At 41.6% G+C, this 144179-nt stretch overlaps 5 protein-coding genes and 1 long non-coding RNA gene across 10 annotated transcripts; 3 read left to right on the forward strand and 3 right to left on the reverse strand.

Moving 5' to 3' along the window:
• Positions 1-9830: 9830 nt before the first annotated feature.
• Positions 9831-54213, forward strand: LOC131140099 (single-stranded DNA-binding protein 3). 5 transcript variants are annotated; one of them, XM_058090222.2, is made up of 18 exons: positions 9831-10224; positions 18504-18576; positions 22172-22233; positions 27582-27666; positions 41109-41198; positions 45697-45780; positions 46629-46688; positions 46758-46824; positions 47433-47497; positions 47578-47639; positions 47726-47771; positions 48258-48293; positions 48381-48432; positions 48616-48686; positions 50174-50252; positions 50344-50372; positions 50470-50571; positions 53155-54213. In XM_058090222.2, exons 1-18 carry the CDS (start codon positions 10169-10171, stop codon positions 53323-53325), a joined length of 1290 nt encoding a protein of 429 aa, XP_057946205.2. In that variant the 5' UTR covers positions 9831-10168; the 3' UTR covers positions 53326-54213. The 5 variants fall into 5 exon arrangements, with proteins under 5 accessions (XP_057946205.2, XP_057946206.2, XP_057946204.2 ...); XM_058090221.2 differs by having other exon boundaries at positions 9832-10224; positions 48381-48435; XM_058090224.2 differs by having other exon boundaries at positions 9836-10224; positions 48381-48435; positions 52865-53306.
• Positions 54214-58272: 4059 nt separating this feature from the next.
• On the reverse strand, positions 58273-64198 carry LOC131140145 (ankyrin repeat domain-containing protein 34B). Its single transcript, XM_078796333.1, has 5 exons — positions 64084-64198; positions 62833-63060; positions 62580-62762; positions 61662-61875; positions 58273-58714 (listed from the first exon to the last, which is right to left on the reverse strand). The coding sequence occupies exons 2-5, from the start codon at positions 63031-63033 to the stop codon at positions 58299-58301; spliced, it is 1014 nt and encodes a 337-aa protein (XP_078652459.1). The 5' UTR covers positions 63034-63060; positions 64084-64198; the 3' UTR covers positions 58273-58298.
• Positions 64120-73745, forward strand: LOC131140141 (RNA polymerase II elongation factor ELL-like). Its single transcript, XM_058090294.2, has 12 exons — positions 64120-64459; positions 66107-66151; positions 66239-66360; positions 67261-67421; positions 68288-68586; positions 69919-70043; positions 70119-70581; positions 70653-70740; positions 70826-70892; positions 72622-72793; positions 73004-73048; positions 73122-73745. The coding sequence occupies exons 1-12, from the start codon at positions 64316-64318 to the stop codon at positions 73245-73247; spliced, it is 1857 nt and encodes a 618-aa protein (XP_057946277.2). The 5' UTR covers positions 64120-64315; the 3' UTR covers positions 73248-73745.
• Positions 73746-74052: 307 nt separating this feature from the next.
• Positions 74053-81665, forward strand: d2hgdh (D-2-hydroxyglutarate dehydrogenase). The gene is made up of 11 exons (XM_058090296.2): positions 74053-74221; positions 74451-74761; positions 74823-74880; positions 74953-75092; positions 75484-75677; positions 75771-75939; positions 76012-76155; positions 76574-76716; positions 76842-77007; positions 77321-80251; positions 80866-81665. Exons 2-10 carry the CDS (start codon positions 74452-74454, stop codon positions 77581-77583), a joined length of 1587 nt encoding a protein of 528 aa, XP_057946279.2. The 5' UTR covers positions 74053-74221; position 74451; the 3' UTR covers positions 77584-80251; positions 80866-81665.
• On the reverse strand, positions 78277-82283 carry acvr1l (activin A receptor, type 1 like). The gene is made up of 10 exons (XM_058090298.2): positions 82114-82283; positions 81705-81800; positions 81305-81556; positions 81019-81230; positions 80850-80949; positions 80053-80199; positions 79710-79985; positions 79271-79468; positions 79070-79200; positions 78277-78990 (listed from the first exon to the last, which is right to left on the reverse strand). The coding sequence occupies exons 2-10, from the start codon at positions 81778-81780 to the stop codon at positions 78859-78861; spliced, it is 1524 nt and encodes a 507-aa protein (XP_057946281.2). The 5' UTR covers positions 81781-81800; positions 82114-82283; the 3' UTR covers positions 78277-78858.
• A 2323-nt stretch (positions 82284-84606) lies between these two features.
• On the reverse strand, positions 84607-99329 carry LOC144901715 (uncharacterized). Its single transcript, XR_013629788.1, has 3 exons — positions 99233-99329; positions 98681-98771; positions 84607-85289 (listed from the first exon to the last, which is right to left on the reverse strand). It is a non-coding gene; the product is annotated as an uncharacterized LOC144901715 (long non-coding RNA).
• Between the last annotated feature and the right edge of the window lie 44850 nt (positions 99330-144179).

Genomic DNA, 144179 nt, shown 5'->3' on the forward strand with positions numbered 1-144179 from the left:
ACATATCGGCCTACCTATACCTGAGTGTGTTTACCGTGGATTTTGACCTTTTGAGAACTATTTTGAGTCTTTCAGTTCATTCTATTGTACCAGGTGGTTATTAATAATAACTGGTGGGAGGAGAGATTGCGTTCATTTCATGACACGTTTACGTTGGGTAGCTGTGTGTGCCTGTGCATGAGCAAGCATGCGCTGGACTTTGACTGAATGGATTATTTTGAGTATTTGTATTTAGTATTTCTATTGTGTACGGTGGTGATTGTTAATAACTGGCGGGAGGAGAGATTCCATTCATTGACATGTAAGTGTGCACATATTCCTCTTCCTTAGTGCGTGTACTGTGGATATACTTTTGGGAACTATTTTGAGTCGTTCAATTCATTTTTATTGTGTCAGGTAGTTGTTATAAATAACTGGTGGGGGGAGAGATTGCATTCATTACATGACTGGTTTATGTTGTGCACCTGAGTGTTCCTGTGCATGGATTTTGACTCAATTGATTATTTTGAGTTGTTTCTGTGTATATCTATTGTAGAGTGTGGTTATCATTAATAATCGGCAGGAGGAGAGATTCCATTCATTGACATGTAAGTGTGCACATATTCCTCTTCCTTAGTGTGTGTACTGTGGATTTTGACTTTTGGGAACTATTTTGAGTCATTCAAATTCATTTTTATTGTGCCAGGTAGATGTTATGAATAACTGGTGGGGGGAGAGATTGCATTCATTACATGACTGGTTTATGTTGTGCACCTGGGTGTTCCTGTGCATGGATTTTGACTCAATTGATTATTTTGAGTTGTTTCTGTGTAGTTCTATTGTAGAATGTGGTTATCGTTAATAATCGGCAGGAGGAGAGATTGCGTTCATTATTCAACATGTAAGCACGCACATGCTCCTATAACTTAATGCATGTACTGTGGATTTCAACTTTTGGGGATTATGTCGAGTCTTTAAATTTATTTCGATGGTGCATGGTGGTTATGGTTAATAACTGGCAGGAGGAGAGATTGCATTATATGCATTATACGACAGGTTGATGCTGCTGATGTGCTTTTAAATAAACAAGCATACCACAGACTTTGACTTTGTGGATTATTTGGAGTTATTTTATTAATAACTGGAGGGAGGAGCAATCCTTGTAACTACATGCACTGCTCAATAAATTTGTCCAAATAGTTGATTTATATCAGTGATTTCATTTGAAAAGTGAAACTTTCAAACTATATATACAGTATATTCATTACACGCAAACATATATTAAAAAAATATTTAAAAAGTACTTATGACCAATAAGAAATGATTTTAGAAATGTTGGCAAAAGTATGAGCATGTACAGCACTCAGTACTTGGTTGGAGCTCCTTCTACCTGAATTACTGCAGCAATACAGCATTGTTTGGAGTCCATCAGTCTGAGGCACTCCTCTGATGTTTTGACAGCCTTCAGCTCTTCTTGGAATTTCCCCGTGTGGGACTAATAAAGGCATATCTTATCTTATCATACCCTCTACATTGTTGGGTCTGGCATGTGGCATTTTCCTCTTGGCTGTACCGCATGGCTAACCCATTCTATGGGGTTGAGGTCAGATGAGTTTGTTGGCCAGTAAAGGGCAGGGATGCCATGGTCCTTAAACCAGGTTGTGGTAGTTTAGGCATTGGGTACAGGTGCCAAGTTCTTTTGGAAAAGGAAATCTGCATAAAGTTGGTCAGCAGCGAAAGCATGAAGTGTTCTAAAACTTCCTGGTAAAAGGCTGCACTGTACTTGCAGTTGTACCTGAAAACACACAATGGACCAAAGCATACCCGACTGTGGAAAGTGATGTCATGGTTTGGGGTGCCATGTCATCTGCTGGTATCCCCGTACTTAATTGGCCAGCAAACTCGCCTGACCTGAACCCAATAGAAACTGTGTTGTATTGTCAAGAAGAAAATGACCCAACCAGACCCAACAGTGCAGAAGAGCTGAAGGCCACGATCAGAGCAGCCTGGGTTCTCATAACGCCCGACTGATCGACTCCATGCCACACGGTATTGCTGCAGTAATTCAGGGAGGAGCTCCGACCTCGTACTGTACATGTTCAATCTTTTCAGTTGGTCATAAGTAGGGATGTCCGATTGTGGCTTTGTTGCTGAAAACTGATATTGTCCAACTCTTAATTTCCGATATCAACCGATATGTGTAACTCATTTTTTAATATCGGTGTTCATGATGGGGATGAAAATCCCATATCACATTTTTGTGCCGATATCGGACATCCCTAGTCATAAGTAATATTCCAATATTCTAGGGTTGAATTTGGGATAGTTCTAATCATCACTATGAAACAAAATAAACATTTGAAATACATCTGTGTTCTTTCAGGAACTGGTCCTGAAATAAATCAACTTTTTGGTCATATTATATGACCATGAATAATCGTCCCATAAACAATACCATCATTTCTATCCATTCCCGAGGGCTGTACTTCTCCCATTGGCCACTAATGTGACAAAATACTTCAACAAGATAGCTGACGGAGCCCCGCAGTTTTCTTTAACTCACTTATTCTGCCTTGGTGAGTGCCATTCTACCTATGAAGCTTTCTATCGCAGAAAGGACACGCACCAGCAAATACAAATAGAAGATGTAGACATTGAAAGGGTGAACGAAAATGCATTTCTGGGGATCACAATAGATGAAAATATGAGCTGGAAACCTCATATTACAAATATACAACATAAGGTGGCCAGAAATATTTCAGTATTGAACAAAGCAAAATTTGTTCTCAATCAGAAATCACTCCACACTTTTTATTGCTCTCTGGTTCTACCATATCTTACTTATTGTGTGGAAATATGGGATAATAACTATAAAAGCAATCTTCACTCGCTAAATGTACCGCAAAAAAGGTCAGTAAGGATAATTCATAATGCCACCTACAGAGAACATACTAACTCCTTATTTCTAAAATCACAAATACTTCAACTTGCTGATATAGTTCATCTTCAAACAGCTAAAATAATGCATAAGGCTAAAAACAACCAATTAGCTAAAAATGTCATCCAATACTTCTCTACAAGAGAGGAGAAATATGATCTCAGGGAAGAAGTACATTTGAAACACTTCTATGCTAGGACTACGTTATGCTAGCCATAGCATTTCAGTATGTGGAATCAAACTATGGAATGGATTGAGTAAGGACCTCAAACAATGCACAACGATGAGCCAATTCAAGAAACAATACAAGCAGTTGATGTTTGCTAAATACAAGGATGAAGAGTCTTGAACCAGTCATGATGTGCTATATATATCACTATATTATGTACTAATACTATGTACTATGTACTATGGTACTCATTATGTCATTGTATGGTCATAGCTGTACGAGGTACATTATTAAAAAAAAAACCTTAAACTGTATTATGGAAAGCAGGAAGTGAACAAATGTAACAGTTACTGATTGTAAAAGTACCAGATGGAGGGGTAGGATTTAATAAGCTTTGCTTCTTCCTACTCCTTTTGGACATGTGGAACTGTGAACTGATTATGTGATGCATTCAATTGTAATCTGATGCATGTTCAAATGAAATAAAACCATTAGCATTAGCATTAGCATTAGCATTAGCATTACCATTACCATTACCATTACCATTACCATTACCATTACCATTACCATTACCATTACCATCACCATCGTTCGCACAGGAGTTTGTTTGCTTTAGTGTCGCACGAAGGTGAGTCCCAAGCTGGAGAAAGACAGTGACATGACAGTCGTAGCATTTTATCTTCTATTAGTCACCATGTGACATCGTGACCTCGAAATTGTGAACGTACGGCACATTCAAGAAGCTGAATTTTCTGAAACAATCACTTGAAATTTTGATTGGGTGGTCTTTTTTTTCCCGATGGTGTTTTTACCACAGACGGGAGCGCTGTGATTGCCGAGTGCTACAGACGCTCGCTCTTCGAAGCCAATGAGCTCTAATAGAGAAATTCCAACAAGACTACTGATTGGCAGGCAAAAGGAAGCCATTCAATTAGAAAAGAGTATGTGAATGGAAGCCTTGTGGAGTGATGAAAAATACAGGTTTGCCGTGATTGAGCTACAACCTGTTTGGAGATCGACAGTGTGTGTGCACGTGCACTCTCCCCAAACCCCGCCCGTGCGATAGCGGCTTCGTTAGGGTAATTACAGCTTTGCCATGTAAATAAGGCACTCGTAGAGGGGAGCGACACACCCACCCACTTTTCCAGCCCCAATTAACCTAACTCCCCTCGGAATTTACATAAGTTACCATCCACACACACACACCATTTTCCCAAGCATTTCAGTATTTCTTTGCATGCTTGAGAGTAGTCAGTGTACAACTTGTACAGCAGTATATTGACACAGCCATTATTGACTAAACAGCCAGCAACACAAGCAAATAGGAAGATAATGCTGCCTGCAGTCACGTATGGTGGTAGCGTCGTGGTCTGCTGCTGCACGAGTGTCACTGGAACCAGGGAGCTGTGGTTCACTGAGATAGAAACATGAATTCCTACGTGACCTGTGGCATTCTGGAGCAGAGCATCGCTTGGGGAACTGGTTATTAGGCACAATGCTGTCAATGTGGATATACTTTGGAGCAGTCGTTCTGAAAAGGTCTCACCGTGGGACCCACATTCTCCAGTCATTAAGTCCATCCATCCCTATGCTACTTGGGGCAAGAGGTGGAGACTGGTGGCCAGCCAATCACAGGGCACATATAGTCAAACAACCATTCACACTCACATTCATACCTATGGACAATTTGGAGTCGCCATTTAACCTTTCATTTTTAATTTCTATTTATTTTCAATATTTATCTAACTCATATATGTACACAAAAAACATTGTATTTTATTATTATTGACACTATTCTTTAAGTAATTTAAATTTATGTTATTATTTTTTACATTTATGTAAGTAATTTTATGAATCATTAATAATTCAATTTTTATTTTTCAAGGGAGTAGGCTCCAGCATAAGGACAGAAAATAGATGGATGGATTTATTGATAATTTTGTTTACACTTTTATTCAATCATTTTTATTTGTAAATTATTTATGATTATGTACAGTATTATTTAAGTCATCTTTATTTTTTATTGTTTTTTAGGCTTTTAATTCATTTTTGGTTTTATTTATTTAAAATTCATTTATTCATTTTTATGTAATCAATGTTAGTTTGATTTCTTTTATTATTATTTACACTTATTGAAGTCATGTTTATTTATTTGTATTGTTTCTAACACTTTTATTGATTTTATTTTTAGCCTTTTAAGTCTTGATTTGTTTACTTATTCCTTCATCTATTTAATGATGTATTTTAAAAATGTATTTGTATATATGTTTTGAATTGCCTGTCATCTGAGAGTAGTTCATGAAGGCATGTAGAGTAGAGTAGTATAGCAGTATATTGTCCACACGCAAGGCACTTTAACTCAGTGAACCACGGCTCCACAGTGCCGGCAGCACTCATAGACCATGACACTACCACCACTACGTTTGACTGTAGGCACAGTACCTTGCTACTCGCTCATGTAGACAATAATGAGCGTACGTTACATTTGTGTTGGTGTTAGCCATTGATGAAATCGAACAAAATGCAGCGGCTTGTCCACGCGGGTGTCTGAAGCAAAAGCAAAAGCACCACTCTCCTTCCCATCTGTGTGGACACCAGAGAAAGATGAGAAAGTGATGGTGCAGGTATCTCTTTAAGCTCCTGACCACAAACTCTATCACTGTCTCCCTTTCCCTAGCAGCACTATTGATCCGAGAACCCAGTGATCCTCAGGAACACGGCCTTCTTTCCTTCTGCGCACCAGCAGTATCACTTTGCTTCCTCTGCTTTATCAAACATGTAGCAGCTGATAAGCATGTTGGCCTTCTGTCGCCATCAGTCCTCAGCGCTCGTCATCTGTCCATCCAGACTTTAGGCTCAGCCGCGCACTTTGCCCCGAATTGCAGAATCACAATGATACACAATTTGTGGAAATGAATCCTGATTTGAAGTCATGCTGGACATCGGCACAGCACAGTGAACCACGAGTACCGTGATGATAAACATATTGGTAAAGTAATTACAGCTCAAATTGAACATTATTAATGCACAGGAGTACCTAATGTTGTCCTTGCACGTATTAAAATGAGTGTGATTCATTCAAAATATTACAAACTAAAATGTAAATAAATTATTCAAATGTAACTTCATACTACTACTAATAATAGTAATAATAATATTAATAAATTGTTTTTATACTTACTACTACTGCTGCTACTACTACTACTACTAGTAATAATAATAAAAATAATAAATACATATATCTGTGGTAGTAGTACTAGTGTTATTATTGTAATAAATTGCCTGTATTTTTATGTACCGTTACAAACAATACAAGTAAAAATAATGTATTTTAATTATGGATGATAATTATCGACCCGATATCAGCATAAAACTGCAATATCGGCTGATATCGGTGTCACATTTTTTCCTGATCATTCATTCATTCATTCATTCATTTTCTACCGCTTTTTCCTCACGAGGGTCGCTGGGGCGTGTTCATTCCACCACAGGAGATATGTCATGTTACATATATACATGTGTTACACATATTGGTATCGGCTGATATCGGCAATTGAGAGTTGGACAATATTGACATATATCAGTTCATATCAGATTTCGGCAAAAAAGCCAATATCATCGGACATGCCTAATTTGAATGCAAGTTGCATCTTCTTTGAAGAGTAGCACCATGCTAGCCTCAAAACAGCTGCCAACTTTAGAGCCTGAGAGCAAAGATTGTTCAACATCATGGTTTAGGTGCAGGATACAAAAGCTAGGTCAGATGGCAGATGGCAGAGAATTCTTGCCAACAGTGTTCAAGAATCGCCAAGGCTGGAGACTTCCTACATAAAAAATAAAAATAAAAATAAAAATGAAAATGAAAATGAAAATGAAAATGAAAATGAAAATGAAAATGAAAATGAAAATGAAAATAAAAATAAAAATAAAAATAAAAATAAAAATAAAAATAAAAATAAAAATAAAAATAAAAATGGTGGTGGGTGGCACGGCGAGCAAGTGGTTAGCGTGCAGACCTCACAGCTGGGAGACCAGGGTTCAATTCCACCCTCGGCCATCTCTGTGTGGAGTTTGCATGTTCTCCCCGTGCATGTGTGGGTTTTCTCCGGGTACTCCGGTTTCCTCCCACATTCCAAAAACATGCTAGGTTAACTGGCCACTCCAAATTGTCCATAGGTATGAATGTGAGTGTGAATGGTTGTTTGTCTACATGTGCCCTGTGATTGGCTGGCCACCAGTCCAGGGTGTACTCTGCCAAAGACAGCTGGGATAGGCTCCAGCACCCCGCGTGACTCTCGTGAGGAAAAAGCGGTAGAAAATGAATGAATAATAATAATAATAATAATAAAAATAATAAAAAAATAATAATAATGGTTATCATCATCATGTTGAAATGCTAAATGTCTTCAAAGCTTTTTCAAGGTTTTCAAAGTTGCAGTCTGAATACTGTATGTCAAATACTGTATGACACATACAGGATGATGATTACGATGATTTTAGAACAACATTTAGCTCTGAGCATGGAGTGACGCCACCCCAATTCACCCCCGCTCCCTCATCCCGATTCCTCCTCTGCTTCCTCCTCCTTCCCTGCCTGTCCCTCCGGTACCATCTCTCCATCTCCTTCCTCCTCTTTCACATCATCCTACTCTCCTCTGACCCACTTTCTTTTCCGCACTCACTTGTGCACTCACATGTTTCCCACTGTTCTTCTTCTCCTCTTTCATTTCTTGTCTTTTGCATGCCAGTCTTACTTTCCCGCATCCCTCACTCAACTGTTCCCCATCCTCCTCCTCCATCCCTCCTTCCAGTCCTCGGTGCGCTCTCCCCTCCCTCAGCCACAGCAGAGCCACTCAGGACAGACATTCATCAGCGGGTTGGGATGATAGATGCTGCTCCGCACAGCTTCAGCAGCCAGTTAGCCTGAGATGATGCCTCATGCATACAGATATCACCTGGCTCACAACACAACACACAATCATGGTGGCCAAACGTCACACGTGCAGTTGTGGTGTGCTTAAAATGAAGTACAGTTTGGGACCAGGTCCAAAAACTCAAACCAGAAACTTTAAATGAGCTTGCATACCCGATTTGACCATCTGCTCTAGTCAAAGAAGATCCCAGACCGTGGATGGTAGAGTAAAGGCTTCTGTGCACAAAAAGATGCCATTGGCAGAACAGCGCCCCCAGCTGGTTGTAACGAGGCACATTGGGCTAACCATAACATGAAAAACCTTGCACCGAAGGCTCAAATTATGGTATATTCCGAAATTTTTGAGCGTGGAATTATCGTATGTCTGACGAACAAACATTTTGAATGGGGGGGGGGGTATTATAATATTAGTTTTTTTTCCACCCACATTTTGGTCAGTAGGCTAGTTTTTTCGGAATGGACTATATCATTTGCAATCTGTGGCGGGGGGGGGGGGGGGGGGGTGTCTCAAATTCAGTCTCAAAACAAATTCCTCAAACAAAGGTGAGGAAAGAACTCCTGAATTGCCGTATTAGGCTATTTTCCATTTTATATATAATAATATATGAATTGACGGACAGGACTCTACCATTTGTACGGTGGAGGGGAATGCTAGCTAACAAATACGTAATTAACCTCTAATCTTGTTCAGTTTTTATTACTGATTCTAATCCTAAATGCTGATTTTAAACCCTATGTGTTTTTATTATCTTTCTCCTCTCTTATTGCCCCCGACTTGTCAGAAGACGCTTGTCGTCACACATGAACGAAAATAAAGCTTGTACAAAAACGCTTGCACACACGCACGTACGCACAGCCATGCATGCAAGCACACACATAGTCAGCTGTGCCCTTCCCACAGCTAGTAGCACGAAAACAGAACACACTGCCTGTCCCTTGCATTGCACACACACATGCACACACACACACACACACACACACACAAACAGACAGCGTCCATCTATACACACTCTTAAAGGGACAGGACGCATACTTCCACCACCAACAGCGACAGCATACCTGGACATTAAAACTCCATGAAGTGAGTGAATGTATCCTACCCAAACATAAGCACAGTATCATCACTTCCTGTGTCTTATTTTGAGTCTTTCTGATTATTTTGACTGTTAATGACTTGCGAGAGATGAAATCATACATATGTAAGCATGAACTCAAATGTATACCACGTGTTGTGAATTTTGGATTACTTTGACTCTTCCTATCATATTTTGATGACAAAATTGCAATGGCATTACTCTGCAACATTGCGTGTGTGCATGACCTTTCCTCCCACATTCCAAAAACATGCTAGGTTAAATGGCCACTCCAAATTGTCCATAGGTATGAATGTGAGTGTGAATGGTTGTTTGTCTATATGTGCCCTGTGATTGGCTGGCCACCAGTCCAGGGTGTACCCCGCCCCTTGTCTGAAGTCAGCTGGGATAGGCTCCAGCATACCCTGCGACCCTTGTGAGGATAAGTGGTATAGAAAATGGATGGATGGATGTCATCATGACCAATAAATAAAAGGCAAAATCACTGAATGCTCTTGAAAATGTTCAGGATTCATACTAAAGTTCATTTTAACCAGACCAAACTCTAACTTTACAAAAAATTAATTCCGTGCCCCGAAACAATGACTCATAAGCCGACCAGGCCTGAACTTGACGCCCATTCGAACTTGAAGTAAAGTTGTCAGAGGCAAAAAAAGACGCTGTGCCTTTAAGAAGCCCCCACCTTTGCTTAACAGGGGGATGAGAGCTGAATCCTGGAACAGCGATTGAAAAAAAAAGCTCCACCAGCGGACGGTTTCAAGTTCCCCCCTCTGGTGAAACCCTGCCTGATTTGTGGGCAATGTTGGGATGTAAAAAAAAAAGGAAATCGGAGCAAAGAGAGAGAGAGAGAGGAGAGAGGGGGAGAGAGAGAGGGAGAGAGAGAGAGAGAGAGAGAGAGAGAGAGAGAGAGAGAGAGAGAGAAAACGAGACAGAGGAGGGAGAGAAAGAGATCGAGAGAGGGAGACAACACTAACTGGGTAGCTATGGAGATACCTGCTAGCTTTCTTTGACAGGTGCCGAGTGGGATAAAATAAAGTCGCCGAGCAGCTTCCACGATGTACGGCAAGGGTAAAGGAGCTGTGGTCCCCTCAGACAGCCAAGCGAGAGAGAAGTAAGTGCACTGTTTGCACACTTCCATGATGGGGAGTGCTAAGGCTAGTTGGCTAAACTTGCTAGCTGATGAACTTCTGCGCAAACTGCTGCCTAGCAAGTAAATTCGCTTTGTTTGGTAATTGCTCCTGCAGCTTTCTTCCATTGTTGGCTACAGTTAGCTAACCCGGAGCGGAGCTGCAAGAGCCGGGTAAAGTTGTGCAGCAAGTGTGGCTAGCATGTGGGGCTCCCCATGGCTAAGAACTTGCAAGTGTGGTCGTAATAGTAGTGGGGAATAATGAATTGTATGAAAATAGTACATATATATGTTTATGTTTGCTAGATTTTACTTCACACTGCTCCATGCGGCTCATCAAACCACATCGTAGCCGCGTGTGGGTGCTCCATTTGCGGATGCAGCCCCTTGCACTAGTGCGCCTCTTAACTTTTACATTTCCTCCACTCCAGCAAGGCACTACTGTGCAAAAGTACCAAATCGGTGTTGCCGAACAGAGCAGGGACAATTTAGCGAGGCATTTAACGGGGTGATTGTGTGCTGGTTAGGGCTAAAGCCGCAGCAGCCTCGGGTTTCTTTGTTTGCAGACGATTGTTCACTACAGTGTTGAACGGGACTCACTACCAGGGCACAATATGAGGTCACAGCATTGACATGCATTGGTTTAAAAGTTCAACTCAAAGTGCATGTTGGTGTTTCAGTGCATTATGTTGTGTTAAACTCCTCCGACACACCACAGGGCAGGTAAAAAGCCTTCCCTTTTGTCCTGCAGCTGCTCATCCCGGCATCTCCTTCATCTCCCACTTTCCCCATCCTTTTGCTGCTCCTTGTGTTGAATTATTGAGACGGAGCCGAGCATCTGCTCTCTCAGCTTTGCCTCCCACTTGAGCCAGATACAGCAAGGCGGACTCATCCATGTTTAAAGAGGGGCTGCTATTGTCAAGATAAAGAAGAAGGCGCTTTCTCGTAACATGTTTAGGTGTGGCGGTCATGGGCACCGGGGGGGAAAGATTTCTCACTTTTATATGTGCATGCCCCCCCCCCACGCCGTCACTACATGTTCCATTTTTTCCCCCCACAAAGCACAAGAGGGATCGGCGCTGGGGGTCAGGAGGTTAGCGCACATGGTGTGATGGAGGGAGAAGATTGTGCTTTTAGTCGGACGATCCGGGTCGAGCTGAGGCTGAAATTTTGAAAGTGGGAGGGAAAACAAGGTTGGATGTTCTATCTACTTGATTTTTCTGTTTACTTGAGACCAGTTCTAAGCTAAATCCAGATTAAAAACAGTCCTTCTGATTGTTGGTTCATACAAACATTTGAAAATACGTCACAAAAGTACTTAAACCTGCAGAAAACATAGGATACCATATCTTTAATCTCTGCATATACACCCAACCAAAATGCTAATAGTGTAACATTTGTGCTACATTGCGACTCAGTCCGGAGCCTTTCTCACAGAATAACTGCAGCAGACCCACATTACCCTGGCTGTGTCTTTTAAACAGAACACAGTGAAGGGAAAGCAGGCAACAGTGTGGGTTTTCACACAGCAACAACACCAGTTTATAACAGAGAAGCGGGGAAACAGTTAGGAAAATTGCATCTTTTCCCGTGCTGTGTGAAAGGGGCAAAGTCTACATAGAATATTCAAAAGTTAGATTTTTCTGGAAGGACAGTTCAGTTGTGTTTGCAGATCTGTGTCAAAGTGGATCTTTTTCAAATACACAAACCCTGTCCCGGCATTGTGGTGCATAACAGCTCTGATGGGGAAATTGCCGGATGGACTCGTCTGTCTGTGCCTTTTGTACAGAACAGTGTCATGGAGGGGAAAAATGCCACACAAATGCTGGGTTTTACAAGCACTGTTACATTAATGAGGTGTATTACAAAGCAAGGATGAGCAGTGCAGTTATTTTTTGCAAGTCTGTGTGAAAGGGGCACAGCAATCCACACTGTGTCGGAATAGTAAATAGTCAATAGGATCACTGGTTGAAAACAATGTAATGCATAAGGTACACCGAAATATTCCGATATTATGTTGGCTTCCCGGCAACGCTCACTTCTGATCATGTGACAGCAAAGGGGCGACAAAGTCATCACTTTGAGAAAGTAGTGGTTTGTCTGTTTATACAGAAACGACACTGGCAATGTTGCCAGATTTTTCCACTTATTTACCCTTTCAGGGCTCTTTCCACCTGAAAATGTTCCCATGTGAACAAAAGAAAAAACCCTGTAACCCCTTTCCCACAGCACATTACCTACCTGCTCACCACGGTGCTCGATGCTATTGCTACAATACACTCCACAGTCTTCACTTTGCTGCCGTGCTCTGTTTTGTTGCTGTCCTCAGTCTCCGCTTGGATAAAATGAGTTGATACCTTTGTTATCCTTCATTTTTGGTGTTTGTTAGCAGTGAATATAACTTGAATAACTTAAATCTTCCTCTAATACCACCCACAAATGGTTCCTAACTAACCCCCCCCCACCCGCCAACCCTCCATACTATTCTTATCGCTTTACCCCCTTGTCCTCAAGCTTGAATAATGCACCAAAACACATAGGCACCACACATAAAAGTTTCATCGAAGGACTCCTGAGAGGGACGACGGACCTCCAGACGCCAAACCAAGTGCTCCACGTGAACATAAATGAAGCGGCACCCTTTACTTTTGAAATCCATACAAGAGTGTTGTCTTGGCACCAGCATGGGATCCCCATAGGTGCTCATGTGTGGTTTTTGGTGCAGAAAAAGGCACTGGTAAGCACTTTATGGTCCTATGTGTGTGTGTGTGTCTGTGGGACTGATGACCTGCAAGTGACAGTGTCTTACACTCTACACCAGCGGTCACTGAGAGCTTTGTGACCTACAAATTGCTGGGAGCTCCTAAGAAAGTGGTCAGATTCCTGCGGCCGTGTGGTCAAGTGTGTGTGTGTGTGTGTGTGTGTGTGTGTGTGGAAAGAGGCTGTCAGCACAACAGCAGTCTTGGACCTTGAAGTTTGTCCACCCTTGTCCACTGCTGCAGAAGGGTCTGCGTTCAGGGTCAAATTGTGACAATCAAGACATTTATGTAGAAGAAATGTTTTCATTCAATGTACTGTTCATACAAGTGTAAAGAGAAGTTAACCCCTGTAGAATAACATAATAAATATCTGCTGTACTGAGTAAGTTGGGGTTGGGGATATCCTCACCCTCGTCCTCCTGGAGCCTTGGCTGAATAAAGTCAGTGTCCAGGTTTCATCACTATTAGAGCTGTCAATCATTTATGCTTTATTTATGACATTATGGCATTTACCGTATTTTCCGGACTATAAGTCGCACTTTTTTTCATAGGTTGGCTGTTCCTGTGATTTATTTTTCAGAGCAACTTATGCATGAAAAACTGTTTATGTTGTTTATGTTACATAAACAGCGGACAGCTTTTCTGTTCATGTTTATTTTTTGTGTATCTGAATAACCATTGTGTTAGCATATCTTACACCTATTCAGCCTGTTCTTTTCTTTTATTAATGTTAGAACTTGCCTTCCAAGAGGAGAGTAATGTCTGTTTTGGTCAAGTAGTTTTAAATAAATTACCCGCAAAAAATGCAGATTATACTCCAGTGCGACTTATGTATGTTTTTTTCTACCTAATCATGCATTTTTGGCCTTGAGCGACTTATACTCCGGAGCGGCTTATAGTCCAGAAAATATGGTAAATTGTGCACCACTTTCTTTACCGAGCACATCTCCACTCAAACAGTGTGGCCATCGGATTTATGCTATTTTTATTATGTGAAGGCTGAAAGCCTGAATTCAACAGTATCAACGTTGAAGTAAATATTCTTTGACCCTTTGGTGAGCTACTGAAAATGAGCCGATATACTATAGTATCGCTTTCATAAGCCTGGACACACGATGTGTTTATGTTCATTAAACAACCACACACAGACGTGTGACAAAAAGAAGCTCCCAACTAACCAATTTGTTTACCTAAAACAAAATGTCACTTTGGTAAAAAGTTACATTTGGAGTCCGAAGATCAGAAGGTGGGCAATAACATTAGGAAAAGGAAACTAGGAAACTAGGAAAAGTCCAGTGGCATTATGTTTGCGAAGGGAGTGATTGGTATAGTCTGTGTAAAGCTGGTTTTCCAGACCACTTTTGATTCTCCCGGCAATACCGGACAAAATGCGTCCGTTGTCTCCTCAATGTGGGTGTTGACAAGTCTACGTGACACAGTACACATGTAGGCCACGCCCATCCGCCTTTGTGATCGGCTTTGAACGACATTTATCGGCAAATGTTGTTTGGCAAAAACTCACAACTTGAACAGTTGTCTCATGAAAGTTAGCCTATTTTGTGGCACCTTCCGACTCAAAATAGGCTAAATATTTTGGGCTGCAACTAATGATTATTTTTTTTGGTGATTTAATATGAAGCTTGTTGTTTCGATTCATTGAGTGGCCAAGGGGCCATTTGCAGCCCGCACTCTTTTTTTTTTTAATGTATTTTTATTGGCCCTTGGAATGTTGTAGAACACTTGGGGAAATGGGAAAGATAAAGCACAATATAAAAGCAAATGGATGACTTTGGAAATTAAAAAAATATTTGCTTTTGAGAGGCTGAAATTTGAGAATATTTACAGTTTTTAAATCAAAAAGCAATTACTGAAGTTCCAAAATAATTGTCTATTAATTAACACCAAGTAAGTAACCAGTAGTACCAAACCCTGCATGTCCTCATTGTCGTTGACTGTGTTCTTCATTGGCCCATGATGGACGTTACTTGCAAGCCGAACTGGCATGCTTTAGCTGGTCAACTTTTAGACGGCATTCTTGCGACGCATCTGGAAGAACCTGTCGGTTCTTTCCTTTCTTGCATCAAAAATTCAGTCCTCACCCTGTAAGGAGCAATGTGCCAAAATAGCCTCCGGCCTGTAGTCTAGCATAAATTAAGATACAGTAAGTGCTGTAGGTTAGATCACATGACTCATTCATGATTGTTGTTGAAAGTGCGGCTAGCTATGGCGATGATGCTCTATTCTTGTGTCACGAGTCGCCTGCCTGCCAGCGAGCCGAAGGCATAAGAAGACGTTTATTGTGTGGTCGCTGTCGTCATCACCTCAATGTCCATGCAGTATGAACTTGTGCCACTTTTATAGCCCGCACTTTCTGTTGCTCTTTTTAAATAAACATTTCGCCATCAAATACCCACACGATTCTCTGAAATGCGGTGCTTAAATTATATCCTCAATGCGTCGGCGCTGATAGTTGATAGACTTGACTGACATCATGTTAACTATTTGTGGCAGGTGTCCAAACTGGTCTGTTCTGCAAACACTGCATACCGAAATAGCTCCTGTTGTTTTAGACCAGCTTGAAACCCCCACGACTTCTGAAGACTGGAGCTGGAGCTTGTCGCGCAATTGTGGAGACACTAGAGCTCTGCATTGGACGACATTTCTTTCATCATTCATCAACTAATTGTTATTTGTGTACATTATTTTCACTTAGATGGGAGAATCTCTCTCAGTATGTTCAGTAATCCACGGCAAGAGTGGTTGTACGGCGTGTAGCTCAACTTCCCACAGCTGACATGTTCTTGTTCTGCCAAGTAGTAGCAGTAGGCACTATTGAGGGACTTTTTGGGGGTGTCGCGCCCCAAGGAACCCCCAAAACTTGTAAGATTTACTGAGTTTCAGACTATGGTAAAGCCCTCAAAAATACAATTTAATCTACAGAATAATTATAACAATGCTGTAAATGCTCAGTTTAATTACCTAAAGAAGCAGTAAATAGAGAGATGCTCTTTCCAAAAGTCTTCTTTTGCTGCTTCACTCCATCACTTTTTTCCAAATATATTCATTTAAAAGATTATATTGGTGTTTCGCAGTTGACTATGGACTACTTGTAGACAAAAGTATGCATTTGTAAGCATAGTGTACATGTTTTTGACCATTAATAAGCATTTTCAAGCATAAAAATGGCAAAATGAAGTAAAATACAAACAAGGCATTCAGAACACAAACTGCACTTCACCACTATAACAGCTTCCAATAAAATCTGTTTGTTAATTAAATGCAAAAAATCCTTACATTTATTAATGCTATGCATCAATTTTGTGCAGTATTTCAGAAAGGGATGAAGCTTGGCTAACTGTTCTAATGGGATTACAGCCTCTACACACATTACTACAAAACCCTCAACAAAATGTCATATTTGTGCTTGTGGTTAAAGAAGACTGATGCAATTCCAATTGCCTCTGAATGTAAGATATTTGTTATGATGCCCTTATTTTGTTTTGATCATTAGACAGGATGTGGCAAACATCACTCTTATTTTGAAGTTCAGTGTGTTGAGAGTGTCTGATGGTAAGGACAAACTGGGTGCAAGAATAAACGTGCCTATTGTCCTCGTTTCATTCGAACTTGCATGACGCCAGCGGGCATTTTAAAATGCTTATTTGTATTAACACACACAGCCGCACCAGCATGCTCTGCTAAACTCAGCTGATTCAGCTAGTTTCCATTCACACTTGTTTTTAGGCCATTTTTCAGTTTGCCCTTTGAACATGTGTAGTCCGGGAGGGGGAGATTGCACCATGATTGAGCGGTTTGCCAGGGAAATATGTTCCTTCTCCTCACCATGACAGAGTTTAAGAGTAGATTCGCATTTATTAGCCAATTCCGTCAGCGATTATGTTAAGGTGGAAATCATGGGAGGTATGTGTCAGTATGGTTAGAGAGAAAGAAGCGACCAGCTATCTGAAAATTGGGAATTTGTAAGCATTTTTTCAGAAAAAACAACCCTAAGTTGCTTCTCATAAGCAGACCTGGCAGTGTTGGTGTGTCTACTATATTGGGTCGTTGGGACTATAAGGGTGTTATTTCTGTCTGTCTCTCTGATAAAAAACAAAACAAACAAAAAAACATATTTCAAATGTAAACATGTTTACATCGAACTACGGATGTATCAATTTATAAATATGGAATTCTACTTTGCAGAAATTCACTTATCAACCTCTGGTCTGGAACCAGTTAACTGTTATAAACGAAGGACGCCTTTGTATATAAAAACATATTTTTCAAACTTTAATAATGATGTAGAGTGCATTATAAAGTGGAAAGGACATGGCCATTTATTAGTACAAGTGTATACTAGTATAATGTGTAAATGTATTGCACAGTACAGTAGCCACTGAACCAATGTTGTAATAGTGCCGGGGAACAAACTGCTCAGTCAGCTTGTAGCGCTGTTTTAAACAAGTGTGTTACTACTACTCCAGGATACTTCAAAAGCTGCTACTGCCATTTTGTGGAATTGGTAAAACACTACATCAGGAGGTTACCTACAGCCGAGGTCTTAATGCCCATATTTTGTGATCTGGGCTAATTCCAAACCCTGACGGTTATTTGTTATTGTCGACCAAGCACTCGGTGACTATAGGAGATTCTGCAGTAAAAGGAATTGAGACGTTAATTCTGGATTTCATCATACGAAAATACTCGTAAAAATGGGAATACGAAGAGCTTCTGGAAATAAAGACAGACAGATTATCTCAAAACCCCGTTTCATTGATCAGCTGATGATGACAACGGTCTGCTGTCCCTCTCATTAGGGCCGGATCGGTCCCGTCAGGAGCTGCTGCAGTCGCACGGGGCCACAGTCATGTCCACACCGCCGGTCGATTGATGGTCCATTAACGGCCTATTAAACATGACTAAGTCAGGGAGTTGGGGAGCACAATGTTGGGTCAATAGGGGTTTCCCCACTCCTCTCCACCATTGGTGTCTGTTTATAACCCCACTAGGCTGTTTTGTATTGGCCGTGATTTAATTGGAATGTTTTTTTGCTACTTTTAACGTCATTGAATGTAGTTATTGACTAGATTCTTGTGCTCTCTGTAAGCAGTCGCTGATTGTTATAGGAGATGAGAGCCAGAGTCTGATGACGTTTAATGTCTTTTAATGTTTTTGAATAGCTGTTTGACAAAGCCGCTCACTCAGGCGTTTGTAGAAAAGGATAGCGTAAAGCGTTCCCCCTTTAAAGTTCACCCATTAAAGCATCGCAAGTCGCACTTTGATCGTTTCAGACACATCAAGCTATTTCATTGTGGAACTTCAAAAAAAAATAATATTTTGGCATTTTATTCATACGGCATTGCTCAGGCGAACGACTCAGCTTTACACCTCTACAACAATGTCTTTGCTTGTAAAATGCAGAACGGGGGAAAGGGAAAGGTCACGAAAAGTTTGCAAGCTAAATTGGGTCTTTTAACCTTTTTTTATACTTCCTGTGCCTTCCAGGTTGGCGTTGTATGTGTACGAGTATCTGCTACACGTGGGAGCACAGAAGTCGGCACAGACCTTCCTGTCTGAGGTAAGAATTGGTACTTTAGATGGGCAACTTTTGCCTGTGATTATTAAAACTTTACCTTTGGCCATATGGACAAGAATCTTGGAATCAAACCTGTTTAAACTAAACTAGTGATTCCCATTCATTTTTGTCATGGCTGCCCTATAGGACAGACATTTTTTATGCCCCCAATGATTTGAAATACTATTGAGAACCTGCTACTGTATGAGTTTTTGCAGCAGCATCATTCACGCATGAATAAAGACACTAACACCCCTGCCCACCTTGAAAAAAATGTAAGTATAGTAGTATATAGTATGAATGCAGTGGTATATGGTACACTATAGTGTCCTTTGCCTCTTGCGACCCTAACCTTTCACTCTTAATTCTTCATTTTACCAAGACATTGCAGGTTCTCCACAGGACTGCAATCTATTTGTGGAGGGGTGCATTGCGTTATGCGGGGGTGTTCTTCTGTCGCTTTCTTTTGTCTTGTTTTTTTTAACATTTCACGAACAAGACAGATCGCCGACTCCAAATTGTCCACAGGTATGAATGTGAGTGTGAATGGTTGTTTGTCTATATGTGCCCTGTGATTGGCTGGCCACCAGTCCAGGGTGTACCCCGCCTCTCGCTCAAAGATGGCTGGGGTAGGCTCCAGCATCCTCGCGACCCTCGTGAGGAAAAGCGGTAGAAATTGAATGAATGAATGAATGAAATTGTCCATAGGTATGAATGTAAGTGTGAATGGTTGTTTGTCTATATGTGCCCTGTGATTGGCTGGCGACCCACCACTCACCCAAAGACAGCTGGGATTGACTCCAGCATACCCGCGACCCTAGTGAGGAGAAGCTGCATGGTTGGATAGTCACCGTAAACCTATGCACCACCTTTCCACCACCTCTTGGAGAAAGTTGGATGAATTCTAAAATCACTTGTGTAGCCCCTTGGATCTTCCTTGTGATTTTCTGTTAATAATTGATCACAATGCCCAAATCGATGTCTTGTAGTCAGTAGTTCCCTCTCCTTCTCACACTACATTTGCCTTCTTTTTTTGTATTGTATGCCCCCTTCCTGCTCTCTCAGCATTCTCCTTTTGCAGCTTGCAAGAAAATATAGACTTATCTTTTTTCTGCAATAATGAGTTTCTTCTCTGGAGTTCAACATCTTGTGGGTCCCTTGCAAATAGAGGAACTAATGAAGCTAGGGGTGATGCCTGCTGTTGCTTGGCGTCACGTGTGACAAAGCGAGACCAAATAATGCCACGGCTGCTTAATGGATGGGGGTAGTGATGCGTACCTATACGTACGTGTTCTGCATCCTGATGCAGTCGTCCCTCGCAATATCGCGGTTCGATTATCACTCCCTCATTGTATCGTGTTTTTTCTAAAATTAAATAATGATCACTGTTTTAGGGTAGACTATGGTCTATTATTAGTTAACAGTTAGTTATTAGTTAACCGTGCACTTGATGCAGAAAGAAAGAAAGGTTCCCCTCCCATTCCATGTGGAAGTGGTAAATTTGTAGCATCATACTTTGTCCATTTTCCCCTTTCGTTAGAAACCCTTTCTTCAGTTTCGAAGAAGTAAATTGGAGGCAAACTTGTCAGCGCACTTGTTTGCTAGCTAATGGCAATCTAGAGTCCCTGTAGCATAAGTGGTGACTATAGTGGTGTTATTTCTGCATGGCTCTAATAATCTTAAAAATCTTTAGAAAGTCATAATCAGGTTTTCCATGTTCCAATATTGCAGAATTTCATTTATCACGGTCGGGTCTGGAACCAATGGACGATGGTACTTGACTAAGGAGTAAAGAAGTCGTACGGGAGGGTGGCATTTCCTGCCAATGCACACCACTTTCAGTCAAGAAATGCGTGACAGCTGACACAATTCATCATAGGAATAAAATGTAAAGACTCCAAATAATCCAAAAGTCAAACACACGGCGCTCTCGCTCACCGGCAACAATAAAGGTGCCCTTTGATTAATGTGATCACTCTTCTTGCAAGTCATGACAGCTGCCACATTACACAGTAGAAATAATCAGTTTGACGCAAAATAATCCACCAAGCCAGGGAAATTGCTGTTGTACAACCTTCATGAAGCCATGTCCAGCCTGGTGCAAGTGGACTAACTTTTGATAAAAATCCCATAAAAATTCCCCAAATCTTGACATAAGTCTTCCGAGGAGTGTGGAAGCCTGATAAATTTGGTGTCCCAATACTTTTGCTCACACTGTGCATCATATCAAACACAGAACTCATTCTAAAAGACCTATCAGGTCTTTTGTAGTCCTCTCAGATATTAGTTGTCCTCATGCTGATTACATGAGCGGGAGGTGTGGTGTACATTTTTCATGAGCCAAATCCTATAAAGTTACGCGGCCATTCCGCTTTCTTGTAAGCTGCGACATGCCACCTTTGACGCGGGGAAACACCCCATGCAGCAACAAATGCCTGCGTAACTTAAGGGAGAGTCGTTTGATTGGAGTGGAAGAAGAGCCAAAAAAAAACACAAGCGGGTCACTTTGGTTGGGTTAGGTATGGAAATTTTAACAAATTTATTGTCACTGAAAATGATTCAGATAGTATAGAGTGTATCCCGCCTCTTGCCTGAAAACAGCTGGGATAGGCTCCAGCACCGCCGCAACCCTCGTAAGGGTAAGCAGTAGAAAATGAATTAATGAATATAGTACCAGGTTGTGGCACCCTTACTTTAGGGGTGCCAACTGCGGTATGCATGGGGCTTGACAAAGAATCGTTAAAAAGGTTAAACTTTCTCAAGTCAAATCACAAATCTGGTCTCTTTGTCTTCAAGGTTTCACTGAAGTTAGTTCAGTGAAACCTTTTGAAAACTACTGGCTCCTTGCAATTCAGAAATGCCAAAAACGTATGCAAAGTCTCGGCTATACAGGTACAGCTTTGCAATGTTTGAAGTCACAAAATCCAAAACATCAAAATGATCAGACGTCTGAAACGTTCCTCGAAGATCAGAACCAAACTGAATTAGCTTGAGTAGTCGTCATGAGCTTCAACGTTCCAAATCATCCTGTGACGAACGAACATAACTACCCTGATGGAAACATGGGTAAAGATATGTTAGCAATTACAATTGTAATAGATTTTAGCAGTGTTTCCATGTCACGTTAGTAACTTTCATGAAATTCAAAACGTAAAAAAAAAACTTACCTCCAAGAACCGATCCAAACTGACCTGAATTATCTGGGTGGTGACACTTTGTTCCTGCTATGTCACGGTAGTAGCTATCACATAGCTTCAACGTTCCAAACCAACCTGTGAAGAGTGGCCTGAACTGCCCAGGTGAAAACGCAGGTAAAGATGTCTGAAAACCACTGATGCTCCAATAGATATTGTCCTCAGATTTCCGTAAAACCGTGTTTGGCATATGTCAATGAATGCTTTTCAAAGCCGATCACAAAAAATAATTTGTGTGCTGTCAGGATACAACTCGTGTGATTGGTCTGTGTCGGCCAATATCACTCATGGATGATCGTCAGCATAAAACCCTGATCATAGCATCCCAAATGAAAACCTATTGGAGCCTCTTTTCCTGAGACTGGCCTCCAGGTTGTGACTTCTCTTTGTTCTTCTGTTCAAAGATCCGATGGGAGAAGAACATCACATTAGGGGAGCCCCCTGGATTTCTCCATTCGTGGTGGTGGTGAGTGTCACTCTTTTATTGCTATCAGTGTAGCAGTTTCATCACATATTATTTCTTCTACTACAACTGACAAGGCACCACCCTCAACACGGTCTCCATTTCCAAACAGGGGGGCGACCCCATCCTTTTGATGGTCCCCAGCATACAGTTGAACCCGTTGGACTAAAACGGCTGGTGTCTTGTCGTGATTTATGATTTTATGATGACACCGTTGGTGTGGGGCTGGCCACAGTCTCAGCCTTGGGGGTGACCAGACTCACAGAGGGCGTGACCCTCCCCTCCCCTCCTCCAGCTTTCTATCTTTCACCCCCCGTTCCTGAAACAATAGATCCAGATGGTTAGAGAATTGATGCCCTCCCCAACTACCCCCACACACACACACTTTTTTTGGGTCCCCTCCCCCTCTTTACCCCCCGGTCACCCTTTGTGTGCCCCCCACCCTCCCACTTTTCCTCCTTTGTTCGGGCAGCAGAAGGATTCTTAGCAGATTATCCCGTCGCATTCCATCCTCCTTTTGTGCCACCCCTTCGTCCGCCATTTCTGCCCCCTCGCTGCTGTCATTTCTGCCCCTGGCTAAGGGTTGACCTTAAAAGTAGAGTGGGGGGGGGGGGTCAGCAGTTTAAACACTTCAAATCAGCCAAGTTGCTTATTTTAATAACCTAGGACATGGTTCTCATTCACTCTATATAGGAGCAATGTAAGCATGTTGCTGTCAAGCGAGGTGTCCTTTTACCATTTTCAAACTTGCATAAACAACATTAGCATCGCACTGACTGTTCTAAATGAACGCCGGCTACTTACACATACCATTGGAGGTGATACTAAACCCCTCACCTTCCACCAGGCTCGACTTAATTCGAATCCAGACACACCCACGACTGTACGACGAGACCATCGAGGCTTGGATTAAGCCCAGAGCAGAAGTCTGAACCAGACCTCAGGGCGAATAAATTATCTCGCTCAATTAAAAGTCAAGCCGTTTTACACGCGCACATATATTAGCTCGGACTGTTGAGTCAATGTAATCACTGATTAACGCCAAATTCCCTTTATTGATGCTGTTTAATGCACGTTTAGTTTTCATGACCTTTTGTCCAAACTGGAACAAAGTGATTTTAGGCGCTTGTAAAGTTGTATAGTAGAAGTATTTCTATTTGTAAGGCGGGGGTTTCCAAATATTTTCAGCCCCTCAGCACCAAAATGTACTAAAATACAATGAAGAAAATAAGTATTTGAACACCCTGCTATTTTGCTATTTCTCCCACTTAGAAATCATGGAGGGGTCTGAAATTTTCATCGTAGGTGCATGTCCACTGTGAGAGAGATAAACTAAAAAGAAAAATCCAGAAATCACAATGCATGATTTTTTAACAATTTATTTGTGTGATACAGCTGCAAATAAGTATTTGAACACCTGAGAAAATGAATGTTAATATTTGGTACAGTAGCCTTTGTTTGCTATTACAGAGGTCAAACGTTTCCTGTAGTTTTTCACCAGGTTTGCACACACTGCAGGAGGGATCTTGGCCCACTCCTCCACACAGATCTTCTCTAGATCAGTCAGGTTTCTGGGCTGTCGCTGAGAAACACGGAGTTTGAGCTCCCTCCAAAGATTTTCGATTGGGTTCAGGTCTGGAGACTGGCTGGGCCATGCTAGAACCTTGATATGCTTCTTACGGAGCCACTCCTTGGTTTTCCTGGCTGTGTGCTTCGGGTCGTTGTCGTGTTGGAAGACCCAGCCACGACCCATCTTCAATGCTCTGACAGAGGGAAGGAGATTGTTCCCCAAAATCTCACAATACACGGCCCCAGTCATCCTCTCTTTAATGCAGTGCACTCGTCCTGTCCCATGTGCAGAAAAACACCCCCAAAGCATGATGCTACCACCCCCATGCTTCACAGTAGGGATGGTGTTCTTCGGATTGTACTCTTCATTCTTCTTCCTCCAAACACGCTTATTGGAATTATGACCAAAAAGTTCTATTTTGGTCTCATCTGACCATAAAACTTTCTCCCATGACTCCTCTGTATCATCCAAATGGTCATATGCAAACTTAAGACGGGCCTTGACATGTGCTGGTTTAAGCAGGGGAACCTTTCGTGCCATGCATGATTTCACATCATGACGTCTTAGTGTATTACCTACAGTAACCTTGGAAACGGTGGTCCCAGCTCTTTTCAGGTCATTGACCAAGTCCTGTCGTGTAGTTCTGGGCTGATTCCTCACCTTTCTTAGAATCATTGAGACCCCACGAGGTGATATCTTGCATGGGGCTCCACTCCGATTGAGATTGACCGTCATGTTTAGCTTCTTCCATTTTCTAATGATAGCTCCAACAGTGGACCTTTTTTCACCAAGCTGCTTGGTAATTGCTCCGTAGCCCTTTCCAGCCTTGTGGAGGTGTACAATTTTGTCTCTGGTGTCTTTGGACAGCTCTTTGGTCTTCGCCATGTTACAAGTTAAAGTCTTACTGATCGTATGGGGTGGACAGGTGTCTTTATGCAGCTAACGACCTCAAACAGGTGCATCTGATTCAGGATGATACATGGAGTGCAGGTGGACTTCTAATGGGCAGACTAACAGGTCTTTCAGGGTCAGAATTCTAGATGATACACAGGTGTTCAAATACTTATTTGCAGCTGTATCACACAAATAAATTGTTAAAAAATCATGCATTGTGATTTCTGGATTTTTCTTTTTAGTTTATCTCTCTCACAGTGGACATGCACCTACGATGAAAATTTCAGACCCCTCCATGATTTCTAAGTGGGAGAAATAGCAAAATAGCAGGGTGTTCAAATACTTATTTTCTTCACTGTACATCACATAATTGTTATTTCAGTCATTTGAAAATTCAACCAAGAATGTCCTCCAACATTGGCACAAAAATGGCATAAAGATGTTATATCAGTTCATATTGGTATCGGCACAGGAGTGATAATGTACTTCACACTGCAACAAATTCAAATATTGCATTTTCAAGCATAAACATTGCTAAATTAACAAAAGTACAAATATAAGGTATTCAGAAAAGGCATTCAAAGTTTTCTCCTTTGGTCATTAGGTGTCAGTAATGTCATATTGAGACACTACTGTAAAGTACTGTAAAGGAAATTAAAGTAAAAAAAGAACAACAACATGGAACTCTCCCAATGCTAGTGTGAAATATTATGTCTACTGTTGTTGGGTAATAGGAGTCTAAAGGTGACTATAGGGGTGTTATTTCATGTCTAGAGGGTTCCAATAATGTTTTAAAACTGTATTTATAAGGTTTTAAATAGGTTTTCTATGCTATAACTACAAAAATATTATATTTCTAAATAACGATTTCTTTATTGCAGTAATTCAATCCGGGTCAGGTCTGGAACTTATTAACCACTATAAACGAGGGATTACTCTATCTGAGTCAATTGTAGTCTACAGTACAGCAAGTGTATTAGTACAGAAGGTAGTCCTAGTCGACATTTTAAAGTGCAATCAGAGGTAGATAAAGCTTCCAGGCACTGCCCACACATGAATACTTCAAATTTAGCTCCTACCATTTCGTGGAGTTAGTAAAAACGACACCAGGAAGTTGCCTACAGGCACTACATTTCATGTAGGAGGCTCTGTGGCTACCATAATAGAGGCGCTAAGTGGAGCAGTTAGGATATGCTAGCGCTAAAGAAGACAGAAGACGTCTGTATATTGTCATATACCGTATTTTCTGGACTATATAAGTCGCTCCGGAGTATAAGTCGCACAAGGCCAAAAATGAATAATTAGGTAGAAAAAACATACATAAGTCGCACTGGAGTATAAGTTGCATTTTTTATTATTTATAATTTTTTATTATTTATGATTTTAAAAAAGTGTGACTTATAGTCCGGAAAATATGGTATAAGTATATGACAATATCTTCCAATCTACTAATTTAATTTTAACATTAACTATATTGCTCCTCACAAGGCTACGCTCTGCAGTCTGTGTGTATGCTCGCGGCCCCGCCTTCACCCACCAACACTAAGAGACTGTATGACTGACAAAAGGACTCACGGCTTTCATGACGATGTTCTATGGGGTGAACTCCCTTTCTGCCTGTTTGGGAACGGGAGACGAGGAAAATAGACTTTTTGCCGGCCTTTATTGAGCGATTAATTAATTCATGTATTATCGTCACAACCCTAGTGCCCACAAGACGAGAAATCTTGTCCCATTTTAATCTCGTGTGATCTTGTGACAGCCCTATCTCTGACCTATGTTGAAGCCCGAACCTAATATGGCAACAACAACAAAAACACAGAATGAAAGACAGTTACTAGAAATGATCAACTATGCATTATGTATTATTGTATTACAACTACAAAGCAAATATTTAAAAGTGTCCAGACTCCGCATGTAGCTTTAAATGGTTTTTAGTACAGTTTGTAGTGTAACTTTTCACCTCAGGGGGTGATTCTGCTGAGTCATAAGAATGAACTTCGGGCTCGCCAAGCACTATCAGCAATATGAAAACCAAGGACGTGTTTTTTAATAGCTAGTAAGAGGATGGGCAGCATAATAATTTGAAAAGGTTACAACCCCGGTTAACTGGGAGGGGGGAATCGGATGTCATGGTCATTCCTCTCTTGCACACATAAAATGGAAATAAATACAATTATGTTGTCTTTGAGTTTGCATTTGAGCAAAGCATTGGTATGCATGCCGCTACGGCGCTCGTGCCCTCTGACCTCATCTCGGAGGGGGGCTAAGCTGGATAATTAGTTGACTTTTTCTGATCAAAACATCCATAAGTTCACACGGTTTGGGACTGGCAAATTAGCATGACGCGGCGGCTGCCTCATCGGGTCTGTGTTTAACCGTGTGCCGCTGTTCCACCCACTTTCTAGCCCCGAATCGATACGTACAGACTGATGCAATTAGGACCTCTTAGACACTTGGCGGATAGTGTTGCCGGTCATGTTGGCGATTTCCCCCACTTCCACAGCCCAAATAGACTGCGATCGAAGTTTATATTGACGGGGTTTACAAGTACCCATCTCTGTCCATTTCCAATCACCGGACTGCCTTGTTGCTCTATCACAAGGACTTGATACGTTTACAAGGTGTACTACATTGTCAGTGAGGTGTATTTACAGTGACTGAGAGGCTGATTGAGGGTAGAGGGGGAGGGGGTGTGACACCGGCATTGTGTCCTGCCGCATGCCGTTGCTCAAGTGTATAAGAGGCAGTTTTAAGAGCACTACGCTGATAGTGAGAGTGTGTGAATGGGTTATGAATAGCTGTTACACATTGGCTTGTGTTGCTCCATTTGCTAACCCTTGCGACCTTTTCTCTACCCCCCCACCTCCCACCCCCTCCATTTCAGCGTATTCTGGGACTTGTACTGTGCAGCTCCAGACCGAAGGGAGACGTGTGAGCACTCCAGTGAGGCCAAGGCCTTCCATGACTATGTAAGTGGCCTCACTCAATCGGGTATTTGAACTCTTTCTAGGCCGTACCTCCACTGTGTGGATTACCACTGATGACACGTTTCACTCCCAACACTTATGTCAAGGGTGAAAAATGAAAGGATGCAAGGGTCACTTGGATATTTTGTAAAGCAACACATGTAGATATGCTAAGATGTTGTTTTATTTATATATATATATATATATATATATATATAAATATATACATATATATATATATATATATACGTATATATATAAATATATACATATATATATATATATATACTATATATATATACGTATATATATATATATATATATATATATATACATATATATATATACGTATATATATATATATATACACGTATATATGTGTATATATATATACGTATATATATATGTATATATATATATACGTATATATGTGTATATATATATACGTATATACGTATATGTGTGTATATATATATATACGTATATATGTGTATATATATATACGTATATGTGTGTATATATATATATACGTATATATGTGTATATATATATACGTATATACGTATATGTGTGTATATATATATACGTATATGTGTATATATATATATACGTATATATGTATATATATACGTATATATGTATGTGTATATATATACGTATATATGTATATACTATATACACGTATATACATATATATGTATATATGTATATATACGTGTATATATATATATATATATATATACGTGTATATATATATGTGTGTATATATATAAAGAAAAACACGTTGAAAGCTGAAATGCAGATTTTCTAGATATATATATGTGTATATAATATTAATATATAATATATATTTCTATATTATATAATATAAATATAATAATAATTTATATAATATATTTATATAAATATATACATATATAATATAATCTATATTATATAAGATATAGAAATATATATATATTATATACATATATATTTCTACAAAATGTGCATTTCAGCTTTCAACATGTTTTTTTCTTTAACACTTCAACTTAATGCTACTAAAATGATTTTCTCACAATATTTTATTGTTTATTGTTGTAAAATATATTTTTTTAACTTTTCAGTTACTTATATTGACTTTATTCTTTATTACTCTAATTACAGCAGTTTTGTCCATTTGTGTTGTTGTCAAGGAAGGACATTAAGTGTTGTCCTTCAGACACACAGCTGTAGATATTTGCTGGAGAAGAGACAGCACTGTGTTGAAAACAGTCCCATAAAATAGAACATAATGTGAGAAGTTTGAGTTGAAAAATTCCTGCAATTTGGGTCAGCACTTGCCATTGAGGGGTGATGGTGGGTCCCGCAGCCAAACCAGTTGAGTACCTTTGCTGCTAGTAGAACATCAGTAGTAAACTTACATTGAAGCCACCGGTAAAAACTAGCAGTGGTCAGGACGGACCTGCAGGAGAACCCTCAGAAGGAGGAGGGTGGTGTTCAAAACGTGTCCCTTGTTATGAAATGGGATGGGCATGTAAGTGGACCTGGAAGAAGCTACTGTATCTCGTCTCGTGTGTAAATGTCATGTGTTATGATTGATACGCTGCATCTTTCCCCTTAGGAGGCCATGCCCTCTGGTCAAGACCGTGTGTGTTTGTGTGTGCGTGCATGCTGTATAGTGTGGGGAGATAATGGAATAGAGTTCTAATCCGGTAATCCCAGCACTGGGTTGAGGCTAAGCCAGGGATTTTGTGTCTGTGTGTGTGCGTGCGTATTTATGGACGGGGGGCATCTTTGGCAAGCAGCCTATGGAAGAAGGGTGGAGGGGCTCACACCCCCAGTGCCAGTTAACCCCCGTGTGCGTGCGTGACAGTGCGATAGTCGTGCTGCACGGTCGCTCGCTGTCTGCTTCCCAGCAGTGATGAAGCGAAGGAGACAAGCCCGGTTTAATTTTGGCTCCGGCCCCCCTGAGGCCTCTCTCTCCGAGCACAGGTCCTCTCTGCTGGTTTCAAGAGATGCTTGACAGAGAAGACATAGCGAGAAAAGGGAATTTTTGTGTGTGTGTGTCTTATCTTTACAAGAGTTTGTCAGTCTTTTGAAGGCTGCTTGATTGCGGGGGCCGCCGTTTATGAGGCATTATCCCGGCGTTCTCCGCTGGGTGCCGGGACCCTGCAAAGGTTTTACGGTGGCAGTCGGCTTTGTGTGACATGCAGGATGAAGGGCTTTGAGGCTCTTTATCTTCACTATCTTCAACAGTAGTTTATTGATGCTAGTTGTTTCTCCTCAAATGTCTGAGCAGAGGAAATAGTCATTACAGTTCAGGGGCACATTTGTTAAACAAAAGCAGCCGCAAACTTGCATTGGCCCCGGTGGAGGTTTCTTTATTCTTTACAACGCATCTAATCCTTTGGAATCCTGACTTGCAGTGAGGTCCTTTTAGTCTTTGTTCGTTTGCATTAAAAAGGGCTCAGCGTACTATAAATATGAATACATGTATTCATTTAGTTAAGCTAACTTCTTAAATTCATTGTTGCTCTTCTATAAGCATTTTATTGTGGTTAGATCAATCTAAAGCTCACCCTGCCTGGTTTGGATCTGGGTCATTTGTAGGTGACCCTGTGAGCAAAGTGGTGTGAAGCGTCTTGCTCAAGGGCACAATGGCAGTGGCTAGGATGGAGGAAGCGGGATTCGAAACATGCAACCCACCAATTCTGTTCTCCCTTCACAGCGTGCCTTGTCTCATTAAATCCATTCATGAATGTTAATCTAACACAATTGATGAATAGTTGGAGTCATAGTCGCTGTGTGTACATGCAATAATCCCTCACTTATAGCGGTTAATTGGTTAAGTGAATTTCCACAAAGTAGGGACCTGTTTGCGACCTTTTAAATACGTTTTTTAAACAAGATTAACGCCCTCTAGACATGAAATAACACCCCATAGTCACCTTTATACTCATTACCCAATATAGTAGACATAATAAGAGAAAATAAGGCTGTACGATTACAGAGTGGTTAGTGTGTTGGCCACACAGCCAGGAGATGGGAAGACCTGGGTTCGACTCTCCGCTTGGCATGCACAGGGAAAACATGCAAACCCCACACTGAGATGCCCAAGCAGAGATTTGAACCCAAGTTTTCCACAACTGACCAACAGGCTAACCACACAGCTGTACCACCACCTAGCTCTATATCATTTATAAAATAAATAAAAACTAACTGTATGTTATTTTTGAATAAAGCAATGGCCCATAGTTCTAAAATTGACATCAATTTTTAAAGTTTTTTTTTTTTACATTGAACCTGAAAATCTCCCTTGGCCTGGTTCGTCCTCCACCGAAGGACTGGTACTGGTGGGGTGGGGGGCCTACTGCTGTATAGTACTAATTACTGTGGTGCCTGTTGTCTCAGCAGTCTAACATTACTGACACGTAGTGAGCAGTGTAGAATACTACCTATCAATACAACGCTTTTGTATTCGTCTTCTGAATGCGTCTTGAAAATGCTTCATCTAGCCAAAAATTAAATAAAATATGCACATTGTATTGCATTATGCAATATATTCTTCTTCTCGTGTTTTTCTCTTCATACGCCGCTGACGCCTTGCACGGTGGTTTGAGTTGTATGCCACTTTAGAGGCAAAATAATGTGCTACAGTGGAGGTCTGTGTGGATGGTGAACGGCTAACATCGTAACATCGTTTACGCAGCAAACTAGTTGAGACTGAATCAAACAGCGCCTCTGCGCTAGTGCGTTTTTTGCTTCCAGAGACAGTTAATCAGCATTAAATTCATCGCAATTGCCAGATTTTTCAATGATGAATTCATTGATTATGATGTCCATACCTCATGAAATTAATTTATGCATTGTATTAAAAAGTGTAGTTGCAAACTGTCTGTCTGTAGCTGCTCAAAGTGCTTTTGTTTTCTCAGATAGCAGTTTGTTCATTTAACAGTTTGCTGAGAACCAAATTCAGTTCTTAGCAGCTTGATGCTTGCAGCCAGTTCTTTCCCTTACACAATCCCACTCCTCACCTCCATTGTTTCTATACACTCGCTCGTTATTTACATTTATCATCACTTTCGCCACTTTCACACTCCAGCCTTTTTTTTTTTTTACACCTGCCTGTTTACATTGTGACATCTGAAGATCTGCATCGATTTATTATATTTTGCTTCTACACTTCTCTCTTCCCTCACCTCCTTTACCTTATCACTCCCTCTCTCTCCTTGTCCCCTTTGCCTCTTCCTCCTTTCCTATCTCCCTCCTTCGCGCTCTCGCCAATTCCACTACCTCTCTTTCTGGGAGAAGATTGATTGGCTAATCTCTCTGTTTACCCACAATGCTGTGTAGAGGAGGGCAGTGTGGACAACACCAAAATTGTCTGAAAATGGAGCTGAGTGGGCAAATGTCACAATGGGGAGTAAAGATAAAGGCCATACGGGAAGTCCTCTGTTTACCAACAAGTTCTGTTCCGACAACTCTGCTTTTTTAATGTAAGTTGCAGTTTATGCCTAAATTAGCACCTAATTTACTTCTACTGTCCACCATATTAAGCCATTTTAAGCATCATGCAAAAAATGGCTAAACGAACGAAAACCTGTACAAATGTAAGGGATTCAACAACTTTTGTGATGGGTAGTAGTAGTAGTAGTAGTAGTAGTAGTAGTAGTAGTAGTAGTAGTAGTAGTAGTATTGGTCCCTTGTTTATTGCGGTTAGTTGGTTCCAGACCCGACTGTGATAACTGAATTTCCAGAAGCAGAATTCTATATTAATAAATTGAATATTTTCATAGAAAACACTTTCTTCATTATTAGAGCCCTGTAGATAGACACTGCAGTAGTCTCCTTTACACTCATATTCTTTGATTACATCATATTGTGCGGGCTACGGGATCAATCCGAGGACATAAGACGCCCGCCTCATGGTAACTAGTTGGCCTCTTCAATTAGCTTATTCTAAACTTAAGAAAGTATATCACTCTGAGTGCGGAAGAAGGACAAAGAAGCCAAAAACTTCCATACCGAATGAGGTGAGAACTTATTTCCCACCCACTTGATCTCAGCCATGGCATTTTGGCTGAGTAGCCAGTCCCCCATGCAGGGTGAAAGGTAATGTAATCTAACATCATGTCTCATAACATTACTGATGCCTAATGACTGGAATATTACAGATAACTTGTCTTTCAATATTTTTTGACTAATAATAGGTAAGTGGTTCCCAAACATTTGACCTGAAGCCATATACCCCCCATACACCTGCACACTTAAAAAAACATCCACATTTTTATCTGAATTAACTTGAAATATTGAGCATAATTAATTGTATAGTGTATGTGTATTTTGCATGGTCACATTTTGATTTTGATGTTTCAGGTGAGCACTGATAAATCGATGAGTAACCATCCTACATCTTTCATTCTGGTTTGATGTTGGCATCCGTCCGTATGAATTTGAGCTAGTACCCTTTTATTGCCCACTTACAATGGCTATTGTTTATCTGCATATTAATTTAATACCAAGGGGAAGGTTTAATGATCGTGATAATGTAGTATCCCAAGTACAAAAATAACCAACGATCCAACCAACGATAACGCTGCATTTTCCGCACTCACAGTGACAGGTTTTTACTTCATCTGCTATAGACCAAGAAAACCCAATCTGTCGAGGCAGACAGCCACCCAAAGTCTATGTTCTTTTTAATGGTGTGAGCTTAAAGCCCCCAGATAACCTTAAAAGTCATATGGTGTTGAATTGAATTGATTAAATACAGGTGAGTGAAATGTGTTGATCGATGAATGAGCTGTTCAAAGTCATTTTACCCGGCGCTGCCTCCAGGTCCAGGGGAGGTTATCCGTTTTGGTGTGTGTTGCGCGTGCGTGGGGGGCCAGGTTTTGATCATCGTGCCTCAGGCAAACAACTGCAGACGTGCGACATAAAGTGCGCAACCTTTTGAAGTCGACCGTAAACATTTTTTTTCAGCTTTCAAATTAGCATTTCCGCCCTGGCTCATGGCGCCGCAAGGCCGTCCTTATATGACGAAATGTTTTTTTTTCATACTACTTCGACAGATGTGGCTCTCCTGCAAAGATGCCACGTTGACTTTGACCATCTCCACCTAGGGTGTTGGTAAAGATGAGGCTAATGGTGCCACAGGGCTGCTAACGGCATCTACTCAAGGAAGGCTCCATTTTCCTCTCATGTGCAGGACCTACTGGATGGATCAATAGTGCTCAACACATTATTGACCTCCGCCTGATTCCTTTCACACAGAAAAAAACAGAGACATAAACACAAGACGAAGAGAGGAGGTATATGTGTGTGTGTGTGTGTGTGTGTGTGTGTGTGCGCGCCTGCCTGGAGAGGCTACTAATCTACATTCTGGTTCACACTGATATGTACCTCATCACCGTCTCCTTGACCTCCTGTCCTTAGCACACAGAGAGAAAGGGAGGGAGGGACCGAGGTAGGGGGAGGTGATGGAGGGAGTGTGTGTGGAGAAGGGAGGCAAAAGAGCTGACTGTGGTGATCCAGCTAATTTATCAACCCAGTCAAAACACAGCGATTGCGCTCAGGAGCAACAGGATACGGACGCTTCACTCACGCTGTTACGTCGGACTCGCAAACATGGAAAAAAGCAGAGTCCACACACACACACACACACGGGATAACAGCACTAATACACGCCGCAGACACAACATCCACTCAACTCACACTCCAGAGACCCGGCACAGAGGCCAAAGACAAAGACGAGGAATAAAAAGAACGGTGAAGCTAAAATAAAAATCAGCCACTGTGGAGGAGGTGGAATGCAGGAGCAGACGAGGGGTGCTGCATACCTTTTCTTCACTTTGCCGGCTAACTTTTTCTTTGCTTTTGCGTCCTCCAGACAGTCGTATTCATAGAAGAACGTATTGGGGCATCAGTGTTGCTGGTTAAGACACCAGATCAGGGGTTCTGAAATGTTCTCATTTTCCTGTGGCCATTAAGTTGTGACCCACCTTTATTACAGTCATGTTACAATTTATTTTGTATCATTTTGTGTACTTTCTTTCAATCCCTTGTATTTGTATTTGATTTCTTGACATTACGAAGAACTCGATCATACTCCAAACAGACAGGAAGAAGGTTGGGAGGCACAGTGGAGCATTTGTTCCATAGAACAACGGCATGAATGGAGTGAGCCTTTTTTCAGTCACAGTCTCTTTGTCTCGATGGGTGGAGGCGGGGCAGCGAGCATGCACACGAGTGTAGTGCAGACGAGTGTAGTCACATAGTAGAAACTCTATACATCATACTAGTAGATTGCAATATATAGTCATATTTTGTATATTTGTTTGTACTTTTCTTAAAGTTAAACTCCACTTTTGGCTTCCCATAATGCCTTGCGGCACTTGCTTTGTAAAACTTTGCTGTGATTATGTGTTTAGTTAACATAGTTGTTTATTATTCCCTATATTAGTAGTAGTAGTAGTTGCTGTAATTTTCTTGCCTGTTACAGTACATGTCATTTTTGCGTTGCCGTGATTGCAAGTCGTGTTTTGTCTCGTGTGACAAGCTCACTGTGATTTCAGTGTCGGCTATGACTTGCCCAATTGAACAGCCGCGTCCTTTTAAGCAAGCTAAAGTGCCTTTGACCATCCCTTGTGGACCTCAAGTTTGTGTATATGGAAATAAGAAAACAGCAGAAATGTAAACAGCCGTAATTTTATGAGCACAAAGTCAAAAATAGTAAGACTAAAAAGTCATTCTGACTTGAAAAAATGTGCATTTTTATGAGAATAAACTTGTAATATTATGAGAAAAATGTCATTTCAGTTGCAAAATGGTGTTTTTTTAAAGTCATATTCATTCATTCATTCATTCTTTTTCTACCACTTATCCTCACGAGGATCACAGAGCCTATCCCAGCTGTCTTTGGCTGACAGTTTGGGTACACCCCGGACTGGTCGGCAGCCAATCACAGGGCACATATAGACAAACAACCATTCACACTCACATTCATACCGATGGACAATTTGGAGTCGCCAATTAACCTAGCATGTTTTTGGAATGTGGGAGGAAACCGGAGTACCTGGAGAAAACCCACGCATGCACGGGGAGAACATGCAAACTCCACACATAGATGGCCGAGGGTGGAATCGAACTTGAGTCTCCTAGCTGTGAGGCCTGTGTGCTAACCACTAGTCCGCCGTGAAGCCCATTCATATCATATTTACAAAATTTCAAAGGGGCCTGTGCATCCTTTATTTTTTAGTATGGGGGCCACAAAATATGGCCCCAAGTTGGAGACCTCGGGCTAGAACTCATGAAGTTGGATAGTAGCAATACAATTGTAGAGGGGTACTATCATCATATGCTGCAACTTATTTTGTATCGTTAGTAATGATGTGGAGTATGGAGGACCAAAACTGCCAAAATAATAAATAAATAAATAAAAGTGGAAATAAAAACAGAAATGAAAAAAAATGACAAAATTAAATACAAAAAAATAAATATAAATGGAAATAAAAACAAAAATATATATTTTTTTAATTTTTGAATCTTGTTTTTTATTTTTGTATTTATTTTTGCTTTTATTTATTTATTTATTTATTTATGTATATATATCTTTATTTTTGTTTTTATTTCCATTTATATTTATTTTTTGTATTTAATTTTTTGATTTTTTTTCATTTTTGTTTTTATTTTCACATTTATTTATTTATTTATTTATTATTTTGGCAGTTTTGGTCCTCAGAAATGCAGAAGGAAAAACTATTCAAATGAGGGGGCGGTCCTAAGTGTGTCTTCAAAAATGAAAAAAAAACAAAAAATTAAATACAAAAAAATAAATATAAATGGAAATAAAAACAAAAATAAAAATATAAATTCCTGAATAAATAAATAAATAAATAAAAGCAAAAATAAATACAAAAATAAAAAACAAGATTCAAAAATAAAAAATATATATTTTTGTTTTTATTTCCATTTATATTTATTTTTTTGTATTTAATTTTTTGATTTTTTTTTTCATTTTTGTTTTTATTTCCATTTTTATTTATTTATTTATTATTTTGGCAGTTTTGGTCCTCCATAGTGGAGTACATCAGAAAGCAGAAAGGAAAATGTAGCCATCTCTGACCACATAGTTATTTATCAATAAGTATATTGCACAACATATCAGCAACAAAAATGTTGGAACAGCAGTAAGGGGCAAAGTGTGCCAACAGACATTTTGAAGTACATGCAGAGTTTGAATGAAGCTACCGGATGCTGACCACTACTTATACTTGTAGCTACAGCCATTTTGTGCGGTTAGTAAAAAAATAAAATAAAATAATACAGCAGGAGGTTGCCTACAGCCATTACAGGTGTGAATGTGAATGTTTTTTGCCCTAATTAGATACCCAGGCAGTAATTAGCTTTATAGGAGACTGTGGTTAGTTAAATAGAGGCGTTAATTGGATCATTTACAGTAGTTGTTGCATAAATATCCCCGAGCATTTTCAAAACGTCTCCCTCTGTTTTTGTTTAACTTTTGGTGGGCTCTAGTGACATAATTGACTCTTACGCTTCCTGCCTCATCATTATTTAGCGTTTTAAGCCGCTCTGCTACAAATATGTATGTTCATTATGTCAGTGAATTAGAGCGGCAGTGGTGCTTGTGATGTATGGCACATGCTCTTTTTGGCAGCTATTGTTTATCATCATAAACAAGACCCCCCACCCCTTCCCCTTATTTCCAGCTTTACTTTCTCCGCTGATTGAAGATGGCAGGCTTGTCTTTTGTTTTTGTGTGTGTGTGTGTGTGTGTAACTCTACTTGTGTGCTTTGTGTTGCAGTGAAAAGGTAGATATAGGCGACACTGTGGGCGTCGCTACAAAAGCACAGTGGGCCAGTTTGGTTTTAATAAAGACCCGGCTGCATACTAAATCTACCTTTTGCACGGAGAAAAGGAACAAGAACTAATAGATGTTGTTAATAGTCTTTATCAATAATGCGCCACGGTGATTGATGATGAACAAATCCCATTTTTTTCCCCCCTTCGTTCACAGCCTCTCTCCAACCTTGCATGTTTATCTTCAAACTCTACTCTCCTTTTCCTGCATCTTCTTGTTCTTTCTCTCTCCTGGAGCGGGGGAAGCCAGGGGGACAGAGTGCAGATAGGACCTGTCTCCATGGCAACAGCTTCTGCAAGCTTCTGACGCCCTACTCGTAAGATGTGGAAGGGGGAGGTGGGGGGGATGGCGGCAGCGTTGAAGGCATGAGGGGAGGAAAAGGTTGCGATAGGGACGAATTGTACTAAGGTTGCGGGGCACAGGGAAGAGAATATACGTGTGTGTGTGTGTGTATTAGTATTAGTGTGGAAAGATGGTGGAAAAGGATGGAGAAGAAAAGATGAGGGGGAAGGAGAGAGACAGCCGACCCTGCTCCCTCCCCAAGGACTCGGTGGCCTGCTCATGTTCACTAGCAGAATTAACATAAAGATGGGGGGAGGTGTGTTTGTGCATGTGATTTTTTTCCCCTCCTTTTGTTATTTGTGTGCGCTGATTTCACGTAGAAGTGCAAGGAAGTAATTGGTAGTATATCCAAGCGTGCGTGTGTCACTGCGATGTAGTGTGCTCGTTAGGTGTGTGTGTGTGCGCGCTCGCGCACTGGTGGACCGATGCATGGTGAAGGGTGCGTGTGTTAGTGAGCACCGTTCCCTCCCCTGGGTCTTAAACCCCCCCCATCCTCCCCATTCTCCTCCGTCTGCCTCACTACTGAAAGGCTGTACTTTATAAGCTTGTGATGCAACTCTTTGTGTGTGTGTTTGTTCCGGCGTGCTTATGTAAGCACTTTGAACATGCGTCTCCGTCTATGTGTGTTGACGAGAATACAGTTATATCATATGTAACTCCCGGGCTGAATCATTTGGCTAGTCACCTCCCCCAAGATTCCAGTTCCAGTTTTCTTTGCATATTGTTTGGCTTGACAAAGGAGCGGGACAACAGTGTTAGCTAGTGCTCATTTGGTTTAGCACCGAGGTTGTGCACGAAGAACTGGCATTTATTGTTTTTTTCTTCCTTACAGAACCCTGTGATATTGCCGCACCCTTGTGCGCTTTCACACAGCGACTGAATGGGGAGAAGTGAGTGTTGAGTGTGTCCCTGACCCGGCTTTTTTATGGCTCCGATACGACCTCTGGATACTGGCAGGATTCTCTGTCCTTGACATTTATACAGTTATCCAATCTGGAAAACCGTTGGATATACCCGGCTTGAACAGGCTGTGGTGCTCATTATTTTTAGTAGGAAATGTTACTGAATAGGGGCTGCACAGTGGGGAAGTGTTTAGTGCGCAGGCCACACAGCTCGACGATGCGAGTTCGATTCCACCTTCGGCCATCTGTGTGGAGTTTGCATGTTCTCCCCTTGCATGCGTGGGTTTTCTCAAGAGACTCCGGTTTCCTCCCACATTCCAAAAACATGCTAGGTTAATTTGCCACTCCAAATTGTCCATAGGTATGAATGTGAGTGTGAATGGTTGTTTGTCTATATGTGCCCTGTGATTGGCTGGCCACCAGTCCAGGGTGTACCCCGCCTCTTGCCCGAAGACAGCTGGGATCGACCAGAGTGAGGATAAGCGGTAGAAAATGAATGAATGCATGAATGCTGGTCCCCTTTCACACTGCCTGTAAAAACTGGCATTTTCCTGGCTTTTTCATCTTATGGATCATTGTCGTAATAAAGGCAGGATGCCTGCTGCTTTGTTGTGGTCTGTATAAAAGGCACAGGATCATAAATGCCAGATCTTCTGATGCAACTCTGATGCGGCATCTTTGTCACTCAATGAAGTCCGCCGTGGCACGCAGTCATCAATTTGGCTCCTTCTCATCTCTCCCATTGGAATATTTATATTATTATTATAATATTAATATAGTTAGTATTAATATAGTTTGTGCACATGCACACATACACTTGCAAGTGTGAAAATTGTAAATAGTTGGTATAATTGTGAAAACTATTTTTTTTGTTGTTTATGTTGTGTCACGGTGTTTAGCCATTTTGGCTAAATATATATTCATTCATTTTCTACCGCTTTTCCTCACGAGGGTCGCGGGGGTGCAGGAGCCTATCCCAGCTGTCTTCGGGCGTAAGGCGAGGTACACCCTGGACTGGTCGCCAGCCAATCACAGGGCACATATAGACAAACAACCATTCACACTCACATTCATACCTATGGACAATTTGGAGTATCCAATTAACCTAGCATGTTTTTGGAATGTGGGAGGAAATCGGAGTACGGGGAGAACATGCAAACTCCACACAGAGATGCCCGAGGGTGGAATTGAACCCTGGTCTCCTAGCTGTGAGGTCTGCACGCTAACCCCTAGACCACCGTGCCGCCCGCTAAATATATATATATGGCTAAATATGTGTCAGTGTGAAAGTTATGCTTGAAATGCACTGTATCTTTTCACCAAAAGCCTTTTCTTTACATTTTTTTGTGTTATGTTCTACTGACGATTACTAAAGAATGGAAAAAAATACAAACCATTTTTCTTCTGATGCAAGATCTTTTTTTTTGTTTATGTATCCCAAGACCACAATATTATGTGTGCCTTGAAAAAAAAATTGAATTGTCATTTTTAGACTGCCTTGAATAGCTACCTACCTGACGCTCATATGGTTGTCGTCTGGTGGTGGCAAGGTTATGAACAGGACACAATTAAAGGCCGCATGTAATAGAATTATCGCATGTGTGCTATCAGTTTGCGTTGGATGGTGACCAGCTGCAGCTGTAACTGCTGCAAATGGATCACCCGCACGTTGTCACATGTGATCATATTACATGTAATGTGTAATTGTTGTGATTTGTTTAAATCCCACTTGGCAAATAGCTGCCTGCTTCAATGAGCCAAAATAAACGAAGGCATAATGAATCGGCTCAAATTGAATTAGTTTTGACTCGGAAGCAACTGTTGCATAGCCACATACTGTATATGAACGCTATCCTGTAACAGTTTATACCGCAATAAAAAGGTTTTCTTGTTGTCATTATGTACTTGAGGATGCTGCCACGTATCGTTAAACAATATTTCCTTGAGGTTTATTGTGCTGTGCTTTGTTAACTGACAGTAAGTATCACTGAAGTGGCGCCGCTTTTTTCATAGCATGCATCAACGGGGTTCTCGTTATGGCATAGAAGTGCAGTGATTTCTCCTTGAACACTTTGTCCTAATTTAGTCTTGGTCAGCAGGAAAAAAATGAATCCCTTATATTCTACCATCTTCATGTAACGGTTTAAAGGCCATAATAGAAGACACTTTCCTGAATTAACCATTAAACTTAATATGTTGAGGGGGAGCAGCAGGACAGGGGAGGGTGCTGAGCCATCAGGTGTAGACATTGCCCCCTTCAGGATCTTGGCTGTCATTGCATTATATGGACATTATTGTGCTGAGCGTCACATTGAATGAGTTTCACTTTGTGTTCCAGAGTGCAGCAGCAGCACCCAGCCCGGTGATGGGCAACATGCCCCCCAACGATGCCATGCCAGGCGGGCCCATGCCTCCAGGCTTCTTCCAGGTATGACCCCCCTCCCGTCCACCCCACACAGCTTTGCACCAATCAATTGTTCCTTCCATCGCATGGCCACCTTACCGCTATTTCTAGCCTGTCACTCCTAAAGGTCATTATTAACAGTTAGTAGCCATGTTGGGGGAAAAAGATAATAGTGTTAAAACGTAATGAGGAAAATATCTATAATGATGAGGTAAAATACTCAATACTTTTCTAGACCATTTTGTCAAGACTGTTGTTTGCATTTGTAAGTCCATCATTCACTCATGAGTGTACTGTTGTTCTTTTAAAATGACTTCTAAAAACTAATTTGACTATATTTGACTATATTTCAACTTTTGTCTTGAAACATAGGCTTCTTTTCTCTTTTTTAAGTTATTAATTTAACCTAGCTTTTCCCCCTCACAATACAACTTTTAGAAAATGTTACTGGTAATAGTAGTACAACAACTTGATTGTTCTAACACAAAGTTTTGTACTTTTTTTCTGCTAGTATGACCATTTTCTGGTCACTTTCTTACAACTTTATTCATGTAACATCATAATGCTACCATGTGACTTCTCATTTTACCACTACTGCACAATACTGCTAAGTAGTACTACAAAAGTTGTTTTAATTTGAAAAAAGTTTTAAGAAGTTAACTGATTTGAGTTTTTTCTCAGATTACAAATAAAAAAAAAAGTTTTACAAATAATTGTAATAGAGCTTCATTATTACAACACAACTGTTTAACAATGTTGCAGCTGTAAAATAACTTATTTTGAATATTATGACTTTGTTTTACTCTTATTGAAAATATACCACTCTTTTTGTTATATTGCATGGAAGAGAGTATTTGATGGTGTAGCATACGCCCCACAACTTTCGAAAGAGTTCGAAAGATTGTCGACTGCATTATCAGTGAAAAACGAATCTGTCTCACAATGGTCTAAACCAGGGGTCGGGAACCTTTTTGGCTAAGAGAGCCATGAAGGCCAGATATTTTAAAATGTGTATCTGTGAGAGCCATATACATTTTTTTAAACATTGAATGCAATAAAATGTGTGCATTTTTATGTAAGACCAACAGTTTTAGATAATGGGCTCTAATTACGTAGACCAGGCACACTACCCCACGCCAATGGGGTGTGGCCAGCACACTTTCGTGAGCAGCGCAGTGTCCAACAATAAATCAAATACTTGTTGCCATTAATACAACTTCTGCTGCTGCATAGTTTTGCAACATACTCAGTATATTTCATTCTTTTGGCCATCTTCGTCAGAAGGCTTGGTTCTGCAGCTTTAGCTATTTGACTAAAGGAGGAAAGTTTATATTTACATGTTGACATCTCAATGACCGAGGTAGACTACAGCATTACCCAGTAATAATCAAGTTTTGGTGTTTGACCTGGAAAATATCAGGAAAGATGGATATGGTTGGCCGTATTGCAGTAGAAAATAGATGGACGAATTAAAATGCATAAGAAAGTTGTTGATTTTGAATATTATTTTTAACAGTCATTTCTGTGATGTTTACTTTAAAATGTTAGCAAAAATACATTTTTATTGTGGTAAGAAATGCTTGAGAGCCAGATACAGTCATCAAAAGAGCCCTACCTGGCTCCCGAGCCATAGGTTCCCTACCTCTGGTCTAAACCTAGCTGATGTTCCCTGTTAGCGGGTGAACAATCCAACGCTTGACGAGTGCACGCCCTGCCTCTCCCCACTGGGACAAAGAGACTGAAAGACTGACAGGCGGGCTCTCTATGCCGTTCATTCCACTATAGAACCAACATACCCAGGTGTTGAGAGACATGCACATAGTGAACACTCTTGTCAACCAGCTTGTTTGATAGCGAGAGAGAGAAGGAAAACAAACACGCATGCACATGTTAATATATAGAAGCCATAAAAATAATCACATTTCTTAAATATATTGTGCTGTTAATTGATTTATTGATTATCATGGCAGACCTACTTTCAGTTATGCAAGTCAGGCTTTTTAAAAATTAGTGATGGACCACAAATTTGTAATCAGGACATTATGGCGTCTCGTAATCTTCCTCTTATTTTCCCCTCTATTTTTACTATTCTCATAAAACGACTTTTTTTCTTCTAATATACTAACTATTCTCGTAACAGTGTTCTTACCTTGTAATGTCACTAAAATGTAGAATTTTCTTCTTATAATAATTTAATATTATTCTGGTATTGTCATGAATTCTCTTTTTTTCTCCATTTTTTTTATCATAAATTCTAATATTACAGCTCAGAACAGTGCAATTGTGTATTTTCTCACTTTAATTAAATTTCTTCTAAAGGAGTGACTTTTAAAGAATATATTTTTTAAATGTTCTTTTGTGTTGGACTGTTATTATCAGGTCTTGTAATAACAGTTGTTAGTTATCGTCATAGTGACTTTTAGATAAACGTGTAATAATTCAGTTGTATGTTCAATGATTTCCATCTTCTCACTCTGTGGCTTCCATTCTTGATATTTCCACCCACCGGGGGCTTGTGAAGCTCCCACCATTCATTCATTCATTCATATATCCGTGGTCCGCTGTTGAGTCCATTGGTGATTCAGCCTAATGTAGTCATCCTCTCCATCCTACATCTCTGCCTCCGCCGCCCTGTTCTCCCGACTCTGGCACGCACACACCAACCACACGACCTGGGACACAGAGCTGCACACCGGTACATGTACACTCGGTGTGTGCGGTGTGATGGACAGCGTTGGCATTTGGCCGCGGCACGATAAGGTGGTGGAGGAGAGTAGGAGAGAGGAAGCGGGCGGCATTCAAGAGAGTTTGAAGGGTGGAAGGATGAGAAAGCTCACCTGCTCCTGGGCTGTGGTCACTGAGCATTGTTTTCATGCTGTAAGCAAGGCAATCTGTTGGCTGGCAGGCAGGAGGTGAGGGGGTCCTAATGAGAGTGAATAAGCATAAGCAATGGTGGAGGGAGCCTGTGTGCTATTTATAACGTTGGTGGAGGAGTGAGGGTTTGTGTTTGTGCATATGTAGTGGTGAAGGGACTTATTGTGACAGGGAGCTGTGGTTTGTTTGCTGCAAACACGCTTCGTTGGCACTGTAGGAATGCTAACCGTCCGTCATGCAACAGTTTGAGAGCATGCAAAAGACTCATTCGCGTGACAACTGTAGAGTCCGAAATGCCCACGTCTACACAGGTTATTTATGTACCTCCTGTCATCGAGGGGAAGTGCACTGAATTTTTGTTCTGCATGTCTATGCGTTGCTGGCATGGATACACCAACAAATGTGCATTATTTGTCATAAATAAATAAAGGAAGTGAAATTTAATGATTTGTTTGGTAGATTATTCATCACTTCAGAGTAGTTGGGAATCCCTGTTTTATAATTATCAGACAAATGCTCACTGACTTACAGTATGAACAATTACTTTTGCTCGATGCCGGACATGTTCAACCAATCTTGCTCAAATGTTACACGCATGCGGTTGTCAGTCACCTGAAGGTGTGTACCAAATTTTGTGCTGATTTGGCACACACCCTTGAAGTTACATTGGGTCTCTGTGTGAGAAACCTCAGGTAAATTCCACTAGTGGGGTTTAATAACGACGTGGCAGAGGTGTGGACTTGAGCCACATGACTTGGACTCGAGTCAGACCCGAGTCACATTTTTTGATAACTTTTGCATTGGCTTGACAATATCATCAAAGACTTGCGACTCGACTTGGACTTTGACATCAGTTCCTTGGGGCATGACTCTGTCTTTAGTCTGGATGACTTTGGGTGAATGTTTTGGGTAAAATGTGTTGCCAAAATGTATTTGACTAATGCAAGGGTGTCCAAACTGCGGCCCGGGGGCCATTTACGGCTTAAGTCTCATTTTTAATGAGCCCTCAACACATGGAGAAATAGAGCAAAAAGGGGAAAAAAATGGAATGTGGACACTAATAACACACACACACATGTACACACACCAAAGTGCAATATAGACTCACGTGTGTTTGTGCATATGCTTTACATATTTGATAGTTATCAGTGTGTGCCGAGATGACCATGGGGTCAATAATGGCAAGTTCTGATTGGTCGGTTCTGTTTTTCTTGAATTATCAGGACGGTTAAAGAAAAGTGTTTTATTGTGACTTATATAAGGGGTCATTCACCTCTTAAGTATCCAACTCCCAGCTACTGTACTTGCCCCAGTGCATGTTCTATTGCAGTGAACCTTTGGCAACACTGCCCCCTTGTGATGCACAGCGGAACTACGTGTTTCCCATGACAGGCACCTAACCACACATTTTGACATCAGTTTAACTTGTTTTAATGACCTTTTTAAACATGATTTGTTAAGAATAACATTATTCAAACTGCACGTTCAGCTCCTTTTCTCCTCAAACTGAAGACGTCTCCCACTAACTCCTCCCCTTCATGGTTTTTAATCGGGGTTCCACCAGGTGTTACCCCCACCCCCCGTACCCCACAACCTCACCCTACATGGGCCCCTCCCGTCTCTCTGATATCACTCTTCTTTCTTAAAGGGACCGCCCGGCTCTCAGCAGTCCCCCCACGCACAGCCCCCCCCACACAACCCAAGCAACCCCATGATGGGACCCCACGGTCAGGTAAGATGCAAAGCACTTTCTCACCCAGCTTTCATTCCTTCTAAAGCCCACTCACCCCCCCCAAAAACACACACCCGCTCTTCCTCTCCCCCAGCTTTCTCCCATTCTTTCTTCCTCGTTTGCCCCTGCAGGCCCGCTCATTTGATTCGGGCTAGTAGATGCTCCGCTCTGGAAGCATCCAGAGGCGGCAGGCCATGCCTCCTCTTCAAGGCCCAGAATCGGGTGTCCCTGTGTGGGATGAATTATTCACTCCTTGCCCCTCCCCCGGAGCTGCTAGTGGGGGTTGCACACTTATCTGCTTCACCGCTCTTAGCGCACACACACACACACACACACACAGACACATCTCCCTTCTGCCTGCATTTTCTATCAGCTTATGAATAAAACAAGGGGCGGCCATGGTGGACCTCCGCACACACATGTACTCACATCCGTACTTCAGCTATAAATGGGGCACAGTCTGGGTTAGCGAGGTTGCTAACTAGACAAGATCCAGTTTGTCGAGTTTTCCTAAAGAGTTTGGTGCAGCGAGCACAACACCAGCGCTCCTCATTCTTGTGGTTTCCATGGCTTCCCTGGAAGGTTTTGTATCGTTGGCCCGAGGTGCGTCTAACCACGGCAGCGAGACCACAGGCCGCGTCGGCTTACACCACAGCGAGAGCGGGGCGATGTCTTGAGTGCTGTCTTTACACGCTGTCGTGCTGCGCCTCGTTACAAAGAGACGCTTGCGGTGCGTTCCTTGTTTCAAGGCATGTCATCCTCATCCACCCACATCCTCATTGGTGTGTCCTCAGTGGAACTTTAACCAAATATCTCCACATTTAAAGTCTCTTTCTCCTCTTTTGCAGCCTTTCATGTCACCACGGTACCCGGGTGGACCGCGCCCCGCTCTCCGAATGCCAAATCAGGTACACAGTATGCCCCGCCAGCTAGATTTTCTATTGTCGCCTGTTCTTCATGTTCTGTTGTGTGTTCAGCCTCCAGGTGGAATCCCGGGATCTCAGCCTCTCCTGCCAAACAGTTTGGACCCGACACGGCCGCAAGGTACAATGCTTGGTATCCAGAACTGTGGCGGCATCGCATCAGTCAGATAATTTTTTTCAATGCGCAGACCCCGGGACAACATTCTACTTGGATCAGGTTCAGATTGAGCATGTTTGATACAGTACAACATGGGCCAAATTTTGGATCACTTCAATCAATTTTGCCCATGTAACAAATGCCAGCTTGTGTGGCTGCGCCAAAGTAAACCTCACTCGCTGACGCTCCCAAGAGCCATGCTGGACGGGGAGTCCACAGCTCAGACTTTAAGTTTTAGTTTTTCTTTGTTATTCATAATATTACTCATAATGATATAGAAATTAATTATTGCATTTTTTTGTTGTTATTTTTAATTCTAATGACAAAGTGAACCCTTTTTCCCCCTTAAGTTATTTTAACACGAGTCAGCTAATTCCACTGTTGTTTTGGTTGTGAATGTGGCCCTGCGTGAGGTCTGCTGTGATTATTAGCTGGAGATTACCGCCAGAGGGTTTGAACTAATGGTATTGGGAAGGCGTATAGGGTGGAAGCGTATTTCTGCTGCAAGTCCCTGTTGGACTTTAGGAGATGAGCCATCTGTGGAATTAACTCTGCGTGTCTGTTCGTTTCAGGACATCCTAACATGGGCGGTCCAATGAGGATGAACCCTCCTCGAGGAATGGCCATGGGCCCACAGGTACCGCTCTGGCAAATACACACTCAGACCTCCATTTATCATCCAATATCTCAATTTGGCATTTATTTTTTGTCCTGCAGAATTACGGGGGCATGAGGCCTCCCCCCAACTCCATGGGCGGCCCCATGCCAGGAATGAACATGTACATGAAAACACTTATTCTACTGGTCTACTCCATTGTTGTGATGGCGACTGTCGTCTTATATTTGTTCCTTTGTTTCCCTTCAGGGGTCCAGGAGGAAGAGGGCCATGGCCGGGGCCTAATGCTAACTCAGTGAGTGTTTTTATTTTCTTTTTTAATACAAGCACAACATTATTGCAACACTGACTCAAATATAAGATGACCCTGAATATAAGGCAGTTGAAAAAACATCTTTTAAAGACAATATTATGAATGTGAGTGAAATCACAATTTTGGGAGTGAAAACAATACATAAAGATTATATTTCATAGTTTAGCTCAACTTTCCAGAGGGTCTCTGCATCTTTCCAGGTCACTGGTGGTTTTTATGTGTATGTGTGAGTGGCAGGTAGAAAAGCTCTGACCCACTTGGAGGCAAGTTGGGCGCAACTTGTTGGTTTGCGTGAATAAATCTCTCGACCTTGACTATAAGACGACTTCACCAAATTGTACTCCATTCAGTGCTGTATTATGATGTCATACTTAAGCTTATTTTTGAGGTTTTTAACTATCCCTCACATCCAGATGGTCTCCTTCTTTTCTTTCTTCTTATTCTGACTTGTGATGCTTCCCTCTGCAGATAGCATACTCCTCCTCATCTCCAGGAAACTATGTGGTAAGTCAGTGATAAAGATCTTCAAGGTAATAATCATGAAATTTGTTTGAAATTCATGGTCACACGTTCTCCTCCTCCTCCTCTCAGGGTCCACCAGGCGGCGGAGGTCCACCCGGAACTCCCATCATGCCCAGCCCAGGTGGTGCGTCACCTAACTTTGACCCCCACCCCACGGCACTAACACTCCTGCATCTTGTCCTCCTCACTGACCACGCATGCTCCCCCCTTTGCTGTTTTTTTGTCATCCAATTTGCGTCCGTCACTCTCAAATGACCGACGTCCATTTACAGTCCGTTAACTGACCTGTTTCATCCTCACTCAGACTCCACTAACTCCAGTGAAAACATTTACACCATGATGAATCCTATTGGACCCGGAGGCAACAGACCCAATGTAAGTTACATCTTGGGACTATTAGGCTGCGCTCATGCTTTGCTTAGCATTCTCTTTTGTCACGGCACCAAAGGCTGTGCAGTAAAGAACGTATAAATAAAGTAAGCGCTTCATTAGGCACTTTTTGTGACCTATGACATAATGCAAATATTCCAAGCCAAAATGCCCTCTGCATACATCCTATCTGCTGGAATATACTTGTAAGGAGCGTTGTCTGCAGCATTTCCTTTTACATATTTATACAGGCGGACTGGTGCGGCGTCTGCAGTCTCACAGACTCTGCATCAGTCCGTTGTGGCAAAAAGGGAGCTGAGGCGAATGACAAAGCTTTCAATTATCCGCTCGATCTACGTTCCTACCCTCACTTATTGTGATAAACTTGGGTAGTGACCGAAAGGACAAGATTGCGGCTACAAGCGGGCCGAAATGAGTTTTGAGCTAAGGTGAGTAGCACTGACATTCGGAAGGAACTTGGAGTAGAGCCACTGCTCTTCTGCATTGAAAGGAGACAGATGAGTTGGCTCGGGCATGTAGTTAGATGGTCTCTTGTACGCCTCCATGGGGGGGTGTTCAGGTCACAGCGGTGGGAAACCTTGGGAAAGATCTAGGACACGTTGGAGGGACTCCTGATCCACTGGGCAGCTGCGCTGTTTGTCATTTCTCTCTGCTTTTTGCTATCATTTTGAGGCTGCTCTGTCTTTGGTACGTGTAGCGTTCACGTTTGAGTTCAAGTGTGGTGGGTTTCACTTCGCATGTTTGGTGCCCAGCAGGGTTCAGATGATGGTGTTTACACAAATGAACCGGACTGGCAGACCACACGCACTAGAGTTCCTTGTGTGTGTGTAACTTCAGAAGCTTTTTGGAAATAGTTCAACTTTATGCTACTAAAATGTCATTATTCTTGTAAAATTATGCCGTTTTCTCGTTTTTTTTCTCTTAATAATTTGACTCTATATTTATTTATTTAGTTATTTAAGTTATTTAAATTACTGCTGATTTTTTTTTATTTTGCTGCATTTTTTTGTTTTTTTTTTCTTGTTAAATGCAATTTTTAGAATGTCCCACGGGCCAATAAAAACAGCTGTGTGGACACCTCACTCTGAAAGAAGCTCTATCCATTCTTCATGGAGACTGAGCCACCAATGTTTGGCTGCTTTGCCAGCGGCACTATTTGGCCGAGACAGTGTGTGAAAACCAAGACATATTTGTGGCAACAACATTCGTCCAAAACCAAAACAGAATGTATGAAAACCAAGGATCTGCTGTACATATTCAAGTGAGCAGATTCATTTGAAATATGTGCATTAGCTCATTAAATGTCAAAAAAGCTTCCCAGTCAAGTCCTTACTTCATTACTGCACAGCCTTTGGTCCCATGACAAAAATACATGCATGAAGTATATATTTTTGAAGCCCAGACGAGAGTACCGAATGACACATATGACATAAAAACAAACACAACACTGAACTTCTCATTGGTTTCCCCAGTTCCCAATGGGACCAGGGCCTGATGGACCGATGGGTGCCATGGGAGCCATGGAGCCGCACCACATGAACGGATCGCTTGGTACGTGGCCATCACTCATTAAGCAGTACCCAATTAGCCAAGCAGAAACATTCTTAATGTTGCCTTGACTGAGTGTTATTTGCATCCACAGGGTCTGGAGACATGGATGGCTTGCCAAAGGTGAGCTCTCTCACCAAGTCTGGACGGAAACATCTGGAGATGCTTAAAAGGAGCAACGTTCATCACTTTTTTTTTCTCTTCCTCTCTTTCCATTCAGAGTTCTCCTAACAACATGGGGGGCATGAGCAACCCTCCCGGAACGCCGCGAGACGACGGCGAAATGGGCGGCAACTTCTTGAACCCATTCCAAAGCGAAAGTGTAAGTAGAGCGAGTGAATGACGCCTCATGAGTCCTAATGGTTCACCTTGACGCCCCAACTTACCAGTGGAGGAATGCAAGCAGAGAAGGACGCCCTAATTTATGTATATATACGTATATATACAGTATATTTTTTCATGAGACTTTAGGATAAACAGTGGAACCTCTAATATCCAACAAAATCCATTCGGGGACCTCCCATTTTGGTACAGCTGTAAAAACGGGTCCAACTCTGACCATTTTATAAACTTTATTACAGGCAATAACCTCTTTCATAGAAAAATCCCAAAAATTCCACCATCATTCTTAAGTGTTGTGCAAGTGTATAAAGAAGTTAACCACAGCTTAATCTGTAAAAATCTGTAAAAAGACACTTCATTGTTCATTTTAATGACAAATCTGTTTTTTGCTGCATGTTGGACACCCCTGCCTTAAGGGTTATTTAACTTAAGAGGTTCCACTGTCGTTGACATTTTTGGCCCATTTTTAACGTAGCTTGAAACCCTTGCTAGATGACGCAGTGTTTCGTGCGACCATAATATATCAAGTGTTGTCTAAACAGCCTTGCTTGGAAGCTAAAATTGGCTGAAAGACAGCATTTGAAATGTCTTCTGCTTGCATTGTGGCCACTTACTAATCACAGACAATTCATTCTGTCCCCCGTGTGATGCTGACCATGTGTCAAACACACAGCACCTCAGCACAAATGTTTTATTATTCTTATTATTAATGAATGCTAATCAACTGGATGTTCCAAGCCAAAGAGAACTGTGGTCTGTGAAGGTCCACCATAGGGGGAGGGGGCTGCTGTTCAGTGAGCTGCTTTTGAAATACAGAATTGGGCCTGGAATGTCCAACCCTACTCTACAAGCAGGAATATATCAATTCAACTCATTTTTTGTCATGCTCTAATTATGACCTCCTATGAGTATCTCCCAGTCTTGATCATGAGTGATTCTTTAACAATTGTGAAAAGTGAATTTCCATATCCGTAACGTTATATTTTTATAGTTGGAGCATCGGAAACCTGTTTACTTCTAGGATGACCAGGCTGCATGGATGTTGACAGGTTAATATGTGACAGTTAAATATAACAGAGAGTATAATAGTCCAGGTCCAAGATGCAATGCCATTAGGAGTGTACCATGTATCTGGTGTACCATTAGTAGAGCCTGCTGGACATTAAATAACACCCCTATAGTCACCTTTACACTCTGATTACACAATATAGAAGGACTAATCACAGAAAAGAAGCCATTTCAGACGTAAATAAGACTCGTGCTTGTGTGTGTTTCAGTAAATGTCTTCCAGACATGTGAACAGGAAGTGACATTGGGGATTCAGAGTTGAGTTTTAGCTGGACTACGGCCACAACAGGAGCCCATGATATGATAACGATGATGATTACATATTGTTATTATTGTTGGTGCAGTCTGGTGTGTGTTACTAGTGACACCTGATGGCCAGAGTAGACTACAGTTCATCAACATCTCGTATTGCCTTAAACTGTGTTTGTATTTGAGTTATTTTACAATAATGTTTAAGTTAGGCCAAGAATATGTAACACTTGTTTATATAACAGGTCGTAGTGATGAACGATGAAAAAAAAAAAGCTGCAGTTAGGATATCCAAATTGAGCCTCGGCATCTTTAAAAAATATAATGTTATATGACAAAACTAAACAAAAACAAAAAGATGGGGGGAAGTCTCTCTTGGTACCGGCCCTTTTTGACTGATTCTCAAGGTTTTTGGGCTGTGTAGACATGGTAGAAATATTAGATTTTCATCTTTCATCCAAAAAAAAAGTTTGTCTCTACCTTTTTCCGTTCCTTAGTAACCAGCAGTAGGACATAGGTAAGTTTAATGAAAATAACAGCTCCCAACTAAAAAAGGGAGGAAAATTAGCTTTTTGTGAAAAGATGCATGTCAAGCATACTTTTCAGTTTGATACAAATTTAGCCATAAATATTTATCCAAAATGTCAAAACAACAATACCACAACATAAACGAGTGGTTGGTTTACATGAAAATGACCACTAATTTACAAATATAACACTGTGAACTATTTACAATTGCAAACAGTTGCAACTGGACCGTGTGTGTTTGCCCCCCCCCCGACTTAGAATATGGTGCAAAAGGGGCTTTTGCATGCTAGGGGACCTTTTTAATAGTGGACCGGGGCCACCTCTACAGTATATTTGCTGTGCTGGGTCAGTCAGAGCGCCTCATGGTGTTTAATGTTGCACATCCACTCATCTGTGCCCCCTCCCCCTTTCCCTCTCTCTCTTTTCAGTATTCTCCCAACATGACGATGAGTGTGTGATTTCATTTTTTCCTTTTTTGTATTTTTGTTGATCTTCCCCTCCTATTTCTTTCCCCCTTTTTAATTTGGATTTTTTCCGCAATCCTTACCTCGCCTCGGATCGCGCCTCCTCCTCCTCTTCCTCACACACACAAACACACACACACAACCTCTGCTCCCATCTGGGGGCGGGGTGGTGTGTCCACCACCTTCCTGCCGCCATCCCCGACTCTCCACCTCCTCCACCTCCTCTCTTTGGGTGAACTGTGTGGTCCACGCAGCCCTCCGGAGCAGCCCTGGAGCATGCTGGGACTCTAATCAAGACGGGCCCTCCGGGAGCGTGCAAGATGGCCACCGGCCCGAGCAGGAAGTTGTCACAGAGCAGCAGGAAGAGCCTCTTCTCGAATTCGGGCCCGAGCCTCCCCGGCTTCCTGTCTGCTTCGAGACAATGAGGACAAACTGGAGGGTGGGGAAGGAGACTGACTGAGGACACAATGTTGGCTCTTTTCAGCAGCTGTCTGGAAACGTCATCAGACTTTTTTCAAGTTGTTTTTAAAAGTGATGTTTCCAACAGATTGGATGCAGGGTCTGCCGACAGGACCTCTCCGACCCTTGACATTATTCTCTCTGTGTGTACATTTTGAACAGAGGTGTTGTGATGATCCGTGAATTTTTTTTCCTATTTTGTGTATGTATTGTATCATTGCTATTTTTATTATTATTGTATTATTGTTAATTATATTGCTATGGTCATTTTTAAAGATTAGGATCAAATTTTTCCTTTATTTTTATTTTAGGGGCACATTACAGCATAACATCACTGGCTGGCGAAAAACATGTATCTCCATATTGGGTTTTTTTCCCTTCTTTTTATTCCAACAAATTCTCATTTTTTTAATAAACATATAAAAATCTACCAAAAATGTAGATGAACATACAAGTGTCTGGAACACTTAATTTATTTGATCATTTTGCGTAACGTCACTTAGTAATTTTTTTTTGTGATAAACATAAAAATCCACCAAAAATGGGCAAATATACAATTGTCAGGACGTTTTTTTTTGCTAATTTATTTTGATTCCATACTTTTTTGGGGGCGATGGATAAAAACACATTAAAAATTTGGATAAGTATATACGTATAACTGTCCAGAAGTTTTTTTTGCGTAATGTCACTTGCTAATAAAAACATGTATGTCAAATTCGTATTTTTTTTTTAAGTACTACTTTTAATTACATTTTTGGATAACGATAAAAATCCAGTACACTCGAAATTTATATATATCAATTTTACGGAAGATCCCCCGGAATAAAAATACATAACACATATTACCTATAAATATACAGTAGTCAAAGTTTAAAAAAAAAATTGTAATTGCATAATGTCAATTAATCACATTATGCAAAAAGGTAATTTAACCCTAAACACATTTTTTTCTTGTTAAAAAGAACGTGGATTTACATGTGTTTCCTAGTCAGCCACAATTGAGTACACACAAATCCAAACTTTAATGATGTGACCTCACTGCCCCCTGTTGGTAAGACTACAATATAGCATCAGTTGGCCTACTGCTTTGTTTTTGTTTGTTTTTTTTAACTCAACAACACAAATCCAAACCTGGTTTTTTTCATGTTAAAGAAAGAAATGCACAGCTCTATTTATTTAAGGACTTTTCTTTTTGTTGGTTACTTTGACCTGAGAGTCATGGTTACATTTTCAAAGTGTTATTCTCGTAGTAGCAACTGTGTAAATATGCAGATCCAGTCAGCACTGTGTCCTCATCTGTGTGATGTCAACCACAGCCTCCCTACAAAGGTACTGACCCCAACCCTCGTGCCCCCCCCCCCCCCCCCCCCCCGTCCCACATGCTGCTCACTCCGAGTTTGGTCTGTCTGTGTTTGCATTTGGACATTTTTCTTTGGAGTTAGTCCCCAACAGGATGGTCGCCCTGTGCGTCTATCCACTTCTCTGTGTTTATATCCGGTCCTGGGAGGGCAGCCTCGTGGTAGCAGCTCTCTCGGCTCGGGGCCCCCCTTGTTGATGTTTGCTAACCTGGGGGCGGCGGCAGTCACAGTCAGCATCCCCTTTCTGATTCTCTCCCATCTATGTTTTTCTTTAAATTAGTTTTGTAAATACTGTACAATGAGTTTTGATATCATTCACATGTTTTGATATTTCAAATGACAGTCGGAACAGAAACTTGGAATGGGGGGGCGGGAGACAAGGTGTGTTTGTCCCACTTTGTCTTGGAGGGGCACTTTTTCATGGACGCACTCAAATTCCCTTAGAAGACTCTTAAAGGGCGCACTCACACCGGAGCTTGTCAGCCGTGCCGGACTTGGGCGGCACTCACACTGCGTTGCATTACGGCGTTGAAGTGGACCATCACTTCATGACACAACACACGACTTTCCTGACTTGGTGGCTTATTTTCAGCCATGTTCCTTTAGAACGATAATATAGTTCTTCTCATTATATCACCCTAACATCTACAGTGTGTGTGAGCGACATGTCAACTTTGATTTAGTGGATTATTTTGAGTCATTCTGATTGGTTGTAAGGTGCACGCTGGCTGGTTATCATGAGAAAATGGCAACAGGAGCGATGATATAATTATATAATTATATATCATACAGTAGTTATATCATTCAATGACATGTTTACGTTGCGCATGAGCGATCTAACCATTTTATTTCACTTTGTGGATTATTTTGAGTCATTATGTTAAGGTGGTGGGTTGTCATGAGTAAATGGCAGCAGGAGCGACTATAACATTTGATATATATATACACGTATATTTATCATATATATCATATAGATATTATGTCTATAATGTGCACGATCTAGCCATTAACATTGATTTTGTGGATTATTTCGAGTTTTTCTGAGTATTTCTGAGATGCAAGGTGTCCGGTTATCATGAGTAACTATATAATAATAGTAATTATTACTAGTAATTATATATCATACAGTAGTTATAATTCTAAGATATGTTTACGTTGCGCATGAGTGATCGAACCATCTATTTCATTTTTGTGGATTATTTTGAATCATGTTAAGGTGGCGGGTTATCGTGAGTAACTGGCGGCAGGAGCGACTATAACATTATATATATATATATATATATATATATATAGATATTATAATTATATGACATGTCTATAATGTGCACGAATGATTGAACCATCAGCATTGATTTTGTAGGTTATTTTGAGTCATTCTGATTCTTTTTAAGGTGCAAGGTGTCCGGTTATCATTAATAACTGGCGATGTAGTTATATATCATACAGCAGTTATAATTCATGTTTAGCATGAGGGATTGAACCATCTATTTTGATTCTGTGGGTTATTTTGACTCATTATGTTAAGGTGGCGGGTTATCGTGAGTAACTGGCGTCAGGAGCGACCATGTAATTCTATATCTTATAGTTGTGATAATTATATGAAACATCTACGTTGCGCACGAGTGACTGAACCATCTGCTTTGATTTGGTAGATTTTGAGTCTTTCTGTTGACGTCCGTGATGCTGGTTGGTTATCATGTCTACCTGCCGCAGGGAGAATAGCATGAAATGACTCATCTACATTTTTGTGACGTACATACAGTACCAGTCAAAAGTTTGGAGACACCTACTCAATAAATAACGTGATCAAGCGTCTCCAAACGTCTGATCTGGTGATGTATGAGTTGCGCAGCATGAGTGTTGCCTAACGTGAGTGCGCCAGTCATTGAAACCGTGCGTGTCCAACAACTATTGAATTCATTGCAAGTCCCGGGTTAAACGGGAAATGTATTTTAACTGTGAAGGAGGCCATTTTTGTTGACACATATCCCTTCTTCTTTACTATGAAGGATTTCTTTTCAAATCTATTTCCAAGTGCAGGAACAGGGTTTATATATATATACATACATACATATATATATATATATATGTGTGTGTGTGTGTATATATATATATATATATATATGAGGGGAAAAAACGCTGTACAAAAACTGCAGTCCAACTTCACACTCTTTATTTTCTTACTGTTGCGTAAGAAGAAGAGTCGTGGTGACACCATTGAGGATCATTTCTGTATTTCTATTGTGCTGGTTGTAAAATACTGTAACATTGAAAAACAAAGAGGGGGTGAAATGTTCAGTTCCTTTATTTGGTTGGATTTGAATTTTTCCTCTGATGACAAAGCAGTATTGAACATGAGGCATTGTGTCCACAGGGGGTAGGGGGGGTTGCTTTGTATCATGTTAGGGTAGGTCCCCCCCATCCTTAAATGTCTTGTGTAGTTAAAAAATCTTCTATGTATGTTTCTTTATATTGATTTAAAAAAAATGTTATCGGGGGGGGGGGCTGCATTGAGAGTTAATAAATGTATTTTTTTTCAGGGTTTTTTTTCATCAAGTTGTCGTTTTTTTGCCTGTGCCGTCCCCCCTCCCCCTCTCCCCGTTGTAGATACATATTAAAACAAATAAAATGACTTCACTCCTTTTGCCATGAACACATTTGGAACACTGTTTTTTTCCTCTTTTTTTTTACTTTATTTATGGAAGCTTGAGTTTGCGATAATTAACTCATTTTTTTTAATATTTATGTAATCAATGTATTATTTTTAATACTACTACAGTATTTCTGTTTTTTTATTTAATTTGAATTCAAAATAAATAATAAAGACATTTTAAGATTGTATTTGTAGTATGTCATTGCTGCGAAGGAACAAGAAAAAATACATATTTAAAAGTTTTATTATGTATACAAATAAATAAAATATGTACACCTTTGAGATTTTTGCTGAAAGAAAAAAAATTCAGTTGTCTGATTTGTTTGGTGTTGCGAAAACCAATATGCCGATATTGCCCAACTCTCAATTTCCGATACCGATATGTGTAACATGACATCTCCTGTAGTGGAATGAACGCAAATGTGTTTTCATGATCGGGAAAAAATCTGATACCGATATTGCATTTTTATGCTGATATCGGGCCGATAATTATCGGACATCCCTCAAAAAAAAGTACAGAAATAAAGGAAAAGACAATTTTAAACAATTATTTGTTAATTTTATTGTAAATATAATTAGTTTTAAATTGTTTGTCTACAATGCAATTGTGTAAATATATACACTGATAATAAAGACACAATCATTAAGAATAAATATATATATTTTTAAATAAATAGAAATATTTAAAATAAATTATTAAATGAATATTTTTTCAACATGTATTTAGTATTTACTGTAATGAAAAAGGACTTTTCGACAATTGGTAAAAAAAAAGGTAAAAATTGTACTAAATAATTAACTCTTCAAGAAGTGCAATATGTAGTATATGTATAGACATGTATGAATTTATCGCATCAATAAAGTATACAACATAAAAAAAACCAAAAACAAAAATATGCACCTTGTCAAAAATAGTCCTAAATTCTCCTCAAATGTGTTCAAGCTGCACGGAGTGACGGCGTGGTACGTTCCTGCTCTTCCAAGAAACAAGAGGCGCCATGATGATGGGGAGCGGCGGGAGCGAGGGTGTCCTTCCTGATGTCCTGCATGAAGACGACCAGGGCGGACTTTTGGAGACTTGGAGGGGAGTGCTTGATTTGTTCACCAAGGGCGGGAGGTGAAGCAGAGACTCAGAGGGTAGAGTGTTCCTGCGGCTTTGGGAGTGATGTACCTCCTCTCCGCCTCTCTCCTTGTGCAGGTTCCTCCACTTCAGGCCTTCCTCGTAAGCTTTGGTGAAACGGTCCAGATTGGGAATGTTCAGCCACGGCTCGGAGAACATTCCCTGCCTGGGTGGAGGGCACAGGAGGTCACAGGAGGGCGGCTTGATGATGCGTCCCAGCCGGCCTGGAAGAAGCCAATGAAATGGTAAGACTGATAATCCCACACACAGGACTCAAAAGGTGGTCAGTTTGAATTAGGGCTAAGTTAGCTAGTTCCATCAGTGCATACGTTATATTTTATACAAGTATGTATTACATTTTTATATTAATATGCAAAAATAAACTCAATCTGTCTTGCAACAAGCACATGTGACAAGAACAGGGACAAGAATCTGAGCTTTTTTGTTGTTTCTGCGTCTGCTAGCACAGCACATACAGGAACCGCTAACCATCCCTCCAACCCTAGCCCTCTGACCTTCTAACCCTAAACCCCTAGCCCCCTAACCTTCTAACCCTAAACCCCTAGCCCCCTAACCTTCTAACCCTAAACCCCTAGCCCTCTGACCTTCTAACCCTAAACCCCTAGCCCCCTAACCTTCTAACCCTAAACCCCTAGCCCTCTGACCTTCTAACCCTAAACCCCTAGCCCCCTAACCTTCTAACCCTAACTCTCTAACCCAGTGATTTTCAACAAGTGTGCCGTGAGAAATGGTCAGGTGTGCCGTGAGGAATTATTCAATATTACTTTTTTAATTAACATGTAGTAATCATTTTCTGCAAATATTATGTCATTGTCGCGTGTCATTGGTGTAAAGACTGGCAGAGCAATGTAATATTCGTCCGTGTGGCAACACGTAGCTGATTGCCTCGTTCCTCTTACTTGGACTTAGTGATGCACGTGAGAGGTAGTGGTGACATTTTGTAACATTGTTGGTTAAATTAGTATGCGGATCAAAAGGATCTGCTGTGGCGAGTCCGTAATCAGGAAAAAGCTGAAAGAAGCAAATAATGTTGGTTATTGGTGTGCCGCAAAATTTTTCCAACGTACCAAACGTGCCGTGGCTCAAAAAAGGTTGAAAATCACTGCTCTAACCCTAAACCCCTAACCCCCTAACCCCCTAACCCCCTAACCCCCTAACCTTCTAACCCTAACCCTCTAACCTTCTAACCCTAAACCCCTAACCCCCTAACGGTCTAACCTTCTAACCCTAAACCCCTAACCCCCTAACGGTCTAACCTTCTAACCCTAAACCCCTAAACCCCTAACCCCCTAACGGTCTAACCTTCTAACCCTAAACCCCTAAACCCCTAACCCCCTAACGGTCTAACCTTCTAACCCTAAACCCCTAACCCCCTAACGGTCTAACCTTCTAACCCTAAACCCCTAACCCCCTAACGGTCTAACCTTCTAACCCTAAACCCCTAACCCTCTAACCTTCTGACCATAACCCCGTAAACCTCTAACTCTCTATCCCTAACCCCTAACCTTTTAACCCTCTAACACTCTAACCCTCTAATCCCCTCACCCCATAATGCTCTAACCCTCTAACCCTAACCCCCTAACACTCTAACCTTCTAACCCTAAACCCCAAACCCTCTAACTCTCTAATCCTAACCCCGCAACCCTTTTACTCTCGAACCCTGTGAACCTCTAACTCTCTAACCCTAACCCCCTAACCCTCAAATTCTCTAATCCTTATCCTCTAACCCTCTAACTCTCTAACCATAACCCCTTAACCCTCTAACCCTAACCCCCTAAAACTAACCCTCTAACCCAAACTGTAATCCTAACCCTCTAACCCTTTAACTCTAACTACCTAACCCTCTAACCCAAACTGTAACCCTAACCCTAACCCTCTAACCCAAACTGTAATCCTAACCCTCTAACCCTAACCCTCTAACCCAAACTGTAATCCTAACCCTCTAACCCTAACCCTCTAACCCAAACTGTAACCCTAAACCTCTAACCCCAACTGTAATCCTAACCCTCTAACCCTAACCCTCTACCCCAAACTAAAACCCTAACCCTTTAACCCTAACCCTCTAACCCCAACTGTAATCCTAAGCCTATCCTTCTCTAACACTAACACTATCCCTCTAACCCAAACTGAAACCCTAACCCTTTAACCCTAACCCTCTAACCCCAACTGTAATTCTAACCCTTTAACCCTAACCCTCTAACCCAAACTGTAACCCTAACCCTCTAACCCAAACTGTAACCCTAACCCTCTAACCCCAACTAAGCCAAAGTATAAACAACATTACACAAATGAAACAAATGTGCTTTGCTATCTTGTTGAATAAAATATACTCTAGTTTCAGCGCTTGTAAACGGTGTGCAAAAAAAATCTATGATTAAAAAAACCCATAAACTGGACAACAGTGTTCCTGTTCCTGTTCCTGTTCCTGTTCCTGTCAGAATTGATTGGACTTAAGTAGAAGTGCCTCATAGGCCAATTGAGAACGCCACGACCACCAGATGGCTGAGCTAAGGACCAACTCCTTGCATACAAGGCACACCATGACGCCACCATTCAGGCTAACCTTGTCTCACGGATGTTTACCAACACAACAAATCCTCACAATAAACACACTTTTCATCCACCTCACATCTTCAGTGATGTTTTACTGCTTACATTTTTATCTGATGTGACTTAAATATGATTATTATGAAATGATTCAATATGGAATATGACCATAATACTGTATGATAGAGCAGCAGCTATTTGCATCAGCACAGGACTGATTTCAAAGCAGCAGGCATCCACCCTTCTCTGTCTGGACTTGCCTCCGTGTCACACTGCAGGCTACAATAGCCGACTGGAGTCTGCAGAAGCACTGCAGACTCCACTGCAAGTGTGATCAATTCCATGATTGTATCGCTGATATTGCACTGACTAGCCACATTGCAATAAAGTTCAATTTCCTGGTTCTATGGTCATCATCACATTTCCTTGCTTTCTGTGGTGGCATCACACCACAAAATTCACATTTGCTGACATCTCTTGTGATGACCATTTGTTGGCTTCTTTTCCATAAAAATCTGTGTTGAACCCACAGCTTTTCACCCCTTTTGGGGTTCCTTTCCAAGCGTCGTTGGTCCTATAGCAAAAAAACCTGTTCTCACTCACCTGTTCCTTTAAAGCTGAAGATGTTCTCACTCTCAGAGGAGTTGGGAGAGCCCGTCTTGAGGACAATGTCAGACGGGGACATGCAGGACACAGAAGAAGATGTGTCAAGGGGTGAGAGGATGTCCGGGTAGCTCGGACACTCAGCCCCACTGCTTACTTCTGTGGCGATGATGATGATTTCACGTCCTTTGGCCCTGCAGGCATCCATTAATACCTAAAACACAATACTTGGAGCTATCAGATATTGGTCAAAAACAGCCATGAGGTCCCCTATGAGGTCCCCTACAGCTTGTCCTTAGAGCCAGTCAATGAGAACCAAACATGAGAAAAATCTCCCTCACTTCCTGGTTCCTGTCATGTGTGATTTTTCCATTCACTTGATCCCTGCTGAGTTCTTATTAAATGTACTTCTACCACCTTTTGGCAGTTTTTATGAGTTATGTTAAAAGTGCTCTAAAATGTTAACGCATTAGTGTAGAGTTGCATCATCACCTTTTTGCCTCTCATGCAAAAAAAAACGTATAAATATGTTGTTGGGCTCGAGCATTCGGGATAATAGAAATTTATAAACACATGTTAGTATTAAATGAGTTAAAAAGAGAATTATATATAATATATATATATATATATAATGATATAAAATCAACATCAAGCTACTGTAAGTGGAGGACCAGTAAAAGCAAGAAGGCTTGTTGTCAAAGATATCAACAATCTGGATACATATTAAACATCATATCACCATGACAACAAGGAACATGGAGGATACAAGCCACAAAGAAAGAACCATACAGTTAGAAGGATGACATTCAGTTACATTTGTCCAAACAAACAGGCTTTGCTACACATCTTAACTATCCCCATACTGTTTTTTTATCTCCTTTCTTCCTTTTTGTCCTGGAGTTACATCTTCTGACAGACCTTCAGCGTGGGCTCATCTTGTGTGTTGACGGCATAGACAAGGGCCGAAGCTCCCGAATGGTCCACCATGCTGGGATCAGCCCCTGCAGACAGCAGAAGGGACGCCACCTGAGCTCTGGCTCTCTCCATGCAGGCGTACATCAACGCGGTCCGCCCCTCCTGGTCCCTTGCATTTGGATCAGCCTTCAGCGCGAACAAAAACTGCCATTTTAATGCCTAAAGTATTGAAATGTAACGGTAAAAGTTGACAGACCCTGTTCTGGAGCAGGTAGGTGATGATCTTCATGGCCTCAGGTCCAGGAGGTTCTCCTCGTAGGCCTTTACAAGTGGCCAGCAGGGCCGTCTCCTCCCTGGAGTCGCGTCCGTCCACTTGTGCCCCACCTTCCACAAGCAGGCGCACCAGGCGCAGCTTTCCGGAGGCCGCGGCACTAATAAGGGAGCTGGTGTCGGACATGGGGTCCACCCTGATCAATTCTCCTTCCTACAAAGAAACAATGAACATACATGATTGGTTCCTGGTGGCTGTTTGAATGGAGCATCTCCTGGATGGACCAGTAGCTTTTATCGACCTCTTTCTGGAAGAGTTCTGGAAGAGTTCTGGCTGCTCTGTCCTTTCCTCACTGGCGGGTTAAAGGAGAGGTTCAAAGTTTTTTTTCCCACCCCCAAATGTCACCTGTTGCTAGGCGAGCGCTACAAAGACTCAGAGAGACTTTGGTGAGTCAGATTTGGCACCTCTGCTGGCTTCAAACGCACATGAAAACACATTATATCCAACTAGACTCCAACTATATATATCCAAATATACTTTCTTCACAATGACAGCATATTTCCTCAAATTATGGTCTCAGTTCTCATTGATGCCATGCTCCGAATAATTTATGACTAAATTCATTTCATGCAAGAACAAAAACAACCAAGTAGAAATCATATACAGTATAATGGGAATCGAGGCCATGGTTTAAAATAGAATAATTTATATTGTAGCATTATTTTTATTTAAAACTAAAAAACCCAACAGGATTAAATAATGTACACAATTTGATATTTGAATATAGTTATGAAATTTGAAGTTGAGTGAACGCCCCAACCACTGTGAGGAAATACAACATTTTGATTATGGTGCCTTCAAGACAATTTGCACAAATAAAGGTCTCACTGTTGTAGACACTCCACCCTAATAGATGCCTGAGACTCTCTGCAGTTGAGTAACAGACTGGTTGGGCATTCGAAACCATGTTGACAGTATTTTCGCTTGAACAGTATAAAATATTCTATGTTTTCTATACATGCATTCTTAAAATTATTAATTAAAACGGAAATAAGCACAGGTATACAGGACTTTGAAAAAGTATATGTTCAAATACATTAGTCTAAGTTTAAGACTTTTTTTAAATCTCTAACTTTCATTAAAAACCGACATAAAGCCCGAGGCAATTTTTACGTTATTGTGAAGAAATTCCTAAATGTGTTAAGCAGGAAGGCAAACAGGAAGTGGGGTACTTACGTCACCACTTACGTCACAGATTATTTACGCCTCTGGCCAATCGCGCACACGTAAGCGCGATGACGTAAGGCGTTGTACTCGGAGAAGAGCGCGCGGCGGAGGAATCAGCACAACTAGACCAGAGAAAAAGGCGAACAAGTCCAGCGTTTTTTTCTTCCTCCGCCAATGTCCGTTTGTTTACCTTTTGGAAGCGGTTCTCTAGTAAGGAGGCTGGCGGCACCCTCGCTGCCCCATGCTGGCTCTCGAGGAGAACCGCAGCTACGGGCTGTCCGGCGGCTGCCCGCTGCCGAGGAGCCGTGGCGCCAACGTTTCGGTGTTTCACGTCAAACTAACTGACAGTGCGGCTAGAGCCATTAGCACCTTTCACCACGACAAGGTAAGCTAGTTTTTAGCTTTTAGCTTAGCCTACTGATAATATCTACTCCACACCGAATCTCTGTTTTTAAGTCCGCCAAAGACTGACATACAATTCCACGTTACATAATTGAATGCGGAAAAATAAGCATATGTTAACAGTTGAAAGCGGCCAGGAAAGAGTGATGATGATGATGATGATGATGATGATGGTGGTGGTGGTGTGATCAATTGTTCACTTTGTAGAGATTAAACACTCAATTGATAAAATGTATGCAGCTCCAAAGTGCTCTTCCGGCACGGTTGATCAACTTTAAATGAAAAATAGTGTGGATGTAGGAAGTGTTGGAGTGGCGCACTTCCTCTATGAAGCACTTCCCAGTTGTTTAGAAATAGGTCATTTCACAGACAGCCAACATGGAAACCACACATCTCCTCCTTGTTGGACTTTCCAGTGATGTAGCTTGTTACCGTGGTAATGGCAGGTCAGCATAGATGAGAGTAACAAGGGAAACCACCTGTTTGCACGCCTGCAATGCTTAAGGCAGTTTAAGTGTATCTTCCTAATATAACTGTGGCTGTGTCCAATTTAAGGGTCTGCACCCAACAAGGCCAGTAGCCTACCTGGACGAATGCCAGACATTCTGATGTTCCTCCTCCATCAGCGACCATCCTTGTGAATAGTCAACATGTGTCAAACTCAGGCCTGGGCACCAATTTAGTCAGACTGTGATATCATAGAAGTTATTAGTTTTTAAAATGTAAGCTTTATAGGAGAGATTCTGCATGTGTTACAACAGCATGTCTTCCTAATAAAAGAGTGGGTACTAGACTGGCCTGCCTGCAAGAATGGGACAGAATTCCACCTACAAAGCTTCAACAATTAGTGTCTTAAGTTCCCAAATAATTTCTTTCTAATTTTGACAGCCAATGATGTCATGCAGCCCACAAATGCGGACTAGTAGGCTACAGACCCTGCAGATTTAGCCACCCCAATATAAATAACATTATAGTTACCATTGTGGCTGTAGAGAAACACTTCTCAATATTCTCATTACATTATTAAATGACCATTATTGTTATTGTAAAGGCAGATGTGATGATGGCACAATTCATTCATTTCCTAGCGCTTCACAAGGGTCACAAGGGTGCTGGAACCTATCCCAACTGTCTTCGGGCGAGAGGCCGGGTGCACCCCAAACTGGTCGCCAGCCAAACACAGGGCACATATAGACAAACAACCATTCACACTCACATTCATGATGGCACAATGATGTATTAAATTGTTTATACATACTTAATGAAGCGACTGGTTGGAGGCTTGCGTCATTTTGCGAGTGCTTTCCCTGGGCAGCCTCGTCATTAGATGTATTAAATTGAAAACACACCCGATGTACACAGCAGTCATTTCCAGGCAGGCACATGTGGGATGACTATCAAGTTCTGCTGTCAAGACTGGGGGAAGAAGAAAAGGGAAAAAAACAATCCACTTGTATGTGAATGATTCATAGTTTGACATCCATTCAAAAGAACACACATTTGGAACATGGTGGGTGGTGTTTTGAGGACCGTGGGTCCCAAAAAAAATGTAGTTAGTGCAATAAGAAATGTACAGAATCCTTTATGTTTTTAATCAGCCAGTCTTTAAATGATTTCCTTTCCTTTTTAGGCTTCATCTGCCCCACCCACCATCTCTTTCAATGGAAACCAAGGGGTGAGAATCACTTTCAACATACCTTCATATTAAAAGCATTCTTTCTTTTTTTGGCATAAATCAAACTCTCCGTTTCTCCAACTGTAGAAAATCACAATTCCTTGCTGCAAGAATGGAGGTGAGGCGAGGAGCTTCATGTTTGGGGTGACCAACGTTGCCCAGGACAATCCCCACGGGAGCTTTGACTGCATCCAGCAACTCAGCATGAGGTACGAGTAAATACACGCACACAAAAAACTTTAGAAAGTGTTAGAAAGAAAGAAACTTGTGCATGTCTGGAACTCGGCTGCAATTTGGACTTTGATGAAAAATACACACGGCCCACATCACCTATTCACATCCTATTCCGTGGGTCTATCCGGCCGTTGCTGGATATTGTAGCTGGGACAGAGTCTGGAATTGACAGCATGTATCGGAGTGCCAATATCTGAGATTTTCGATGCAGCTGATATAATCTGATACAGGCGTATTTCGCTGTATCGCGGTTCGAACATCACTCGATATTGATGAACTGTAATCTACAATGGCCACTAGGAGTCACTAGTAACACACACCAAACAACAGGCACAATAACAACATAATAATAACAATAATAGTCATCATCATCATCGTCGTAACACAGACTATTGTATTGACTATTTGTTGAAACACACACACGCAGCTTATGTATGTCTTAAATGGTTTATTGTATGTCTAATCTATTATGTCACGTTAGTGTAGGTAATTATAGTAAATCATGGTAAAAATGTTATTTACCGTGGAAAGTCATGCACAGGTTTTCTATGCTCTGACTACGGAAATGTTTTGTTTATTAATAAGGAATTCTACTTTGCAGAAATTCACTTATGGCGGTTTATCGTCATTATATCAGCCCGATATCAATATCAGACCGCAGACTGGGACAACCCTAGTTTTAAGCTGCCACGAGTCCATTTTGTTGATACGCAGATCAGTCTTTCCACCAAGGTGGACGTCTGGGCTCCTTTTCCCTTTCCGGTTAATGCTGTGTTTTTCTTTTCTCGCCATATTCTGATGAGAATGCATGTATGGTAGTTTCAGTATTTGTAAATGTCTTCACACTGTTAAAGCATCACCCTCTCCTCCTTCAGTGGTATGCAGGAGCTGTCATGTCTCGGCGTGATTCAGAAAAAGATGACGGTCAAGGCGACAGATGACTCGTACGACAAAGCCCTGCAGAGCATGGCGCAGGCCGAGGAGGAGACCCGCAGCCGGGGAGCCATCGTCATCAAGCACGGCGGGCGCTTCCAGGGTACGACGCTGGTTGTTTTTCCTCCTTTTGTAATGCCCTAACCTGGGCTGGGTTTAAATTAAAGCCTCCATACTATATCATTTTTCACTCATTTTAAATAGGTCTCAGAGGTTCCCCAATAGTGTATCGAAGTGTGTTGGCCAAAATCTAGCCTTGTTGCTGGAAAAATGTGCTTTTAGTAAGGCCTATTGGGAACACAGCATTTTGTGCCCCATAAGGCACTCAAATCAAAAACTAAAATCTTCGAAAACGACCATTTGAGCACCTCTTCTCTCATAATCGCAGCAAACAGATGAGAGAGATAGATTATTCTCATATTTGGTGCTCATAAACAGGCTCTAGGGAGACGTATTACTGTTGGATCATCATTAAAAAAATCTATTTTGCTCAATAGGGGACCTATATTTGATATAATATGCTGGCAAGCTAATAAAAAACTCTGGTGCCACACCCCTTTGCTGTAAAGTTTGTGGGTTGATCACACACGTACGCCAATGCTTGTGTCGATTCAGCGGAAGTCAATGTAACAGCGCAGTCATTTCCAAAATTAGATTTCACTTCTTCCGCTCACAGAGTGTGTCACAACACAAGTGTGGCTTTCTGAGGAAAAGGAAATTGGGTCATTAAAAAAATTTGTAACACTTCAAGACGATAAAATAAGATGCCCAGCTCTTTCCTGCCTGTGGTGTCTTGGTTTGAGTGGGAGTCGCACAACAAACACACATGCATATGCAGTGGCTTTCTAATGAGTTTGATTTGAATGAGAGCTAAACATTTGAGTGTATGAGGTCACCTTTGATAATACAAGTACCGACACATTGCCCGATTGCATTTGTATGCCGATTCATTTTGCTGCCGCCCTGCAGGCAAGAAGGTGACGGTGCGCGCCCCTGCCCCAGCCCTGGCCAGCCTGACTAAACCTCGGCGCTCCACCAAGTCTCTTTTCAGCGGCATCAAGGCAGCAGGCGTCTCCACAGGGAAGACAAAGGACGCCGGAGTACCCAATGGGAGGACCACCAGTGAGGTGCAGCAGCGACCAATTAGAGAGCGGGTGACACACTTGCTGGCCCTGAGGCCGTACAAAAGGCCCGAGCTGATGCTGAGACTGCAGAAAGATGGACTTACCGCCAGAGATAAAGGAATGCTGGACTCTCTGCTGAAGGAGGTTTGGCCTTTTTCTATTTACCTCTGTCATGCAAGGTGGTGGTTATCATCACTGGTGGGTGGAACAATTAAATTGATTATGTGGCACAGCTTCGCTGCATTATTTACAGATCCTTTGGTTATTTCTATGGTGCAAAGTGGTGGTTATTATGAATAACCCGCTGGAGGAGAGACTACATTAATTATCCAACACATCTACAATGTGTGCTTGCTCTTGTGGCTTTTTGAGTTTTTTGTAGTTCTTCTGGTTATTTATTATTTTTCATTATGCATGATGGTTATTATCATTAGTGGAGCCATTATATGACACATCTGTGTAAGCCTGTCACAATAATTGATAAATCAAATGATTTATGATGCCGCCTTGATAAATTGACATTTGCATACATCTATGCCTGCTTGTTTTCCCTGTCTCTGTGGATCATATAGGCTGGATGACGAGGGTTCACTCTGCATGCGTCTGTGCTCAGTGGTTCTACGTATAGTAGAATAAACGGCCAGAGTGAACTCTCCTGTCAGCCTCCTTGTCCCACAGTACTTGGAGGTGGCAGACAAAGTGCTAGCAGTTACCAACAAACGCTAATATAAATGAAGGCACAAAAGCCATGGTTTTTAAGCCAGATGCCACAGTGGCAGGGCCTTAGTTCCGACAGTCAACACTTACTGAGGATGGTGCACGCTCACAGACTGTATCGCTTGGAGAAGGGATGCAACCTTTCAATACGGTTGATAATCCAACATTTCAGGAAATTTCTGTACTGTATTATTCTGCCATATAATTTATGAAAAAGTTGTCTCAAAAAATGTTGTCAATGATATCGATTATTGAGAGGTTTGTTATTGTGACAGGCCTACAGCTAGGTTGTGTGAATATGCATTTGCATCAACAAACACACCGAGATGCTTATTTTAAACTCTTCTGGTTATTTTGATTGTGCAAGATGGTCGTTATCATTAATAACTGACAGGGGAGCGACTGCATTAATTATAACACATCTACATTGTGTAGATGTTCAGGCAACAGGAATGATCGCATTAATTATACAACATGTGTACGTTACTTGCTTGTTCTTGTATAAGAGCAAGAGTACTGTGAACTTTAAGTTTGTGGATTATTTTGTTTATTTTTGTAATGCATTGTGGTTATCATTAATAACTGTCTGGAGGATTTATGGCATTGATTATACATCCTGATGATATTGTGCTAATAATGCATGAGCGAGCGTAACATGGAATTAAACTTTGTAATAAATGAGCAAATATGCTTCCTTTCTTGATGCAGTGCTTCTCTGTAAGCACTATTTCCTCAGCGCATGTCTCTGTGTGCCTGCAGGTGGGTCATGTCAACAGCAGAGACAACACTTTAGTGCTAAAGGACGCTTTGTATAAGGAGCTGCAGAAAGACTGGCCTGGTTACACATCAGGAGACCAGCAGCTTCTGAAGCGCATCCTCGTCAGGTAAGATCAGCTAAAGCCTGGACTTGAAAGTGCTAGTCACGCTTTTGTTACTTGTGGCATTCTTTCGGCATATAGGAGGCTCTTCCAGCCGCAACAGAACCTCCTCAGCATCCCCGAGACCCAGGTCAGCCCTCTGCGGGACACACCCAACTCTTCGCCGGCACATCGTCCCAAACATTCCCTGGCAGAGGAGTACACATACACTGACCCTCTGGCCAATAAGAAGACAAGGATCTCCCACTTGTCCCGCAAAACCGCAAGCGGCATTTCCGCATCGGGATCATCACCCCAAGCAGCTAACAGGGACGTCGTATTGGCGCCACGGGATGACTCCCAGAAGCACTCGCTTGACCCCCGCAAACTTTTGGACTCCTTGTCAGCAGCCTGTCCTCGGGATACAGATAACGCCGTCAGATTAAGGCAAACTTCCTGCAAGCAGGAGACGCCCCAGCCTCTAGCAGAATCTGAGCAGCGTCTTAAAGTACCTCAAGTGGACAAGAAGTCCATTAAAAGGAAAAAGAACAAACACAGAGAGCAGGTGAGCACAAGAATAAAGCAGACAAATGCTATTCTTGTTGTTTCTACGGCATTCTCATTCTGCTTTAATAGATTGAAGAAAGGAGGAGAGGCAGCAAAGAGAGGAAAAGAGGTGACAGTCCAAGGGATGAAACCAATCAAGCTGGTGTGGACTGTGCAGGTGAGAACACAACACCTCTGATGACGTATTTACTGTACAGTGTGGTGTTTCATTAAGCTGGTAACTATCTTGACTTCGTCCACAGAGCCTGCTGAAGTGATGTTGGACTTGGAAGAGCCTCAAGCAGCTGACGATAGCAGTGATTATTTAACGTAAGCATTCTGAAGCCGTGTTATTTTGCCACGCCATCACTCACGAGTCTCATTGATAGCAAAAGGGAATAACTCTGTCAAGGTTGCTGAACCCCATATGACTGAGGCATCAAGATGCGTTATGAAAGAATCGGAGGAAAGTCTTCTAGGTTTAGTCTTAAAGGCATAGTTCAGATTTTTTTGACATAAAGTTGTATGACACCTGAGTTCTGGTCGCATTTCAGTGATGATGGGAATGTCTTCGGGCGAGAGACGGGGTACACCCTGGACTGGTGGTCAGCCAATCACAGGGCACATATAGACAAACAACCATTCACACTCACATTCATACCTATGGACAATTTGGAGTGGCCAATTAACCTAGCATGTTTTTGGAATGTGGGAGGAAACCGGAGTACCCGGAGAAAACCCACGCATGCACGGGGAGAACATGCAAACTCCACACAGAGATGGCCGAGGGTGGAATCGAACTCGGGTCTCCTAGCTGTGTGGCCTGCGCGCCGACCACCGCTTTTCAAAACAATATGCTTCAAAAGAGTAAGACAAAAACGCCACATCTAAAAAAATAAAATAAAAAAGGCCTCTCAGTGGCTCTGCACTATTGCCATCACTGCACGCTAGCGCTTATACATTGTTATATATTATATAGTTGCACATTGTTTACATGCTCTGATGAAGGCCGCTGCGATGCAAAAGAGTGAAAGTGACTACTATGCCAACTGATATCGTCATATCTGAAAAAATTGTGCAGTCTTTGTTTTTCCTGTTACGGACATGAGACAACTTTGGTTTCTTGCCGTATACGGGATGTTAATAATATGGCTGGGATGAAACAGCTTCATGGTGCACACTTCAGCGAGAAGGATTACGTTCCTACACGCCCCAAGACATGTTTTGACAAGATCTGTTATTCGCGGCAGCACGCTGTGATACCAACTGAGAGAAAATAGCGCCAAACGATTTAGAAGGGGTATTTTTTCAAATGTATTACTCTTTTGAATGCACATTGTTTTGAGAAGCCAAATTCTTGACTTAAGTGGCCCCACCAACTAACCAGAACTACTTTCCTCATCAACGAAATGCGACCAGAACTCTGCTCACGGGACAAAGTGGGTAAATTACTGTTGATGCACTACACTGCTGATGGGGATGTCATACAACTTCATGTCAAAAGAATCTGAACCAACCCTTTAATGTGAAGAGGCTCTCCTCCAGGGCACACACAAACACACTACTCACAGTAATCACCTCTGTTACGGCATTCTTACTTAAAGTTTCCCGCGGGGATTGCTGGAGCCTATCCCAGCTGTCTTTGGGCGAAAGGCAGGGTACACCCTGGACTGCTCGCCAGCCAATCACAGGGCACATATAGACAAACAACCATTCACACTCACATTCATACCTATGGACAATTTGGAGTATCCAATTAACCTAGCATGTTTTTGGAATGTGGGAGGAAACCGGAGTACCCGGAGAAAACCCACGCATGCACGGGGAGAACATGTAAACTCCACACAGAGATGGCCGAGGGTGGAATTGAACCCTGGTCTCCTAGATGTGAGGTCTGCGCACTAACCACTAGACCGCCAGCCTTGACTTTCCAATTCTAAATATAATGTTGACAATAATCAGCAATAATTTGTAGAACAAATGATCTAGCCAAATATCCTGTCATATCAAAGTTGTATAAAATGAAGTGATCACTGCTAATGTGATTGTTCTTTTATAGGAAGTACACAGATATTAGCAGCTACACTCAGCGGCAGCTTTACAAGGAGGAGTTCAACAAGGAGTACAGCGAGTACCGAGACCTGCACGCCCGCATTGACAGTGTCACCAGACAGTTTATGGAGCTGGACACGCAGCTCAAACAGCTCCACCACGATTCCCATAAATACAAGGTGAGATAGGAACTTAAAACCACTTTTTCCATTACTAATCGGCCGCTGACGCTTTTCCTTGGCTACAGGCTGTCACCATATGGATGAAAATTCTCACATTTGATAAATGTACAGATGCTACCATTAGCTCCACAGCTTCCACTTTGCTGCAGCTCACTCTCTTGGGTAAAATATGTCTCTTTATGTGGCTAATCTGTGTGTCTCTTGCAGACTGTTCATAATCAGATACTCCACGATTATAGCAACATAAAAAAGGTAACCCCTACTTTTCAATAACGGCAGGTGATATTTACCCACTTAAAATGTGTTTGTGTTTGTATGCTGCCAGTCCAATCCCAACTACAGCCAGGAGAGGATCCGTTGTCAGTATCTCCACAACAAACTGGCGCACATCAAGAAGCTCATATCCAAGTTCGACCAGCAACAGCTTCAGCAGCATTCTGCCCCCAACTGAAGAGAAAAGAGGGGGTCAAATGTTACTTTCCACACGTTGAAGCAAGGGGCATGGATACAGTCTGAGCTCTGAGCGGTAGGACTCGCCGCAGAATAGGCTGGTAGTCGCATGGGACGTGGAGAGGGTCAGCCAGAGGAATGGTTGCTGATGCCGAGGTGATCCGGATCGCCAGTGTAACAAAGGCTCTTAAACCAAGACAAGGCACATGACGATGCTTTGGAATGTTTTAGTGTCCCGTGTGCCATGTCCATGTTCACACTCAAGATGACAAATGTACATATCTACAATGATGAGATTTGTCTTATTTGTGAAACTAATGTGTAAGGTCAGTGTTCCGTCTCACACCCTCAGCCTTCATTTTATGTAAAGGTACCAGTGTTGTCTCGATGTCTAAAACTGTATTCAGGGATTTTTTTTTTGTCCAAAGGATTAAGGTGGAAACAGATTGTTGCATGCAGCATATTTTACAGAATGCATGCTTAAATGAATTGTCAAGAGTTTGAAAAAAAGTATTTTGTGTAGGATTTTTAATTTTTTTGCTCATTTTGGTCACTTCAGTTGTAATACATTCTATAGGCAAAAGCTAAATCAGAAAATATGTGAATAAATTCCGATTTGAATGTGCATCAAATCTAATTTCAGCTTATGTTTGTGTTGCTATAAAAGTTTTGTTGCGCAATTATCTACTTGCGCCGCGTTTATAGGCATTACGATACTTCACTTGTTGCAAACAGCTGCCATTGGACCGACCGAAACGACAAGCCCGCCTCTTGTGGGTTGTTGTGGTGGTGTGCGTAAGCGTTGATTGGTCTGTCATCTTCTGCTCTTTCGTACGCGGAACTGTCCCTGCTGCTATGCTAGCTAAACACATCATTACACAAACACATTACTTAACTTAAAAAACAAAACACGGTGCTCTGTAGCGTGGCTACCGTCGCTAATATTTGAAGGTGTGCCATAACGCGTCTTTTGAGGTACGCATGTAAAGATTTAGTAGCTAATTTCTGCAGTATCCTGTGCTGAGGTCACTAGCTAGGCGCATTAGCTTGGTGGAAGTTGTCAGAAGCCATTTGTTAACGTTAGATATCACTGCGAGCTAATGCTATTTTTTGAATAAATTTTGAGTGGAGCTATAGATAGAAGAAGTGGACGTAATTACCAAGACGTTGCTAACTACTTACTGCAATCTACAATCCTGGCTAGGATGTTGCTGAGGACACTGAGGCTGAGGACCTCTCTAAAACCCTTGAGCAAACACAACATCATGCGCCCATCCACATCCTATTATGGCCCATTGCCCACCAGCCTGTGTCAAAGTGTAGACTGCTGTCGGAGGCTCCACGACGGGACTGATATGGCCAACAGGTCCTGCGACGAAGCACCAAAGAGGTTACCCTTCGCCAGGGTGACGCAAGAAGATGTGGACTATTTCAGGAGGCTACTACCTGGCAGGACCATCACCGACCCGGACCTTTTGGAAGCGTGCAATGTAGACTGGCTCAAGTCTGTGAAAGGTGACGGGACAAGCCAAAAATAGAAGAAGATAATGTATTGATGTTTGTGTCTCTTCTGCAGGTTCCAGTGAAGTGCTGCTGAGGCCTCAGTCAACACAGGAAGTCGCTCATATCCTCAGGTACGCACCCCAAACAGTGTCATTGACGTACACTTGATCACATGCTAACAGTTGTCTCCTTCCCAAATGTAGCTACTGTAATCATCGTAACCTGGCGGTGAACACGCAAGGTGGCAACACCGGGCTGGTGGGCGGCAGCGTACCTGTTTACGACGAGATCGTTCTGTCCACCGCCTTCATGAACAATATCCTGAGCTTTGACAGTGTTTCTGGTCAGTATCTACACTAACTAGTCGCCTCCGCTTGAATAGACGCCGTGCCTCTATTATTTGCCAAAGGAATGCATCGTTAACCCCGTCCAGAAAATAAACTGTGGCTGTAATTACCTTTTGATATGACTGACAGCACGCTACCTATAATTAAACATTTTGGTAGCAGAAAAAATATTCAAAATATAATTTAATGTTAGAATAACAAATGACTACAAATAAACTCCATGCTTATAGATGCCTGTACTCTCTGCAGTTGAGTAAATCTATCTGAAGAAATGCAGTAAAATAGTGGTCTTGTGGTGTCAATCAAACAAGCATTATTATCTTTGTAGGTTCTCCAGGTGTACCTAATGATGTGGTCTATGATAACATAATTTTCTGCACCTTCCAGGGGTCCTGACTTGCCAGGCGGGTTGTGTTCTCGAGAACCTGTCTCTCTACCTGGAGGAGCGAGACCACATCATGCCTCTAGACCTGGGGGCCAAAGGTAGCTGCCATATCGGAGGTAACGTGGCGACCAACGCTGGCGGGCTGCGGCTGCTGCGGTACGGCTCCTTGCACGGGAATGTTCTGGGTTTGGAAGCGGTGAGGAAGTGAAGGAGCCTGTCTTTCTTCGTTTAGCAGGTGTTTGTTTTGTATGAGAATCAGAGCCGATGCTTTGTGGGTGTCGTGGTCCAGGTGTTGGCAGACGGGCAGGTCCTGGACTGTTTGGCCACTTTGAGGAAGGACAATACAGGATACGACCTCAAACAGCTCTTCATAGGCTCTGAAGGAACCCTAGGGGTCATTACAGCCGTCTCTGTCCTTTGTCCTCGCAAACCCAAATCTGTCAATGTGGTTTTTCTGGGTGAGACTTCTCACATTTATCATCAGAGTTGTAAAAAAACAACAACTTGTGTCTTCTCGTGCGTGTGATCAGGTTGTGAAACATTTGAGGATCTCCTGAAGACATTTCAGCTGTGCAGAGGCATGCTGGGTGAAATCCTGTCTGCGTTTGAGTTTTTGGACAGCGAATGTATGAGGCTGCTCAATACACACCTCAAACTGGACAACCCCATCTCTGGTACACACACACACATAAAATAATTGATATACAATTACATTATTTAACTGCGTTTAATACTATACAGGGTGGACCACAAGTATCCATACATTGGACACCCCAGGGGTATTGCAAACAAACAAAAAAAATCCTATTAATGGAAACTTATGGCCTACTCCTGTAAAACTGCTCACATTTAACATGTTTTAGCTATTGAATTATTGAAAACTGCTAATATGATCCAGAGTACTGAATTTGTTTCGGCAAGCAATGTGCTGGAATGAAACATTTTCAGAGACAAAGGTGAGGTTTTAATATTTATTGTTTTCATTTTGCCCAATTATTTAGTGAACTCTCTGCAATTGAGTTAGCAAGTGCAAAGCAGTCCCCTTTTGTAAGGGAATGTAATAGTTACAATCCTTCCTCCCTTTGCTTGCAGATTGCCCGTTCTACATTGTCATAGAAACGTCTGGATCTGACACAAGGCACGACGAGGAGAAGCTCCACAATTTTTTGGAGGAGGCCATGACCTCATCGCTGGTCACTGATGGGACGGTGGCGACAGAGGAATCCAAATCAAAGGTTAAGTGACTACAAATGGAGATGAATGTAATGTGCTTGTCCAACCACCAGGGGGCAGCATTCTACCAAGATAGTAAAAGCTGCAACCTTACAACTTGCAAATAATGTTTGGGTTTTTTTTGAAGGCTTTATGGTCGATGCGTGAACGCGTAACAGAGGCTCTGACTCACGACGGCTTCACCTACAAGTATGACGTCTCGCTTCCCGTGGAGAAGATCTACCAGCTAGTGACTGCCATGAGGGAGCACCTAGGGGGCCGGGCGAAGAGTGTGGTAGGATACGGACACGTAGGTGAGGCCAAAAGAATCATTACCTAAAGATAAACTGGATAACTACTGTGTCCAGCTAATTCCTGCTATATGTGGGGGTTACCATGTGAGAGTCTCAGCTAAAAACTTCAGTAATAGATGCACCCATACCAATGCCTATTTTTCACACTCTAAGCAAATAAACATGTTACAAATGCTGAATTGTGAATACTGCACTGTACAGTATTCCATCATCCAATCAAAGTGAATGAGAGGGCAATAAGTGTAACGCCATCTATTGGAGAAGTCAGTGAACTGCAGTTTCAACAACCCTGAATGACTTGCTCTCCTTGCAGGAGATGGCAACCTCCACTTGAACATCACTTCTCCTGCCAGAGACCCCGTCCTCTTGGCCGCCATTGAGCCTTTCATCTACGAGTGGACATCCGGCTGCCAGGGTAGCATCAGTGCCGAGCATGGGCTTGGCTTGAAGAAGAGGAACTACATCTACTATAGTAAACCCAGCCAGGCGGTCGCCATGATGGCCAGAATCAAGAGCATGCTGGACCCCAAAGGAATTCTCAACCCCTACAAGACTTTACCGGACCACCTGCGATAGCCTTCAAGGCTAATGAAGGTAATATGAAGATATGAGTTTTATATACCAATCAGTCCATGGTGCACCCCGCCTCTCGCCCAAATACAGCTGGGATAGGCGCCAGCACATTCATGACCCTTGTGAGGATAAGCGGCACAGAAATGGATAAGACTTTTATATACTACGACTTGTTTTTGTCCAGATGTGACACATGGCAAGGGGGTGCGTGGAAACATTCAATTTCCAAGATGAGTAAATTCTCTGTTATTTCATATTAAGTCAGACAATAAAATGGAATGTGTGGGTGACAAAAAGGCTGTGGAGGTTGGGAAATACTGGGCTGAATGAACAGCTGAAGTAATAATGACTGATAATTTAATTAAAACTGAATTACAGTACGTTTTTTGTTGGTCATGCTGTGTAATAAAATGGTAGTTTCAGCAATATTTTGCGTTATTTTTAATGCTATAATAGCTATTTTGATAACCATATTCAATTCCACAAATTGTTTATAACAAAAGCTTTAAAAAAAGGATCAGGATGGGGTCAGCAAGACAAAAAAAATTGGGATCGGAAGCCAAAAAATGTGGATGGGGACATCCTTAACACTGTAGTACTGTAGTAAGTACCTGCATTAATATACAAGTATGGTCAAACACTGCAGTACTGTAGTAAGTACCTGTATTAATATACAAGTATGGTCAAATCAGTGGACAGAAGTGCAGCAAATGTTTTATTACATATAAAAAGACAAAAATGAGCATTTGTGAGCAAATTCACCTGTAACCGCACACCTAGGCAACTTCAAGGCATAAATAAAATGTTTCCTACTGTAGATGGAGTGTTTTGTTTGTCCTTATTCAGGTGCTTTGTGCAGTGAGGCAAGATGGGCGGCGAGGGGAGTATGCAGAGGCCCAGCTCGCTAGACAGTAAACCTCCATATCTTACAAATAAAAAGTCACTAGTGTAAACAAATATTTCTTGACCTCCCCTGTCCCTTCACAGACTGTGACTATCTGCAGATGTATTCCTATTTTGCAGCTCTAGCGCTATGACGATGGAGCCATGACCACAGCAAATGGATGTTTGCCTCCGTAGAGATGTGATAAGCTAAGTACACAGAGTCAAGTCTGTTGGCTAACCCCTGATTGTCTCTAGCCAGAGTAGAACATTAGAAGTGTTCCTGGTCCTGCTGATGGAGCTACACGTGTCTCCCCACCCCCGTCTTGTAAAGGCCCGGTACGGACCAAACCAGTGGAAGGCAACCAAGGGAGAAGGGAAGAAAGGATGCTCCTCTCAAGAGTCCTTCACCTTGTCCAGGGAGCTGTGGATCTTATCCAGGGTCTTCTTGATGCGCAGCGCTGTCAACCTGGCTGACGGGTTCTGGTACCAACACTCCTTCATCAGCTTCACCAAAGACGAGAGCGTCTGAGAGGAGAAGAAAAAAAAAGCTAAGACCTAACAGGAATGCAGTGATCCACAAGGGGCGAGCGAGCCAACGACATACCGGGTCAGAGAACCAACGATTGGGTATGAAAGGCCTCTGCTGTTCCACACAGACCACCTTCCTCATCTCCTCAAAACTCGGGTCGTTTGGCACCAGATCATAGAAGGGAGGCTTGTAGTCTTCTATGATACCTGCACAGACAAATTGAGGGAATTTATCGGGGCCAACAGATTAAGAAGGTCCCGGAAACTTAAGACTTACCGTTGCTGTAGGTGCGCCTCGCTATCTCCCACAGCACCAGCCCGAAGGCCCAGATGTCCACCCTCTTGAAGGCGTCGAAGCAGTCCGTCTGTATGCTCTCGTCCAGGACCTCGGGCGCCATGTAGCGCTTGGTGCCCACTTTGGGGTTGTTGCCCACGTCTAGCAAGTTGTCTGCCTGGGAGTGGGTCACCGCCAGCCCTGAAAACACACCAGCACTGAATCACAGCCCAGTTTCTACCACGCAGTGCAGTCTGGTAAGCATTGTTTGGTGTTTCCTTTGTGGAAAGTTAGAGGCACTAATGACCATTAGTATAGCGGCTGGGCTATTGATTGGTTGACAGACTTGTAGTGTCATTAAAAGAGAGAAAAAAAGATTTGACTTAAAACCGTGTCAGCACACAGCACTATGTTGTCCTCTGTTGCAAAAGTATCCTCTTACCAAGGTCGGCAATGCAGCAGCGCAGCTCCTTTGTGACCAAGATGTTCTTGCTCTTCAAGTCCCGGTGTGCGATGGCCGGCTTGCCCTCTGTGCCAAAGATCTCTGTGTGCAGGTGCACCAGCCCGCTGGCGATGGATGCCGCCATGGCCAGGCCCTCCGGCGGCTCCACAGCGACCCGCTGCAAATAGTCGTACAGGGAGCCATTTTCGTGGTAGTGGGTGATGAGCCACAGCTGGGTGCTGGAGTTGCGTGAGGTCATGTCGGATGCCATGAAGCCTGCAAGGAGTCACATCAAGGTCATCAATACCTGGAGTGATGATTTGAAGAGGTGCCGTAGACTCACCCAGGATGTTCTCATGTCTGAGGAGCACAGTGTTGTAGATCTCGGTCTCTCGGAACCAGGACTTTTCATCTCTCGAGGAGAAGATTTTGACAGCCACGTTCTCGCCTTGCCACTGGCCTCGCCACACCTCACCATACCGCCCCTTGCCTTAGTGGGATGCACAGAAGAAGGCGGCGCCACAGGAAGACCGTCAACACAGGTATTATTTTAAGAAAAATACTGCACAAGCCAAAATGTAAATACCATTTAATAACATGGGAATGTGTACAAACTTTTGGTGGTACTGTATGTACTGTACTCAGGAGGCAATGCAATTCCTAACACATCGTTTTACTCTCCTGTTTACAAACATAATGGTAATAATAATACAGGTTTAAAATTTTAATTACTGTCATTTAGTGACCAGTGTAGAATGTGACAAATGTCTTTGAATGCGTCTTCCGAATGCCTTATTCGTATTTCACTTATTTAGCCATTTGTATGCTTAAGCTCGGCAATATACATACAATTTATTTAAATATGCACATTTTACTAATATGCTGCATTAAATCATGAAACAGCATGATTTGGTAAGTAATATATAGAAACCATTGGAGTGACGCCATGATTAATAAATTAATGTGGCACATTAAGGGGACCAAGAAAATAACCAAAATGACATTACTTTGGTTTCTGACTGTTACAGTAAACAAACCACTAAATAATGATACATTGTTTATTTAAAAAAATCTTATATTCAGTGTAATAGCAACCAGACTCTCTTCATTTTGCTTTTGATACAATGCCGCCCAACTTACCAACACACTCCACCAGACTGATCTGCCTAGCAACCGTCCTTTGGACCAAGAATGGAAGACCCGAACCACTCCCTGATGTGCACGAGTGATCCAGCAAGTCCTAGAAGGAGCAGACTAACCCATTTAGTCCCCTCAATGCAAGTTCAAAGAGATGTCCTGTTCCTCTTACCGCTAAAGTGCTGTCCCCCACGTTGGAGGTGATGAGGCCCTCCACGGCTCCCTGCTCCGTGTCAAACTCCTGCAGCCTCTGCAAACGACCATGGTGGAGCCTCCTGCAGGCCAGCGCCAATGCCACAGACAGCAGGACCAGAACCACAATTGGACCCACCACAAAGAGCGCCAGCATCCCGACACCGTACCCGACCGGCTCTTCCTGTGGGGCTACGCCGTGGATAATTCGCAGTGAAGAAAAAGTCAAACAAGTGATCTTGGATGAACTATTTTTGTTCCTGCACCTGAAGGCAGAAGCGCCATCACAGAGCTCCTGGTAGTGTTGAGGTTGCACATGTCATGGGAGCAGCAGGAAATGGCCTGGTGGGAGGATGGCTGAGTGGAGCAGTGCAAGCGTGTTTTCTTGGGGCCCTCCAGGCAGCCACGCTCAAACACCACGCCGCTGGAGCCCACCCGCACTGAGGAGAAGCAGCGCGTGCCCTGGCACTGGTCCTGGAGGCATTTTGGACTGTCACACAGGCACACTAGCTGCCCATCTGAGGAGAGGGAACATAAGATGCTCACTGGGCTCTGCAGCGGTGTGTGCTTCAAAGCACGGCAACGTTTGATGCTTTGGTATATTTGCATCATGGACACACAACAAAAGGATATTAAACATGTGAGAATACAATAGAGCTCCAGTACCTGAACCCTCAGCAGATGTTTGGAAGGCCCACTTGAAAAGCAGCAGCAACAGGACGTGGAGAGTCCTCCAAGCCATGTCTCAGTGCTGGTGGAAGACTGGAAGAGAAGCACATCATATGCAGTTATCTTCCCAATTAGCTGAGCCTGGCGCCAGCAAGCATATGTACTCAATATGCCTGTTAAACTTTAAAGCACCCCAAACGCTACCAGGTCAGATGTTATTTGGTTTGTGTAGCCGGGGGACATTACCTAAAAGGTTTATTGGCCAAATACCACAGTCTCGGAGGCGCCAGTCAACAGCAGAAAGATGCTGTTAGCCTAAACTAGCATGCTAATCTAGCTACAGTACCAAACAAAGCCCAGGCACAAGACTCGCCAAAGTAAAGGACACGAAAGGCTTTCAACTTACCCGGCACACACGCGTGACGGCCTCTACCTCATCCCGTTATGTGTACGTGTCCTTGGATGAGGTTAAATATGGGCTTTTTCTTAAAATGGGAATTAGCAACGGCAGCCACCGAAAAGGGCCACAGCCCAGCCCTGCCCACCAACTCGCTTGTTTTTGTTCCAGCCTAGCGTGACGTCACCAAAACATTAGCATCGCGGTGCATTGTGGGATCGGTGTTGCCAGGTGGGTGTACTACAATCTTTACTGTATCTTTTTTCCACGTAACCTTTATAAATAAATGTATACCAAACAGTATACAATTAATCAAAAAATAGTAAAAACAAAAAACTTACATTACATTACTAATTTAAATGACTTACATATAATTTCAATTTCATTTCTTCATTCTTAGAACTCTTGCAAAACCCTAAAGCAACATTTTCCCACAACAAAACAAAATAATCGACGATATAATAATGTAGTAATGTAGTAATCAATAATGAATCTGCTTAAGTCCACCCACAGCTTTTTGGAGTGTGAACAATCTCTGGTAGATCTTCAAGATCTGCAAATGAAGATGTCAATAAAAATATATTTTAAATTTTAAGTGAAGAAAATATTTCATTCAATCGCATGAAACATGGGTACATGCTTTTGGCTGGTACTGTGAACAAAATACAACACGAAGAAAACGACTTTGGTAATTTATTGTTACATTTTTAATGACATATGCTCTTCACATAGTTTGTATTTAAGCAGGATGCTGTTGCCATTTAATTGAACAACACACCCACCAAAGTTAATAATCGCATATCAAACCTACTGTTTTCCAAAAAAGAAGAAAGTTGCATAAAAACAAAGTCTTCATCTACAACTAGCATCTTAAATTACATAAAGCAACTGCTGTATTTGTTTCAATAGTAGGGGCATTTATTTACTTCACTTCAGAAGGAACCGGGCATTATTAGTTTAAAGAAATCTTAGCAATGTAAACCTCATTTTTACATATACCATGTTTGTGCTGCAGGTTGTGATAAAGTTATGACAAACGGTGTAGTTTTTATTATTTATATTTACAGCATAGCGGTAAAAACCTGTCACTGTGAGTGGGGATTGTCCTGAAAATTATTATTGCTTGTATATATTTTTGTACTTGGGCTACTGCTTTATCACGATTGTTAAACTTTCCCCCTTCATTTTTTTTATAAAGTAATATGCATATTTAAATCAAAGCCATCATGAGTGGATGAATTTTTTTTAACGTATATATCAATGCTCTTTAGGGAAACGTAACCCGGCAAAATACACATTTTTGACCTGGAAATACTATAAAATAAATGAACCAATTAATTATGTTCAATATTTCAAGTTATAGGGGGGTACATGACTTCATCCTAAATGTCCAAAGGGGTACCCGACTGTAAAAAGTTTGGGAACCACTGGTCTATGTCATATTTTTAACATTAATACACATAATTACATGTCCAAAGTGCATTCAGAGCAGGGGTGGGCAAACTGCAGCCCGGGGGCCAAATCAGGCCTGCCAAGCATCTTGATCTGGACCACCGGGCATTACCAAATTCCTTTTATTAAACCTTTAACATGGAAACTGTAACACTGTGGCACGCTGGAGTTGTCCAAATAGTCAAATGCAATCTGGAGCTCGTACAAAAAAAGCAACACGTCAACACACACGATGCACAAAGTAACCTATTTGTATGTGGGCATACAAATAAATATCCACGCACTATACCCATGCCAACAAAAAGCCCACCCCTATATTCCGTCCGCAAAGCATGCTGGGTAGCTTGTGGTACGCTTTTGGCCAACATTGTAGATAGATAGATAGACTCCATTTATTGTCATTGCACAAAAACACAGTAGTGAAATTGCCAACGAAATGTCGTTGCCTAACACAAAAGAAGATAAGTAATAATAAATAATAATAATAATGTTGAGCGATGTTAACGTACGCTTGATGTCCAATGTTTTACTGATTACTGTTGCCACTAGACAACCCAGCATGCCTTGCAGGCATTTGGAAATAACAGTGTGAAGTTGTATGTTATTTTTAGTGCTTAGCTGTTGTTTATCTCACACGTCGCAGTAGATGATTTATGTGATGCGTTAACTTGCTGTGGATGTGTTTTCGTTTTGTTGCACTGTGAGCAAGTATGTCGTTCTGTTTGATGGCCCATTTGCCAAATTTTTTAACCCAACATGGTCTGCCATTCACAAAGTTTGCCCAAACCCCCTGATTTAGAGGAATTTATTCAGGCATTTTGTCAAGGAAATGAGGAAAAACATGTTAAGTCCATGCATACAAATAATGTAACAGTGAAATGAATTATCAAATAGGACCATAAATTCCGATATTTCACTTATTTCACTGGCTCTCTGCGACCCACCAGTTGAGAACCACTGCATAAAAGCCAAGTTGAGGAAATGCGATGCTTCTCCATCATACCCAACAGTGCAAAGGGAGAATTGTATGGAGCCGCTCTGTGATGTGTGGCCGTGGAACAAAAGGCAGTGCTGTTAAGTTAGCTAGGCTTCAGCCTCCAGTGAGTCTGGTCCGGTATGGGTTCAGTTCTCCACATAAACACAGAGGCACATTGTCTGCTGCACCTTTTAATTAAAAACTCCCAAGTTGACTCCCATGGCCAGGTGACCTGAAGTGCCCCCCACTCTATGTATATAGATAATTCAGCATTGGGTAATGCTATACTGCTATACTATCTGAAGACTAAGAAAGGATTATACTGAGTACTTCTTCAGCGAACCGACACTCGCCTCCTCTCAGATTCCTGCGTCACTGCCTTTTTTTGTTTTTGCATCCTGCAATGAAACCCACCTGCTTCTCATTCCCTGTTGCATTAGAAGGATTATCCCGAGTCTCCCAACCAGAGTGGACATGGAGCATTTAGGGAGAACTTCAGCGTTCCTGCTTTTTTGTTTCTTCTTGAATCTTCTGTCTGTCCACGGCGTCGCCCATCAAAAAACAACAGGTAGGAACAACACTAGCACAACGTTATCAGGAGATAACACTTGCCTTTCATTGGCTGCTGGTTGTGTTCAGTGTCCTGGTGTGTGATATCGGATGCGGAGGAGCAGAAGTGCATGGATCTGGCCGGGAACGCCACAGCTCGGAATATCAGAGGGAACTTGCAATGCGTTCGAGGCCTGAACACCAGGGACTGCATGGAGAAAATTAAAGTATGCATTAAAAAAAAAGAAAGAAAATTGTGATTAAGGTCTTCAGGAGCAGAAACGAGTTTATATTAATCATAAAAGTTTACGCTAAAAGTAATTAATTACTAGTTGTTACAAATTTAATCGTATTTTTTATTTAAAATATTTCATTTTTTTTATTTATTTGTTTTAGTTTTGTATTAAAACTAGAATTTCATTTAGTCTGTTTTAAATTAAAATTTCTGCTTTTGTCCTTCCCAGAATGGGAGCGCAGATGCAGCCTCCATGTTTGCCGATGACATCTATGCTGCGGGTCTGTGTCACGGCCTGGAAGTGTCAGCAGGCGAGTCCCTCAATGGAATGGGTGAGTCTAGAGGTCACAGGTCAGACATCAAGCATTGGCAAATTAGGGAGCTGGATTAAATGAAAAAAAAAATTGTATTCCTCCTGAAGATGGCATCAGCTACTATGTGGTGGCGCTGGCCCGGCGCTCCTCGTCCGACTTGTCCCTTTTGGAGATGCATGAACGCAGCTCCTGCCACCCCGGCATGCGCACCACCGTGGGCTGGACCGTTCCCATCGGCTACCTGGTCAACACCTCGCAGATCAGCGTTGGGGAGCAGTGCAACTTCCCTCGTGGTACTTTGCCGTTCCTGACCAATTATCTTGTTATCCTGACAGATTATCTTGTGGTGTCAGTTCGTTTTTCCTTCATCTTTCCTTCCCAGTGGTGGGAAACTTCTTCGGTTACAGCTGCGTACCTGGCATCAAGGACCCCCAGCATGACCCCAGAGGCAACAACCCCAAGAACCTGTGTGAGGCCTGCATAGGCGATGAGAATGACAGACACATCTGCGCCAGCAACCCCCGAGAGCGACACTATGGTGAGGCGGGGGCCCTGAGGTAGGTTATTTTCTTCTTTTTTTTCCTTTTTTTTTTTTACAGTTGCCAGACACAGTACTAGCAGTCAAACATTTTGACACACTTTCCGATGGGCAGGTGTCTCTAAACCAGGGGTGGGCAAACTTTTTGACTCACGGGCCGCATTGATATGACAAAATTTACGGGGGGGGGGGGGGGGGGGGCAGACTATATATTTTACACGTAACAGTCCACCTGGTATTATTGTATCTGTAAAATTGTCATGCAATCTGCTATTATTATTTATTATTTTATATTATTATATTTATATTTAAATATTTAAAAAATAATAAAATATTATAATAATTACAATAAAATTAAAATAATAATGAATATATTATTATTATGTAAAATATGCAAATATAACTAATAATAATAACAATCATAATTATTATTATTATTATTATACATAATAATAATAATAATAATCATAATAATAATAATAATTATTATTATTATTATTATTATTATTATTATGTGCTTGTGTCCCTTTTTTCAGGAGCACTTTGTAAACAACAGACCATGTCAAAAAACAAAATTGATAAAACCATCAAAAGGTTGGCTCAGGCCATGATGCCAGGTTGTATGTTGAGTTTAAATGAAATACTTTGGAAAGATTGGGCGGGCCGTTTTCCAACACTTGGCGGGCCGGATGTGGCCCCCGGGCCGTAGTTTGCCCACCCCTGCTCTAAACATTTGCATTTGAAATACAGTGGAGGTGTGTATATAATCACTTTCAATGTGCAAGGGTTTGAAATTGAGTAAAATGTTTTGAGACACCCTTTGATCCAATTGCATAGGACAGTGTCTATAAACTTTTGACTGGTACTGTGCATAGTAACTCTTTAATGCAAGCTTTTCAAATGCAGTCAAAAGTCAAAAGCAGTAACGTTTAAAGTGCATGCATTTGAAATACAGTCCATAGTTCCCGTGTTATTGAGTATACGCCAGTCAAAAGTTTACAGACACTTTTTCATGCTATTCAATGACATGTCGTCTCTGAACTTTTGACCCGGTTTCAATTTGTCACACTCTGAAAGTTACTATTACAGAGGTATCCAAAGTGAGGCCCGGGGGCCATTTGGAGTCCTTGGCTGCAACTGGATGTGTATTGGCCCTAAGCACCTACCAAAAATAAACATTGGAAAGTGTCAGAATTTTTTTTTTTACATGAAAAAAGAGTGAAGTCATAATACTCATAAAAACTAATACTAATAAAAAAGCATGAGATGTAAAAATTGAAGGAAAAAAGGGGTAAATAATATGAGAAACCAAATATTTGTGCAAATAAAAAAAAGCAAAAAAGGGGAGCAAAGTCATTATATCAAGATGAAAAAATAGCATAAATTTGTTCCTAACAAAACAAAGATAACATTACAATATTTGGAAAATGATGTTGAGAAAGGTACGGTGTATATATTACAAATAATACATTCAAGTCTAAATATGAGAATAAAGTCATAATATAGACAGAAGTTGAAATATTAGTAAAAAAACCCAGCTTTGTTTAGTAAAAAAAAAAGGTAGCGGCGGACTCGTTGGATGATGAGGGATGTGAGTGCGAATACACACATGCGTCTTTGGATGCGTGAGTGCGTGGCCCTCGGACGTTCCTCCCTGTCAGGTGCCCAATGCTGGAGCTCAATTCACAGGGTGTTGTTGTGATAAAACAGCTGTTGCCATGGAGATGTCCATGGGGGAGCCCAGAGCGTCTCCCAGTCAATCCAATTCACGATGGGCAGCTGTGGGCCAGGTCGATCCGCTCCCTCCATCATACAAATTCAGCGATACACCACGGCAGGGCCCAATCCGCTCAGCAAGACCTGTTATCATGGTTCCAAATAGGCACACAGGTTCCCCCGAACCTGAGCTTCTCGTTCAATTCCATAATTTAGGTTTTGGAGAACAGTGCAAAGAGAGACGGGACTAAACAAGACGTAAGAAAGGGAAAGAGAGGGAAAAAATGCGACCACCCTTGAGAGCTAAGATTTCTGTGTCAACACCTTCACCTTTCATCATTTAGCCTAGAGGTCAGAGGTCCCACTCCATTGTTTCCTAATGATTGTCATTAGACAACACTAAAGAGCCAGCCATTCCTGTCTGGACCTGTCTCCTCCTTACACATTAGTCCTGTCCTACCTTGTCTGACTGGTGTGTGTCCCACCTCGTCTTTGAGCATGAACTGATGAAGTCTGCTCAAATGAGAGGAAAAACATCTTCTATGTTTTCTATGTTCTCTGTTTCTGTAACAGAATTTAGCTTCTTTCTTACTTACCCTTATACTTTGATACACAAAGGTAGTATACAGTGGTGTGAAAACATGTTGGCCCCCTGTCCGATTTTTTTGTTGTGTTTCAGTGTTCAGTGTTCAGGTGTTTCAGATCATCAAACTAATGTAATATTAGTCAACTGAACACAAAATTAAACTTTTAAATGAAACATTTTATGACAAAGGGGGAAAAAATCCAAAGTTTAAACAACAAACAATTACCCCACCCCACTCCCTGTTAAGATGAATTAACACCTATCAGTCTGGAAAAGGTTATAAATCCATTCTAAAGCTCGGGGACTCCACCATAAGAAAGACACTGGACACTCTGCATGGCAGAGTTCCAAGACCAAAACCACTGCTGAACAAAAAGAGCATTAAGGCTTGTCTAAATTTTGCTAGAAAACATTTTGATGAGTCCCAAGACATTTGGGAAAATACTCTGTGGTCTGATGAGACAAAAGTTCAGCTTTTTGGAAGGTGTGTGACCCATCACATCTGGTGTAAAAGTAACACCGCATTTCAGGAAAAGAACATCACAGCAGCAGTAAAATATGGTGGTGGTAGTCTGGTGGTCTGGGGCTGTTTTGCTGCTTCATGACCTGATAATTGCCCTGATAAATGAAAGCATGAATTCTACTGTCTCTCAAAAAATTCTGAAGGAGAATGTCCGGTCATCTTTTGGTGACCTCAAGCTGAAAAAAAACTTTGGTTGTGTAGCAGGACAATGGTCCAAAACACACCAGCAAGTCCACCTCTGAATGGCTGAAGAAAAACCAAATGAAGACTTTGGAGTGGCCTAGTCCAAGTCGTGACCTGAATCCTATTGAGATGCTGTGGCATGACCTTAAAAAGGCTTCATGCTGGAAAAGCCTCCAATGTGGCTGAATGACAACAATTCTGCAAAGATGAGAGGGCCAAAATTCCTCCACAGTGCTGTAAGAGACTCATTGCAAGTTACCACAAACGCTTGATTGCAGTTGTTGCTGCTAAGGGTGGCCCAACCAGTTATTAGCTTTAGGGGGCAATCACTTTTTCACAGAGGGCCATGTAGCTTTGGACTTTTTTGTCCCTTCATAAAAATGCTTTTGTGTTCAGTTGTGTTGTCATTGACTAATACAGTAAAGTCTCGTTATATCGATATTGTCGGGAGTCGGAAAAAATATCGATATAACCGGACTGTCGATATATCCGATCCTGCGCCGAACTGCATTAAAAGTGGGCAATAATGCACTCGACATGCACTCGACACAGCACACGCATGGAAACGGAGAAGTAAAAGAGAAAAAGGAACCATAATAATGTACATTGTTCTATAGTATAGAACAATGTCGAGCAGCTTAAATCAATCTTTGCTTAAGGATTTCAATACCAAAAAAGAACACGGCGAACGGCTGCTTCCAGTCAACTTTATTTTTCACACTTCCACCACCAGAGCGCCGCACACACACCGATTCCCGCACTTCCTGGTTCACAGGTCATGCTCAACCCGCCCCACATAGCTGGCCAAACACATGCCTGCAACAGAAGAACCAACGAACGCCAGCATGTACATATGAAAAACAGTGATTATTGCAAGCGATAAAAAGATATCTGAATACAACACAATTAAATAAATGTATTTGTACGCTTGTGTCTTCGTTGGAATAGGTGTGTATGCTATGTCAGTTGGTTCTTCTGTTGCAGGCATGTGTTTGGCCAACTATGTGGGGCGGGTTGAGCATGACCTGTGAACAGGGATGGGAATGGCTTTGCTGAAAATCAGCTGAAAATAAGTCGGGGGTCTGGGGGCCACCCAGCCAGGTCCAGGGCGGAGCCCGGTAGGGGGCCCAGGGGGGCGAAGCCCCCCGGAAGCTCCCAACATTTCAGCTTTTGAGGGCACTAAAACTGGCATACAATGAAAGAAATATTAAGACCTCAAACAACAAAAATAAATGACTAAAAAACATGGAACAAACTGCATTCAAAGTAAAATTAATAGATTTCCATAGGTTTGAATATGTGACTCACAATTTCCTTTTAAACACGTACGTTGAAGTCAACACCAGGTAACTTAACATAGTCGTTTTCTTTTTGCAATCAGTGCATGCAAACGATCAGTCGCAACCTTCCTCTTTTCTGCTTTTTGATGTGCCAGTCTTGCAACTTTCGCTGCCTTCTCGTTTTTTTTCTTCTGCTCAGCTCTACTCTCTTTCTCATGTTCTCTCTTTCACCGTGTTCCGCCATTACGGGTTCACCGAACGCGTTTGAAACGCGACGTGTGATTGGCTGAAAGACACGATACAACCAATCACAGCAAGCCTACTAAACCAGCTCATTTTCTCGTCGACTTCGCGGCCAAGATGCCGCCTCGGCCCGATCGGACACGATATACCGAGACTGTACCTACACCTACCCCCCCCCACCCCCCACAATTTTCTCAACGAATTTACACGAATTACGAAAATGGACTTTTGCCAGAAAAATCCGCGGAATTCCGCGGATCCGCGGAAAATTCCCATCCCTGTGTGAACCAGGAAGTGCAGGAATCGGTGTGTGTGCTGCGCTCTGGTGGTGGAAGTGTGAAAAATAAAGTTGACTGGAAGCAGCCGTTCGCTGTGTTCTTTTTTGGGATTGAAATCCTTAAGCAAAGATTGATTTAAGCTGCTTTTGTATCGATATAAGCAGACCACATTGGCTGGCGGGAGATGAAAAGGGCATCGTAGTAACCGGATTATCATAATAACCGGGTATCGTACTAACGGAACTAATTATATCATAAAAGACTAGAAATTTGCCGGGAAATGAAAATAGTATCGTAATAAGCAGTAATTCGTTATAACCGATATCGATATAACGAGACTTTACTGTATTTAAAATTATTTGGTGATCTGAAACATTTAAGTGTGACAAACATGCAACCCCCCCCCCAAAACAAATCAAGAAAGTCTTTCACACTCGCGTAGATGACCTTATTTAGCTCCATGTTTGAGTCTATATGGACATATTTGTTGTGTGTTTCTTTCAGGTGTGTGGCTGAGAACCTCGGTGACGTGGCTTTTGTCAAGCACACAACTGTCTTTGACAATTTGGATGGTGTGTATTATATGAAAAGGAATTCCGAAAGAATATCCATTCTGGCATTGATGTACTTTGCTGTGATGCTGAGATGATTTGGGTGTTCGTCCGCCTCTGGTTGCCAGGCGATAGGCGATGGATGTCCAAATGTCAGCATGCCAATTAAAGAAGAAAAAGGTTGCACTGATGTGACATTTAGGAAAAAAAACCCCACGTTGTTATTTGGAGCTTTTCAATGCCAGTTAGCAAAGTGACATCTCCGTGGCCTCACCTATCCAGGAAAGAACCAGGAGTCGTGGGCCCTGGATCTGGAAGTGGAGGACCTGAAACTGCTGTGTCCCGATGGCACAGAGGCAGATCTGGAGGAATACAAACGCTGCCACCTGGCTGCCGTTCCCGCCAACGCCGTGGTGGTACGCATGGAGGACAAGTGTCGTGTCTGGAAATACTTGGAACGCCTTCAGGTGAGTGTGTTGACCTTCTCGCCATCATCCCTCCAGCCATTATCTATCGTGGCTTCTTCCTTCCTCCTGTAGAACATCTTTGGCAACGCCAGTGATGGCTTCAGCCTGTTTAGCTCTGCTGGATACCCCGACTCTGACGTGCTGTTCAGTGACTCCACCCACCACCTGCTGAGGGTCCTGGGGGGCTTCACCTCCTGGCTGGGCCACTCCTACACCAGCACACTACAGGCCTTTGAGTGTCAAGGTGAGACTAGAGCAGCCATGTCCATTCATTGGTAAGGTATACAGTGGTGCTGTTCCGCTGCAGTCCAGTAGGGGGCATTAAAATCCATGTTGCGGTGGTGTAGATGTGCACTGCATCAGACCAACAAGCTGTTGCTGTGTAATGTATGGAAGCCTGTTTCCTCTAATGGTAAGCCAATGGTAAGTCATAATTAGGAGATAAAAATGTGAAATCATGAGATAAAAACTCATAATTAAGATTTATTTAAGTCTCAATGAAGAGATACAAACTATGCATGTGCACACTTTTGATCTAACTTTGACATTTTTGACTTTTTATATCATAATTATGACCTTTTAGTCCGCCATTTTTACTTTTTACCTCAATTATAACTTTTTTTTATCTCATAATTGAATCTTTTTAGCTCATACTTATGACCCTTATCTTGTACTTTCAATTTTTTATTATTAATTATGACTTATTTTGTAATTTCACCTTCTTATCTGATAATTATGACTTTTGATCTTGTGATTTCAACTTCATATCTCATAATTAGGTGTTCTGATCTCATAATTCTGACTTTTTATCTCTTGATTTCAACTTTTTTCCCCTCATAATTCTGACTTCTTATCTCATAAATAGTATGACTTATGACATGATGACTTACCATTGGGATCTTTTTTTCTTTCAGTGGCGGAAACGGGCTTCCACAGTAGTGGAGCTAAATAAGAATTGTCAAAATATCCGACCAACCAACCAACTATTACTACATAATGTGATATTTCTCTGCCAACAGGCTTCTGCTGATGAAACCCGAAAGCAGACATCCCACATCCACTTTCGCTTGCTACTCCCTTTGCTCCTTCGACACTTTTGTTCCTTAATGTCCTTGTTGTGGTCCCCATTTAGAACTTCCAAAGTACCGCCTGTCAGGGTGGAGCTCTCTTAAGAGGGGCTAATCTGCTCAAACTGCTATAAAATGTCCCTGAAACAGTGTGTGGATTTAGGAAGGACAAAGCAAGAAAGGACGGGAAGTAAGAGTATAGAAAAAAAGATACAATAGAACTACATTGAAGATTTTACAAATAAAAAGTATGTTTCATAAGGATTTTCTACCCAGATATATTTGTTGTTGTTTCTGATGATTTTTCCATGCCCCCCCCCACCCACAGGTTACATATCTGGCACTGAACCACTAGGTGCTATTCAACAATCCTGTAGTTTTGTACATACGTACGTGTGTGTGTGTGTGTGTGTGTGTGTGTGTGTGAGACTTGCCCTAATTGGCAGTGTGACATTTTAAAATAATCCAGTGTTGTTTTGCCATCTCTATCCTTAAGGTTGGTAATGCAGCTATTATTAAAGGGAAGAACCAGAGGATGAACAAATGTGTCCTATCACAAGAATTATTCCAATAAATACTAACAATAATAAATAAACCCTTTTTATTCCTCACAAAATCCTCTTTTTTCTTGTTTATTTACATAGTCATAGTATTTCTTTATTTTCATTGTGGCCTCTTATTAATGCAAAATTCAATGTTTTTTCCTCATAGAATTGTGTATTTTTTATTTTAAAATTGAATTACATCTCTATCAATTTTTTGTTTTTGTTCAGTGTGATTTGATACCTTTTTAAATATATTTTTTTATATTATATTATATTTTTTATATTAAATAAATTATTTTTTATATCCATGTATATTCATTCTTGTAAAATTAAAAAAGGCATTTTCAATTTTGTTCAATTTTTGTTTTTTTTCTTTTAAACTCCTTCACAATAGCAACTTTATTTTTTCTGCAATAATACTGTATCTTAACATTATATATATTTATTTAACATAAAAAATAGCTTGTACAATTATTTAAGAAGTGTGTGATTTAACTTCACTTTCATTAGAATAAAGTCAGCTATTTTTTTTCTTGGATTTTTATGCATGTGTCCCAATTTTTTTCATTAATTCATTCATTTTCTACCGTTATCCTCACAAGGGTCACAGGTGTGCTGGAGCCTATCCCAGCTGTCTTCGAGCGAGAGGCGGTGTACAGCCTGGACTGGTGGCCAGCCAATCACAGGGCACATAGAACAGTTAACAGTTTATTTTACGTGTGTCTATAGCATTTTTTGCTTTTTCATATTTGATGAGTTCCCGCTGGTGGTGGTTATAAAAATGCCATTTTATCACAATTTTTAAAGATGCTGCCCCTTTTCTAATCAGTGACAGCATTGGCATCAATGAAAATGGACAAAATGATGTCTTCTTCAGCTTCAGCTATCATAAAAATGCTGAAGATTATTTCCAATCTAATCAGTTATCTTTGCCGGTCTGGACTAAGGAACTTTAATTAAAGCCTGTCGCTTTACAGCGTCACCAATTTATGTGCTCTGAGACGTATAAAAGCCCGTTCAAGGACGACAGCCGCGGCTTTTCTCGACGTCAGTAGCGAGGAACTGATTAAACCCGACGAGGTCCTCGGCGTGGCGCTAAAAGAAATGTGACAGAAACGTTGACGTGAGTCACGCGGGGCCTGAGGCCAGCTTGCCGGATTCTGATGGAAGGCAAAGACGTAGGACGCTGACTCATTTGTCGTCGTGATGCCGAGTGTTTGTGCTGTTTGTTCAACCGTCCTTCATCACCAAGAGCTGCTTCTTTTTAAACCAATTAAAGATATGATGCCAAAGAAAATAATCCTTCTTCTGACTTCTAAATATCCTTACTACTGTGCGTGATATAATTATTTATTTTCTGGCTTCAGAGACACTCAGAACTTCGACAACATTGTTGACAATTGTCTATCAAGGAATGCCAGTTAAAGTATCACATGTTTATTATTCTAAAAAACTTCCTGTTGAAATGTTCTTTTTTTGTACTGGTACCTATTAGTCTATTTTATATATATATATATATATTTTGTACTGGTACCTATTAGTCGATTTTATATTTTTGTAAATCCAGTTTTTGAATACAGTGTTGCCAATCTTGGCAGGGGCAGCAGCCTTTCAGCAGCTACTTTGTCCAGTCCAGCTCCTCCCGGCAGATCCCGACAGGAGATGTTCAAGCCAGTTGAGGGACATAGTCTCTTCCGCATGTCTTGGGTCTTCCCCAAGGCCTTTTATAGGTCGGACATGCCCTGAACCCCTCCCTAGGGAGGTGTCCGGGAGGCGTCCTGGGCCACTTCATCTGGCTCCTCTCAATGCAGAGGAACAGCGGTTGTACTCTGAGTTTTTCCTGGATGACAGTGCTTCCCACCTTATTTCTAAGGGAGAGCCGACCAAGAAAAGTCATTTCGTTCGCTTGTACCCAAAGTCTTGTCCTCTCGGTCACTTCCCAAAAAGCTCATGACCATAGGTGAAGGTAGGAATGTCGATCACCCGGTAAATTGAGAACTTTGCCTTTGCCTCAGCTCGCTCTTCATCACAATGGACCGATGCAGAGTCCGCATCACTGCAGATGCCGCACCAATGCACCTGTCCATCTTGTGTTTATTACTATATGTGTCTTTTTCTCATCATTGTGTCAAGCCAGCACCTCATTTTATATGACAATAAAGGTGAAATGTCATTTTTTCTCATAATATTACATATTTATTTTGTGTCAAATTATCAGTAATGGTTTAATTTCATTTGAACATGCATCAGATTACAATTGAGTGCATCCCATAATCAGTTCACAGTTCCACATGTCCAAAAGGAGTAGGAAGAAGCAAAGCTTATTAAATCCTACCCTCCATCTGGTACTTTTACAATCAGCAACTGTTACATTTGTTCACTTCCTGCTTTCCATAATACAGTTTAAGGTTTTTTTATTTTTAATTTTTTAAATTATTTATTTATTTATTTATTTTTGTAGTTTTTTTATTTTATTTTTAGTAAAATTATGTAAAATTACTTTTAGTCATGTCGTTGTGGCTGAAACATTCTCCACTTTTCTATTTTTACAAGAACAAAGTCATAAAAGTAATGATGTTTATTTCAGTGCGGGTTAATACTTCTTGAAAACAAATACAATGCGGGGGAAAAAACACAACATTTTAATGTTATAATAGTAATAATAATAAAAGTGTAAAATAATGATATATATACATATATTTTTTAGATTTTTTTGTCGGCCCTTTGTTTTGAGTTGTGGACTCCTATAGAGCAGCTACACACGATACCCAGCACAGAAAGCTTTCTAGTTCTTCCAGAATCTGCACCTATTCACCTGTATTTCTTTGGATTTCATTTTTCCTGCGAAAACGGTCTGTTTTAATGTAACCAATGCAATCCAACCATGGCCCACCTCCAGGCACGCCCACTCTGCTGTGATTGGTCAAACTCCCAAGTAGAAATAGAAAGAGTTCTGGTTTGTGCCACTAACTTTATAGGAGGCAATTTATCTTTTTAAAATGTCCGCTTTTAACATACCAGTCATATGTGTTGGATCTCAAATCCAATCCAGAAGTAAAGACTGTACAGTCCGAAGTTTCCCAAGAAAAGAGGTTACTTCAAGACATCTCTCAATAAGTAATAAGTAAGTAGTAGTAAGTAAGTAGCTTTAGCATTTTAGCGTTAGGTTTTCTACAACATCGGTAAAGTAATGTGTTTTGTGGGACTACCAGTGTGCAGTAGAGCTATTAGCAATCCCGCTTCCTCTATGCTATAATGCTACACAGACAAGTGCTTTTGTTCCATCATTTACCCAAAATAAAGACAGGTGGGACACTGATAAATTGTTACTTACAGCTTGCTCTTCTGACTCTTCCACACGACCAAGTAACTTTGGAAAGGCATCAGGCTTCAGCAAGTTTGTTGGCTAGTCCAGCTGCATAGTGGCTCATGTTCACAAAACAGTCCAGTGTGAAATTCCATTGATAGATTTAAATATTTTGCTGGTAGGGAATCAGGAAGTCCAACCACTTGTGCCTGATGGTGGTGTCTTTAAGAATTTTAAACAAATGTACCTTTCCCTTACACCCAAAGAAACACTTCCTGGGAGTCATTGTCAACAAGTATTGAACAAAGCAAAATTTGTTCTCAATCAGAAATCACTCCACACTCTTTATTGCTCTCTGGTTCTACCATATCTTACTTATTGTGTGGAAATATGGGCTAATAACTATAAAAGCAATCTTCACTTGCTAAATGTACTGCAAAAAAGGTCAGTAAGGATAATTCATAATGCCGCCTACAGAGAACATACTAACTCCTTATTTCTAAAATCACAAATACTTCAACTTGCTGATATAGTTCATCTTCAAACAGCTAAAATAATGCATAAGGCTAAAAACAACCAATTAGCTAAAAATGTCATCCAATACTTCTCTACAAGAGAGGAGAAATATGATCTCAGGGAAGAAGTACATTTGAAACACTTCTATGCTAGGACTACGTTATGCTAGCCATAGCATTTCAGTATGTGGAATCAAACTATGGAATGGATTGAGTAAGGACCTCAAACAATGCACAACGATGAGCCAATTCAAGAAACAATACAAGCAGTTGATGTTTGCTAAATACAAGGATGAAGAGTCTTGAACCAGTCATGATGTGCTATATATATCACTATATTGACACTTACTATGGTACCCATTATGGCATTGGATGCTCATATCACCTCCTACTTTGGTACCAGGTACATTATTTAAAAAAAAACAACCTTAAACTGTATTATGGAAAGCAGGAAGTGAACAAATGTAACAGTTACTGATTGTAAAAGTACCAGATGGAGGGGTAGGATTTAATAAGCTTTGCTTCTTCCTACTCCTTTTGGACATGTGGAACTGGGAACTGATTATGTGATGCATTCAATTGTAATTGTAATCAACTGCATTACCATTCCAACAACGTAAACTCAGAAGCAGCGCTTGGGGGAGGGCATAGGGTTTATGTATAAAGAAGTCTGCCCCTCTGTGACATCACCAAGAAACGGTTTAACCACACCTTTTCAAACCGAGCGTTTTGAGCCATCTCAAAAATCTTTTCAGGCTCACTTCCAAATACGCAAACCTCATTATGTGAAACTTTGGCATTGTTTAACATGAGAATACGACATTTGAACTACATTTATAGGTCAGAAAAGTGGAAAAAGCATAATAGGTCCCCTTTTAAATAAAATAAAACAGTATTGAATGGAAAAGTGTGAATTTTGTTGAATGGTTTAGCTGGTGGATTGTGGGTGGGGTGAGTGGTGAGGGTTAACCTGACAGCAAGGGAATAGAAGGATGACAGTGATGGAAGGAGAGAAGTGAGGAAAGTGTCAGCTCATCCATCAGAAGCATTCATGTCATTATTCAATTAGCAGCCATCCTTAATACACACGCACACACACACACACACACACACACACACACACCAAACACTGGTGCTTTTGAACAAGTGTGTATGTGCGTGTGTTGAGCACGTTTCCTCACAAGCTTTTCGGCCAGCAGGCCCCTTACATCCCCTCCCGCATGTCACCCTATTCTGACAGTTTTGCCGTACCTTTCACCGCTTCCCCTCCAGCCCCATCCTCATGCTTGTCTCCATCGTCACCATTTATCTTTTTCCTGGCCTCCTCGCCACCTACGGAGCCCTAAGAAGATAAGAAGGGCGGGTGATCAGATAGACGCCAGTGACACCGAGCTTATCGCTTGGCTTCCCAGATCCCGTTCCACGCCCGGACACAGTTATCAGAGACTCCACCAAGGAGGAAGTACAATAAAATAGCAGGTAAACCAGAGACGAAAGAATTTAAATGACTCTTATGGTCTAAGCGTTCAGTTTATGTTGGGCTTTAAAGGGCTTTGCAGATACTAGACACTAGATGGCACTATTTCCTCAGCAGTGTGAGGTCCATATTAAGAGGCTTCCATTAAAAAGTGTTTCTTGTTCCAAAGGTGTGTTTACTCCGTTTCAGGAGCAATCTTCGACTTTGATGAATGTCTAGAGGATATTAATAAGATAATTGGGGCTGTCAAGAATAACGCGTTAAGAGCAGTAACTAATTTATTTCATTAATTACGTTGTTTTTGTGTGTAATTAAGGCATGCCTACCCACTTGCGCCTGTCTGTTATGACGGCGGATGGAAGCATAGCGAAGCGTCCCCACACAGTCACACACACTCACACACAGTCACACACAGTCACACACAGTCACAGTCACTCTTTTCTAACTTCATTGTGATCTTGGCCACATCAACAGCAGTACAATTCCAACACCATATCCTGGTACTGTAGGTATCTCCAACTCACACACCTCCACAGTCCTTCATCCTTGGAAAATACTTCCTCATTCTCATTTCAAGACCGCGAGATGCATTCAGGGACACTCCGAACATCACAAAAATGGCTTTATAATGTTCCCGTTTATTTAAACATACACACAGTGCATGTAAATAAACAGGGCGATTTAAAAGAACATGCAGTGGATATTATTATCTATCACTTTGTAACTCGTAATTCGGATGTGCAATTTGCAACACTGAAAACAAGTAAATTTACCTTAAATTACGTGATGTTATTGAATGCAACCCCTCATTGCTCATAATAACAAGATTCAAAAGTGGTATTCAATTTTCTGCCAGGGCCTAGACTAGTGTTGGACCAATACATTTTTAGACTTGTGTGGTATCACACAAGCTTGATTGACATTCAATGCGTTTGGAGCTGTTAATACATACAAAAATGTACAGTATAATCCTCATGTTAAATACAGTAAAAAGGATCATATTTCAGTAATTGTTACTAATGGTGATTAATCATGTTTAATTTATTTAAAAATTGATTAATATGATTTAAAAACTAACTATATTTCATGTTTTTTGTAATGAAAGTGTGACATTTTTAATATTTAAAGAGATTTTTCTAAAATCCCCCAACCTACAAATATTTTTATTTGGCAAAAAAAGGCTGAATGTTATTGAATCCCCCCCCCCCCCCCCCTCCCTCATGAAAATATTTAACCGAAAGGATAACAGTGGTATCTTAGTTAAAGATCTGACCAGAGAATGTTGTAACATGTCAGCTCTTACGTTCAATTTTGTTCCCTAAATAGTCAATCTGGTTTGGGACCTTTCTTTTCCTCATCCCCTTGATGGCACACTTCTTCTATCCGCCTGTTCACGTTGCGTGTCTGTCCTCCAACGTGGCTCTGTGCCTTTTTCCAGCATCTCATGTCCACTGAGGTCGTTAGAACATGCTCTCACTAATAAGCTCTGTCTTGTGTTTTTTTTTTTTTTTTTTACACCAGTGGAGCGTGACTCCTATATAAGCAGGCTTCTATATGGTGGCGGGTGGGGGAGGCTGTATTTCCCTGTTTGGTTTTGTGTGTGTGGACCACGTGGATCAGTGACAAGATGTCCTTGAGTGCGTGACCCTGTTATGAAGCTTCGCCTTTGGCTGTACCGCAGACCAAACCTCATTAAGGATGTGGACACACACATCCTGCAGTTACAGGTGAGTGTGTGTGTGGGTCCCATTTCACACCAAAGACCATTTAATTGGGGACAGGGGATGTTCAAGTGTCATGTTCCCCATTAGGTGGGAGCTGATGGTGTGGGTCACTGGCTGAGGTGGTTAATGGCCATGCTTACAGTCTGAGCAAATTATGTGAAAAGTGCTGCCCATCCTCATAAACTCCCTTCTTAACCTCCACAACAGTTTTACAAGTGGAAAAATAAGTGAAGCACTGCAAAACATTAAGGAAAATCCTTACATGGAAGATGTTAAAGCTGTAGAGGAAGGAAAGAAAGGTTGGAACATGAAGAAGAAATGAAGAATGGGGAACAAATTGAGGCATTTAGTTGGCAATTAGCAAAGGGATGAACTGGGAGGTAAGGGGAGCGGAGGAAGGAAATCACCAAGCATCCTTTGCCTTACTCTGTACTTTGGAAAAATACTCATCGTTAGCTTTAATCTTTACACCGACATTCTTCCTCATTATGAGGATAATGTGTCTTATTAGCTCCCCCCGACAGGAACATTGTGATGGATGTGCTCCAATCAGGGGCTGCATTAATACCATCAGCACCGACGTTACGACAATCATCCAGTGTGCTCGCCTGATAATATCTCATGCTTGTTGTGACTCGCCGCGACAGCTGGAGTGACGCGTGACGACCATTAGTCATGGCGAGGTGGAGTGCGTGACGGAAGCGGAAGCAAAGGAGGAACGAAAAGTGTGGGCAAAAGCTAAGAAAGAACACTACGTTGAATAGTGTGGGCTGATGCTGAAAGAAAGGGTTAGGATTTGGGTAGGTTTAGGGTACAGGTTTATCATTAATGTAAGGGTTTACAGTCAGGTTAGGGCTGGGTAGGGTTAGGGGTTAGATTTAGGGTTTGGGGTAAGAAGATAGTAGGGGTTTGGCAAGGGTTTACAGTTGAGAGTTAAGTTCGAGTTTAGGGTTGGTAAGATTAGGGTTTACAGGAGTTAGACTAGGGTTGGCCAGGCAGAGAGACAGAGATGAGAAGGACGTGCAGCAGGTTAGGATGGTCAAGGAAAGGAATGGAAGTGTACTGACAGATGCCAGTGTGATGAAAAGATGGAAAAAGTACTTTAAAGAGTTGATGAATGAGGAAAAGGAGCGAGACGGAAGAGTAGAAGATGTGTCTCCTGTGGACCAGGAAGTAGCAAAGATTGGTAAAGAGGATTGAAAAGGATGAAGAAGGCACTTGGTCCTGATGGTATACCTGTGGAGGCATGGAAGTGTCGAGGAGAGCCATAAAGTTCCTGACTGGGTTGTTCAGTAGGATCTTAGGTGGTGAGAAGATGCCTCAGGAATGGAGGAGAAGTGTGTTGGTGGCCATTTTCAAGAGCAAAGGGCAGGGGTCTCAAACTCAATTCACTTGGGGGCCACTGGAGCTCAGGTCTGGGTGAGACTGGGCCGCATCAGGTTTTCCAAAAAAAAAAAACAAACGCATTTATTAAAAACCAAAAAAATTTAAAAAACTTCGCTTTGGTTCCAATTTTCTACAAGAAAGGCTCATTGCACTGTTCTCAAGTATCTTACTTTTTATTTTTCTACACAAAATAAGATGAAAAATAAAAACAAAACAAATCAAGAAAAAATGGCCCGCGGGCCGCGTGTTTGAGGCCCCTGAGCAAGGGTGATGTGCAGCGCTGTGGCAACTACAGAGCTAATGAGCCAAACAATGAAGTTATGGGAAAGAGTAGTTGAAGATAGACGAAGGGCCGAGGTCAGCATCTGTGAGCAGCAGTATGGTTTCATGCCAAAAAAAGTGCTACAGATGCTCTAAGATTTGCTCTAAGAAGGTTCATAGAGAAGTACAGAGAAGGTCAGAGGGAGCTGCATTGTGTCTTTGTAGATGTGGAGAAAGCCAATGACAGGGAGCCTAGAGCCTAGAGAGGAACTGTGGTATTGTATGAGGAAGTCTGGAGTGACGGAGAAGTATGTTCAAGTGATGCAGAACATGATGAGGACTGTAAGAAAGTGGTAAGATGTGCTGGAGGTGTGACAGGAGAGTTCAAGGTGGAGGTGGAACTGCATCAGGGATCAGCTCCGAGCCCCTTCTTGTTTGCTATGGTGATGGACAGACAGACAGATGAGGTTAGACAAGAATCTCCATGGTCTATGATGTTTGCAGATGACATTGTGATTTGTAGTGAGAGTGGGGAACAGGTGGAGGAGATGCTAGAAGAGTGGAGGTTTGCCCTGGAAAGGAGAGGAACGAAGATTAGTCGCAGCAAGACGGAGTATATGTACGTACGTATGTGTGTCAATGAAGGGACCCAAGTGGAAGAGTGAGGTTACAGGGAGAAGAGATACAGAAGGTGGAGAAATGTAAGTACCTGGCGTCAACAGTTCAGAACAACAGAGATTGTGAAAAGGAGGTGAAGAAACGTGTGCAGGCAGGATGGAACGGGTGGAGAAAAGTGTCAGGCGTGATGTTTCATTGAAGAGTTTCAGTTAAAATGAAATGTTAATTGCACAATCTACACAATACCATCATCACACACACAGGTGTAGCGGGCTGGACCGGAGAGCCTTCTGCCTACCCCCGCGATTGGCCCGCTGGCTGCTGGGGCTTGGCGGCTCGCTCGGGGTGCCCTGGGCTGCAGGATATTTTGGTCTGGTCTGCCTGGCCTTCCCGGGGGTCCCGCTGGAACCAGCTGACGCCGGGGCTTGCGTCGCCTGGGGTTACCTGGGGCGGGCCGGGTTCTGCTTCCTGGGGGTGTGTGGGGGCGGGGGGTGGTGCCTCCGGCCGTGGAGGGGCTCCCTTCCGGCTGGCGGGGGCGCCCCTGTGCCCACGGGTGTGTGGCCTTCGATGCCCTTCTGCCCTAGTGGGGTATGGTCTCCCGCTGGTCTCGGGGGTGCGGCTCTCCTCCGGCCTGCTGGCGCCCTGTTGCCGGTTGGGATTGCTCCTCTATGGCCTCTTGCTGGTCTCTTCGGGGAGTTGCTTCGGGGGCGGGTCTTGGGGAGTCGGCCCTGGCTTTGCCCACACCCACGGGGCCGGAGGATCTCTGGCGGTGGGGGCTTGACCTGGCTGCGCGGGGCGGGGTTTGCTGGGTGGTAGAAGGCAGTCTCTCTCCTTTTGTCATTCTCAGTGACAATTACACATTCACACACTCGCATTCACATACACAACACACCTCCATATGGACACTCACAGCACATGGGTGCTTCTCTATACAATCTACTATCTTATCCCTGATGTTTATATAGTATTTGTATGCTATTATTACAGTAATAATGATGTCAAGCAGTGAGATTTTAATGACTGTAACTGTATGGCTGTAATTGTGTTTACTATCAGGGTTCATGTCTTCATTGTTACTATTGCTACTGGTAAGTTGAACTGTTTCATTTCACTGATGTCATCTCCATTATGACCCTTAGCCATCATTGACATTTAACTGTTCTGTTCTGTTTGTCTCTGTTGTTCTGTTGAATTCTTGTTGCTGCTGTTTTTGTCTCTCCCTCTACTGCCCCCCCCACCCCACCTTTCTCTTCTTCTTTTCTGTTCTTCTTCTTGCTCCGGTCCAGTCGCTCCAAATGGCATAACAAAAACATCAAATAACGGCAAATAAAATTTCATGGTACAGGGAAGTTGTAGCCAACGCCCTTTCCTGACACAGAGCAAATGTGTCTAGCATGTAAGGGCATTTAGATCAACAATACTATCTGCCCCGATGGCTGGACGGGACAAAAGAAAAAAAAAATGAAATGAAAGGTCTCACCACAAAACTGTGGTGAGACCAGTCATGTTGTTTGGTCTACAGACAGTGCCACTGAGGAAAATACAGGAAGCAGAACTGGAGGGTACAGAGATGAGGATGCTGAGGTTCTCACTGGGAGTGACCAGGATGGATAGGATCAGGAAGGAGTACATCAGAGGGACATTACATGTTAGAGGCCTTGGAGATGAAGTCAGAGAGGCCAGACTGAGCTAGGGTTATGACCAGGTAGTATTTAGGTTTATAGGGTTTATGTTAGGGGTAGGCTAGGTTCGGATTGGGCTAGGGTTAAAGTTGTAGGATTATGGTTTAGAGCTGGGTAGGCCTTGGGTTGGGTTAGGTGAGACCATGGCTATGGTTACAGTTAAGTTTCAGACTGGAATAGATTAGTTTGGGATGTTGGTAGGGTTGGGATAAGGATAGGGTTTGGGTTTGGTTAGGTTAGAGTAGTATTAGGGTTTAGGTTAGGGTTAGGTTTTTACTGTAAAGGTTGGGTTGGTGGCTAGGATTTGCCATACTTGGGGTCTAGGGTTAGGGTTAGCCTTAGAGTTTGAGTTAGAATTACATCAGAGGTATGTGCTTCACTGTTGCCAACAATAGGTGTCGCACACATCTGGCACATAAAGTATACTTTAACAACGACATAATGTAAGATGATAATGAGTATTTTTAAAAAGTAAAACTACCACCACAATCATTTCTTTTTTGTGCAGAGTTTAAACGATGGTGGATCCACATCATTTCATCAACAAATAGGCAGGCATATGCTTGTTCTCTCGCTTCACATTCTACCACGATACTCCCTGTGTTTTTATAATAAGACATGTGACGCCAGCGTACACACACACATTGATTCATGGCCGCTTGCTGAACCTCCACGCCCTCTATCGCACACGCTGCTGCAGTGTGACAGTTGTGGAGCAGCATGCACTGGAAACCATGCACATGGAAAGCTTTTGACACACACGGGTGTGTAATATTCATAAGGAGTGCTCCACTTCCTGTGTGCTGCTTTGGTCATGTGCTGTGATATAATATTCATGTGTGTGTGTGTGTGTGTGCGTGTGTGTGTGTGATAGCTTACACTCTGTTGTTCATTCTGCCCCATTTCTTCCACAAATGTTCAATGGGATGCTTGTTAAATGTTGTATGCCTTACTAGGACGCTATATAAGAAGCCTGATTATTGAAGGGGGAGGGAGGGGTTCTTTTGGGCTTTTTGTACATGCTGAACTTGATACACAATGATAGATCGCCTTGGCTCTGAAACAGCCCGCTGTTATTTTTCTTGCCAAACAAAGTGGCAGTAAGTAAAGCTGCACTGAGGAAAAAAGTGATATTTACTTCCTGGGCTGCTATTGCGTGTCAATAAAACTCTACTGCACGATGGCATTATAGTTCCAAGTACAATACTACAATACACTGATAAATAAATACATCATTCATGGTACTCATATTTTTCTTCAATTTAAAGTACATACTACTGTTTTAGTCTAATTCACATGCTGAAAACTAAACTACATCTAAATGCAAAATCTTTCATAAGCGTTCCGACCGCTGCTTTTCCCTTTATCCTCACGAATCGCAAATTAACCTAGCATGTTTTTGGAATGTAATGGTAATGGTTTTATTTCATTTGAACATGCATCAGATTACAATTGAGTACATCCCATAATCAGTTCACAGTTCCACATGTCCAAAAGGAGTAGGAAGAAGCAAAGCTTATTAAATCCTACCCCTCCATCTGGTACTTTTACAATCAGTAACTGTTACATTTGTTCACTTCCTGCTTTTCTAATATGGTTTAAGTTTTTTTTTTTTTAATTTTTACATTTTTTTGTCACGTACCAAAGTAGGAGGTGATATGAGCATCCAATGCCATAATGGGTACCATAGTAAGTGTCAATATAGTGATATATATAGCACATCATGACTGGTTCAAGACTCTTCATCCTTGTATTTAGCAAACATCAACTGCTTGTATTGTTTCTTGAATTGGCTCATCGTTGTGCATTGTTTGAGGTCCTTACTCAATCCATTCCATAGTTTGATTCCACATACTGAAATGCTATGGCTAGCATAACGTAGTCCTAGCATAGAAGTGTTTCAAATGTACTTCTTCCCTGAGATCATATTTCTCCTCTCTTGTAGAGAAGTATTGGATGACATTTTTAGCTAATTGGTTGTTTTTAGCCTTATGCATTATTTTAGCTGTTTGAAGATGAACTATATCAGCAAGTTGAAGTATTTGTGATTTTAGAAATAAGGAGTTAGTATGTTCTCTATAAGCGGCATTATGAATTATCCTTACTGACCTTTTTTGCAGTACATTTAGCGAGTGAAGATTGCTTTTATAGTTATTAGCCCATATTTCCACACAATAAGTAAGATATGGTAGAACCAGAGAGCAATAAAGAGTGTGGAGTGATTTCTGATAGAGAACAAATTTTGCTTTGTTCAATACTGAAATATTTCTGGCCACCTTATGTTGTATATTTGTAATATGAGGTTTCCAGCTCATATTTTCATCTATTGTGATCCCCAGAAATGTATTTTCCTTCACCCTTTCAATGTCTACATCTTCTATTTGTATTTGCTGGTGCGTGTCCTTTCTGCTGTTACCAAACAGCATGATTTTAGTTTTACTTAGGTTCAAGGACAATCTATTATCATCAAACCATCTTTTTAGTGGGACCATTTCTTCTCTGACCTTTCTAATGATTTTGTCTGTACTCCCTCCAGAACAAAAAGCAGTGGTATCATCCACAAATAATACCAGCTTTAAGTCTTTTGTGACTTTGGAGATATCATTGATGTACATATCAATGATGTTGGTCCCATATGGGAGGAAACCGGAGTACCCGGAGAAAACCCACGCATGCACAGGGAGGACATGCAAACTCCACACAGAGATGGTGCCGAGGGTTGAGTTGAACTCGGGTCTCCTAGCTGTGAGGCCTGCACGATAACCGCTCATCCGCCGTGCAGCCTAAAATGTGATCATCACAAAGATTAAACCAATCTTAACTTTACTAATAATTCATGGAACAAATCAAGCAAGAAAAAATGTGAAGGCTTAAGTCAGGCTTATTAATAAAAAAAGACCAATATTTAGATTTGACTTTTAAAAGTGTTAGATAGCGTCAGACCACAATCCACACACTGGGCTCGCGGCTCTGCCTCGCTTCCCCCATTTACAAAGCTGTACTTGAAGTCAGGAATGTAATATTACGTAAATATTTTGTATTTTGGGGTGGGGACTTGCACCACTTTTGTCTTCATTTTCTCGTTTTAAGAACTTCTCCATTGCTAGTTGCAGTTGAATGTGTTCTTCTGATCTTCTGTGAGCTTGTTAAACAACTGTCTGACACATTACTGCCACCATCTGGTCGGAAGCGGCACTGTTACTGAGCATCTTATGGATAACATACAATAGCATAGTAACTAGCCTACCTCTGGTGGCTTCCGTTGATAAGCTACTACGCACCCCGCGGGCCATTGGTGCAAAACACAAAGTTTTTTGCGGTCCTATAGGTGGCGCTTGAGGCCCACGTTTGGGCAGCGGCCCTACGATTAAGAATCACTGCTCTAGTAGTCATTGCGCTGTAGTTTTTCACTGGCTGCTGTGTTCAGGGGTCTTTACCGACACCCTTGAGTTAATAAAAGGCATGTTCACATCCCTTTTTTTGGGTTCCATTCAGTGACGTGAGGAAAAGATGTGAGAGCCGTATGATATTTTTTAACATTGAAATACATTTTATTGTGTTAAGAAATGTCAGAGTCAGATGTATTCATCAAAAGAGCCTCATCTGGCTCCTAAGCCATAGAATCCCTACACTTAGCGTGGAGGATATTCGGCCTTGCAGAAGCTTCTAGAATGTTCTTGGCTGCCAGCATAGAGGACGCCATAGAGGATGTGGAGTGAAGGAGGGCGTACGTACACGGGGAACACGTGCTGTTGGCTTTAATAGAATGCTAACCTGCTCTCAGCGCCCGAGGAGAGGTGCCAAGGAGACGTAAGGGAGGAAGTTCTTTGGGCTAATACCAGAATAGAAACCTTGCATATTGAGCAAGAACACCTCATTAATAAATTGCTGAAGTCAAAGGCCAGGGTTATGAGCATGTATGAGATGACGGGAACATGCAGTGTCAACATTTTAACATTGTGTTTTTGTCCTCAATGAGTCAGAGTTAGGATTAAACCAGTAGATTTTATGAATCGTTTTTCATCCTGTTCTAATTTGAAATACTAAACTTAAAAGAACCTTTAGTACAGTAAACCTCGGATATATCGGACTCGGATATATCGGAAATTCGCTCACAATGGACAGATAAAAAAGAACCGATTTTTTCTGTAATGCATTTCCAATAAAAATTCATTGCATATATCGGATTTTTTATAACGGATTTCGCCTATTTCGGACAAAATCTCCAGTCCCGTTCCAATTTCCCTCGCATATATCGGATGGCCGCATCGTGTCTTTCTCCTGGCTCCAGATTTAGGACAAATATAAAAGTGAGTGACGTCAATAATACTAGCACAGCAGTGAATGAGATCTTAACCTCACTATTGGAAATAACGTAGGCCTGACGGGCGTAACAGGGCCTAGCTTAATTAACAATTTGTTATGCTCAGAGTCCAATAAAGTTCAATTCTCATTACCTTACGTCTCTTTTCATTGCCCAGTCCAGGTACATTGGAAACATAGTCAGGAAGTGCCTTTTTATAACGGATAAAATCCGATAAAAAAAAAAAACGGACATTTTCCGGTATACGCATATAACGGATTTCGCTTATATCGGACAAAACCAGTGGGAACAATTGAATCCGATATATCCGAGGTTTACTGTAGCATATTTATTTATTTATCCGGACCTGTGATCAATTAAAGTGAATGGAAAACATAATAAAATATAATCACGCTTACCAATCGTAATTACTTCAGGTATTACAGTTAACATGACAGCAAACGTGGTGATGTCACTCAAAAGGAGCCAATGAAAGTTTGTTTACTTGCCAGGAACGATCCATCCATTTAACAATGCCGCAAATCTTCGAACAGAACAAAAAGTAAAAAGTTAAATGAAGATTGAAAAGTGAAAGGACGGACCAAAAAAATGTTCATTCTTCAGAATCCAGTGCTAAAATGTTGTGTTTCATGTGCTCTGAAACTTTAGCGCCCAGTATAAAAAATCTGGAGTCGTCGCTCATGAATGTACAGCACAACAATGAGTCTTCACTAAGGAAGTACTGTTGCAGCTTTTCTGTTACAGACACTTTAATTATCCATCCGGTTTCCATACCACTTAGCCTCACGAGGGTCACAAGTATGCTGGAGCCTATCCCAGCTGTCTTTGGCACACCCTGGACTGGTGGCCAGCCAATCACAGGGCACATATAGACAAACAACCATTCACACTCACATTCATACCTATGGACAATTTGGAGTCGCTAATTAACCTAGCATGTTTTTGGAATGTGGGAGGAAACCGGAGTACCCGGAGAAAACAAACCCAGATCTTCCTGATCTCAAGACTGTGTGGCCATTGTGGTAACCACTCACCACCGTGCGGCCTTGTTTGATGCAATGTTAAGACAAAATAAAGTTCCGACCCTCAGTGTGAAAAAAAAACTGCATATATCAACCTTACTTATTTTTAATTGAAGACCTCTGCTGTGGTATAATGTCCAGTATAGTATACAGCAGGGGTCACCAACCTTTTTGAGGCCGAGGGCTACTTTGTGAGCACGGATAGTATGAAGGGCTACATGACCTGTCAACTTCCAAAATGACAAAACTGCATGGATCACTTTTTAGTATTCAGAAGAAAAGGAATAGTAGTAGTAACACTATGTGAAGTGACTTGCTCACATATCAATGTTAATTATTTTCCACAATAAAGGTAACAAAAACTTATTTTTTAACAAGAAACATTTATTTATGTGCTCACAAATTTGAAAGTCAGAGGGAACACCTTTCTGTGATTTTTTCACCTGCCTAGTGAAAAAAGTCCTTTGTTTGTCCAAAGCTGCCTTTAACAAACGAGCCTTTTCCGTCCTTAATGCGCTGCCGGGTGGGTAGCTCGCATTGAAGCTTTCATGACAACTTTTGAAGTGTCTCCCCACATTGTGCCGCTTCGGTATTGCAACAGTCGCCCCGCAAATAAGAAACATACATTTTTCTTCAAAATACATGAAGAAAAATTCTTCCTCCCAATCACTGTGGAAGTCCTTTTTCGCTTTTCTGCCATGTTTTTGGGGGCTAAACTGCACGAGTAAGCTAACTCCTCATCACCGCTGCACTATATCGGAAAAGCGGTGAGTGGACGCGTGCGCACACATGAACTTTGACTTGAGGTAAGAGTTCGTTATAAAATATTTTTGTTTTAATTTTTGATGTTATAAGACAATTAAAAATATATATTAATGTAAGCAATTCTGATTCAAAATTTAAAGCACAAAATAACAATGATAATTTGTGACCAGTGCTATTTTTAGAAGAATGCCTCGCGGGCGCCTAAAGTGGTCCACGTGGGCGCCCGTGGGCACAGCGTTGGTGACCCCTGGTATACAGTATAGTCACCCCCCCCCCCCCCCCCCACATCCCCCAGACACCTCTCCTACCCCTGAGTCACAAGATTAGGGTAATAATTGGAGCCAAGTATTGGTTGAAGTTTGTGTGATGATAACCACAGAACCTGACACGGAACTAATTGCGATGTAGGAAAGTGTCTGTCTTGGTTGCTCAGTACAACATAACAAAAGAAGAAAAGAAAACAGAATGTGCAAACTTCCTTTTACACTTGTATGTTAGAGAATGTTAAACTCTAACTTCAAACATTTCCTGTACACTTAATGATGTCAGAGTTTGACCCAGGAACAGACGATTTCACCAGCATTATTTCCTATTGGGAAAATGCTTTCTCTCCATCAGTTTGAGAGGTACCGTCGTAATTTAAATTTTCATTAGCTTTTATTTTCAGGGGAAGGAGAGACAACGTGAAGCAAAGGAAGTTTGACGTTTCCCAATTTAATAGTCCTCAGGCCAACATGACACATTTGGGTTGTTATTAATCACAAACGTGACAGCGAGAGACATAAGCAGTTTTCCCCAAACATCTGTTCATGAGAGACTCGGTCTTAATAGTGACAGGAATATTTTATTAAAAAACATACTTTGCAGTTTTATATTTTATTTGAAAAAATAACAATAATTATCACACAAAAGCTAAAAGCTTGCAACTGGAGTGTTGAGGTTGTCTTAGAAGGCTTCCTCTGTTCAACACTCGTCAGATAAGATCTAGTCTGAGAACCTGGTGTCTATTTATCCTGTAATGGAAGAGAAGAATGTCCAGAGAAGAATAGTTTCACTCTTTTGTGGTGTCAAATGACAGTGGGATATAATGGAGTGGGGCCTCTGCCCGGCAACGATGGTCATTTGGGTGGTATCACCTTGGTTAGCATTCCATCCATCCATCTTCTATGCCGCTTATCGTCCCTAGGGTCGCAGGTATGCTGGAGCCTATTGGTTAGCATGGCGCCACCTGGCTGGGAAGGGATGAGAGTACAACATTGGATGTAGGAGAAAGGTGGTGTCCAAACCTCCCCCTCTGTTCTGAGATGTCTTCTCAACCTTAACCTTACCATAGCATAATATGATGTATTTTTTAGGACACGATGTACTTATAGTCCATATGTCCATGTATATATGAATACGTACATACACCCTGGCAAGATGGAATTCAATAGCGTCTCTCTCCTTCTTTACCAAAGCGTTGGTAGGCTCAACTTTTTTGGCCCCATGGCAGGTTATTTAGCAGTTGCACCTCCTAAAACCTGCAGGGATGCTGAGTCAGCAACATCTAAGGTGCTTTGTTTGGGCGCTCGATTTAGCGGAACAATACCATACAGGGCAAATGGACTGCAGTCGTATGTCGCCACATCATGCTTCCAATTTTTGCAGGTCACTCTACGATTTTTCAGTTTAAAAATATATTCATAAATAAATAATTGCTGCCTTTTATTTGTCAAAAAAAATCTTATCCTATATTTTAGTTTTCCAAGCATAAAAGTGTGTAAATGAACAATAGAAGTGTAAGGTATTGAATTCATCTTTTACACTAGTCACTAGGAGTCAGTAATGCTAAATTATGTCACATTGGTTGATTGAAAGAAACACTGGATAAAAAAGTAAAAAGTAAAAAAAGGATCTCTCACAATGCTAACATTTGTGATTCGATATTATGTCTTCTTTTCTCATATCATGCCTACTAGATTAGGTAATGGGAGTGTAAAGGCAACTATGGGGGTGTAGTTTCACACCTAGAGTGCTCTAATAATGTTAAAAATGTATTTAAAAGGTCATAAAGAGGTTTTCTATACTGTATTCCCTCACTTATTACATCACCGTCATGCCTGGAACCGATTTATTGCGATAAATGAGAGACTACTGTAGTTTGATACGTGCAATATTTGATGAAAATTGAGGCATTTTCTGCAAAAAATGAATCATACAATAACTCGGGCACACAAAAACTGATGTTTGAGTCCTCATGCCACTACAGAGGATATTGAGAAAAGGCCACCTAATTGAAGAGTAATCACCATACAATCTATTTAGGGATGTCTGATCATTTTCGGCCCAATATAATAGTGTAAAAATCAGTTATTATGGGTATGAGATTTTTTTCCCGGATCATGAAAACCGAAATGCTGCATACAAAACATCGGTATCAGCATGGGCTGATATTGGTATTGGAAATTGAGACAATATCGGCATATCGGCTGTCAGGAAAACAGCCAATATTGTACATCCATAATTGCATTTTAAACATTGTAAGCTCAGACGTTCTGTTTCCTCATCAGATGACATCATGCGGACGTGACATGAAACGTGCCAGAGAGAGGTCCAGACTAATCTTATTTTTACGAGCCAACATAAATCGCTTTGCTTTCCGGCCCGTTTTCCCAGCAGTGCTGGTTCCCCCTGCGGTGTTAAAAGATTAGAGGAGCCTATAAATAAGAAGCAGGGCAGCACATTAGGTTGGTGATGGAGAGCGTACATGCAGACTTACATAGAGCAGCCCTGAGCACTCTTAGCATGTGTCATGTTGCATGCATTGCCTGACATCATTGACAGCCATTGCTCCTAATTAGTCAGCACACACAAAGCAGGCCTGATGGCGGACGGCTCACCTTTCTTGCCACATTTTCTCCCACTTGTCAAATTGTTTACTGAGATGCCAACACAAAGAATGCAAACAAGGAGAACCACACTATTTAAAACATCGATGATGAGGGTTGATGTCCGAGATGATTTCAAATCATGGCAAGCCAAGTCAGGCTGCAGGCTCAAACTGTCACCTTCGTTTAGTGCACAGGCAAATTTAAAACAAAACATTTTCACACTGAACTGTCAAACAAGTTCAAAAAGAAGCTAAACCACTGAATAAAACTAAAGCAAAGTAAAATTAGCCTGATAGGAAAGTAATGGAGAGCAATTAACTGTACTGGAGATATCACAGCGACATAAGTTCAAGCCTGTATGATACAACTAAATAAAACTTTGAAAAAGTAAAATGACTCACCCTTTTAAGACACTTTGCAGTTAATTAACACCACGGTCAATGTTTGAAGTAACAATCTTCACAGTGAACTGTCTTACACATGTAAAAAGAAGCTATATGATGTAACTAAATAAAATTAAAACAAAAGTAAAATGACTCACCTTTTTAAAGAACAAGTAAAATGACTCACCCTTTTAAGACACTTTGCAGTTAATTAACACCACGGTCAATGTTTGAAGTAACAATCTTCACAGTGAACTGTCTTACACGTGTAAAAAGAAGCTATATGATGTAGCTAAATAAAATTGAAACAAAAGTAAAATGACTCACCTTTTTAAAGAACAAGTAAAATGACTCACCCTTTTAAGACACTTTGCAGTTAATTAACACCACGGTCAATGTTTGAAGTAACAATCTTCACAGTGAACTGTCTTACACGTGTAAAAAGAAGCTATATGATGTAGCTAAATAAAATTGAAACAAAAGTAAAATTACTCACCTTTTTAAAGAACAAGTAAAATGACTCACCCTTTTAAGACACTTTGCAGTTAATTTACACCACGGTCAATGTTTGAAGTAACATTTTCACAGTGAACTGTCTTACACGTGTAAAAAGAAGCTATATGATGTAACTAAATAAAATTAAAACAAAAGTAAAATTACTCACCTTTTTAAAGAACGCTCCTTTGTGGCTCCGGTATCTGGTAAGGATGCCTCCCGTAGAGAGAGACAATGTCTTTCAACTGGCCTGGCAACACTTCAGAACTGGAGAGAGGGAAGTTTGATTCCTGCCATCATACCGTTTCTCAGTCTTTTCAGACGTTGAAGGTCAGTCTACTGAAGGACTTGATTGTCTTTGCTGTTGCCTTCCTGCAGACATCAGACAGTACAGGATGATTTCCATAAAGCCAAATAACATTTTTTTGTCTTGCCGTCCAATTAGTTGCCAATTATTGAATTACTTTGTACGCTAGTACCTGTTCTCCTCCAGGGGGCGGGCAGCTCTCCCTGTCAATCTAATTTATGACGCTGCTTTAATGAAGTCCTGCAGGGGGATTACAGGAAAGCATATTTAATGTAGCTTGATGTCTGACAAGCACTCAGACTCTTGCTTCTTTTTATGTTGGACTACAGAGGACGTTTTTAATGTTTCAACAACTTTCTTCAAATGTTGATCATATCCGGATATTACTCAGGTACAGGTACACATTACTTCTCATAGGAATTGATTTCATGCAAATGAATACATTACTTACAATACTATAACACGGCAAACAAAACAACAATATGGTATAGCAGCCCTGGGTAAAATGTTTGTTTTTAATCACCTTCTTCTGTAAATTAATGCCAAAACAACACATAAAAGTAGATTTATGCATTTTTATTTAGCCTCTAGCACAGGGGTGTACAAACTTTTGAGCCACATCGTGAAAAATGAAAGGATACAAGGGCAATATTTTGTAAACACATGTAGACATGCTAAGACGTTAAATATATTTGAATATCAAAAACTGCATCACAGGTTTGTTATACATAGTAGGTTAAAAAGTCCATTATTGGTATCGAGGGATGTCCGCTTTTTTTGCCGAAAACCGGTATTGTCCAACTCGTAATTTCCGATACGGATTTCAGGCAATACTGATTACTCGCAAGAATGACATTTTTTCTCTTAATATTTTGATTTCATTTTTGTAAATCTGATGTGTTTTCCATTTCTGCTGTCCCCAAAATTACAACTTTATTCTTTGCATTGTATGTTTTCCATAACATAATGACATTAAAAAAATCTTTCTTTCATATTACAACTTTATGCTACTAAAATGTCATTATTATTCCTCATAATATTACAACATTATTTTTGTGAAATTACAACTTTTTCTAATTACATTTCAACTTTTTTCTCAACTCATTAATACATCTTTACAAATTCCGAACACCCAATTGCAACAACAAATGTATACATCTTTTAGTTTTTTGATGATGCACCTGCGCACTAATGCATTAATGTTTCAGGGCACTTTTCGCTTGGCAGCGACCTTTGAAATAGAAGAATCACACATGACAGGAAGGAGGAAGTGAAAGATTATGGTGGAGTGTAATGTACAGAAGGCAATGCAGCATTGTAGGGAAATTGTAACGCATGCACACACAAAATAAACACACACAAACATTATGTGAAAATCGTAAATGGAGTTATATTTGTAAATGAATTGTAAATGATTGTTAATTTGATGCAAAACAACCCCTTTTGTGTTGTTTACGTCAGTATCGTTGTTACATATTTCAGTTCTCACTAAAGCAAAATATATTTCTGTCAGAGCGTGCAAGGTGCAGGCAGGATGAGACATGACAAGGCAAACGATCTGACGGGGGAACAATGGAGGTGAAGTGGTATGAGAAGGCCCAATGTCTGATGGGCAACAGGTGTGCAGACCAGGAGAACAAGGCAGGAGTCTGCTGTAGGTTTCATGTTGAAAAAGCCATAGAACACAATATCCTGTTTCAGTCTTTGCATGAAAAGTGACACAAAATGGCTTTTACAAAAACCTGACTGAATGAACTGTATTGATGAACTGGTTTGACTGTATTAATTAACAATGAATAATATTAAAAAACAGACTTATATCTTTATTATTTCCTATGAGGAAAATGTTGAAATGTTTATATTTAACAGCCAACCTCACAGAATCCCCACTCTCTCTCGCTCTCTGCTCCCAGGATGTAATCCTCACCTCATTGCCCACAATGACTAACCTGTAACATGCAACACACACAACATATACACTCTGCTGCTTTTATACTGGCGGCTGAATGGGAAACCTATACGGTAAAAGGGAAGATGCCTTTAGTAACCATTTACCTTGCCATCTCCATCGCCACATGATTAGAAGATTATAACACCTCTCCTTGCTGTGCTTTGGGGGTGACCTTCTATGTCCAAGCCCAGTATGCTGGACTACTGCCGGGGGTTGCTGCTTTGAACCAGCCAGAGGGCAGAAAGGGGTGGGGTGGTGGGCTCCTCCTCCTCCATGATGGATGGAGCTTGCTTATTTATGGAGGAAAGACTGTATTTGCTTTATTGTGTAAAAAAAAGTACAAGATGCCGAGGGTGGGGGGGTGGAAGGTGGGGGGTGGCGGAGGGGGTTTGTCGGGCCATGAAGTCTGATGTGTGCTCTAACCTTAACCTGGCTTATGGGCAAGATAAGGCCAATGTGTGTGTGTGTTTGAGGGGGGGTGGGTGTTTAAAGGCCAGAGGATAGTCTAACCTTGGCAAAGAATAGTTTGGACGGGGGCCAGCCTCTGCTTCACCTTAATCCCTGAGCCTCATATATCCTTCAGCGCATTCTGTAGAGGAACGCCGGAACGTTTCATTTTATGACCCCCCCCCAGTCATATTTATGATAAATCTTCACTACTACGCCCCCAAAAAGAAGTCACTCGGGCTATGGCGGTTGGTTAAAGAAGCTGCAGCAGCACCTTCCACCTGTCGGGGGCACTATTGAGCTATTTTATTGCGTTTCGTACCTCCTACATCCTTCCCTGCCTCCTAAGCTAATAATAATGTCGCCTTCACTTTACTAAGCTGGAGGAGAAGACAAATAAAGGAAGCCACGCTGGTCACAAAAATGCCGTTGAGTTAATATAAATGGTAAACAACTACATCTGTATTCTAATGGCCTCTACGGTACAGTAAAGCGTATAGGACTAACTAAAAAGTATAATAAAAGCATACACGCCTAACAGACTCCTACTGGAAACATGATGTGTGATCGCTTTGACACATTCAAGTTTTAAAGCAAAGCAATTTTATAATTGTTACACCAGTACGGCCTACAGCTGGCTCAAGGCACATTCTAAAATTAGAATTAAAATATTAGGAGAATAAAGTCAAAATATTAGGAGAAAAAAAATATCATCTTATGAGGAAAAAGTCATAATTTCACGAGAAAAAAGTCATAATATTTTGGGGAAAATGTTAAATTTTTAGAAGCCTAAAGTTGAAATATTAATGAAAAAAATTATATAATTATATTTTATAGAATTATAATAATTAGAAATATTTATAATAATAATTAATAATTATTTTTATATATAATAATTATAATTATAGGCAGCACGGCAGTCGAGTGGTTAGCGTGCAGACCTCACAGCTAGGGTTCAATTCCACCCTCGGCCATCTCTGTGTGGAGTTTGCATGTTCTCCTCGTGCATACGTGGGTTTTCTCCGGGTACTCCGGTTTACTTCCACATTCCAAAAACGACTCCAAATTGTCCATAGGTATGAATGTGAGTGTGAATGGTTGTTTGTCTATATGTGCCCTGTGATTGGCTGGCGACCAGTCCAGGGTGTACCCCGCCTCTCGCCCCAAAGACAGCTGGGATAGGCTCCAGCACCCCCGCGACCATAAAAGCGGTAGAAAATGAATGAATGAAGGAAATGAATGATAATTACTATTTTTATTATTAATTCTTCTTATTAATTATTATTATTAATTATAATATAATAATAATAATACTATAATTATATAACCCTAACACCCTAACTCTCTAAAGTTTAGAGGGTAACAGCACCCTAACCCCAACCCTCCAATCCTAACCCCAAACATAACCATAACTCTAACCCCCTAGCCCCAGACAAGGCAAAGGGTCATTCAAAGTGCTTTACAATATCATTACATGAAATTCCATAAAACAAAGCAAAACCCCCCAAAATAATGAAGAGTTGGGTAAAATACTTTCAGTTCCCATATGCACAGTTGAATAGAAATGTTTTCAGCTTAGATTTGAACATTGCCAAAGATGAGGATTGTTGCACATTTCCTGGAAGACAGTTCCAGATTTTGGCAGCATAAAACTGAAATGCAGCCTCACCGTGTTTAGTCCTGACTCTGAGTGCCCGCATGAGACCACTACTTTGGTACTTTGATACTTTGGTATGTACTTTGGTGCAAGAGACCATGAAAAGATTTGTACACAAGAAGAGGTCTTTTAAAGTCTCTGTTCTGTGAGCGACAGGAAGCCAGTGCAGAAACCTGAGTACTGGACTAATTGGCCATATTTTTCTAGTCAGGACTCAAACAGCAGCTTTCTGGATGTACTGAAGCTGTTTTACAGCTCGTTTAGTGAGAAGGCCGTTACGGGAGTCTAGCCTGTTGGAGACAAAGGCATGGATTAGTTTCTCTAAATCTGGCGTAGACGCGATTCCCTTGATTTTGGCAATGTTTTTTTAAAGTGGTAAAAAGCTGACAATATTATTGATTTAATGTGGCTGTTAAGACAATATTACCCCCACATTTCTAACTTGAGGTTTTAGAGAAAGAATCTCAAGGAGACCGATAACACTTTCTCTTTGTTTCTGTGGGCAAAAGACAATGATTTTAGTTTTATCCCAGTTTAGCTGGAGAAAGTTGTTTTGCATCCACACACTGAACTGTTTGACCATGTTCACCTGCTGTCAGGGACACGTAGATCTGAGGACACATTGCAGCTGCGTATTAGCTGGCCTAAAGGGAGCATGTAGAGATTGAACAATAGTGGCTCCGGGATTGACCCCTGGGGAACCACACCGATCATAGTCATTTGGACTGAGACACAGTTACCAATTCCAAAGTATTTTCTGTGCTCCAGATAGGACTTGAACCATTTTAGAGCTGTACTAGAGATTCCCACCCCTTTCTAACATCTGTAATAACATCACATGGTCATCACAAAGACAGAGCTGCGTCTTGTTCAAACGAATATGAGTAATTCGTCCCCTGGATCAGTGCTGTCTCAGTGCTTTGGTAGGGCCTAAAGCTTTTCTAGAACTTTCCCCAAGAATTGGAGGTTTGATATTGGGTGGTAGTTACTCAGTACTGTGGCATCAAGTCTGCTCTAACCCTCTAACGCTAGCCCTAACCTGCTAACCCTAACCCTGCCTTAACCCTACCCTAACCTTCCACTCCTACCCTAACCCTCTAACCCAAGTCCACCTCTGAATGGCTGAAAAAAAGAAGACTTTGGATTGGCCTTGTCAAAGTTCTGACCTTAAAAAGGCTTCATGCTGGAAAACCGTCCAATGTGGCTGAATGACAACAATTCTGCAAAGATGAGTGGGTCAAAATTCCTTTAAGAGACCCGTTGCAAATGCAATTACCGCAAACGCTGGATTGCAGTCGTTGCTTCTCAGGGTGGCCCAACCAGTTATTAGCTTTAGGCGGCAATCACTTTTTCACACAGGAACGTATATTTTGTGCTCAGTTGTGTTGTCGATATTTAAACTTGTTGATGACTTGCTGTTGATCTGAAATTTTTAAGTGCGACAAATGTGGAAAAATTTGGTCACCCGGGCCTTACACAAAAAAATGCATGCAGCCATGTGAAAAAAATGGGACACACCATTTTTTGTGGCGTTGTGGTAAAAATGCTTCGTAAGACATTCCAGCATACAAGTAATACAAAGTTTTATCATCATTACACATATGCTCAATGACTTAGGCAACGTTTGAACTTCAGGGTATGATCCCTAGTTGAGATTTTTTTGTTAAATCCTATTCTATACCGAAAAAAAATGCAACCTGTTAACGCCATGTGTCCAGAAAGTGATGTGCATGCGTATAAGCACAATCACACATATTTCTGTGTGTTTATGGAAGTAAAGATTGCTGTAGTGTGGGCACATGGTGCTTTCCTGCCATGTCTGTTTCAAGGAGCGTGTGGGTGGCAGGAGTGGCGGGACACTGCCGTCAGCTGCTTCACTGACACTTTTTAAAAATAATTTTCAGATGACAAGAAGAACTTTTACCTGCATGAATACCTGTTTCCGACATGACCGTTCAGACTGTAGTAGATCAGATAAATATCAGATTTATATCTACATCCAAATGAGTTACAATTGAATAAAATCTGAATTGGACTTACATGAACTGCGATGACGACCAAGCCAGGGTGTACCACGCCCCTCACCTGGGATAGGCTCCAACATACCTCCGTGATGGATGGATCAAATACAGGTCATATATGAACAAAAATCTGAATTTGTCCTGCAGTGTGAATGTAGCCTTGTGGAAAATGAGATCCTAAGTTGCTATGATGTTTTGCTTGATGGTGGCCATGTTTTTCCACCAATCTTGGCAGATTTTACACACAAGTGCTTGTCAGTCCCATACACGTATACACAAAATTTTGAGGTGAATCGAACAAATACCCTAAAGTTACAGGGTGTTTTATGGGGTGAGTTGAGCTGAGAATTTTTTTTGTTAGAATGCTATGATTTTTAGTTGCTGTGAAATTTTTATATTCACTCATATAGTCATATATAATTTTTGAAAACAATAAATGACAAAATATTAACACATCTCTTTTTAATTGTGTTTTTATAGATAATTAGCTGGTTCACAGGAAGCAGTGAGTAGAAAAAATTATAATAATGCTAATTGATATTTGGGCTGCACAGCGGCCGAGTGGTTAGCGCGCTGACCTCAAGGCTAGGAGACCAGGGTTCAATTCCACCCATCTCTGTGTGGAGTTTGCATGTTCTCCCCGTGCATGCGTGGGTTTTCTCCGGGTACTCCGGTTTCCTCCCACATTCCAAAAACATGCTAGGTTAATTGGCCACTCCAAATTGTCCATAGGTATGAATGTGAGTGTGAATGGTTGTTTGTCTATATGTGCCCTGTGATTGGCTGGCCACCAGTCCAGGGTGTACCCCGCCTCTTGCCCAAAGACAGCTGGGATAGGCTCCAGCACCCCCGCAACCCTCATGAGGATAAGCGGTAGAAAATCAATGAATGACTGAATAATTGAGAGTTGTTAAATAATAAATGATATAAATCAAATAATTATTAAAAGTTTTAAAATGCGTAAAATCTAAAAAAAATGGTGAACCAGAAATTTTTTTACCAATATTTCATATAATAATTCAGTTTCCTCATGTACACAGAAGCATAAATGTGTTATGTGAAGGACTACCTGTGTATGGTATGTACAGTATTAAATGTGCTACTGTGTGTGTAGGAATGTGCCTCGTTTGTCATTGCACTTGTGTGTTTGTGTGTGTGTGTGTATGTGCATGCAGCCGTGAATCTGTCTCTCGGCCGCCGCCGCCATCGCCGCTATACGAGGCGTGTGAATCATCCGAGGCAGGCGAGGCCATAAAAGCCCCGAGCTGTTAGTGGGGATGGCTTTGGGAATGATCACAGGGTGGCTGCTGTACTTCCATTTCCCTGCAGGCTGCCGTCGCTGCAGGGGGCAGCGACAGGGAGGTGGGAAGCTGCCGCCATACAGTCACGGCTGACAGCGGCGCCAATGGCCATAACGTCAGCAACAATGATTGAACATGTGAAATATGTGCTCTTTGTCCATGCTATTGGACGGGGTGGAGGTTAGACGAAGGGTCAGGGGAAGGGTTAAGGCGAGAGCAAAATTGCCTTCAGGCCTGCTGCCATCTTTTTTTCTTTTTTTAATTTTATTTCAGGCAGCCCTCCACAAGATCTTTGTCTCATGTGATTTCTTCTCTGCAGCAGGCCCACTCGGGCTGCTTAGACACCACACTGTGGATGTACAGTATTAATAATGCATACTGGTCTACGCCCGCTAGGACCCATCTAGATGATTAGTGCAGAATGCATTATTATGGAATGCATGACACCACAGCTACACAGCTATACTGTTGCTGGTACCTTATGGAATCAATACACTGCGACCAGCTTTAGTTGGTGTCTGAGGTTTGCACATTCAAATTGAGAATTGTGCCTGGGCTATTATTTTCCTGACAAATTTACTACATGGGGGTGCAGTTACTGAACTATTGAAATAACGCTCTCCACGAAACACCCCCAGAAACTTTAGGGTGTTTAGCCAAATCAGCACCAAATTTGATGCACATCTTTGGCTGACTGACGTGTGTCAAATTTGAGCAAGGTTGAAAAACATGGCCGCCATGAAGCAAAACATCTTCACAACTTGGCAAATAACAGTCCATAAGGCAGTGAGCATCGGTTTAATAATGATAAAACTTTGTATTACATGTCTTCCAAAGGATTTTGACCACAACCCATTAAGGGGGGCCCCAAAAGCACAAACATGTACCCCATAGCAGTGGTCACCACTGTTTTAAGGCCAAGATCCCTGGTCTCAGCCGTAAACCTGGGGAAGATCAAGATCTACCCTCCCATTCATTCATTCATTCATTCATTTTCTACCGCTTTTTCCTCATGAGGGTTGTGGGGGGTGCTGGAGCCTATCCCAGCTGTCTTTGGGCGAGAGGCGGGGTACACCCCGGACTGGTTGCCAGCCAATCACAGGGCACATATAGACAAACAACCATTCACACTCACATTCATACCTATGGACAATTTGGAGTGGCCAATTAACCTAGCATGTTTTTGGAATGTGGGAGGAAACCGGAGTACCCGGAGAAAACCCACGCATGCACGGGGAGAACATGCAAACTCCACACAGAGATGGCTGAGGGTGGAATTGAACCCTGGTCTCCTAGCTGTGAAGTCTGTGCACTAACCATTCGACCGCCGTGCCGCCCAACCAAGATAAATATATTCACAGTTCATATAAGAGCAAGAAATACACACCTGTAACCCATATATACATATATATATATATCACTTTTATCACTTTTATCATTTATCACTTTTAGCTATAATCAGCTGTTGGGTTGCAGAATATAAAATATAAGTGCCCCCACCATCCTTTGATTTTTTAGTACAGAAATGATTGGACATTTTTGGTGTAAGCTGCTAAATGTTCTGCTCCTGAACTTGGGCACACCAAGGCGTGAAAACTAGTGTTTGACCTCTTATTAACTGTCTGACACATCCGCCACATGGCACCACTGTTATTAAAGCCCATTGTTAGACTCCTTAAGTCGGGTTGAGGTGAAATTTCCCTGGCAACACGATTGGCACCACTGTAACTTTAGGGTTTCTTGCCAAATTGGTACCAAATTTGGTACACACCTTTGGGGCACTGACAAGCACATAGAATATTGGAATATTTCAACAAGAAAAAAGACCAAAAACGGGACAGCTCGTCACACCGGGACAAACACAAAGCAAAACTGAAAATCCACGCATGCACGGGGAGAACATGCAAACTCCACACAGAGATGGCCGAGGGTGGAATCAAACTCGGGTCTCCTAGCTGTGTGGCCTGCGCACTAACCACTCGTCCGCTGTGTAGCCCACATACAGTATATTGTCTTATCATATTATTACTATATGATTTTGTTAACACGTTACAGATGATTTTGTGCTGTATGAACATTCACAGCTATCGCTTCTCAATGTTATGTTCATCTAACAGCATATTTTGGTTGCCACGGTAACCACAGTGATTTTAGGACCCCATTAGAATCAGTCTGGGTGGAATAAAATAATAAAAAACATCTAACAAAATCTCTCTTAACCTTTAACAACATACTCCTTCCGTCCCTCCCATCCGGCCGTCTCTTATTCAAATCTATTCCACTCCTCTTCACCTTTCAACACTTTTTTCCTCCTCCGTCACAACTTCTGTCCAACCATTTTAATCCCTCGTCTTCTTCATCCTGCACCTCCGGCGACTTTTTCTTTCCTTTCTCCTTCATCTCACTGCTTTGCCAGCGGACGGACCTTTTCCTGTCCATCAGTTGTGACATTTCATCCCACTCTTCATCCTCCTCCTCTTCGTCTCCCCCTGGAATACAGATGTGAGCGCCTTTGTTGGACAATATCAGTGGACCATTGTCATCAAATGTCTCCTTGATTTAAGTACAACAGCGGGTGGGGGTGGTTCAAAATGTAGATACAGTGATACATGGCATTATTAAGTCATGCTAAGGTATGGATACGTTGTATCATCAGGTTTAGCTGGGTGGATAGGGGAAGCGAATGCTACATGCTGCATGCTAATAGGTGTGGCCAGGATCGGGACTTGGACCTATCTTTGAACATGAAGTTGCTTATTTGGGCTTGCATGAATTCTCCCTGATTATCTCATAACTCACCATAGAGCCAAACACGTTGGGTAGTTTGTCCTTTTCTATATCTTCACTTCCTGGTCATCACTTCCGCCCAGTAGACTCGGCACAATGCTTGTTATACACTTTTTAAGGAGACAATCACTGCTGGTAATCATTCATTCATTTTCTAGTCTGGGGTACACCCTGGACTGGTGGCCAGCCAATCACAGGGCACATATAGACAAACAACCATTCACACTCACATTCATACCTATGGACAATTTGGAGCGGCCAATTAACCTAGCATGTTTTTGGAATGTGGGAGGAAACCGGAGTACCCGGAGAAAACCCACGCATGCACGGGGAGAACATGCAAACTCCACACAGAGATGGCCGAGGGTGGAATTGAACCCTGGTCTCCTAGCTGTGAGGTCTGAGGTCCGCTGTGCCGTCCTCACTGCTGGTAGTTATGTATAAGGTAATATTTGGATCAGATAGCGTTCCATCCTTGCCTCACTCCTCTTCTCATCCTCAACCTGGCTTTGGCACTCTAAGGACTTGGACTTGGAGGTGCTGATTCTTATCCCAGCCGTTCACACTCAACTGCGAACCCAACCAGGCAGAGCTGAAGATCACCATTCCAAGAAACCAGAAGGACCACATCATCTGAAAAAGCAGACACCCAATCCTGATGCCACCAAACCAGATCTCATCGATGCTCTAACTGTACCTGGAAATTCTGTCCATAAGTAAGAAAATCCAACCCTCACTGGAAATGAGTCAATGCAAACCAAACTCTGATATATAGAGGGTGTGATCCACCTTAGATGGTCCAGTACCCCATACTCTAGGAGTACTCTCCACAGGATTCCTCAAGGACTTCCCTAAGTCCACAAGACACATTTGGACTGGTTGGGTAAACGCCCATGAACCCTCAAGGATCCTGCTGAGTATAGAGTTGGTCCACAGTTCCATGACCAGGACCAAAACCACAGTGCTCCTCCTGAATCTGAGATTCGGACAAAACGTTACCAGGAAGGCTGAGGAGTGTGATCCAATAATAGTTTGAACACACCCTGCGGTCCCCCTCTTCTATTCAAAAGGAGGACCACCACTCCCTTGCGCCTCTGCAAACTCAGCCTTGTGGGGTCATCAGGCACTACTTCCTCGTTGGAAGATGTGTCTGGGATTGAAGAGTTCTTCAAAGTATTTCTTCCCCAGGTCCACAACACCTCGAGTCGAGACCGTCAGCACACCGTCCCCATTATTCCGAACGAGGTATTGACAGTGTACTGATTCTCACTCCTGACACAGCGAATGGTGGTCCAGAATCGCTTTGAAGCCATCCAGAAGTTGTTCTCCATGGCTTCCCTTTTTGTCAAACATCTGCATAATTTCTTGATATGCTGGCTTTTCAGCTGTATTTCAGAGAATGCACTATTTCGTTTACTGTCAGGACGAAAAACATGGCCGCCATGAAGCAAAACATCTTCACAACTTGGCAAATAACAGTCCATAAAAGGCAGTGAGCATGGGTCTAATAATGATAAAACTTTGTATTACATGTCTTCCAAAGGATTTTCACCACAACCCATTAAGGGGGGCCCCAAAAGCACAAAAATGTACCCCATAGCAGTGGTCACCAATGTTTTAAGGCCCTGGTCTCAGCCGTAAACCTGGGGAAGATCAAGATCTACCCTCCCAACCAAGATAAATATATTCACAGTTTATATGTGCCGTTTTTGCCCCAGATGGGCAAACTGTTTGAGGTGGGCGAGTTTGTTTTGTTGTTTTTGTTTGTTTTGTTCGTGATGTTGGTTATTCGTGTTGATTAATATTCCCACTTGAAGCTGTGACTTCCAGCTTTGCAAGCATCTTTTCCCCTCCTATCTTCGACTATGTTAGCTTGCACACAGCATCCAGGTGCTGAACAGAGTAATGTACAAAGTCAACACTCATTCTAATTGTTTGGAGGCAAGAGACAAGGAAAACAAGGAGACACAAATGCACATGGCAATATATGCAATATATGGAGCCCGGCAAAAATTAACCAGCTCATTTTCAATAATGTGTGATTAATTAATGATTAATTATTATCGTTATATTTGTGAATGAGAAGTCTGGTGATGTTTTTATCGAGCAAAATCCGGCGAGCAGACCATGTACACCATGTACAGAGTACACCATGTACTGGTATGTTAACTATGAGTATTCTTCACAGCGACGCTTTGCATGTTTGGAGTTACAGTCGGGTTGCGGCCGTCCCGCTGGGAGGCCGCAACGCGGTAAATTGGATGTAGCTACGACTGTCAAAGAGCAGGTATACACTTTGCTGCCATAATAGGACGCCTCCGCAGGTGAACTCTCTCTGTCACCGCAGGTGTTAGCGCGCACCGTGTCGCCAAGCGGCGTTTTGTCAGATGTTAGCGCTCTGAGCAATGTGTGATTGTCAGTGCGGTGACAGCAAAGACAGACGGGGAGCACTTTGAATTTGAGATGGAAGACGTAAGGGGAAGGGAAGAGTTATCAGTTATGAGGTTGCAAGTGGAGTGATAAGAGGGAGTGAAAGCATCCAGACATTTACTGATGTGAAAACAATGGACCTAAAAATATATACAAGAGCTCCTCTGTCTACATACAAGTTCCTCTCCTATGATTGCTTTGAAAATTGAGTCAAAACTAGTACCAAAATTATAGCAAAATGAAAACCTCAATAACTCACACTGTATCACGTATGAAGGCCATATTAAATACAGTCGTATCATTTAAATACAAGCAGCTGCTTCTTTTATACCTGTGGTGGTCTTGCACACTGGAAGGGGCGTTGCAAAGGAGGGAGAGACAGGCTTATTGGAAGGAGAACATCTGCTTAGTTATAGCCGAGCCACACTACAGAATAAGCTGTCGGAATGAAAATATTCCTTATTCCTGAATATTCACAGAGCTTTGTTTAAACATTCTGACTGCATTCCAAATATTGGGCCCATTCCTGTGGCTGGCCTGAATGTTTTGAGCATGCGAAAAACCTTTGAGGGGGATTCCAAGTGTTTACAATATCTCTTTGTACTTCACTTTGGGGGGAAAAATGTGAAATAAAAAGTACAAAAGTCATGCGGTCCTTCCTCAGTACCATTATGTGTCATTTTAATGTCAATGTCATTGTAATAATAACGCGGGTTAATGTTGTGGCCATAGCCTACAACAAGCTAAAACTCAAATCTGAATTCCTAATGTCACTTCCTGTCCGCCATCGATTCTACTTCACTACAAGGTAAACCATCCTAAATGGCTTATTTCTTTGATTATATCTTTTATATTGGGTAATACGAATATAAAGATGAATATATCATGTCAAGAAAGCCTTTAATAATGATAAAAATGTATTGAGATTATTACAAATGGGTTTTCTATGCCATAATTGGGAAGATAAGGAAGGAATGCTACCTCACAGAAATTAAGGTTAATTGGAGACTCCATAGGTATGAATGTGAGTGTGAATGGTTGTTTGTCTATATGTGCCCTGTGATTGGCTGGCGGCCAGTCCAGGGTGTACCCCACCTCTCGCCCAAAAGGTGGCTGGGATGGGCTCCGGCACCCCCTGCGACCCTTGTGAGGAAAAAGCGGTAGAAAATGAATGAATGAATGAATGAATGAATGGAGACTCCATGGGTATGAATGTGAGTGTGAATGGTTGTTTGTCTATATGTGCCCTGTGATTGGCTGGCCACCAGTCCAGGATGTACCCCGCCTCTCGCCCGAAGACAATAATCATGTGCCTTTCGCCTCATGCGGAGATCAACACCAATGCTCCACTGCCAAGCTACACTAAAAAATAAAAAAGAAACGCACAATGGAACATCATTTTCAAATAATAGTCGAGCCAGTCAGCTCACGCAGAGCCATTCCGCCGCCATCTGGGAGCCAAGCGAAACCCCCCCCCCCAAGATGAGGGCTTTATGAAAGACACGACAGGTGTCTTAGGTTCGGTCTTCATCGACTGGGACATAGTAGATATTCACACGTGCATGCGCGCAATTCTTCCTTCGTCTTCTCAACCGTTGATTGCTTTGGTCTGGTAACAACCTCTTGGCCCCATTACTTCCTCCCTGTCACCCAGCCAGCTCCATCTATTCATCCTCAGTATTCCCCTCCTCTTCCATCACTTCACCCTCCTCCTCCTCCTCCTCCTCATCATCATCATTCCCATCTGCTAGCTTTAAATCTCCCCATTCTACTATTCTTCTTGGCTTTTTTCCCTCGGTTGCCATCTCCCTGTGTTCTGGTTCTTGCAGTAAAGATGAGATGAGCTCCATGAACAAGCTGTAGATTGATCATGCTGCCATCTTACAGGAATAATCAACAAACTAAACAAAACAGGCAGGCCTTATTAGCGAGTCTATGAGGGATACATTAGCCACTATTGAAGGAAACAAACAGCTAAATCATAGAAAAACGGTTTCTTTTTGTATGAGATGGACACACAAAGTATTTACTGTAAAAATAAATATATAAATACAATATTTTGAAGAATTATTTAACTGGTACAATTCAATAATAATTATTTTTATGTAAATAAGAGTCATGCTGTTGTGTGTTCTCTACGGGACCTTAAGTGGGGTCGGACAGGAAGCAATGTTGTAATAACGCCAAGCGATTTGTGAGGTCAGTTTTTTTTGAGTAGGCGTTTTTATGATGCAAATGTATTATGCAAACTCTTGACTTAACTGTCCCTAGCAACTAGCGACCAACTACTTTCCTCAGCACTGAAATCTGACCAGAACCGGGCTCAGGACACGAAGTGGGGAGTGCGTTGCTGTTGGGGGTGTCATACAACTTCATGTTAAAAAAAATCTGAACTGTCCCTTTAAGGTTTTATTGTTCCTGTGATAATTCAAACCTGCAATAAAAGCCTGTTGTTCCGGCGAGCCTGGTGCTTGTGTATCTCATCCAACATTAACACCTGGCGACCAGAGTAGAATACGACATCATCATCGCAAAGTCTTTGAATGCGTCTTCTGAATGCCTTATATTTGTATTTGACTCCATGTAGTTATGCGTTAATGGTCATTTGCTTTTATAGACCACACACCCGACCACTATAGGAGGCCAATTGAATGGAGGCGTTAGCTGCAGCATTTATGGTATCGAGTTGTCAGAAAGTGGACTTACTTGGTGATGATGTGATCTTTTATAAAAATGATTTTTGTCCCTTGCGAGAGGCTGTCACATATCTAACGCAGGCATGAGAGGACACTCAGACAATATGAAATGAAGTATTACGTTTCCACCTGCAGCCAGCCTCATTACCGCCTGTCCTGTGCCATTTCTTCACTCTGCTCTCGCACCCTCTCCTCGCCGCTCTCCGTCCCCTCCCCTCAGGCAGATATTTTCACTCCTGCAAGTGTCGGGTCACGAGGGGGTCAAGCTCCAGTCAACAGTCTGGATTAAAATTTTACAAGAGAGCCCTGATGCATTTTTCAGTGGTCTCCTCGTCCTTTTATCCATCATGCTATCTTGCTATTATCTATCTCCGTCTGCTGGGCTCCTTCTGGCACTTCACAGCCACTGATTACATTCATGATGCGCAGAATAAAATGACAATAAATAAAGACATTATGTCTCATCACCATTGCAGGAGGACAGTGTGTGGAAGCACGTCGTATTTGCAAGGGATTTCATAATATTATATTGTAATTGCGCTTGGGTTAGTAGGTTCTGATCACAACATATTACAAACATTTGTGGCATATTTTATTTGATTGTAATTGTAGCTACTTTTCCTCCCCCAATAATAAAAAGTTTCATTTAAAAACTGCATTTTGTGTTCAGTTGTGTTGTCAGTGACTAATATTTACATTTCTTTGACGATCTGAAAAATTCAATTCCAAAAACATGCATGTTAGGTTAATTGGTGACTCCAAATTGTCCATAAGTATGAATGTGAGTGTGAATGGTTGTTTGTCTATACGTATGTGCGCAGTCCCTACCTCTCGCCCGAAGTCAGCTGGGATAGGCTCTAGCATAGCCCCATGACCCTAATGAGGAAGTGGCATAGATGTCCGACATAGACTTTTTTCCGAAAACTGATATACCACCTAGCCCTTTAAAAACAGCATGTTTTACATTGTCGAAAATCATATATATCTCTGGTATAAAGGAAAAAAGACAATATTATCAGGAATGCGGTGGAAAAGCAAGGAAACTCTTGGAGAGAACAGCTCATAGCCTGCATGGTCAGAAAGGTAATTCAAAGACCATATTTGATTTCAAAAGACCTGCAGAAGGATTTAGCAGACTCTACAACAGGATGATGATCCAAAACATACCTCAAAATCCACCATGGACTTTTTGGAACGGCCTTTACAGTCTCCAGACGACAACATCATTGGAATTCTGTGGGTAGTTCTTTAAAGAGCTGTGTATGCAAAACGACCCAAGAATATTGCAGAATTTGAAGTCTTTGGGGGGGGGGGGGGGGGGGGGTACTAAGTACTGAAGGTTCTGACACTGGAGGGTGCCCCAAGTTTTGCACATGCCAAAATGTTTTCTTTTTGCAATTTTGTTAAATTCATAAATGATGTAAAATGTAGTTTATGAATTGTAGTTTATGCATTCATGTCTCCTGATATTGTCTTGTTTTCCCTTAAAGGGGTGTCCTGACTTTTTCACACTACTGTATATGATATATATCCACACACACAGACATACAGTATATACACATAAATAATTTGATGCATTTCATATATTGATGTAATCAATGAATCGTAATTGCGTTCATTAAAAAATAGGTAGTTTATATATCCCATTTGCTTTTGCTTTTTTTTTTAAAACGATTCTTTAATGAAATTATGTATATAAATATAAAAAATGAAACGTATAAAGCAGTATTGAATGTCAGAAAACCTGGTATAAAAGTAATTATTTCCCCAAATATGTAATTTAATATATTATATTATGATTATGAATAATTGAAAACAATTATTTCATATATTTCTTTAATCAATAAATTATTGACAAATTTGTGTAAATGATTTCATGTACCGGTACATGCAATACAGTGCATCTCAAATAGTGGGGTGGGCCCCCCTGGGGGGGAGACTGTCAGGGAGAAACACGAGAGGCTCTCATTTCCATGCAAACCTACCAACATGTACACATTTATAGTACTCAACATGCAATTTGACTCTTGAATATGCTTGTATGCTACCCATTTTGTTGCATTTTCCTGGTTTCATTTTAAAGTTCAGTGTGTACAGTACAGGTAAATTAGTAAATATGATCAGTTTTTCTAGTATTTCAAATGGGGAATTGAGAAGCACTGATGTATTATTATGCCTTGCTGACTGACATTTAAACAAATATGAAATTGCACATCCCCAGGAGACCAACGTAGGTTCTGACGGCCCTTTTCTTGATTGAAGTGTTCCAAAGCAATAGGGAAAATATGGGATCCACAGAATTAGGTACCCTTGGATGAGAATCTCGTCTGCACTAAAAAAAGAAAAGGCTAATAATGCTAGAGGACCCATTGGCTTGTGCAAGTGTATCCAATAAATTGCACTGCTGCAGAACGTCCAAAGCAAAATTACGCCTGCTATTTAGAAGCTGCTGTCCCATAAGCTGTGATGATAAAGGGAATGATGATGACACTTCCCCTGGAGGGAGTCCTTTAAGACTTTCTCATGCGTGTCTACCTGAGACTCTTCCCAACCTCCGTACCACTGAACTCTACTTGGCCCGACAGCGGAGTCGGCGTTCACCCGGCGGTAACCTCACATCCACTCCCCACCTCCTCCCCATCCACATCCTGCCATCTTCACTACACACACGGCGGGGAAAAAAGAGCTCATTCATTGCAGCGCCGCTTCGGTTGACTGGCAGAGTGAATTTCCTCGCACTGTACAAACTTCTCATCCATTTTTAATCAAAACGCTGGAGAGGGAGGAATTTTTTTTTAACAGGATATATGAGAGTTAGTGAATACAGAGCACAAACAAACATGAAAGATGGCTTCAGTCCACAACACAGCACTTTGCTGCAGGGGGGCCATTGGTGTACTGCATCAGCCTGAATGCAAATCAGTCACTTTCATGTCAACAGAATTAGAAATAGGTTCCCTTGCTGTGTTGTCACGGCAATAAGGATGTAATCAAATGAGAAAAGTGTCACTGGTCGGTCACCCCGTGTCACGCTAAGGGTGAGTTCACACTTGCCATGTTTGCTTCTATCATACAAACCCTGGACTGAGACCGCTTGGGAGATGCCTCACACGTGCTTAGTTACCAGCGTTTACCTGTTTGTTTGTGTTCAAAAAAACCTGAAAAGTTCTGAATGAATTTGGATGAATGGTAATGGTAATGGTAATGGTAATGGTTTTATTTCATTTGAACATGCATCAGATTACAATTGAGTGCATCACATAATCAGTTCACAGTTCCACATGTCCGAAAAGAGTAGGAAGAAGCAAAGCTTATTAAATCCTACCCCTCCATCTGGTACTTTTACAATCAGTAACTGTTACATTTGTTCACTTCCTGCTTTCCATAATACAGTTTAAGGTTTTTTTTTGTTTTTAAATAATGTACCTCGTACCGAAGTAGGAGGTGATATGAGCATCCAATGCCATAATGGGTACCATAGTAAGTGTCAATATAGTGATATATATAGCACATCATGACTGGTTCAAGACTCTTCATCCTTGTATTTAGCAAACATCAACTGCTTGTATTGTTTCTTGAATTGGCTCATCGTTGTGCATTGTTTGAGGTCCTTACTCAATCCATTCCATAGTTTGATTCCACATACTGAAATGCTATGGCTAGCATAACGTAGTCCTAGCATAGAAGTGTTTCAAATGTACTTCTTCCCTGAGATCATATTTCTCCTCTCTTGTAGAGAAGTATTGGATGACATTTTTAGCTAATTGGTTGTTTTTAGCCTTATGCATTATTTTAGCTGTTTGAAGATGAACTATATCAGCAAGTTGAAGTATTTGTGATTTTAGAAATAAGGAGTTAGTATGTTCTCTGTAGGCGGCATTGTGAATGGGACATGGAAGAATTGATTACATTTTGGAGGCGATCTGGATCACCGTCTTGATCGAAGAATGTTTTAGTAGGTCATTTTCAGCATTTGCGCATATTTACAACACCACAAAAATGGTAAAAGCATTTGGAAGAAAAATACAAAACAAGTTTCCAACAGGTTCTACAAAATGACTGATCAGACTGATCCAAAAAATGTAGTCCTATTATTTTGGTGTGGATCACAATATGGGGGGAACTGTGATGCTTGGCGGAGGTCTGTGCTTTCTGAGTACCTTTCTATTTGAAAATACAAGGTGCTACAAAGTTTGTGGAAGTGTACAGTGGCTGACAAAATAGCAAAATAAAGTCTTGTCTCATACGTCTAAGCAAAGAAGGATTGATCAAATCATCTGGAATGACAAAGAATGCACAAGGTTCTTTGGTTTCATCTTCTACGTCTCCTCCTTTATCTGACCCCAAATGCTCATGTCTGGTGGTAGGGCTGGCCAACCCTGGAGCATCTTGACCTTGTTCACTGTCAGGAACTTTGATGTGGAGGCTGAAATATGAAAAGGAGCGCCATTCAGGTGAAAAATGAGTCTCTCACGCAAGAAGTAATGCAAGGTAACGGGGAGTAAGGATTAGACAATGGTGTTGCATTTGCAACAATATTAATACAGTAAACCTCTTATATATCGGATTCAATTGTTCCCACTGGTTTTGTCCGATATAAGCGAAATCCGTTTTATGCGTATACCGGAAAATGTCCGTTTTACGCATATATCGGATTTATATCCGGTATATGCGTAAATCGGATTTTATCCGTTATAAAAAGGCACTTCCTTGACTATGTTTCCAATGTACCTGGATGCGCAGGCAACGCTGCAAACGCTGCAAATGACGTCGTATAGCGGCCTGTCACGATTCGGCGAATCGGAGCGCCACGATGCGGCCATCCGATATATGCGAAGGAAATTTAATGGAAATGCATTGGAACGGGACTGGAGATTTTGTCCGAAATAGGCGAAATCCGTTATAAAAAATCAGATATATGCAATGAATTTTTATTGGAAATGCATTACAGAAAAATTGGTTCTTTTTTATCTGTCCGTTGTGAGCGAATTTCCGATATATCCGAGTCCGATATATCCGAGGTTTACTGTAATACATTTTATTTGTATAGCGCTTTTCAAAATACTCAAAGACACTTTACAGAAGAATGGAGTTGAATAAAAGCAAGTAAACAGAGTAAAAGATACATTAAAATACAACATTGTCAGATATAAAAAGTTAGACATTAAAAACAGATTTAAAGAGGTGGGTTTTGAGTTGTTTTTTGAAACTGGGAAGGTCAGGGCGAGCACGGAGTGAATGGGGCAAAGAGTTCCAGAGGGTGGGGGCAGCGATGGAGAAGGCTCTGTCTCCCCAGGTTCGGAGCTTGGTTTTACAGGGGAGTGCCAGGAGGTTGGAGTCTGAGGAGCGAAGGGGATGCGGGGGATTGTGAGGATGGAGCAGGTCTGTGAGATATGGGGGGGTCAGATCGTGGAGGGCTTTGTAGGTGATGAGAAGAATTTTGAAGTGAATGTGTTGGGGAATGGGAAGCCAGTGGAGGTTTTGGAGGACAAAGGCTGCGGTGAGGTCTGGGAGGATGAGAATGGTAAGATGGCCGGAGTCGGAGGAGAGAAGAAGATCATTGGTGATTTTAAGAAGAGCTGTTTCAGTGCTGTGTTTGAGACGGAAACCGGACTGGAAGGATTCAAACAGGCTGTTGGAGTTGAGGTGAGATTGAAGTTGAGCAGCTATGACACGTTCAAGGATTTTGGACCGAAAGTGGAGGTTGGATATGGGACGGAAATTGGAGCGGTTATTGGGATCGAGACCAGACTTTTTGAGTGTGGGGGTGATTGTGGGGGTGACAATGGTGGCCCGCAGCTTGCAGAAAGGATGGACAGTAGTAACGTGGGAAAAGGTTGATTTTTCACTGCAAAAAACCTGCTGGAACCCACATGAACCCAAGATTCATGCAAAAAAAAGTTGTATTTGGTGGTGGAATGTCATGGTTTGGGATTACATCCAGTATGGATGGAAGAACAAGAACAAGAGATCCGCAGAGTGGATGGCGCCATCAGCAGCTGGAGGTATCAAAAACGTTTTTGCTGCCCATTACCTTCCAAATCACAAGATAGGCCAGACACTTGAAGCTCCTTCTTGAAGACTGTTTTTGCCATTCCAGATAATTTTGTCAGTTATTTATTGGAGTCATTGCTCAAACAAACGTATGGATGTCGTACACAATATTAATCCCTCTTACCAAGGCCTTCATGTTGGGACGTTTACAAAGGAAAATATCATTTGATATGAAACGCGACTTTTATTGAAATACAATGTGACCTTTCCGTCCAATTTACATGAAAAAAGTCAATAGATGATCCAAGGCTAATGTAGAGACCTTGGCCTTTCATATAAACCATTTCTGATTCCAAATGAGCAACTAAATGTGAAGTTGTTATTTATTGTTCCTACAACTTGGATAAGCGTCATTTTTGGCAACACATTTTCTTTGCCCACAGAAGGGGGGGGGGGGGGGGGGTCCAAACCTTTTCCAGCAAGGATCTTATCGTGAAAATGAAAGGATGTCAGGGCCATTACATATGCTAATATTTCAATCCAAAAATGATCTTAGCTTTCAAATATTTTAACTTTTAAGTTTAAAAAGTTTTATTCAGATATATTATTTTCACAATATTGTAATTATAATTCAATATTATTCATCCATTATAATTTGTTCCAGAAACGTTGTTTTGTTTCTGATAATATTCTGACTGTTAAAAAATAATTTGCTATGCTTCTAAAATCACATTTTTCTCATGATTTATGAGTTTATTCTCATAAACATGCATTTTCTCTCATTAGAATACCACTTTTTTTCTCTTAATATTTGGACTTTATTCTAGTTAAATTATGGCCATTTTTTCCAATTTCTGCTTTCTTTTTGTTATTTTTTCATTTCCAACTATTTCAACTTTCTTCTTATAAATGCTCTTCACGTAATTATGACATTGTTCCCATTCTCATTATAACCTCATCTTCCAAAAATAGGTTATAATCACATCTTTTTTTCTTTTTTGTGTTTACAAAGGAAAATATAATTTCAACCATACATTATTTTGGTATGAACGACTTAAAGTTACAAAAGACTTAAAGCTGGTATTATTTGTGGATGATACCACTGCTTTTTGTTCTGGAGGGAGTACAGACAAAATCATTAGAAAGGTCAGAGAAGAAATGGTCCCACTAAAAAGATGGTTTGATTATAATAGATTGTCCTTGAACCTAAGTAAAACTAAAATCATGCTGTTTGGTAACAGCAGAAAGGACACGCACCAGCAAATACAAATAGACGGTGTGGACGTTGAAAGGGTGAAGGAAAATACATTTCTGGGGATTACAATAGATGAAAATATGAGCTGGAAACCTCATATTACAAATATACAACATAAGGTGGCCAGAAATATTTCAGTATTGAACAAAGCAAAATTTGTTCGCAATCAGAAATCACTCCACACTCTTTATTGCTCTCTGGTTCTACCATATCTTACTTATTGTGTGGAAATATAATAACTATAATAACTATAAAAGCAATCTTCACTCGCTAAATGTACCGCAAAAAAGGTCAGTAATACAGAGAACATACTAACTCCTTATTTCTATGAAGAGTCTTGAACCAGTCATGATGGGCTATATATATCACTATATTGACACTTACTATGGTACCCATTATGGCATTGGATGCTCATATCACCTCCTACTTCGGTACGAGGTACATTATTTAAAAAAATGTATTATGGAAAGCAGGAAGTGAACAAATGTAACAGTTACTGATTGTAAAAGTACCAGATGGAGGGGTAGGATTTAATAAGCTTTGCTTCTTCCTACTCCTTTTGGACATGTGGAACTGTGAACTGATTATGGGATGCACTCAATTGTAATCTGATGCATGTTCAAATGAAATAAAATCATTACCATTAACAAATATTTCAAGTTGATCCTATAAAAGGCAAATTGTTTAACATATGTCAAAAAACTTTAAAATGTTATTTAATGTGTCTAAAAATATTTCACTTTTGTAAATGACTTTGTTGTTTGTTTTGCCATTTAGTTTCCCTGAATGTAAATTGAGAGATGGTAATGGTTACTATGCAAAATAATCATACAGATTTTATTGTGAAATGTTCAGACATTGTTACAAGCATTTTACTCATCATAGGAAGCCATTATTACATGTACATGTTTTTTGGACATGGGCAGACCCTGGGACTGTAATAAGTCCATTCCATCCATTCCATTGCTGCGTCCTTTCAGCAGTCTTTCCACCATTTTTTCCCCTCCTTTGTGATCTTGTCATCTTTTTGAAGCTCCTTTTTTGCTCCTTTGACATATCATCAGAGAGATGTTATCTTGGCTCAGCAGCCCAAATTGTCACTTCTTTTTTGTGGTTTTTTTGGGGGGGGTGTTTGAAACCTACAAAGGGAATATATACAAGTACTGTACATGGTGACTAAAAACCTCCAAAAGTGTACAATGAAAGTGTGTGTGTGTGTGTGTGGTAGTACTAATATAGTATGCATGTGTGTTGAACCTAAAAGCATCACATGGCTGAACGCTCTGCTGAATCCCAGCTGGGCTTTTAGAGCAACTTTGACTCCCATCTTTTTTTCAACACTGTTTTTCTTGCAACAATAAACACACGTAAACACACTCCACGCCTTCACGGGGTCGCACTCAGGTTGCCTTTGCGTGTATGTGTGTGTGTTGTGTGTCAATGTCCTTCACACATCCGTAATTCATACATCAATCAATCCAAGTTTCATCATCCATCCGTTCACCCATCTATCCATCCATCCACATTCACCCAACCATTTATCCATCCACACATCCGGCAATCAAGCGTACTGTATGTCTGTTAATATGTTGCTCATCCAACTTTCAAGCCATCCGTCCATTCATCTTTCAACTTGCCCAAATGACCCAAATGACCCAGCCGTCAATCATCCATTCAACACAAACCCAGAAATCTATCAATCGATACCTCCAGCCATCCATTTATCTGCAAATCATCAATCATCCCCATCTACCGCATCCATTCATCCATCATTCCAGCAATCCATCCATCTGTCCGTCTTTCCAGCAACCAATAATTCATCCATCATCTGTCCGCCCGTAATTGAAACTTTCATCTGTCCAACTATACATCTATCCATCCAGCAGTCTGCAACCCTTTCATCCGTCCATCATCCATCTGTGATATACCCGTCTATCCGTTCAGCTGTAATTCATCCATCTTTGCAGGATCCATCGTTCCATCCATCTGCCCATCATCCATAGTGTACCCATCTATCATTTGTCCATCTTTCCAGCAATCCATCTCTCCAACTGTCTTTCCATCCACCCATAAACCATCAATCTGTCCATCCATCATCTATCCATTCAACTGTCCAAGCGTCCATTCATCATCAAAACTTTCATCTACCCCATTATACCAGAACATCTACCAATCATCCATCCATCCATCCATCCATCCATCCATATGTCCCCCGTCATTTATCCAATCATCATCCATCCATCCATCCATCCATCCATCCATCATCCATAACTCATAGATTTTGCAGCAATCCGTCCATCCATCTTTCCAACTGTCAGTCTATCTATCCAATCACCCATCTATCATTCAATATGTCCATCTCTCCATCCACCCATGTATCCATCCTTGCATCCACCAGCAGGAACATATAGGATATATAGGATATATAGGATATAGAACTGAGTAGAAAGTAGCCACATATTTGGTTCTATCAAATATTTAATCAGCAAAGTGGTGACATTTGTCTTTCTGCTGATTTTTATTTTCTGGTTCCGTCTCTTTATTGCACCTCAAGTGTGTGTATGTGTGTCTGTTTGTGTGTATTCTCCCAAGTATCCCAGCTTTGGGAAGACTGTCAATAATTGATACCTGCAATATGTTTTTGATGACAAACGCTACGAGTTCTACGCTCTCATGCTTTTTCATATCCAGTCAAAAACTTTGGGAGCCAGAAAGCGGATGAATTGGAAAAAGTTTCAGGCTCACAGAACTTTTCTTTGGCTCTCTCTCTCTCTCTCGCCACCGCTTCAGGCCACAAATCAATGGGACTGGCAAAACAACCCCCCCCCCCAAAAAAAACGAAAGCCACTTCATGAATGAAACAGCAAGTGTGATTGAGACTCCATTAATGTTGCTGAAAGAAGGCACACGGCTCCCTTTAGATGATTGCTGTGTTTGTGATATGAATGCATTTATGTGTAGACTGAAAGGCGTGTAAACGCTGCCATCTTTGTGTGGACGAGCGCCATTGATGTCAGATGAAACAGCAGCATTGTGTCACACAGAGAGGCTCGCAATAAGGCAAACACTGGCAACCAATGAAATGGAATACCCAAGCAATGCTTGTGTCTATCACACACACACACACACACACGGTGTGAAAGGGGATTATCTACAACTATCTTTGTTGTGTGGACAACACAAAATGTCTTCACAGAAAATAATATACTATAAATGAGGTGTTTTATGTGCGAGGGTGTTGCAAAGGAGGGCGAGACAGGCTTATTGAGAGAAGTAATGATGGTCTCAATAATGAGACCACTACACTGCTCATGTTCAGGAATACAGTGGTGCTTTGGATAATGTCATTAATCCATTCCAAAATGTCGGACTCAAACCAAAACGGACTCTAACTAAGGCAAGTTTTCTGAATATATATTATCTAATTTTTAAAACTTTATAATATTTTAAAACTAAACACACTTTATATACAATAATTGTATTTTTACATTCACAAATAAATGCAATAACCAGAGAGAGGAGGGTTGGAGTGGAGTTCCATTCATTTTCTACCGCTTATCCTCACGAGGGTCGCGGGGGTGCTGGAGCCTATCCCAGCTGTCTTCGGGCGAGAGGCGGGGTACACTCTGGACTGGTGGCCAGCCAATCACAGGGCACATATAGACAAACAACCATTCACACTAACGTTTATACCTATGGACAAAACTACAATTATTGTCTATAAAATGTGTTTAGTTTTAAAAAATTGGGGTGATTGGAATGAATTCATTCTATCAGAAAACTTGCCTTAGTTAGAGTCCGTTATGGTTTGAGTCCGACATTTTGGAATGGATTAATGACATTATCCAAGGCACCACTGTATTCCTGAACATGAGCAGTGTAGTGGTCTCATTATTGAGACCATCATTACTTCTCTCAATAAGCCTGTCTCGCCCTCCTTTGCAACACCCTCGCACATAAAACACCTCATTTATAGTATATTATTTTCTGTGCCAATAAACCTAGCATGTTTTTGGAATGTGGGAGGAAACCGGAGTACCCGGAGAAAACCCACGCATGCACGGGGAGAACATGCAAACTCCACACAGAGATGGCCGAGGGTGGAAATGAACCCTGGTCTCCTAGCTGTGAGGTCTGCGCGCTAACCACTCGAACACCGTGCAGCCTTTTATTTAGGTTAACTTTCCGAGAGGTCTTTTCATGGCTTGTTTACATGCACAGGTTTACATTCAAATGAATGGAGACCTTAACATTTGAGGGATGGGGGAGTTTGGAGGCACGTTTGTCTGCACCTGCAGCCTCGCCATTCCTATTGACGCTGTGTATGAAAAATGTTCAGACCAGCCTCCGTTTACGCTCAATCCGTGAACAGACTCCCTCGTTGCAGGCATTTTCTTTGTTAGATCCGTACACAGCAGACTCACCTCTGATACAATGTCCCTCAAGCTGTTTTCCATTGATCCAACCAGGAACAGCTTCTGAACACCTTCCGTGGATTGCAGTTTCTTTTATTAATACCATTACTCCATTCGCTACATTAGCTCACTTGAGTATGTTGTTATTCCTCAGAACGGTACTTCAAGTACATCCAGTACATCCTGGCGAGATCAGCAAACTTTACAATGACTTCTTTCTTGAGTTCAGTAGTGGTCTTCACCCTCCTCGTAACCTTCTTTGGACCAGTCTTACTTTTGGCAACCATTTTATTTGTAGTCTTTTGGATGAAAATGCTTGTTGTTTTTGTCACACAGGAGTCATCAACTCTGAGGGTGCTTCTTATGTATGACCATTCATTCATGCATTCATTCATTCATTCATTCATTTTCTACCGCTTTTCCTCACAAGGGTCACGGGGGTGCTGGAGCCTATCCCAGCTGTCTTTGGGCAAGAGGCGGAGTACACATTGGACTGGTGGCCAGCCAATCACAGGGCACATATAGACAAACAACCATTCACACTCACATTCATACCTATGGACAATTTGGAGTCGCCAATTAACCTAGCATGTTTTTGGAATGTGGGACCACTTGAACCCAAATGCTTGCCATGTATGCACCTTACAGTCTACCACAGTAACGTATTGTGATGTATTTGTCTTGGGCACATGATTCAAGATGGCTGAGTAAACAACCGAGCACAAATACAACAGTTTCTTCCAAGCGTGGTATTGCACACCAACCAGGCTGGGCTTTGACTGCCACAAACAACAACTAAAACAACATTTTAGCATAGATTTTAGATGTTAACCGAAGAACACGCTAACCGGGGCGGATGTTAACCAAGGTGCCACTGGTATTATCTTTATCCTTGACAAGGATAAAGCATTTTGTAATGCATGTAATTTCACTTCCCTTTTCACTTTTCTTGCCATCACAGAAAGTGTGTGTACACTTGGAAGACACAATGAAGGCAAAAAAGTGAACAAAAGTGATGTTGTCATTCATCAGTGTAGCACCGCACCATTTATGTTGTAACAACAAAACATTGTTGAGGATGCTTGGGAAAACAAAACAACATGCGTACATTGACACACAGCTGTAGATACAGTACCTGATGCAGACAACATCGAACACTTATACTGTGGTTAATCGGTCTGTTGATTGTATATGGTTGATGATGGTGGCGTGTGAAAGTGATGTGTAGATGTTAGCTGTCGATGATGGAATGGTGTGAAGCGTGTGGCCAGGTGTGTAAGGACAACATGGAGAGAGTAAAAGGCTTGATGGCGGTGAGTCGCTATACTGTACGTGCTGCCGGGGATTTGTTTTCATTTGAACCCTGAGTGACTGTCGCTGCTTAGAAAGAGCTTGTCAGCGTCAGTGTGTGTGTGTGTGTGTGTGTGTGTGTGTGGACAGGAGGAATAGAGTGCACGCTTACATCAGCAGTTCAAACCCCCCATTTCACCGCCTCAGCACCTCTGACTATTTCAGCCCCTTTTCTCTTTTACGGCCCATCTCTTTCTACGCCATCTGCCTCGCCTATTTGCTCTAGCTGTCCCTCCGTCTCACATGTGGACAACTAGACAGTCTCCTTTCACTCTTCCAACTGGATTCTTGACTGGCTGTCTGTCATTCTGACTGTCAGCCTGTCTGCAACGTGTAGCTGAATATTAGGAACACTGTATGAAAATACAGCAATAAACATGAATGTTACATGAATAGCTTTATAACACTGTCAATCAAGACTCATTTTATTATGAGAATATATTATGTAGCTCTTGCATTGACCTCATTAGACTATGCAGGTAGTGTACCTAATGATGTGACCCGTGATTGTATACATACATTGTGGGGGCACCATTTTTTTAAAAAAAAGCATCCTTGGAAGTTCTGTAAAAGTGCCAGTTATTATTATTATTCATTCATTCATTCATTCATTTTCTACTTTTTTCTACATTTCTACTTTTCTACTTTTCCTCATTAGGGTCGCGGGGGTGCTGGAGCCTATCCCAGCTGTCTTCGGGCGAGAGGCGAGGTACACCCTGGACTGGTGGCCAGCCAATCACAGGGCACATATAGACAAACAACCATTCACACTCACATTCATACCTATGGACAATTTGGAGTGGCCAATTAACCTAGCATGTTTTTGGAATGTGGGAGGAAACCGGAGTACCCGGAGAAAACCCACGCATGCGCAGGGAGGACATGCAAACTCCACACAGAGATGGCAGAGGGTGGATTTGAACCCTGGTCTCCTAGCTGTGAGGTCTGCGCGCTAACCACTCGACCGCCGCCCTATTATTATTACCATTACATAAATATGAATGAGTGTGAATGACGGTGGACAAGTGGTTAGCATGTAGGCCGCACAGGAGATCAGGACGATCTGAGTTTGAATCTCTGTTGGCCATCTCTGTGTGGAGTTTGCACGTTCTCCCCGTGCATGCGTGGGTTT

The sequence above is a fragment of the Doryrhamphus excisus genome, linkage group LG14, assembly GCF_037039965.1.
Source record: "Doryrhamphus excisus strain RoL-2023G ecotype Guam linkage group LG14, RoL_Dexc_Guam_v1.1, whole genome shotgun sequence".
Taxonomy (NCBI): domain Eukaryota; kingdom Metazoa; phylum Chordata; class Actinopteri; order Syngnathiformes; family Syngnathidae; genus Doryrhamphus; species Doryrhamphus excisus.

Excerpts from the sequence above, each read along its gene's own strand:
- acvr1l (XM_058090298.2), bottom strand. The coding sequence starts at position 81,780 with ATGGCTTGGAGGACTCTCCACGTCCTGTTGCTGCTGCTTTTCAAGTGG. Across the intron at positions 79,469-79,709 it reads CTGCTGCATTGCCGACCTTG|GGCTGGCGGTGACCCACTCC; the intron begins GTAAGAGGATAC and ends GTGTGTTTTCAG. Across the intron at positions 79,201-79,270 it reads GAGGCGCACCTACAGCAACG|GTATCATAGAAGACTACAAG; the intron begins GTAAGTCTTAAG and ends TTGTCTGTGCAG.
- d2hgdh (XM_058090296.2), top strand. The coding sequence starts at position 74,452 with ATGTTGCTGAGGACACTGAGGCTGAGGACCTCTCTAAAACCCTTGAGC. Across the intron at positions 75,940-76,011 it reads TGTCAATGTGGTTTTTCTGG|GTTGTGAAACATTTGAGGAT; the intron begins GTGAGACTTCTC and ends GCGTGTGATCAG. Across the intron at positions 76,156-76,573 it reads ACTGGACAACCCCATCTCTG|ATTGCCCGTTCTACATTGTC; the intron begins GTACACACACAC and ends CTTTGCTTGCAG.
- LOC131140099 (XM_058090221.2), top strand. The coding sequence starts at position 10,169 with ATGTACGGCAAGGGTAAAGGAGCTGTGGTCCCCTCAGACAGCCAAGCG. Across the intron at positions 18,577-22,171 it reads CACAGACCTTCCTGTCTGAG|ATCCGATGGGAGAAGAACAT; the intron begins GTAAGAATTGGT and ends TTCTGTTCAAAG. Across the intron at positions 50,572-53,154 it reads ACCCATTCCAAAGCGAAAGT|CCCTCCGGAGCAGCCCTGGA; the intron begins GTAAGTAGAGCG and ends TGGTCCACGCAG.
- LOC131140145 (XM_078796333.1), bottom strand. The coding sequence starts at position 63,033 with ATGTCCGACACCAGCTCCCTTATTAGTGCCGCGGCCTCCGGAAAGCTG. Across the intron at positions 62,763-62,832 it reads CCTACCTGCTCCAGAACAGG|GCTGATCCAAATGCAAGGGA; the intron begins GTCTGTCAACTT and ends TTCGCGCTGAAG. Across the intron at positions 58,715-61,661 it reads CTTCAGCTTTAAAGGAACAG|GCCGGCTGGGACGCATCATC; the intron begins GTGAGTGAGAAC and ends GGCTTCTTCCAG.
- LOC131140141 (XM_058090294.2), top strand. The coding sequence starts at position 64,316 with ATGCTGGCTCTCGAGGAGAACCGCAGCTACGGGCTGTCCGGCGGCTGC. Across the intron at positions 66,152-66,238 it reads CTTTCAATGGAAACCAAGGG|AAAATCACAATTCCTTGCTG; the intron begins GTGAGAATCACT and ends CTCCAACTGTAG. Across the intron at positions 72,794-73,003 it reads ACGATTCCCATAAATACAAG|ACTGTTCATAATCAGATACT; the intron begins GTGAGATAGGAA and ends TGTCTCTTGCAG.